Genomic DNA, 105,046 nt, shown 5'->3' on the forward strand with positions numbered 1-105,046 from the left:
TCGTATGGAGATTTGTTTTTTGAAGACAGTGCTGAACACACAAAAGTTTACTTATTTTTTGCAGACAAATGCTGCTCATCACTCATGCTGTGGGTTGGCCTTCGATATACTGATTGCAACGCTAACCCTAATGCCTGCAATGTCTGGCTCTTTCAATCCTCTTTCCCCGGTGTAGGGCAGCCTACCGGGCTCAGCCTGGTTAACATACCTTTTCCTTATGACTTCTCTTTCTCTTTCTTGGCTGAAAGACCAAGGTTCATCCCACGCATATCAATGTGTTATTTGTGCATATTTATTCTGGATAAGTCTTAAATACATGTAGCATGGATGCAAACCAGCCTTCTTTGTGGATATGCACTGTGCTGCCATCAGCTAACTTGTATAGTCCATGTCCGTTACAACGGATCGGCATACAACATGCTTTCGGATATAACAGACTATTATTCTCACTTAGTTTGGTCTGCCTATATTATCAATGCAGCCAATTCTGCTTTTAACGGTAGCCAGCTATAAGAGACTACCAGTTACAACAGACAAATCCTTGGGCAAATTTTGTCTACACTGTATAAATGTAACATACTTCCCTGCAATAATGTGTGCGTGTGGCCAAGTGCTGCGTGCACCTATTTCTGGCCGCTTGTGGAATTTGATGAAATGCGCATTTTCTCCAGGAAGAAATACATTAGCGGCAAGCTTCCCGCAACGGTGTGCTGCTGCAACACCCTGCTAGCAGAGAGTTTTCATGTCAACCACACAAGTTGACTAACGCTGCCCACTGTTGTCAGCTCATGGCCGAGGGTGCTGCTAGGCCGAACCAGGTTCGAACCAGAGCCGTAGCATACGGCACTTGAAAAACAATTGCCGAGAATCACAAAGTGTGCCGTTTTGAGAACACTTTACTTTTCATTGCATTAATTTCCCCCAAAATAAGATGTGCTTCTATATGTGGCCTTCACATTGCAAGGCGCGTGACGTGCTCGACCGTCTCGCATGGAGTGCAGCGGCGGCCAGACGCGGGCTCCAAGGTGAGTTTGTCTGGTACCGCAGCTCATGTTTATGCTACAGATTTGACAGTGGTCATTGCTTGTCGCGAAAGATGAAATTAAGACTTTGGCTTAACTACTGGCCACTGTTTTGTGTGATGAACAGACTGCAGCCAATGCTAGTGTTATCGGCGATGCGCTCGGGCTGGCTTTCCGCCGTTGTGCTGGCCGTTAATCTGCCGCTGTGTGGGTTCATATATGTTCTAGTACAAGGAAAAATGCCATTTGTCTGCAACTGGGATCCGGAAAACAGCGGACTGGAAGATGCCGTTCCGCGTCTTTGTACGATTACCGGGTACACTTGTTAATGTATAGCTATTTATATTTATTTCAATGTTTTTATTGTTGCGATCGCTTATGGGTAAGACAGAGTTGTGTGTGAAGTTTCACCATTTCACAACATTCCGTGACCCTCAGTTTGGATAGAACGGACCTTTTTCCTACGGATTGTCACGATCCGTTGTAACAAGCATTGGCTGTAGTATGATCCACGTGTGTACATGCCCCACATGTCCACTACAATACTGCGTTCAATTGGCTGATCGTCATACTTTGGCAACAAACCAAACTAAGCAGACCCTGTTGGATTCAGAAGTGGCTTTCAGCTTGCAGGATATCCGAGTACATTTCTACTCCACTGTAACCTTACGAGCATGAATGAAACTTGTTCAATGCAGACCCACAAATCGCACAGCGATGAGTCGTGTGCACTGCTGCCAAGATTGTCTTTTTGTTAAGACTACCGAATGCGAATGTGGCATCCAGCGATTTTGTTAAATCAGAGTTGTAATGTAAAGATAAATCCAAGTGGGGGTTGAGGTTGGATTTGTCAAGGACAACCATAAAATGCAATTTAGCAAAACCGTCTGACATACAAGAATACAAAACCAGTGGCACAGAGATCTTCACTTTGGCATCTCGTGCCCTCAGCAACTTCGTGAAAAGACAGAGCGTCATTCATACTTTCTTGCAGAACGCTTCGCCAGACTGGGAGGCCTTTTGCTTTCTTGAAGCAGCAAGGCAATCCGCTTTTGCCGAAAACAAATGGTCGTTGTTTGCACAAGCCCTACATACTTTCAGCGACATGCACCTTGTTAATTTTGCCTTTGTGGCATGTACTGCCCTTCAGATTCAATGTCTAGTTTGATAGGGTCTGCCAAATGCCATATTTACTCGAAAGTAATGCGATTGCAATTGGAACGTGAGGGTAGACTTTCTAGTCGAGCAAAATAAAATAGTTAATTGAGTATGTAACGTGAGATGAACGGAAAGAGAAATGGTACCTGCATTCAAGGAATCACAATTCGGAACCAAGTTCTCTTCCTATCATCGTCTGAGGATGAGGCAGAGTTTTCCTTGGGCAGTATTCTCGGAATCGCTTTCGGAGACATACTAGTTTCGTTTTCACGAACCTTCGTGGAACTCTGCACCGAATGCGTCCCCAATAAGTGTTTCTGGCACAATAAGTGTTTTTGGCACACAGTGCCAAAAGCGCTGTCGGCCACAAATTTTGAGGGGTTCGATGCTAGGACGAGCCGAGCCTCATGAAAGCGAAACTATCTTAGAGTGGAGGCCCCAGAATCTAGTCATCTCAATTGCCGTCGAGCTCATTTGAAAATGAGCATTTATTAACCCTTTCAGGGTCGACTTTTATCGCCATATGCAACCGCCCAGGGTCGTTTTTTTTTTTACTGCAGATTCCAATTCTTCGTAGGGACCTATTTCGAAAAGAATTTACCGTAATTTTTCTAGGGTAACCGTAAATTGAGAAAAGAATATTTTGCGTTGGTCAGGGTGTCTACCAAGCTGACATTTCCAAATGCCCAGAGTTTTCCAAGTTTTCCCTGGCTGCCTTTGCAATATTCCCTGAGTGACAGAACTTTGTTTATGTCAAGACAGGCTCCCTACATCACGTCGCCCAATGGTATCACTCTCTAGTAAGCATCTTAAGAAATAAAAGAAAACAACTTAATTCAGTTTGAATAGTAAGGGGTAGTGTTTACATTATTCAAAAAGAAAACAGAAGGGAGGGGGTTAGTAAAATGCACAGCGAATAAAATATCTTTGAAAGAAATAGTAAAACCCATTGCAAATCGAGTCAAACATTCTCAAATACAAAAAAGAAAGATGCATACAGAATATTTTCGAATATGAGCTATTTCTATCAAGTGATAGCAAGCTAATTGGTATGAGGCGCGAACTTTAATCACAAGTGATAGCAAGCTAATTGGTATGAGGCGCGAACTTTAATCACAAGTGAGATTCTCTCCTAACAGCTGGTAAGTCAACCTCAACTGTGCTGACACACTCTCAGCCTGTGCACAACGCCTCAGTGTTGCGTTTCACTGTTTTAAAGAGTTCTTTTGCTTGGATGAGGGACACCTGCATCTCGGCGTCAGCCAACACTTTGCTTTTAGAGTGCAAGCTCCTTCAAAAAAGCCGCGGCATGCTTCCTTTCCCGATTTCTCAATGCGTAGGTCCTTTGTTTTCTTGTTCTCCTTTGTCTGCGCATTTGCCACATGGACTATTTGAAGCATCCTTTTTTGAGAGTTGTACAGTTTTTCGGATTCCCGAGGGGCCACAAGAACGTTTGAAAAAATGAATGCATGTCTTTTACAGCCCTTAAGGGCTCAAATCGCCACAGGCACGTCTGAAAAAGCACGGGCCAGTACACTTATTAGGCATAATGTTGCTTGTACTGTGACAGGAGATGGCGGGTGCATGCGTGTATGGCTGCGGAGATGGCTGCGGTGGTGGGGCTACGGCTGCCAGTGGATCTGCGTGCGAATGTGCCGATTCGAGGCGGCGAGGTTATCAAAGCGACGGCGATGGTGGTTTTGATGAATGCCGTTTTGGACCTGCGGTCACGGTAAAAAGTCCGGAAAATCAGACGGCGAAGGGTTCTTGTGTCCGAAATTTCACACGTTCTTATACATTGACCCTATGGGGTACGTAGTTGTGCTGCGAAGCCATCCGAATTATCTGGCGCCCGGAAAGTCGCTCGTTGACTGTGCTCTGGCAACTCCTCCAGCCAATGACGCGGCGTCAAAGACCAATCGTTACGATTTCTCTCTGGTGCTAGAGCCAGCATTACCACGACTTTCGTTCCCTTTCAATAAAATTACAGTTAATTTTCCCTGATAGAAGCACAACTTCCCCGAGTTATCCCCGAGTTTTTCCAGACTACTCAATATCCCCGAGAATTCCAGGTTTTCCCAGTTGGTAGACACCCTGGCGTTGATATATATGTACTGTTTATTCATAAGTAACAACAATTACAAACGAATAAACTTATAAGAATTAAAACTTTGATGCATTGTTATACACATAAGGCTTAGAAAATGCACACACGAGAATATTTTGCAAGTCTCAAATGTTCCTGCTCTTACACTAACATTTACGTCCATAGCATAATCGAACTGTGTAGGTGGGCGCACTCAAGAAAATTGTATGGTTGTGTGCCCGTCAAAAAAGCAAAACAGGTGGCAAACTTCCGCTAATCTTCATCTTATCGCCAACCAGAGGCAATTAGTTTTCACGAGTGTCGAAAAAAAAGAAAAGAAAAGGAAACGCATGCGCGGCAGCATCCTTCCTATGCACACCTCTGTGAGCACTAAACGAGCGAGAAACAGGCAGTCGCCCTTTGAGCGATTAGTAATGAAATAGCCATCAATTTTGTGAGCACAAGAAGCCGAAACCACCCGCAAAACAAAACACAAACTGCCGGGCGCGCGCCAATGCACGAGCGGTAGTATATAGACACGCCGGAGCAAACTGGCTCTAAAACAAACCATGCAACGAAAACCAAGAGAGGGAGGCGCAAGAAAGAAATTCTCTGTATTCCCACATAGTGGCAGCACATGCCAGAAAAGAAAAAGTTAGGAAATGGGGGCACGTGATAAATGTACAGACGGTGCTGTAAATATACGGCATTGACCATTTTGGGCTTGTTCGTGGCGTCGTATATTTACGTCATTGACCCTGAAAGGGTTAAAAGACCACACAACCATATCACTCGAGGCAGTACCAGGCCACTACAAGGTCCACAGAGTCCTTCTGACTGGCCCCGCATTCAAAGGGACACAAAGGCAAATACCAAGTCGACGTGGACTGTTTAAATACCATTCCAGAAACCTCACCACGCTTGTTTCGTATAAAGAAAAGAGTTTGCGAGAAAACTGTATCTGAAGGGTCCGAATACCTTTATCGCAATTCAAATTTTCTGCTACCTAACCAGGGAGTGATGGAATTGCACACGCTATCACTGCCCTTTGCTGCCATTGGTGAGTGAAACGACACCCGACAGAACGTGGTACGGCTTTTTGCACAAAATGCCATGAACAAACTGAGCCCAGACAGAATGGTGGGTTCGCTGCCGCAGCTGCTTTTGGTCAGGTGCTGTAGACCGTTTGGGCATCCTGTGACATCACATGGAAGTGGAATTCTCTGGTACTTGCAGTTTGTGAGAGTTTCGCGAGCCAGCAAAACCAGCACTGCACTATGCGATAACGAAACTACTGTAACGCGAAAGGGCGGGCAGCGCGAAGTCAAGTGAGACCGAACCCTTCCAACTGCCTGCGTTATCGTCAAGGGTAATGCCAATGAGTTCTTTTTTCTGAAAATAAAATAGAACTGGACAACTAGTATTTTCTTTCAACTTATAATACAGTACAATGATGTTTTTATAACGAGTGGTTGAGCACTAGTGACAGAATTTAAATGAGGAGTGCCTTCGTCATTGGGCAAGTACTGTATTTGAATGTGCCGGGGAAATCTCTAAGTTTGTCCTACATTCACCTCAATTTCTCGATTACTAAGGCTCTGTTTGTGATAATATTGACGCCTTAGAGATTCTTGAGCACTAACCTATCACTTCAGCTTGACTTACTGTATGCCTTTAGTGTCCCTTAAGAGAGGGCCTCCCAATGGCCCTGCCGTCTGCGAATCATTCAACTCGTTGACGTCGAGCCGTGGCGGAGTTTCCCAGCTCCTCGGTCATTAAAATCGCTTGCCTCTAGAAGCAGGCGTCATACCAAATGCACTGTGTCATCATAACGTCACAAATGAATGGAGCTGAACCGTGGAAGGTCGCAGGGTACTGCAGAGCCGTAACCATAACACCAGTCACAAGCACAATTAAAATGGCGTTGATTCGAGCAAAAAACAAGTTCTCACTTTGGTTGACTTGTCAATAAATTGGATTGAGATCTAAAGGTACAGGTTGACAACATCAAGCCAAACACCACAGCATTTTGAATATTTCTTTTTAAATGTTGAATTTTGCAGTCATTCGAATGTAATGCAACGGTTCAGTTCAAGCAGCGAAAATAATGAAAAAGCTCACGTTACACTCGAATAAATATGGCAGTGCCGTTTCGTCCCCACTAAATAATTCCGACAGCACGAGAAGTGATAGCGGCCCTGTTAAGCGTTGGAAAAATCGAATGTGGTGATAAATAGGATTTCAATACACGCATAGTATAGCTTAGTTTGCAACGGATTCTCAAGGGGATGTTATGACTGTTCAATATAGACAATAATTCATTATATCCGGGTTTGGTATGTCCAGCATCAGCTGTATCTAGGTTGTATAATGTAGCTAGTTTAGTGGCACTACCTATGGATGGATGTGTAAACATGTTGACAGCTAAAAGGACTTGCAACAGCTACGAATATAATATTTACATGGCTATATAGATTGATCCCAGCAAGGCAATGCCAAAGAACCTTCTTTGAGAGTGCTTGTGAATTGTGGTAGGTCCCACGTCAATGCACTGATGCGAAACCGCTCGATATTGATTTTTCACTTTTGACATCACCGCAACCCTACAGAATGAGGAAAGAGTAGTCGTGACGTATGGCCGCTGACAACCGGTGGGCTTTGATCCATCATATTTGAGCAAATGACCAAGTAAAATTTTTTATGCAACAAGGTGACTTCGCCCGCTCTTCAGCAGCTACAGATATACTGTATTCAGCCAATCTACCTGTGGGCACATTATTTTTTTAGCGTTTTTGGAATCTATTTATAGTGGTGCGGATTGCGTCCGCTATAGACAGACGCGCGCAGAGAGAAGAGAACGAACTTTGAGAGCAACCGGCGAGCAGCCGAGCGGCGGTGAAACTGAGCCTTTATTGTACGTGCCTTCCACGCCGAGGAGGTCGGCGCCGCGAACATAAACATCCGCTCGTTGTGCAGACGCTCACGGCGGTGGCGGAATCGGATCCACTACACTATTTAATTAATCTTTTTTCTTTATCATCGGATTGGATGCTACTGCTCTGCCATCATGACTGGCATAAGCTAGTCACTGCAGCGTACGACGAGAAAAGGTGAATGAGAGAGAGAAAAAAAAGAACAAAAAAAAAAATAGAACAATACAAACACGTGCCCTGGACTGCTTTCCTGGGCCACTGGAAGTGACTCCTAATACAAAGACCCAGAATCCACAGAACTTGCAGTGTGCCCCTTTCAGATTTCCAAGCCCTTTATAAGCTGCTTTCAAGAACTCCAGTATCGTGTCACCAACCAGCACAAAGTTCAGCTTTAGCTGCATATATTAATGACTAGTCCGTCCGAAAGTATGACAGTCCCAGAAGTGCACGTTTTCCCCCCCAAAATTTTTCTCATTTCACACCTAGTCCACACCTTGTACGACATCAAGCCTTTCCTTTTGGCAGCCAGTCTAAAGACGGCAGCAACATGCGACACCCCTAGGCATATGTATACAATGATTGTTAACTCGCAGCAGCTTGGCATGTGCAGGAGTTTGGGAAGACAAGGCACTTTGTGACACCTGCACTCACTTTCTATACAAAGTCAAAGCCTGAGCAAGTTGGTTATTCAGAGCCGGCCATGAACGGCACACGAAAAAACAATGTGACAGAAAGGCCGTGCCCAGAGCGCTGTGCTTGTCTTTCATGTAGTGCATTTGACTGGTTCTTACAGAGCTCGGTATTATTGAGATCTCTCAAGATAGGAGCCACAGAAAGTCTGTCCAGGCCAAACGTTCAGCTGTTCCCAGAGCAATCAGAAGAGGAGCTAAGTGGTTGGAATTCTGTCGAATTCTGGTTGCAATCCCAGCTTGAAGGTGAGAATGCATCTAACTGTTTTGAACCAGAGTGTGGCACAATGGATGAACCACACAAATGTGTTTTGAGTGCTCAATTTCGATCAGCCGAATGTAAATCTCATCACCGGAATGCTCAGGGCGGTCAAAACTGATAAGTCGAATGCACCATTTGACTTAACCGACCTTAGTCAATAACTTCGTATCCATTTGCGTTACAAGCACAAATGGAAGTTGTTCTTCACACATCTGTGCATTGTGTTCTTCAGCGTCAATCACTTCTGCTGCCGTCAAACCAAAGCTAAGCAGTCTCAGCGCAATGCCAACTACACCAAAGAAGCAGTCTCCAAAAACCTCACTAGCGTCAAAGCTTCTTGGCGGCTGACATCTCTGCTGTGTCCGGTGATGCTGGTGTACCAAGAAGTGCTGTGCTGGCTGCAATGATGACACCATCCTCTGCAGATGCCACCGGGTCACCAGAGTTCGATGGCGGGATTGACTGTTGTTGTTTGGTGTTGGCCATGCCACTGGGGTCGGCCCAAGGTTGCCGCTCGGCTGAGCCGAAGATGGCAAACACAACACCACCAGCAAAGCTTACGGCGGCTGCAAGGTAGAAGATGTGCGTCCACTGCGTCACCTTATCGCCTTTCTGAAAAAAAAAATGAAAAGAAATAAATGCCATGTTAGATTTACTGCTCATTACAATAAAATATTGTTATTGCAAACCACATCATATTGAGTTTTTCAGGTCAACAAACATGAAATGTTGCCAGCTGAAAGACACACTGAATACTTCAGTACGATTTTAATACAGTTAAACCTCAATACAGTCAAACGTGATTAATAAACATCCGATTAATGTGTAATTGTGGTTTAAACGTAGTCACAAAGATTCCCCCAACCAGCCCCCATTGGGGCTGGGTGGGGGAACTTGCTCGCAGTCTTACTGAGTTCAAAGACGTCGCAGCAAGGCCACCACGGCAGCAAGTGAAGATCGCCGATTTTTTGCTGCCTACCCACAAATAAAGCCTGTCTGAGTGTGTGTGGTTGAGAGCATCGTGACGTCGTTCCTTTCAGGCGGTTAAGTAGTTTCTAAACTGGCATTGGCAGTTCATAAATTGCTTAGTGTGTACCTAATGTCATTCCTGGCCAACTACGTATTAGCAAGGTTTGACTGTATAATGAACTTAAATATAACAAAGTATTGAAGTTTTCATAACCTCTTGTCCATAGAACATTATGTATTTAGAACCTCAATATAACAAAACGTGTTTATATGTCATTTCAATACAATGAAATTTCACTGCCACCGCAAAGGAATGCCGAGACAATAAATGGAAACTTCTGCACCTGCAAATGGTCAAATGATTGAATTACAAGCGGCTGCTTGCAAAATTCACCTCTCAAATCGTGCACCGCGCAACAAGAGCAACCGCTGAAGTGAAGCCGCATCATGTTCCGTATTAAGTCCAAGTGCGATAAGATCCTATTGTGCCCCGTGCACCATGTGCTTTAGGTGCGAGTAAAGTGCATGAGGGTGAGGCAAGAAAGATGGTGGCTTCACGAATGATGCCTTCCCGCACAAGCAAAGGGAAAGAAAGGGAGGGGAGTGAGCTCACGGTGACGCGATCAAGCGCACACGAGGGTGCGGAGCGGGGGGTGGAGTGAGGGGCAAGTTGGCACGTGTTTTGCTGTGGCCGTGCATGGCTGAGTGCATACGCAGCTGTGCACCCTGCTTTAAAGGTTATCTGCCGCATGCGAAAAGAGTGAGCATGACAAGATGGCATGGCACCATGTAAGCCGTCATTCTGCGTGTTTAGTATTGGAGCTTGAGTAATCTGGAGTTTCGGTGACTCATTGGAGTGAGAGGCAGATGAAGTATTCGCTCCTTGCTGCCGGCGCTTTTCCTGATGGCGTCATCCCAGTACAGGCAACGCTATCAGCCGTGGCGGCGGATTGCACGCAAAAGCGTGGCTGGCTTCGCTTAATTTGCACCTTCGATGTGGAGATATGGGGAACCAGCGCTGGCCAGGAGGCGCGACGGGAGCTTCAGTGTGCAACTCAAATATGCTGACACCGTCCGGTAGGGAGGCCCTGAAGATTGCAAGGCACATTTAACAAGAACGTTTGCTTAGGCTGGTGTGCCCAGCCAAGTTCTGTCCATGGCCGTATCAGTTGTGAGAAGCGCATGCGCTGCTACGTTCTAGCACGTCGATGCCCAGACAGGTCAGAAGCTGGACGCATATGCTTCAAAATGAGCGGTGGATTTGCTGATGCAAAATCGCAGCATGTGCTACTGTAAAATGTGTCCAGCGCTAGCTAGGCTGTGTGTTACAGCACTGTTGTTGGCACGCAAAGTTTCAGCGCCGGTTGCCCATAGTCGACGTACGTGGAATCAAACTGTATCATTCATTGCCAACTCCCAAATTTATCAAGACGAATTGTTTTCTCATTGAAATTTGCTTTTTTCGATTGCCAGATAATTCGTAAAATTTTGCGGCCCCTTTTCGTGTAAGAAAAATCGATCAGTGACTGTACTTATTTGCATAAAAGGTCACGATTTCTATACAACGAAATTTTGATATAACAAAGCAAATTGCCGATTTTACCGACTTCGTTATATAGAGGTTTAACTGTACTAAGGTAAGCTATATTATACTACCATAACACCATTTTACATTAATTCAATACTAGAAATTTCAAAACACCAAATATTTTGAAACAATGAAATGATATGTTACCCCTCCTGTGCATTAGCTGGTCATCAATACAATAAATCTGCAACCAAAAACACTGGCTATCTCCCCAACTTGTGACGCTGAAATATATGATGCATGCCACACTACAGTACTATCACAACTATTCGAGTGGAACACCAGTAGTTAGGCATCCCCCGATTTCGTGACATCCCAGGTTTTACGACCAATTATTGCAGTCCTGGCCAACTCCCCATAGAGAAAATGCATTAAAAATTTCAGTTATATGACTTGAAATCACGGACCTCAGTCTCATATGACTACCTGCACGTAACTGCGAACCCAACGGTGGATGCATGAAAAGTGCTGTGGGGGAGTGTTCCCTTTTGCCTGTGCAAAGCTCCAACTCATTTCTGGGCTCCCTCCTAGCCTCCTTTTCCATTCCCTTGCATTTGCTGCCCTCTCATCGGTTCGCTTCCCATCCCCATTTTCATGTCCCTCTACTGTCGCTTGTCTTCATCCCTTCAATGTCATCTCATTGTGCTTTCTCTCTCTCAACGTTTTTTGTGTTAACCGCCGGCTCATGTTCCTACACATATTGTTTCCGAGATAGTTTTGCTTTCGCATGACTTGGCATCGGATGCGTTCACGTATATGACCAACAATGTTTCTGGCGCTGTGTAAACCTTGTGAAAGTGAACGAGAAGAAGGGAAACTGAGGGGCCAGATTTTTATCAGTCGTATCATAACATGCCAACAAACAATGACACCAAGGACAGCATAGAGAAAATTATGAGCAGTTCTTAATTGAATTGAATGAAAAATAAATGGAAATGAAAGTGCAAGGAAAAATCAACTGGCCGCAAGTAGCATATGAACCCCTGTCTCTACATTAAGTGTGCAATGCTCTTACCAACTGAGTGTTAGCCAGCGCTGCAGTTGTTTTTTCATCCATTTTCATTTCCATTTATTTATTATTAATTTAATTAAGAAGTGCAGATAATTTCCCTTATGCTGTCGTTGGTGTCATTGTTTGTTTGTATGTTATGATGTATCTAAAAGTGATCACTTAGGAACACCGCTTAGTGCATATGGAAAGCGTCAAAGCATGTGCGAAGGTCGAACTGATTAGCCTCCAGAAGGCACGTAGGTTGCATCGGATATATGTGCTCACGCACGTAGTTTGCCGCTTTCTGTCTACATGCGAGCATATAAAGCTTCTCATGCGTCTGTCGTTGGTTCCGCACGGGTCGTCGTACAGCAGGCATTGCTTTATGTAAAAACTGTTGGCTGCCACTTTGGATGAGGACGGCTCCACAGATGCTGCCATGCCTGTGCCTACATGTTCGTGGATGTGCTATGTAGCATCGACAACGTTCGGAGGTTTGTCTCTGCAGGCGACGGTGTAAGTTACCTAGGCACACACATTTCTGCATTCGAAAGAAAGCACTTGTTGCGGGGATTCTTGCCCACTGACAGATCTTAAAAAAAATGTGTAGATGAGAGAAAAAAAAAAAGAAGCAAGGTTTTTAGCATGCTGGCGAGTGATGCTGCTCACACTACATGTTGTGCTAAATCCCTAAAAACGAAAAAAAGGGTGGTCAGCAACTAGACTGCAATATTAGTTTCACATTTACTTTTCTAGCGATTCTGGCTTCCGAGTCCTGCAGAGCATTAACATATAGTTTAAATTGAAGCTCTACGCAACTCTGCCGTGCAATGCCATGTATTATAGCCATAAGTTTTGTTGGTCGGATTATACAATGCCTGGATTATAAGACATTCTTGTGCAGTCTCAAGAAAGTCGTATAATTGGAGTTCCACTGTATCACCAAAAAAAGTGCTATGGCTGCTCAATTCCATCATTACAGTAGCCATCAGGTCTATTTAGGAAATTGAAAATCTCTATGCAACGAAGTTTTCAATCTAACAAATTTTTTCAGCAGCAAGCATCACTTTGATCAAGTGAGACTTGACTGCGCATACTTTTATTCAAGGGTATCAATATGCTGCTATGCTTGACCTGGGAGTGTCTGCCAAGTGTGCTACAACCAACTTACAAGACAGCACTGCTATACATTTTTTCCAATGAGCAACGCATGGTTTAAGCGAGCAATGGACTTACTGCAGAGGATGACAGCAGCCCAGCAACCAAAGGAGCCAGCACTCCTGTGGTTTGTCCAAATGTTGTAATCATCCCATTAAGGGTAGCTGCATGAAAAAAAAGAGTTGGAGACGTTGAGAGTGACAGAGCACTGAAATCATGAGATGATCGGATCTCGAAAAAATGAAAACCACAGCAGCTACATTACGGAAAAAAATCAATTCGCCATATTTTGCTAAGTTCTACATATCTTTTGAAGGTATTGTATTCAAGTAAATACTTTAAAACCAGGATAATAAATTCTCTTAATACTGACTTAAGCGCAAAGTAAAAAAAGTACTTTGGGTTGCTCAAACGAACAGGGAATACCAAATTGGTTCCATCCCGACAGCTGTACATACTCAAATTTTTAAAGGCTTGGGGTAAATTTGCTGAAACACCATGTATGCACCATGCAAGATTCTCTAGTAAATAAATGCAATGTACCACACTTACACGAGTAATTTGGACACTTTTTCTTCCTTATTTTGGGGCTTCAAAAAGAGGGTGAGCAAATTACACAAAAATTGTGCAAGCACGTCCTAAATAGCATATAGCACTAAGGTCACGGTGTGCAAATTATTGCGTTTACTTGTTTCTAACCAAAATGTCTACCGATTTCAACCGAAAAATAGGCTGACCAAAAGTGGCAGTGAGTGACAATAAGCACAAGTATACCATGCTTAGTCAGAGTTGCTTCTGAAGGAATACAACTCTGAGAAGTCATTGTTTCCCTCCTCCATGCACGCATAGCCTGCTGCGTCAGGTGGGCTGGAATGGGAGCAAGCGTGATCGCCCTAGTTGCATTCGCCACCACTTTGCTGGCTCAAACAGTGCTACTGGATGGGAACAGGATGTGTCAGCACCTACAGCTGAAGCCGTTTCTTACACCAAGCCGAAGCCGTGCTTTTCGAAGCATGTGGTGGGCAACATCGCATGTCTTCTTATCCAGCAGCCATTGCACCAGCAAGAATACGACACGATACACTGATTGCTACAGTGCGTGTGATTTGTGGTGCTTCTGATTTGTCTACACAGCAAAGTGCTGCGCCCTCCTCCAATGTGGAAAATAGTGCTAACTAAAAAAAGAAAAAGCGCGTGCAGCTTGTTTTTTGTGTATGACTTTGCTTCGACTTTGCCGCGACCCTTCACCGCTCCATGCCTTTACATGTCACAGCTGTGGCGCTAGAGTGGTGGTAGTGTGTGACGTCGCGGCCGTGCCAATCTCCCCAAGCCTGCCCTACGCGCGCGCTGACGAGCTGCTGTGGCGAGAAAGAGGGAGGGCAAAATATGCGAGTAAAAGTTATTTTTCAAAAGCTAAGGAGATAATTTGCGGGTGCGCAAATTACGTGAGTAAATAAGGTAGTTAAACATAATGAGTGTGGCCACATACCAGAGTACATTGGAGCCAAGTCAACCACTGCAGCCGCATTGCCGGCCGTGAAGGCACCCAGTGTGACCTTGCCGATGATCAGCAGGAACAGCACGAGCCATCGGTTCGCTCCGGCCATGGTCAGACACAGAAGGCACAGCGCGGGGCCAAAGTTGGCTGCAGGAGAGCATTTCACACACGGCACGTGTCAAATCTCCACACAACAATGTGTGCCGATAACTCTGGTGTACGTTTTCGATTACGGGAGTCAATGCACAAGTTTTCCTTGCCATCTGTGCTCATGCGAGGGTATGTAAGTACCGTGTAACCTCTCTAATATGTTTCTCACAGGACTGCGTGAAAAAGAAAAAAGACGTATCTCCCAGGTAATGTCTTACACAAAGATGCTGTTAAAATTAATGTGAACATGCTGCTAAATGTCGAAAACAAAAGACACCATGCACGACCTGGCCTGTGAAATAGTTTACAGTCGGGAACTGATAATTCAGACGTGGTGCAGACTGCCCAAAAGGTACAATAAACGGGAGCCTGAGGACAAGGGCGGGCTTGTTGGTGCATCTCGATTGAAGGTGGTTGCGTGCTGGGAAACACGAGGACACTTGTGCGTCCGATGTGCCTTCTTTCGCCCTCGTGTTTCCCTGCTTGCTAATTTAGTTAGTAAGCGAATGTTTAAAAGTTTATATGGCTGATAAAACTACTAATCTTACTTTTCATATAGCTGTCTACAAATCTGCTATCGCAATTGATGCTTTGCCTATTGGGCAAAACTGCAATTTTCTTTATTATCACAACTTTAGTGCATTGGGAGTAAATCTGTTTTTTCAAATAAGAGAAAGTTATATTTCTGTATGAAAGAATGAGCTGTGTGGTAGTGTACTTCCTTTTGCAGGTCACGGCAAACAGGTGCGCGTTACAACCGAAGGCATTTTTTTTTTCTTCTCTTTTTTGGTCACAGAAAACGGGTGCATGTTACAATCCAGGGCGCGTTAGAATCGAGTAAATACGGTATTTGAAAGAAACAAATGTTCAATTTTGAATATGAATTAATTCTTAAATCAAATGCAAATCAAACTCGCATGACAAACAGCAAATGTAGCCAATGTAGCCTTGACAACATGTGACTTTGCTTGGCTTGGCTTGTCCTGCGGTGTGGAGATGGTCAGCGACTACTGGATCGATTAGGCTTTGTTAGTTTCAGCTTTGAAGGGGCTCTGGCGACAACCATGCTAGCGACATTTCAAAACCGAAACACAGTAGTACTGATATTTCTGCTAGACTCTGTGGCCAAATAGCATGCAGTCATGAAAGCATAGTCTGAATATCGAAGAGCCCTATAAGGTGTCAAAAATTTCTGAAATGTCTGCTAAGATTTGTGCATAAAAAGTGTGCGCTGGTAGTATAGTCATAATAGTGCAGCTGAAGGATGTCTAGCGTCGTTGACATTTCTATTTTAGATTTTTTTTTGTCATACTGTTAAACCAAATATGACGAAGTTGGTAAAATCGACAATTTGCTTTATTTCAAAATTTCGTTATGTTAGGAAAAAAGGTGGTAGAGAAATTTCATTATGTTGAAATTACGCAGAAACACACTTCGTTATATTGAGGTTCTGAATACATGGTGTTTTATGGACAATAAGTTATAAAAAGTTACAGTTAATTACATTGAACATTTCTTTATATTGAAGTTCGTTATATTGATGTATAACGGCAGAGGACGAACTCGACATTGTTCTTTTAATTATATGCCAAAGTCACGCCTTTCTGGGAATGTTGTGGGAGCGCCCATGAATCAATGGGGATTCTAATCCATCAGTGCCTATGAGCCCTTAGCTGGAACCACGCCTATGCGATGTTATGACTGAGAAAACGTACAAACGAGGAATGTATCAGCATTGTTCTACTTATATACGTGCACGAATTTTGGCGTCTTTTTTAACACGAGCATTTCTCCACTTCACCCCAATCAGAATATGGCTGGAATTGAACCCGCAACCTCGTACTCGGCAGTGGTACACCGTAGCCTAGTTTTGAAACATGTATAGCGGTGAAGCATGTCCACTGTGCAGCGTGGCGTACCAAGAGCGGAAAGAGGGCACTGTGTAATGCAGCAAAGCTGACTGTAGGTAATAACTTAGGTAGACAGGTGCACAATGCGCAGTATTTCCAATAGGAACCAAGCTAGGTGAAGGGTAGCCATGGGCCAGACATAGGAATTGGAAGATGCCAATACTACTACGATTAAATAGATATGTAGTTGGTTTCAATAGCTAATTAAGCTCCTGCTAAGTGAATGACAACTTTGGTACCTGAGCAAGATCAAGAGCAGCTACACTCATGGATAACTTTCTGTGACAATGAAGGGAAAGCTATGGAAGCAAAGCGTGCGCAATTAAGAGGGCTCTTGAAAAAAAAGCACTACATTCTTATCCGCATTAGCCTAGGCTCAGGAAAAGAAAATGTGAGCATCTTATTACAACAGCAAAGTAAGACAAAATACATTACTGAGTGATAACTTCAACTTATTTTTCCATGGTTCTCTCTCTCATTTGGGCCCATGTGAAACCGCGACACATACAAGCTGCAGCGATTCTGTATCTCTTCCAAGGGATCAAAGAGTGCTGTCAAATGCTGCCGGAATACTTAGGGCAGCAACAAATCCGCAGAAGCTCCATGTCCTGGTAGCTTTGCCTTCACTGCCTCTAAACAGGGGTTCCCAAACTTGGTTCTGTGAAACCCAGTAGTTCCACAAACAGCCTCTTAGGGTGCTGCAAGAAGTTGGAATGAATTCAACTTTGTCTTATTTTTTCCCATTTACATCCACAATTTTTTCATCTAGAAAAACGAATTTGCATTGCATTTTGGATTTGATGAAGCCATCCCATCACCACATTTGTAGCCTGTCAGCAGAAAGAGACCAATGCGGCAGCGGCGCGCAAGATTAATCATTGTGCGACTTGCGGGCCCCATGGTGGCCACCCTGAGCATCCTTTAATTTGTGCTTGTGAGAGCATTTTGTAAGACGTGAGCAGGAATCAACTCATAAGAGAAGGGAATAGGCTTGGGCGTGTTGGTAATTCATCGTTATACAGTCGAGTCCACTTTTAACGGCCCCACTTAAGACGAACGCTCGCTTATCACGAACAAGTCCGGCGTGACCGTCAAAATATACGTTTAGGCTATGGCGCTCGGTCTCAGCTACAACGAATGCCCGCGAGCCTAGCCGATCGGCTACAGCGAACGCCTTGGTGTCGCGGACCACTTTCCACGTGGCGAGATCCGCCGACCCTGTGCTAAGCACGCTCCGAGAATTGGCTTTCCCGTGGCGTCTCGCCGGAGGCACGGAGAAGCGGCGATGCGGCGAGGGGATCGCCGCGATAACGAGGGAGAGAGAAAAAAAAAATGACGGCCCAGCACGCATCAGCAACGTGAACACACAAGTCGAAAGTGCCAGCTCATTCGCCACGGGACCCTACTCACCATCGTCGACGTCAGGGCAGCGGCGAAGTTTTCCACCAATTGACAACGTAGCACGTGATCACGTGCTTTCGTACCCCCTCTTCTCCCTTCTCTTCCCCCCCCCCCCCCCCCCCCACTTAACGCCGCGCCTCACACCTCACACGACTGCGAGACTGTCTTTTTCTTACTTGTGGTTGTGCTAGCGTTGTCGGCGTTGTTTCCTACTGGTGTGCTCCCGTGCCTATCCGAGATGGCAGATTCGCCGGCGTCTACTTCGACAGTGAAGCGAAAAGCTTTGGACTTGGCCACGAAACTGTTGATCTTGAACAACCTTTCCCAAGGCTCGAAAAACCACGAACTGGTGAAAAAGTATGGTTTGTCGAAATCGACAATATCCACGATACTAAAAGAGAAGGACAAAATCTACAAGAGTGCCGCCACGGACTCTGCGACGAGGAAGCGCCTACGGAAAGCCACATATGCAGACGTTGAAGACGCGCTTCTAAAGTGGTTCCTTGATACTCGAGCACGCAATGTTCCCATCAGCGGGCCGCTGATGTTGTCCAAAGCAAAGGACTTAGCGTTCCTCCTGGACTTCCCAGATTTTTCTCCTGGCAATGGCTGGCTCCATCGCTTCAAGCTCCGCCATGGAATTATTTTCAAGACCATCAACGGCGAATCGGCATCGGTAAGCGACAAAGACATCAACACGTGGATGTCTAAAAACTTGGCCCATGTATCAAGTTATGCTGAAAGGGATGTGTATAACGCCGATGAAACGGCGCTATTCTATGAAATGCTGCCTGGCAAAACGCACGCTATGAAGGGTGACAAATGTGCTGGCGGCAAGCACAGCAAAGTTTGCATAACTGTGCTTTTGTGCACCAACATGGATGGAAGCGATCGATGCTTGCCATTTGTCATCGGTAAATCAAAGAGGCCACGTTGCTTCCGCACATATGTACCAGTGCATTACAGGCATAACTCGAAGTCGTGGATGACACGCGAGTTGTTCGCGGAATGGCTTATTGACTTTGACAGCAGCATGGCGAAGAAAGGGCGCAAAGTTCTTCTGATTCTCAACAACTGTACCGCCCACAATGTCCAAGCTGTCTTAACGGCAGGTGAGTTGCTTTTTCTGCCGCTAAATGTAACTTCAAAAGCGCAACCGCTGGACATGGGTGTAATACGGTCGTTTAAAGCGGCCTACAGGCGCCGTGTTGTGCAGCGGATGCTGACTGCAGTTGATCGCCCCGCTGCCAATGTGCCTCTGCAGGTCTCGCTGTACTCGGCGATAGAAATGATCAAAGCGGCGTGGATGGAAGTGACACCCGAATGCATCCGGAATTGTTTTCACAAGGCCAGCTTCGCTGACGCACCTGAAGCAGGCATTGAAGACACTGAACAAAGCCAGCCTGACGACGACTTGTGGCGACGCGTTGTTGACGCTAACCTGGCCGGCTGCGATCTTGATTGGCAAGATTTTGTTGATGTGGACGACGCTGCTGAAGTTGCGGAGTCGTTTTGCGACGAGACCACTGTCCGGGAAGTGTGGGCATCAAGCGACGCCGAAGCATCGGACGATGACAACGATCCGTCAGAGCCAGCACCTGTAAGCGCGACCACAGCAGTGAGCCATATTGAGGCACTTAGAAATCTTGTGTATTTTAAGGCCTTGGGTGACGAACACATCGCAGCTTTGAACAAGCTTGAAACCGCCGTCATTGGGTGTGCTCTGACGAGGCAGACAACGATCACCGATTTTTTTTCTCAATAAATTTTTGTTTTGATTGATGTCAATTTTTGTGTGTGGCCCAAATACCACGAACTTCTGTATAGAACGAACAAAATTCCGCGTGACGCTCGGGTTCGTTATAAGCGGGCTCAACTGTATAGAATTCACAGCACAGTAAGAACAAAGGACAGGTTGAGATAGGACAAGCGCTGACTTTCAACTAAGGCTTTATTGCAGAGCCTGAGCACATATTGCTTGCTGAGCATACCGTAAAATTCCGAGCAAGCGCCCCTACTCATGCCTCCACTTTAGAGTGATTCACTCGAAAGTGAATCTGTTCACCCATTCATGCATTTTCACCAGACCACTTGGCTACAGTGTTTCTTTGGCATTTTTTAACGAAATTGCATTTAAATTACATAACATGACAGAATTTAGTGAGAAAGAAAGTTATTGTTTGGCCACACTTCTGCTGAGGTGACAGTTCACCATGGCCAGGTATCCGTATAGCCATAGCCTTCGTCAGCCGCCGTTTTGGTCAAACGTGCAGTGTCACACGCGAATTAAGCTCGAGACACAAGGTGTGATTTTTCGTGTGAGCCCTCATATGATGCGTCTGAGTCCGACTTGACGCATACAACGATTTGGGACACAGCGTGCAAATGAGCAAGCGGCGCATAGCTGCACCCAGAACCAGCGCCACTGCATGAACGCTTGGAATGACTTTGCAAAAAAAAAATTTTTTAAATGAAAATGAACGTGTTTGCACAGCTCTCTCGTAAACAAGATGCCAACATAAAGACGACTATGCGAGCAGTGTAGGTGTGTTTCCGCAAAACCACGTCCGCAGTGTTGGCTTCGATGACGGCCGCCGATGACTATGAGCCAGCAGGCCTAGCTCGCTGGGCCATTGAATCGGGAGACCGGTGGTACTTGGGACACAACCGCATGCAGCTCGTAATGAGGCGCCTATGTTTGTGGCACAACGTGTACACAATTACGTTGCACTTAAATTGCAATACATTTGATTTTACCGACGCTGACAGAAGCTAACGTGCAAGCCAGGCGCACTTGGGATTGCTGGGAGATGGTGTAGGCCTAGCTTACTGGCTGCCAGATTCGGGGCCGACAGCCCTTGAATTTAGGTCTGCAATTGACTAAAGGCCCCTCCGCAAAATTTCTTGGATTATATTTCACCATAGGGGGAGGGGGGGGAGGGCCCTTGCTCGGAATGCTACGGTATATTCCTTGCCACATTTTTCATACCCTTAAGAGGCCCCTCACCATGCCACATAGCAAATTTTGGTTATACATTGGAAGTTGTAACGTGCTCTCTTAGGAGTGTTCTACCGCAACAGTTTTCAAATTGGTTCATTAACAGAAGAGACATTATTATTTGAAGTGGCGCAAACCCATGATTTCAGGAGGCAAGCGTCACCACCAACATAGACAGTCTTTCCACTTGCTTCGTCTAGCCTCCACAAGCGAAGTTTCTTCCCTGTGTTCTCCCATACTGGAGCCAGAGGGCCGCAACAAATACGTCACAGGTCCCGCCATCTTTCTTTTAAAGCAAAGCTTTAATTCCTTGCCTCATCCTTCAACTTTCCCATTACTGCTGCTGTTTCGCACACCACGTCGAGGGGTAGTTCAGAGCGTGTGCGTACATGACAGGAGCGAGTCAGAAAGGAAAGGCCATGCGAGAAACTCGTCTGGAACCCACGGCGCCGAATGTGCACACTGCCTTCTGGAACTCCCTAGGCATCGCCACATTAGCCTCTTGACAGGTGTAATTATCGGTGACCCCTCCTCAAAAGCATTGCAGAAACTGCAGTGCTTCCCTCTTAACCAACATGTGAGTCCAGAGGGGAGGTAGACAGAACTGTAGAGAGGAGGGAGGAGAAGAGGCAGTTCCCATACAAGGAGGGGGGGAGGTGACGTGAGAAGGCAAAGAAACCATACTACTATACGACAGCGGTTACGGGAAAACTGGATAAACTGAAGTTCAAGGTATGGTACAATACGTTTCTGCTATTTCTGAAAAATAAACACCACGCAAATATGTCAAGCAGACAAATTATGCGGGGCGTGCAAAAGCATAGCCTCATTAATTGAAGTGCACCACAGGGTCCAGGCGACACTACGGAAGTGGTTGACCGTCAAATCAACACTTCTGTGCCTGCTGCAGTAGCTTTGCGGCTATGGCATTGCTAGAGGTCACAGATTTGATCCCAAACGCGGCAGATGCATTTCGATGGGGGCGAAATGGAAAACGCACATGCACTTAAATTTTGGGACACGTTAAAGAGCATCACGGCGTCAAAATTAATCCGGCATCTGCCACTATGGCATGCCTCATAATCCGATTGTGGTTTTGGCACGTACGCCCCCATAATCCAATTCAAGTTTACTACTTCTGCCGTGATGCGATGTGCCATGTGAGGCAATGACAATGCTCAACCTTCTCAGAGGTGATGAAATATGGCGCACAACAACGCCTCAAGCAAACACCTCTCCCTGTGTGTTCTGTGAACTATGCAGACAAACAGCAGAGGTAGCGTTTAACATCAACTCACCACTCTCGCGTTAGACTAAACAAAGAAGAAATTAAGCTTTCACCGTCAACATCACCACTAATTATCATCAATCAAAGCAACCAGTACAGAAAGCTTCGCTTCACTTACATCGACTCCCACAGTGCATGGGATCTGCATAATTTTTTCTCCTTCACTCGCGTGTTTTTGCCGAGTGGCACACTTCCGGTGACGGCGTCACATGCGAGCAGTTGCGCTTGTCTCATTTCACGTAGTGGACAATCTTGTGCACTCTGCAAGAGAACACTTGATCAGTGCCACAATCACGAGCAATGAGGCAGGTGTGAGAGAATGAAGAAGAACGATCGCAGCGCTAGAACACAGTAGAAAATGAGATAGTTTCATTCTCTGCACGCACGATGGCATGGCATGGGCTCTTAAAGAAAGAAAGTCGAAGGCCATCGTTCATCAAGAGTGATGGCCTTCGACGTTAAAGATAACATGCCGAACCGCAAATAGCGGAGGTCACACGCAGATGCTGTAGTGGTGGTACTTTGGTTAGGTGGACCCAGAGGGGAATGATTGAGGCTCTGCTTCATTCGGAGGAACTTAATTGAGTTTTGCGGTTTCACATGCCAAAACCATGATATAATTATGAGGCAAGCTGCGGTGGGTGACTTCAGATTAATTCTGACCACCAGAGGATCTTTAATGTGCCTATAATGCATGGGACATGGGTGTTTTTGCAATTTGCGCCCATCGAAATGCGGCCACGGTGGCTGACATTTGATCCCATGGCTGCTAAGCCACCTTGGCGGGTCCATCATTCAGAGGAGCTGAGGGCCTCATTCCCTCTGCTTGCAAATGTCTTGCTTCAGCTGACACCACGCTGTGCTTGAAAGCACCATAAGGCACCTTAAAGGGCCCCTCACCAGGTCTGGCCATTTCGAGCTGATAAGCGCAGTGCACATAATGGGCGCTAACGATCGTGTCTGTTAAGTATTACATTTCTATGCAACGCGGAAAGAGCCTAAATTTCATATCCAACACCGTTCACCTTTCTCCTCATGGGCGCTGCGCTCCCAGCCAGAGAGTTGATGTCAATCGCACAAGTGCACCTGTGTACATGGCAGCGCCGTGATGATGCACATGGTGACACATCATTTTGAGAACTGTTCAAGGCAACATCTGTTATTTGTGCAACCTGTTGTTTCAATAGAGGAATTAATGTTTAGAGAAATAATAAAACATACAAACAGAATGTCTGTGTGTTCATGTTTTACTTTGTACTATAGCTAGATAGATGTACTTCCGTTCCCTCTGATGTTACCATCATTTTCTACCGTGCTCCAGCACTGCGATCATGCTGTTTCATCCTTTCACACCTGCCTCGCTGCTCATGATTGTGGCACTCAGTGTGTTCAAGCAGAGCGTGCAAAACCATCCAATGCGTGAAGCGAGACCAACGTAAGAGCTTGCGTGCGATACCGTCACCGCATGTGTGCCACTCAGCAAAAAACACGCGGGAGAGAGAGAGAAAAAAAAAGAAGGCGGGGCCCGTGACGTACTCGTCCCACGATCCTCCAGCTCCTATACAGGAGAATGCAGGGAAGGAAATTTGCTTGCAGAGGCTAGATGGGGCAAGTGGAGAGAGTGTCTACATTGGCGGTGACACTCGCCTTCTGAAATCGTGGGTTTTGCTGCACTTGAAATATCACTATCTCTGTTATTAATGAACTAATTTGAAAAATTGTTCCCTTAGAACCCTTCTAAAAGGGCACATAACAACTTTCATTGCATAACCAAATTTTGCTATGCAGCATGGTGAGGGGCCCTTTAAAGCTACGAAAAATGTGGAAAGGAATCCCATTGGCTGCATGTGCCCGTAATCTTATGTTTTCCAATTACGTGCAGGGCCACGGGCAGTGGACAGAGTCGATTTGCAACGGCGTCATCTCTTTGCTGTTGTGCCACATGTTTCAGCACAACATTTTACCTGTGCTCTCACAACATGTGGCCCAGCAAACAACGACTGTTTGATCCCAGAGGTGGCTATGTTGCTAGCAGACGCGCCAGGAACCAAAAGACTGCGTGATGCACACTTAGACTATCTGTAGCAAGTATGTGACGCCCCCTCAGGCATAATCTTGGTTCGCCTGCCAAGCTCGGTGGCCTGCTAAAGCTCGGCAGGCAACATTGGTCACCGCACCACAATAAACACCGACGAGCGCGGCTGCTCGCCGGTCAGTCATCGTTCAGCACCACCACGCTGCGGAGCGTCCGTCTATCGGAGGGTGCCAGAAGCCCTCCCTTGTTCACGACCCGGGGTGGATCGTGACACTGGCGACGAGGACGGGATCCTCGTGACACTCGCGATGGATCCTCGCGGCGTGGCTGGCTTGAGAAGGTCGTGCAGGAGGCTGAACACGCGGGTCCCGCAGCTGGCCAAGAAAATGTCCCGCTGTTTGGCTTCGGGTGTGTCGTTTGCCCGGAAGAACACGTGGACTTGCTCCTCGTAAATTTGCCAGGCGGACCCATCTCCCTCGAACGCCTCGAGCCTCCGTACAGCGGCATGGCGACAGCAACGAGGGGCGGTGTTTCGCCGCTTGCGGCGGCGTGGGACGCACCGTAGGTACTCGTCGCCATCCTCGCCGCCAACTTCTTCGCTAGTGTCACGAGGATCCCATCCTCATTGCCAGCGTCACGAGGATCCCATCCTCGTCGCCAGTGTCACGAGGATCCCATCCTCGTCGCCAGTGTCACGATCTACCCCGGGTCGTGAACAAGGGAGGGCTTCTGGCGCCCTCCGATAGACGGACGCTCCGCAGCGTGGTGGTGCTGAACGATGACTGACCGGCGAGCAGCCGTGCTCGTCGGTGTTTATTGTGGCGCAGTGACCAATGTTGCCTGCCGAGCTTTAGCAGGCCACCGAGCTTGGCGGGCAAACCAAGATTATGCCCGAGGGGGCATAATCTATCTACACTATCTGCTGCAAAGACACAACGGTCCGTCCAGATAACTCACCAGTGAGCTGAAATGCTTTCCGGACAAGTGTAGTCTGGAGGCCGCAACGAAGCAGACAGTCTGCGATCACGCCGGAGCCCAGCATTGACACGATGGTGAAGGCAAACACGAGTGCGCTGAAGTTGGCATTCTGGGCAAAACAACGAACATAGAAATGTGAAACCAGTCAATGACACAGGTGCAGGAAGAACCCAAATAAAGCTAACAAACAATGACACCAAGGTAAGCATAGGGGAAAGCAAGTGCGTTCATTAAATAGAAAGGTAGAAGGTTGCTGGTTCGACTACCGCCGGCAGCAAGTTATATTTTCTTTCACTATCATTTCCCTTTTACTTATTACTACGGACATGGAAATATCTAATATCACTCAATTAATAGTAAGAGTTGGACTAATTTTATTTGTAAACTGAATATTTACTATTCGATATATTTGGTGTAGAGACTGACGCAGTGCCACATGTCACGTGCACCGCGAAGCACGTCGTGCTCGATGCCGCCCAAGCGAGCGGTTCACTTTATTTTCGTTGCAAAGGACTGTCGAGTGCAAATGGCAAAGTTCATGTGATGTGAACTTGCCATGGCCCTGCAGATTTTAGAATCTCTGACGGTTGGAAAATCACGCCAAATCTGACAATGAAACGGTGCGGACGGCACCTGCTCTGTGCGCTGGTTACTAAAGTCACATGATGCACGGTCCTTTCGCCTGTCGCGCAGATTGGCCTTACGATAACCCACCTGCTGTCAAGTTGGGATAGCCTTTCTGCGTTTTGGAGATAAACAGAAAAGCAAACTATCAATTGCTGATCCGACATTATTATGTATGTGCACACAATTGTTTCTACGCTGTATGCCCCACTGCTGCTCTCTGCTGTAATGGGAGTCGGAACTCCGTCAAGTGGATTGCCGCTTTAATTCCCCCTCCCTCCATCATCATTTCTTGTATTGATGAGAAATAAGCATTATTATTATTATCTATGCAATAAACAAAAGACTGCCGCAAGACATAGGCCCACTATTAAGGTGAGAACCTCATTGGTATTCAGTACAACAGAACGTCCATAATTCATTAGCTTCAGAGGAAACAAAGCACTTGATTTTACTCAGCAGAAATTCTATTGATAAAAAAATATTTTCCAGACCTTCATGTACTAGAACTAAGCTGTAATCAATGCTGGCATGCTAATCTGGTGTTCCCTTAATAGGAGTAGACCGTACAGTACGTCACGATTTCCATGCACTTATGTTACTGATAGCCTACTAAATTTTTGTTAAGCAATGCTATCAGACTTCCTAGTATGTGCAGCAACGTATTTTCTTGCCCAAAATTTGTAACCATTAAATACGGTGAAAATTTTCCAATATTCGGTATTCGATTAGAAATTTACTATTTGGTATTCACACACCCCTGATTACTACTATTTAGATGTTTGCCTCAATAGTTCATCTCCCTTATGATCTTCCTCATTTAATTTGGTTATCACAAACAATAAATCGAGACCCTCAGTTCCTCCGTTTCTACTTCCTCATGTGCAGGATCAAGTCGCATCATGGACAAATTAAAGTGAAATTGGAACGCATTAAGTAGTACTATTAAAGGGATCCTGAAACGATTTCGACAGTTCTGTAGAAATGTACCTAGTCGTTGGGGTAAATCCTTCCAATCAAAGTGTGTAACTTATTATAAGGTTTCAAAAATGTGCATCGCTACCTAGCAAAGTTCCCCAATTTTTCAGCCGCCTCGTTGCCTGTTATGCAGCAGGCACCTGTAACGTCAATCAGGCGGGCTATCCAATTAGCTGACCGAGTTGCGTCATTTGGAAGACTTGAAATGTGCCACTTCATTCAGCTAATTTTGAATAGCATATGTATGCACAGCAATTTGTGTACTTCAGGAAACACTCCATTCTTCGGCCCGCGGAAACTTCTTCTCAGACTGTTGCATACTTACAGAGCTTCCTTTTGCTTCCTCCAACCACGAATGCTTCGCTCGTTCACACCGAACTGCCCCCCTGCAGCACGACTGCCGATGGTTTCGGCAGCTACAATCACTTTTATTTTAAAAGTACAGTACCTGAACATTGCTTTTGTGGCCCTGACATTTGCAAAGCATAACCATCACGAAGTCAGTGTTAGACTCACTTCGTCATGTGTTGCGGTTACAACAGCGATTGATGATGGAGTAAGAAGCTGATGCAGATAGCGTCAAGCAATACCGAAACTGGAACTGCGTACTTGGGCAGAAAACTGTTGGGATCCACATATAGCACAGATCAGAATTTTCACAAGGTAAAATTTGGAAAAAAACCTCAGACTATAGCGGGTTTTTAAGGTAGCCCATTTCACCACATTCCCAGGTTAGCAGCAGCGCTTTCTTTTTATGCTGACGGCTACAAGGATTGACTGACTAATTGATTCTAGGGTGTTACGTGCCAAAACCACGATTTGATTCTGAGGTACGCTGTAGTGGGGGACTCCAGATTAATTTTGACCACCTGGGGATCTCTAACATGCCGCCAGTGCACGGGACACAGACGTTCTTGCATTTCTCCTCCATCGAAATGCGGCGGTTACGACTGGGATTCGGTCCCGCGACCTCATGCTTGGCAGCGCAACACGACAGCCACTAAGCCACCACGGTGGGTAACGGCTACAAGGAAGACTTGTAAGTGTAATATAGAGACAATCGTAAACGTATTTACTAGATAGTTTCATGTTATCAGGCAATTATCAAACCAACATACTAATGGAAACAGCTACAGCAATGTGGCAAATGCCCGCGGTGGCATCTGCAGGTTCTCGCTTCACGTAGCATTAAAACCACACACAGTTCACGTTTGTGTTTAGGAAAGAGACGTGGGAACACACTCGGTTCAAATAAACCAGAAGTAGATAACACTTGCGTCACCGCTTGAAGGACATGAGATACAGCGATGGCAGCACGGTGAAAAGTTAAAGGGGAATGCCGCAGCTTGAGGGGAGGGTAATGTTCAACCGCTCGTACCTGTGCTATTATAGCGCTGACATAAAATTTTTGTGATAACATATTCCTTGAGAGATACCACCTGTGTCTAGGCATACGACAAAACCTGCTTTGGGGATCTTTGAACTTCAGACTGGGATTTCATACACCTACGTATCTGTTGGCCAAAGATGGCGCAGTCCCCAAAACTAAGCATGCTAGCTGAAATCAGGCTGATATCACATAAAGTCAATGAAATTGCATTCTAGAATGTTGCTGTTTAACAGAATCTGTTATATTGTTGAACATTGATATGACAAATTTCAATATAGTGAAATTCTCTATATAATGAAGTATATAACTACTTATCTAAGAACACACGTATTTTGAACCTCAATATAATGAAGTGTTCATATGCGATTTCAATGTAATAAAATTTTACTGCCGCCGCAAAGCAATCCTGAGGTAATAAATGGAAACTTCCACAAACGCAGATGGTCAAATACAGTCTACGGTTGTTATGATGAACCCATGTACGACAGCCTTTCAGATATAACAGACCATATTTCAGCCTCAGTTTCTTCTACCTAGTTTATTAATGCAACGAAGTTCACTTTTAACGGACCGTGCTACAACAAACTACTGGCTACGGCGGCCGAAATTAGCAGAAATTTCTTTTCAAAATTGGGCGTATACAACATACTTCTGCCGCGCCGACACGGGCTGACAACTGACTTGGGAGGGTCAGCCGACTATCGCGGCTCAATATCGTGTGCATGAGGATGGAAGGTGGGGCAGAAACGCGCCGCCTTCTCTTGCGCGCTAGGCACAGGAAAGGGGGAGGCGAGAGATGGGGGGTTTTACTCCAATGGCTGCTGTTCATGGCGAGGTCGCCCTATCTTGAAAGCGATCTGTGACGTGAACATAGTATGCGCCCGTGCGGACCTCATCTTCAAAGCGATCTGCGATGTGGACACAGTGCACCCGGTGCCGGTAGCTTTGTATGCATCGTGCTTTCAACGTTTAGTTCACATTGAAGCAAGAGAGAGTACAAAGGTCAATTCACTTGCTACTGCTACCATGCTTATCTTGCTTAATTTGCTATCACAATGGATGCTTTGCCTTTCGGGAAAAACTGCGACTTTTTTGTTTTTTATGTTAGACATTCGTCCCTCACTCTGCAATAAAGTTGATAAGCACTGTCTTCCCATGCCAGCAAGAAGAAAGAGGGGGGGAGGGGAGTTAGGGCCTGTTAGCGTGTCTCATTTTCTAGTGCTGCCATGGCAATGTGTGGCTGTCAGCGTGTCTGAGTGCATACACAGCCTGCGCACCAAGTTTTGAGGTAATCTGCCATGTGTGCAAAGCGTGGGCATGCCAAGATGACGGTGCATCATGTGCACCGTCCTTCTGTGCCTTTAGTACTGGAGGTTGCGTAATCTCTAGTTTCAGAGACGCATTCAAGCGAGAGGCAGAACAAGTATTCATTGCTCGCTGCTGGCACTTCTCACGATGGTGTTGTCCCCCTGCAGGAGACCCTATAAGCTGTGGGGGCAGAGTAATTGTGAAATATGCGGCTGGATTAGCTTCGCTGATGTGAAGATATCATTGGATTGGCATGAAGCTGTATCTTTCGTCACCAACTCAAATTCAGCAAACTGACTCTTTTTTCTCATTCAAATGCGTATTTTTGGATTGCTCGGTAATTCGGAAAATTCGCAGCCCCCTTCCACGTAAGAAAAATCTGTTGGTGACTGTACTTATTTGCAGAAAAGTTCAAATTTCAATGTAAATGTCGACATAATGCCAATTTTACCGACTTCGTTATGTCGAGGTTTAACTTTATTGTTATTTATGCTTGACTTGGTAGCCATATTAGCACAGGGTCATTCAGTCGCAGTCCAACCTATCGCACGACATGCTGTAAGATGTCTGAAATTTCGGTCATCCTGATAGATTAACCTCCGCATTCAGAAATGCAACTTAACTAGAAGCTCATGCTCGACTTGATATAAATGACGCCTGGTGCAAACGCGCCGAAGACGCTCATTGCGTTGACAACAGGCATCGTTTAAATGAAGTGAAGCATGGCTTCAAATTAAGATGCATTTCTGAATACGGGGGTTAGACTATGTATAGGACTAGTTATGGTGCCAAAGGGCTGCCGGAATAATCAAGCATGTCTGAATTATCAGTGTCCGAATAATCCATCGTTGACTGTATTTGTATGATCCACACTTTCTTTTTTTCTGAACCTTGGCAGGGTGCGGCTCGTACATAAGTTCAGGCCGTTAAACCTGGAGATGACACCATGAATAATATACAGAATAATACAAGCACACCGATTGAATTCTGCTTCATCCTTTGTTTGTCCATCCTGCTCCCTATGTTTCTCCCGTCCTCACCGAAGCCTACTACATCAGTGGCACACTCTAAAAGATGGTTGTCCTTGGTGCTGTCCATGCTATTAGATAATGTAGTAACTTTAGAGCTACTAGAGAAGGCATCAACTGATACAAAATGTCATGCTGTCAAAATTCAATCTTTTGTGAAAAAAAAAACTTTCTGAAAGTATTTCGCCCCTAAAGTGTAGGGTGCAGGTCTGGCGTGAGTAAGTATGACATTTGTCACTCTGTCACTAGATAAAATGCAGGAAAAAGTAACAGGATATATTTTTCAAAAAGATTCTTTTCGACCTGGGACATAAACATCAGTAGGCGTTAAGCTGGCCAACTGAAAATGCTGCCAAACTGGCTTGACTGCTCTCTACTAAAATTCTTATTGTTTTTCTATAAGAGTGTGAGTCCAAGAACTTCACTATCTTCAAAATTCCGTGTACATATAACCATGACAGTGACACAAAACACAAGGTGTCCTGCCGGTCAATAACTATGTTCATCTATCCGTGTCTTCTATGGCTAACTTTTCAAATATATTCACATGGATGTATGCCTTCTGCTTGAACAGGTGTATATCTGAACTCAAGCACAGGTATTACCCAGCCAAGACTGAACTGCGAGTGGTACAGCACAATGAGCCATTTAAAGAAGTGAAAATACTGCATAACTAGGTGAATGAAAAAATGCTATGACATTTTCTGCTTCGCTGCGACTTGCTGTCTTGTCAATTTAAATTGACGGAGAATACAAAAACAAGATTGACAAGTGCTCCATTGGGTAGTGACTCTCTATTCACTTAATAATTACCAAGATTGTGTGTTTTAAAGAGTTATAACTTCTTCTTGGTACTATCGTGTTTTACAATGATCTCTGTGTTGTTTTATTTTTATTAGTGTCATATCCTGTTCATTATAGTTCTCAAGTTTGTAACCTCTTGCTGTGTTTTAGACTTCACTGACTTTTACAGTGAGGATGTACCCCTGACATTTCTTGAATCTGGAACCTTCAGTTGCATTCACATTCCTGTAATGTCTCTGTTGTATGCTCAGGAGGACAACAAGCTTATCAAACTTGAACTTCAATAAGTTGCAATTTTCACTGTTCCACCCATTTTGACTTGGGCAAGCCCAGACCTGACGCAGGGACATCCCGAGGACGCCTTCGACATACGCTGGCAGCTTCGTGAACAGTAGCATGGAGACCCACAGGTTGGAAAACCGGGCTGCCACCAGGGCCCACACAGGTGCAGACGTGAACACAGCTCGCCATGGCAGTGGCCGCTTCTGCAGCAAAAAAGTATGCATACATGACATCTGCTGTCCGATGAAGACCAGGCTGTTTCAGACACAGTGAAATCTTCTAGTGCATAGGCTGCTGCTAGAAAGTTGAAAATTCAAAGTGGTTTCTATTTTTCCTGCGAGATGGAGTGGAAAAGACTACAGACTAGAAGCCTTGGACATGCAGCTCTAATATGCTTAAGCCTAATCTCGGCTGAGGATAAAGACGCACTGGTGATGAAGCAGTAACACAATGCAGCAGACTCCTGTTATCTCAACCCTGGTTAACTGAATTTTTTTGGTTGAATTGATACCAACCATAGGTCCTGGCCAATCCATGCATTTCTTTTGGCCTAAACCTTCGTTACCTTGATCCTAAAATTAGCCTTTGCCAGTTAATTTGAACTTGACCAGTCAGCACGCACACACCTGACCCCTATCGTGACCCCAAGAGCGAACCCTGTAGTGGCAGCATCTGTCTCATTGGAGCTTAGGCAACAGAAAATGCAGTGCACACACAAAAAAAAATATCCCGTCGAAAGCACCTATTTTCAGTCTGCCCTCGGAACATCTGCAAGCAATAACCGTAACTCACAATGTCAGATTACGCTATTTACCGAATTCTAATGTGCATTTTTATATTTCTTCTTGTTCTTTTTTCAATTAAATCGGGCCAAAAATTGCCTGCAAACAAAAGCAAATCCAGCTTTGCTGCATTCATATGCCTTACCGAACACTGGTGTATTGCAGAGAAGCTCACTTTAGAAAAATGGCCGCCACTGAGCAACACATATTGCACTCTTGCCGAGTTTTCTTGCTCAAAAATCAGGCATGCGCTAGATTTCCACTTTGTGTAGGAGCTTTATTGTAATTTATAACACAGTTTTCTACTTTAAACACAGAGAAAGACAGTGCGGGTTTGATTCAGGGGCGCAATGGCATCGGGAAAATATTGCCAAATGAATCAGAGGTGTGTTTGGGCACTTTTTCTGCATGTTTAATTCGATCTGCTGGATAATTTGATGACATTTGTCAGTCACATTAGGGTTGAGTTAACCTAAGTCGAACGTACAGTCACACAATACTGCACTCAATACACCAACCAGAAAAATACCATCCATTTAACTCTTAAAGCTGTGACACATGAAAGATCAAAAATTGCTGAACAAACAGTAACATAACAGTGATACAATACTACAAGCAATAACTCACTCAAACAAAGCAGTAATTAAAAAAAATGGCAGGTGCATCGATCCTTAGATGATTGGCAGTGTTAATGCAATTAGCAATCTTTCTTATGATGTGTGTAATAGGCGATGCCATGTTTAATATGTTATGATGATTATTATGATGATTATTGTATGCCCATGCAATCCATGAATCACAAAACCTAATGGGCACATCGGCAAGCACACGAAGGGGCATGCTCACTGCCAATCACAATGCTGAATGATACTATTACACAGTATACTTTGTAATCACTGCACCCCAGTTGAAACTCTGTAGTAATCTCTACTATCTAGGGGTGAGCAAATGTCAAATTTTTAAATGCATAAGCATCTCTATGCCAACCCAGTGAGGAAACTGGTCCATCCATTTGCCATGTAAGATGATCGCTTTCAAGATAGGGCCTGCAGCAGCAAGCACATTCGCTTTCGTCCTGCCCCTCGCTTCAGCGCAAACTAAACTGTGAGAACACAGAGCACATGAAGCTGTCAGCACTCGGCGCACTAGGTCCACATTGCAGATCACTTTCAAGGTAGGGCCCCCACGTCTTACTTCAACGCAAAACTAAGCAGCGAGAATATAGGCCTGCGTGGCTGTGCCATACGCAGTCACTGCTAAAGCACAGTTGATGACGGCTGATCGTGGTTCAACGTGGACGGATAAGGTGCTAAAGAGCAATAACTGCATATAATGATTGCTGCCGTCTGCAGCAGTTTGTGTTGCCACAGCGCTCTTGTTTATATTGGTTGGATCAAGTTCCATAACATTAGCAATGACACTGGGCTGTGTGGAGATGAGCAAGTGGCACAATGCTTATACATACGCAAGTCCCATAGGAGTTTCTAGGTGAATTTTCAATTTCAAAGCGAATTCAAATAAAGAAAATCAAGTGTAAATTGAATATTTGTCAAATATTTTTTCGAATGCAAGTACTACTGGTTTTGCAAAAAATTCAATTTTTTTCACCAACCAGCGGTAAGAAAAAAAAAAGAAAGCAAGTATGTTGCACAGAAAAATTATGCTTTGTGGTGAACAAAATTCTTGCGTGCCACACTTCTGCTTGGCAGTAACATCACTGTAGTTATTTAATGTTGTTATGAAGGAAGGATAGCTCTTTGACATCTATAGGAGCAGTGAAAGCCGCCTGCATGTCGTAATTCTTTCAGATGCTGAAAAGAGCTGCTCACTAGACACAACTAATGCCTGGTATCGGCAGATATCCCTATGCAAGCCGAGCCAACAGTGGGCACCATGCTTCCATTACCACTCGCATGGATCTTCTTTCTTTTTTGCTCAAAATTTCATGGTGCACATACCATCCTCAACATGTGCTTATGGCAGTGAAAATCACTGCTACAAGTATGAAAAACTTGCTGCTGGTTGATGAGCTTAAAAAAGACATTCCACAGTGCCGACTTGGAAGAAACCTTTCAAAAGCTTTCGTTGTTGAAGACATATCTGGGTTCCTTTGTGTTGAATTTTTCCTTTCTTCTTTTAAAGTCAGGTTTGCCATGGAAGCATCCTGGAGGTACTCAACAACTTCAGAACAAGGTTCTAAAACACTGCCAAGCTTGCGACTTGGCCAATGTAGTTTGGAAACGGTGTTTTTATACGCTTAGTCAGATTAGTAGCAGACGCAGAGGTTTCCACCTGGCGGCTGGTGCTGCACAGATGCATGAAGAGGCAGCACAGTGTGGGTGCTTGAACTGATAGTGTCACATGGGTAGCCATAAGCACAAGCAAGGGCATCGTGACAGTGCCCATTCTTACCTTCGATATTGTTACGCGTGTAAAACTATTTACAATATCTATTTACAAAGAAAGAATGTTCGCAGAGACTAAAGAGAGCCCAGCCAGGCTGTGTCAACTTCTCGTCATCTTCAGGACTGTCGTCATTCTCTTCCTTGCCTCATCGTAACCATTTGCTTCTCTGCACAACAAATATGCCTCACAGCAATAGTCTGTATGCTTCGCCGCATAACAAGGCTGTACTGCAGCGAAGCAGACTTTAAAAAAAAACGGCAACAGGAATTTTTAGGGATCCGAATATTTCGAATAATAAATGTGTCTTCCGAATTGAATGAAATGCTAGCCAATTTGAATCAAATATTCGAAGTTGCAAAGATTTGCACAGCTGCCACTATCCCTAGTGTCCAGGTTCCAGCTCCGTTACAATGTCTATTCATCAAGTGCACGTGCTCGACGTGGAGGTGCTATCGTGGGTGGGGTGCTATTACCTCAAACTATTTAAGGCTACGTACATTTTGTGTCGCCTTGACACACTCAATCTGAGGGATTGGCTAACAATGGGCCCGTGCCAATATCATATACACAGTGCCAAAATTGCTTGTTTGAAGCTATATGAAGTGGCTATACGAATGAAGCTATATGAAGTGGCACATACCCAATGAACCAAGTTGTCCAGGCCAGACATGAGCCAGACAAGCTGCTCATTCAGGCACATACTCAGTGGGACATGTCTCCTCAGCAAGACACATGTCTGCTTGGCAAATCAGCACATACCTAGTGGCCCCAGCTAGTACAGTGAAATCTCAATATAACGAACTTCAGGAGACCGTGACGAATTGTTCCATTATTCTGAATGTTCGTTATAATAAAAGCCATAAAATGAACCATTCCGCCCATCAAACCATCAGTTGCTTCAGTTGTCACAGTATCGGTCGTCCACGAAAACATCAGTGTTGACTCTAGGCCCAAGCTGCTGCTATTTTACATAGATTCCGCCGTCATGAACTGCCGATGCAGCATTAGCAAAAGTAGCGCACACAAAATAAACGCCGCCACTACCTACAAAACCACCGACAAGGAATAAGCTATATGTCACTTCCAAAGCGCAATGTTCTTTTTTTTTCACATCCCTTGACGCAGACACCATAACTGTCTTGCTCGAGGTGGACATCTGAAGTACAGTTAAACCTCAATATAAAGAAGTAGGTAAAATAAGTAACTTGCTTTGTTATATAGAAATTTTGTCATATTGAAATTAGACTGTCCATGCAAATAAGTGGTCGCCAATAGACTTTTCTTACATGGAAGAGGCCAGAGAACTTTCCGAATTATCAAGCACTCAACAAAAGCAAACTTGAATGAAAAAAGAAAGATTAATTTTATAGAGTTTGAGAGTCGGCAAAGAAGATATGGTTCCGTGACTTGTCAATGATAGCTTCACATTGGAGGCTTGAATTAAGTGAAGCCGGCCATGCTTTCACGTCCACTCTGCCCCCGTGGCTGATAGTGTCTCCAGCAGTGGGACGACGCAATCATAAAAAGTACCAGCAGCAGGGAGCGAATGTTTCGTTTGCCTCCTGCTTTAACGAGCCTTCGAAACTCGAGATTACGCAACCTCCAGTAGTAAACTTGCAGGAAGAGAGCCCACATAACATCATGCCATCTTTGTATGCCGAATCTTTGCACGTACAGAACATTACCTCTAAAACATAGTGTGTAGGTTGCGTATGCGTTCAATTCGTGCTGACAGCGATGCACAGCCATAGCCAAGCTAGAAAAGAAGACGTGCGCATTATTGCGAGTTTGCTCACCTCTCCCTCTTTCCTGTTACTCGTGTGGGAAGATGGCACCTATCAAGCCACCATCCTTCTCTGCCTACCCTCACACGCTTTCCCTTTGTCATGATGCACACAGAGTGGACATATATGTTTATGTGCATCGTGGGCGGTGAAATGAACAAGCAGACAACGGCGATGACGTGCGAAAACGAGTGACTACGGTGCATCGATGACATGTGCACGTGCCCAGTGGAGAGAAGGAAAAGAAGCAGGTGGAAGGGCGCGTGAGAGAGTTTGGAGGGAGACGGTGAGCGTGGTAGACGTGGCAGGACTGAGAAGACGGTGAGTAGTGGCCTGCTGAGTTCCTGGTCAAAGGTTGTTGTAGGCTCCTACCTAGTCACACGCGCATCACCAAGCTCTTTCCCGCAGCCTGCGGTTGGTGAACGTCACAAGCGCATCAAATCTGGGCAAACCTAGCATCTCTAGACAGCTTTAGTTTAGCGTATGCAACTATAGTGTACGTTATACGCTATAGTATAGCGTACGCTAAACAGTGCACATTTTTTACAGTTTTAGTTGGCCTGCGAGATCTTCAGATCTCAGAGGTCACATGCCGTCATTGCGGCTATCTCCTGACTGTAGCGATAGGTGGCGCTGACATCTCGAACGCTTTAAAGCCCCTCAATTTTTCAAAAGTAGCGCCATTCTTAGATCTTTCCGCCACCCCGCTCACCCTGGCGCGTCCTCCTCCATGCCTCCTGTCGCCCCAGCCTCCTCCGCTCCCCCATTGGCCAATCTGTGTCACGTAGAAGCAGGCGCCGCGCTTTTGTATATCTTACCTTTCCAGCGCGGAGCAGGCGCCGCGCTTTTGTATATTTTTTTCTTTCCAGTGCGCGCCGACCTCCATTGTTGGGCCTGCGCGACGAAAGTACGGCAGGCGGACTGACGGAGTGCGTTAGCGTAATAGAATGTGTAGGGCCGAGAACTTAATTGCGATGCCATGCTGCTGCGCCTTCGGTTGCCGCAACAGACACAGCGAGGGCAAAAAGCTTTTTGCTTTGCCGTCCGGCGGGCGCAACGCAAGAAGTGTGGATTCGCAGGATCGGGCGAGCTGACTTCGAGGAAGTGGCAAAGAACGCACGGCTTAGTGAAGTAAGGGCCACGGCTACTCACAACCTCTTATTTCGAGGCTGTAGTTCACGCCTTCCGCTTCGAAAAAGTGTATGTTCATGCTCTGCGTGTTTTTAGCGCGTTGTGTGACTTTTTTTCTCGAATGTGCTCTCTTTGTTTCATGTAGTTTCGTCTTGCGGTGAAAATGCACGCATCTGCAGCTGGCCTGTGACGTAAAAGCGACTTTATTCAGGGTGTGTTTTGAGCTCCAGCAGAAGTTAGCACGTTCTCGACGCTTTTGCGAGGCTCAATATGACTTACGATGCAGTCTTTTAGCTTCGCATCTACGCTCGCATGTATTGATTTGGTTTGTGGTGATTAACGTTTTTAACGTTCCGAAGCGACTAAAGCTAGGATGCAGGTCGTAGTGGATGGCTCTGGATAACTTTATCTAGCTCGCCTGGGGATGTTTAACGTGCACTTTGATCGTAGAGTCGTACGTGGGCCGGTAAATTCCTCGTTGGCGTTTCATAATACTCGCGCAGGCGCGCTAGCGCTGCTTTAGAAGTTGGCGCCTTGGCACAATTGTATTTCTTCAATAAATTTTATTTACTAGTTGTAACACCTTGTCATTATTTCGTATTATTGACGGCGCCTCCAGGCCACCAAAGTGGCAACGGGAACACGAAAGCTAGAACCAGGGCTGGATGGGGCTCGCCGAAGCCTGTGCATGCCAAGGGGGTATAAGATCGCGGACAGCCAATTTTGTATGCGAACACTCCCTGCGACGCCTGCATTGTTGTAATGTCACGTGCTCTTCAGAGGCCTGCGTTAGCCATTACATGTGCCCTCCTGGAGCAGTACTTGTAAAAAAAAAAAACAATATATCGTCGCAATTACCAAAGCACCCCGCAATGAAAAAAACTGCCCTGTTGCCAGGCATTGCTGACCGCACACAGCCATTCCTGTTGTGTGCGGTCAGCAATCTCTCAAGCGCCGGCGGAACAAAAGTATCCTGCAGGTACATAAATGAACCTACGAAACCACGTACACATACTTTCACGCTCTCAACACCTGAAACTTTAGTAATTACGCGGGTGTTCGAGTACACCGCGTGCTTGCGTCGTGTTTCAGCAACACGAACTCTCAACGTCGCGCGCTTTACGCCTTAAATACGCCTTGAATACGCCCTTTTCTCTATTTCTTCCGAAATTCCCACATGAAGTTCTAAAGGCCAGTTACCGACTGACAAAGAAAGATCTCGATTGAAAAAACTGCTCCGCAGGGCTCGAACGAACTTTTCTGCGGATTTCCTCCCGTAGCATGTCAGCCGTCGTCTGCTACGGCAGGCCCACCACCGGCGGCGCCACCGTCGAGGCCGCGCCTAGCGGAGGAGGAGGGAAGTGAATGGCACTACTTTGGGAGATTGAGGGGCTTTAGAACGCTTCTGTTGTTAGGCTTTGACTCGTTTGAAACGAGAAGCTATCTCGAAAACACCACAAGGTTATTCATAATACTCTGTCGTCGAAGCGGCCTGAGACTAAGCGAAAGCCATTGACACAGTCATTTGCTACGAACTAAGTGCATTTTACAAAAGCAATGCCAAATTCAATTCGAAGCGGGCAGCCAAGACCGCTGCCATGTTTCACGCAAACTCCACAAACCACGCAAGGACGCTAATGCTAAATCTGAGAAATAGCATGCGTACGCTATACGCTATGTGCCGTTTAGCGTTATGTACATGCGCAGTGATGACCCGCTATTTTATAGCGTGTGCAATGGTATAGCGCACGCTAAACTAAAGCTGTCTTCTGTCACCATGCCCAAGCTATGGCTAGCGAACGCCAAAAGGGTGTCCAGCCATTGCCTCCTCCACATGCAAGCCCTTCGCGCTACGGTGCCGTCGACTGCCACTGCTTCATCAGGTCTGCACCAGCGCCGAACCTAACTGCCAGCATCTTTGCAAGTCCCATAATGTGCCTACAATTCTGCACCATGACTCGGTGACATTTTTTCATTACCCGTTATAGTGATTTTTGAACCTTGCTGTTAAAGCCTAGTTTGTTTTTTAAACCTTACATCAGCTGTCCTGTAAATATAACTTTTGCGTTTGTTGTGCATCTGTACAAACAGCCTCATCATTAATACTCAAGTGCTTTGTTTTATAAAAGTTGCAGTTTCGCCTGAAAGGCGAAGCATCGATTGCAATAGCAAATTAGTGGACAGCTATACAAAATAAGGATAGTAGTTTTATCAGCCACATATACTTGTAAACATAGGCATGCTAACTGAATTAACAAGCATGGTGTCATGCAAGCACCAACAAACATGGACACATCTAACTCGATGACTGCAGAAACTCGCTGTCGGGACACTGGGCTGACCAAGTGCAGCAGCACCAACGAACAAATCAACCTTCATACTGTTTTTACCGTGAACGCGAACTAAGCTGTGAAAACACCATGAACGGCGGACTCTGTCCTCATCGCAGATGGCTTTCAAGACACAGCCGCCCGGGCCGCCTGGAATAGAATGTGCCACTCCTCCCTACCTTCGGAGCCATACGCGCGACGGAAGACTGCATGCTTTCTCCCCGGTTTTCTCCACTGCGTGCGTGAGATCGCCCTGCTTTGCATGGAACCTCACAGCGACGGCAGAAATGCGGTTGGAGTGTCCATATAACTGCTATCCCAATATATGTAACCTAAACATGAATCACTTCGCCACTTCGCTTCGTGACACCCATGCACCCAAGGCATGCAGTGTGCAGGGTGCAAAAGGATCTTATCGCACTTCGACTTGATATGGAACATGACACTGCCCTGCTTCAGTGGTGGTGCGCAATTTGAGAGGTGCATTCACAAGCAGCCGCCTGTTTTGAAACATTTAGCCATCTGCGTCCGCAGAAATTTCCATTTATAGTAAACCTCTGTTATAACGTAATGAACAGGACGGCGAAAAAATTTGATGCAAGTGGCAATACGATAAAAGCAACCATTCCATAAAAGCTAAAAAGAAAGTAGAGGTAAAATATCACAACTTACGAAAGTCTAATATGGGAGCCACATGACACATTTTCAATTGCGATCACGTCAGACATGGACCTAATTTCTTGGTAGCAATTGGCCCTTTTGCCCAACCAGAGAAAGAGAGCCAATGGGGTCTAGGTTCAGGTAACTCTGGGCACGCCAGGCATGCGGAATATTATTTGTGTGTTCTGTTGTGCACTACTTCCACAACACTGTTGCCACCACGGCCGCGACACTGCCGCCACGCATTGCCGATAGCGCACGGGCGTAGCATGCGAGGAAAAGGGTACATGGAAAAGGGTAAATGGAGAGGATCGTTAAAAAAAAATAAAATTAGGAGGTTTTACGTGCCAAAACCACTTTCTGATTATGAGGCACGCCGTAGTGGAGGGCTCCAGAAATTTCGACCACCTGGGGTTCTTTAACGTGCACCTAAATCTACGTACACAGGTGTTTTCGCATTTTGCCCCCATCGAAATGCGGCCGCCGTGGCCGGGATTTGATCCCGCAACCTCGTGCTCAGCAGCCTAACACCATAGCCACTGAGCAACCACGGCGGGTAGAGGATCGTTGGCTCGCTCGGTGCGAACAAGCCCGCCGAATAAAACTAAAGGCAGTGACGCTCTTTCATCTTGCTGCCCGAGCCAGCAAACGAGGGCAGGTGAGGAGGTCTAGGGCTTATCCGCATTTTCCTGTTGGTGGAGCAGGGTCACATGGTTGTACTCATGCAGTTTCTGTGGAAGCAAGCGCACGGGTGTCCGCGCACTGCTGGCTGCGCCTTTTGTTTTCTAGGTTATTTTTGTCTGGACTTGCTCTGGGGCCATGACAGTTGTCCTTGAACGCGGGGCTGAACACCACAATCGTGGTGATTGTGGCTCTGGTGGTTGGGATGATCAGTGTGCTGTACAGAGTGGTCGCCACAATCAAAAAGCACGAACTGAGAGGGCAAGCGGTGAGGAAAGGCAAGTGCGGCAAGAAGGAGAGGCCGTGAGCGCCACCGTGAGCAATGTTACTAGACTAGATCCAGTTTCCAAACTCCTGTGACTGCGTGGACCCACCACCGATCCTCGCATCTCGTGGCGCTGCTGTCACACTTTGCTCAGTCAGCACAGCGCACACAAGGCAGCAAAGCACTGTCCACGGCTGTTCACATGTTTTGGCTGTTTGTATACATGCGTGTTTTTCTGCAGTCTCGGTACTTTTTGTGACACTCTGGTGCGTTTTCAATGCAGTGTGCACTTTTGATGAGCTTACGGCCCGTATCACCCAATTTTATTTGGTGATGTGAGTGCATATTTATGCTCAGTTCCTGCAGCGAGAACCTGCCTTGAATGTGCAAGTCTGCTCGCACACGAGCACAGCTCACATAGGTTTTAACATTGCACTTGCGAATGTGGAGCTCTGGTGAAAGAAACAGTGCTAGCTTCATTTTTTTTTCATTCCGAAATGGAAGTGCTGAGAGTGTGTATATACAGGGTGTCTCAGCTAACTTTAGCGAGAGTTTATAAATATGCAAATGCCACGTAGCTGGGCAGAACCAAGGTAATATTGTTCGCCGTCGCTTGGAGATAGTCAAATTATTTTTTTTAAAATTCAGCCTAGTTAGATCATTAGTCTTAATTAATTAATCAACTTGTCAAACATTATAGTTAGATGAAAAGTGTCAATGACAAAATTGTAGAGCGAGATGAAAAACTCCCGATACAGCTTTCTGTTTCTCAATATGTGCTACATAAAAGTATTTTTCCGATTGTGGAAAAAGCCCGCAAATGCATGTAAAATTGCCATGCGACTGGCCGCTTGAGGCACTTTGCGAACCACGTGTTGAGGCCGCGAGCTGTGTCCACATGTTGAGGCCGTGTGTTGAGGCCACTCCCACTGAAGGTCATGGGTTCGAGTGCCTTAACTATATTTTAGAAAATTGGTCTTAATTAACTGCACCCTAATTAACACCAATGGTGGTGGGTTTGACTTCCACCAATCGTCATGGGTTCTAGTGCCGTAACCTTATTTTAATTAACTGTGCTTTAATTAACTTTGCCTAATTCACTCTGCCTTAACTGACGTCGTCAACTGGCTCGATTGGCTCACTTGGGCTCTCTTAACTTTTTGCACCATCGCATGGTCGCACTAGCACTGCCTCATGAGCCATACAATGCGTTCGCATTAATAATTAATTAGTACAAATCAGCAACAGCCGACTACAGCTACTAATATGCTGCTTACAGCTACTCATCAGCAACAGCTAATCAGTAGAGCACAGTGGACAGCCAGGGCTGCTGTGGCGCACTCCAGGGGAGTGCAGCAGCATTTTCACAGCTATGTAAAGTTTTTTAATCAATCTGCTAAATGTGAGACTATAAAAACATAATAAAAATGCATCGGTGCAAACGCTGCATTCATAAGTTGCAACGTCGGAGGTCCCGAGCACCTTCGCCAACGCAAAGCTGCACCCGCATAGAGCTACCTGCGGTGTTCCTGCCCTCAGGCGGCAAACCAAGGCACGGGGGCGCCCGCGATATACAGCGTCTACAGAGAATTAAACAACCGAACCTAGCCTAGTAACGTTGGCCGTGAGTGTGCTGCTGCTCGTCGCTGATAACACGTGGGCATAGCATGGAGGAAAAAGGCGCATAGGCGGCACAATGGCATAAGTAGTGACAAAGAAGGTTGCTCGCTCGTCCGGCGTGGAATGCTTTGCTTGGTGCAAAAGGTGCTGAGAACTGCCGTCAATGTGCCCACACTGCTTGACAGTTGACTAAGTGGGGCAGCTTCTTGGTATGCTTCGAGCAATCCAGTTTAAAATGCGCGAGTTTTTGTTGGGACTGAAAGAAATATTGAACAAAGCAATAATTCGACTGGAGCAACTTTGTTATAACGAGGGTTTACTGTATTGTAAGGGCATTCCTCTGTGGTGGCAGTGAAATTTAATTATACTGAAATCACGTATAAATACACTTATCTATGTTCAGGTTTTGAACACATAGTGTTCTATGGACAAGAAGTTCTGAAAAGTTAAGTACCTAGTTATGTCGAGAATTTCGCTATACTGAAGTTCGTTGTATTGAGGTTTATCTGCATTTGAAAACACAAGCCCATGTAAACGACGCTGTCCGGAAATGGCAAGCCATGAGGCATCCCCGTGAGCATGGAGGTTACATTTCTCTGTGTATGCAAAGGCCATGGAAAGAACTGCAATAGAAAAAAGAGGCAGACGCCAAAAGAGGGATGAAATAAGGAAGAGAGGTGCCTCTGTTGCCAGGCAACACTTGTTTTGGCAGAGTATGAGCTAGGAAACCTGATGTGTCGTCGCCCCCTCCTGCGTTTTTCTCCTTCTGTGCCATCTCAGGTTTTTCGATGCCAGCACCACAGCATGTGCATTTTACACCATGTCATCTTCTAGCCCACGGCTCCGGAAATATGAATTCGTATTACCGAGGTGTTGATAATATGATGCGAAAATTGAATAACGATCATTACGTTGAAAAGTTCGGCATTCTGAAGTTCATAGTACTGAAATACATTTACATTGAAGCTATAAGAAGTCAGCAGGGGATTTCTGAATGTTGATTAATCTGAAAAGTTTGTTAAAGGGCCCCTGAAACGGTTCGGACAAATTTTGTAGACGCGTAGGGTACAGCTTAAGTAGAACATTTGCACCACAATTTAAGTGAAGCGTTACGTATTAATGGAGCTACAAGCAATTACAAGTTACCCTCCTCCCTAGCCATGCTTTTCCTCCTCAACTCGTTCGCCGAGCCACGGGGCTAAGCTCCGCCTTCATTGCTTATGCGTCATCACACGACGTCACATCGTCCACTTCCAGTTGTTTTGGAGCCCGCCCCCGCCCGCGCGAAACCTCTCTGCTAGCTGCTTGGCCGTTGACCGCAAGTGAGAGCTATCGAAGCAGCATGCATTGCGAACATTCTGTCGCAGCGCCGAACGTGAATGGTATTCCGTTAACCACACACTAGCGGAATGTTTCGACGGAACGGTGGAGGCATAAACTCAAGCTGATGAAGGAAATTTAGTGTAGACGTACATGAGCTGCCTGATCAGTCTCCACGGTCCAGCCGTTGATGCAGAGGTTAACCAGCCAAAGAAAGAGCTAATATTGCTCTAACCAAGTGTAAAACATTTTAAACATTTACAAAAACAACGTGTTAACGATTACACTCCTGCGAAAAATTTACACAGCAGCAAAGAAGAATACATTTTGTTACTGCTACTGTGTCTGGTTGAGCTCTATGCCACCAGGTGGCTGCACCGTGCAGACCATTCACATTCGCGCTTCTGTTCATCCCATGAAACGACACGCAAGGGGACACGGCCAGCCCCTGTCCCCTTTGCACTTGCGTTTACCCTAATACCGGACTCTCGAAATGCTATTATTGCGTTAGTAATCTTCCGGTGTAAAGCGATGGCCGTAAACGGACAAATTCTGGCGCCAATCGGATAGCAGCAGTCCGATGCGCTGCAGCCAGTCCGCTCATCTGCTGCCTTGCAGAGGGACACGAAGTCGCAGCTTGGCATATTACCAGTCACTACGTTTGCAGTAAACAACGCAACAAAGTCGAATCATAGCGCTCGCGAAAAGACAGACTGACACTGACGGTGGAGCTCTCATGAAAGACGGAGCACGTTGTAAGACAAGCAGACGACACTTGCTGTGCACCGGAAGTGCTTAAGTGTACTGAAAAATTGTTCTTGTGCATTCTCTTGATGTTACTTTCTTTTTATAAAAACAAATTAACATTCCAACTATTACGAACATCATTTGTTTACCATAGAGCTGGAAAAATTATCGATCACACGTCCTGGTCAGCAAATCGGACAGCTCGCCCTACTGACGTCATATGGGTGATTTGCGTCATATGGGTAGGGGTGGCTTAAAATTCTGCCGCGCAGTGTGCCACGATCGGCTACGATGTGCATTTTTAAAACCTTATAATAAATTACATGCTTTACGCGAAGCACTTAGGTGCATCAATTAATGATCAGAAGGACCTACTCTAACGACAGTACGTTCATAGAAAATCGTCAAAATTGTTTCAGGGCCCTCAAACACTTTTCCAGCCACTGTTTTTTGGTTTCTGATTGCTTAGGTTGACAGTTGGAGAAGTAAACGCAACACAAATGGAAGCGACACGAGTAAGCAGTCCAAAGTTATCTAGCCGAGAAATTTCAAAATACAAAAGAGAAGGAAATGCATGTCCTCAACTTAAACTTCACGCGGTATTCTTTCCTCATTTTCTCACCTGTTGACCTAACACCTCGCTGCCAATGGTAAGAGCCCAAAGCACCTACGCAGCAAAAGTTCGCACTCTATGGTTACCTACATGTTTTATGTTCGCAAGTTCCGCTTACTTCGGTGTGCTGATGAGGCTGGTTGAGCAACCTGGGACTGCGCAAAGTCTCTTTTCTTCAATTCAGTTTTAGTTCAAAGCAGCACAGCAAGGCCACATCCCGGAGCAGTGTAAGAGGTCCAAGGCTATCCTCATACGCAAGCCCGGAAAGCCGTTGAGTTTGGAGAACCGACGCCCAATCTCTCTCACGTCGTGCGTGGGTAAGGTCTTGGAGCACGCCTTCCTGAACCGTATCAACAGCCATCTAGAAGAGACGAAAGCCTACCCCCACACCATGATAGGCTTCCGATTCCGCCTGTCAATGCAGGATGTCATGTTGCAACTGAAGAACCAGACCCTTGACGACAAAACAAGAAACACCAGAGCCATCCTAGGACTAGACCTGGAGAAAGCATTCGACAACGTCGCTCACGAGTCGATCCTGAAACAAGTGTCTAATCTGAACCTGGGGGAAAGGGCCTACAACTACGTGAGGGACTTTCTGAACGATCGCAAAGCCACCCTGACGGTCGGAGACTTCGAGTCCGAAGAACGAACCCAAAGAAGTGCAGGTACTCCCCCAGGGCTCAGTTACCGTATTTACTCGCATAATGATCGCACTCGCGTAATGATCGCACCCCTGAATTTTGTCGTCGAAATTCGATTTTTTTTATTTCCTGTGTAATGATCGCACCCCGAACTTGCCGCAGCGATATGTTGTGTGCCAAGTCTAGCTAATAATTATTGCGCTTACCATCTGTCGAATGCTACACGAACGACTCGTCTGCACGCACCAAACATTCTTAAGTAGATGGCTCATTTCATTACTTTCATCACTTTCCGCACTTCCATGACAAAAAGAGGTACAACCAAACTTTCCTTTATTATGGATAGGCTTTATAATGGTTGTGGTCAACAAAAACAAAAAAGGCGCCTTTCGATTCTTTTCACCTGCACTCATGAGCACGCAACAAATCGCGCGCGGCAACGATAGTAGCCACGTTTACACTGATACGTTAAAACTGTACCCTATTCATACGTCGACACTTATAACACAGCTAAGATATTCACCCACCCTTAGCGGAAACGTGCCGTGTTAGGATAGTAATGAAGACAGATGTCGCAGTTTCCGCAGCACGCTGGCCATGCGTTTCTGTCACTGGCAGCTAAGCGCGCTCATCTGTTTCTGTCCCCTCAAAGTGGACATGGCTACGTTATTGCCGCAAACTTGTCGATATTAACAATATTATTCATCACTGATACGGAAGAAACTGTTTCAATGCACGTAATGTACTCACGAGAAGAAAAAAAAAATCGCATTCGGCGCGTTCGGCTTGCTCCGCTGGCCGCCATTGTTGTTTTGGTGTCCCGCACCCGCATCCCGCAGCAAACGCGGGACGAAAAAAAAATTTGTTTTTTTTTTCGTGGGAAATTTAACCCGCGTAATGATCGCACCCCTGAATTTGCATCAATTTTTCTGACAAAAAGGTGCGATCATTATGCGAGTAAATACGGTATATCTCCGCTCTTTTTCAACTTAGTCATACTGGGTCTCCCCAGCAAACTACGGGAAATCGAAGGAATCCACCACACTATATACGCAGACGATATAACGATTTGGGCGGACCGCGGCAGTGACGGCCAAATTGAAGACGCGCTACAAAAGGCCATTCACAAAGTCGAAGAGTACCTCCAAGGAACGGGCCTCAAATGCTCCCCGAGCAAGTCCGAACTACTCCTTTTCCGGCCCACGCGCAGAGGCATGCCACCAAAGAGCTACACAGGTCCCCAGGAGTATGAGGAAATCGGCCTGTACACCCAAGATGGAAACGCAATCCCCAAAGTAAACAAGATCAAAATCCTCGGAATGATCATTGTGGCCAACGAAGCTAACGGCGAAACCGTGAGGAAGATCGAAGGCAAAGTCACCAGTGCCATGAGACTCATAAAGAGAATAACCAATAGACACGCGGGCATGAAGGAAGAAAACGTCATTCGACTGATCCACTCATTCGTTGTCAGCCACATCGCCTACGTAGCCGCCTACCACAACTGGTACGTTGCGGAAAAGAACAAGATCAACACGCTCATAAGGAAAACGTACAAGATAGCCCTGGGCCTCCCGGTATCGATGAGCACCGAGCTACTGGCTCAGCTGGGCATATACAACACCCTGGAAGAAATAGCTGAAGCACAACGCATCTCGCAGCTCGAACGCCTGTCGAGCACCATGATGGGAAGGTACATTATGAACATGCTCGGCATAACGTACCACAACCAGCACGGCCAGAAAATGCAAATCCCCAACAAAATCAGAGACACCATGAAGGTGGCAAACATCCCAAGAAACGTACACCCCGATTACAACCAAGGTAGAAGAAAGGCAAGAGCCGAGGCTCTCCTCCGTTCATTCGGCAGGGAGAGAAACACGTGCTTTGTTGACGCAGCCGAATATCCAAACGGCCAAAAATACACCGCCATAGTCATAGACGCAGAGTCAAAAATCAGAACCACATGCAGTGTATACATCAAAAACTGGGAAATAGCGGAGGAAGTAGCGATCGCACTGGCCCTCACAGAACAGGAATGCAAAGTCGTACCAAGCGACTCGCAAACCGCAGTAAATTACGCCAAAGGTAGAATTTCCAAGGAAGCCCTGTCCATTCTGGGCAAAGCGGGCAGATCCAAAACCGCGAGCTCGAGGATCATATGGTTCCCCGCACACGTCACCACGGAAGGCGACGCACTCCCGAACCTAAACGAGATGGCGCACCGGACGGCGCGAGACATGACCCGCCGCGCTGAACAGGGCAACGCCTCTCACACGACAGCGAACGCTTCTCGAGCAGAACGGGACAGGCTCACCAGATACAACAACATAACCAGTACATATTTGAACGCCAGAAGGATATACCCACCACCGAGTCCCAAGTTGAACAGGAGGCAGGCCATCGCCTGGAGACAACTCCGGACGAACACCTTCCCTAATCAATTCCATCTGAAACGTATCTTCCCAGATAAGCATCAGAACGACACGTGCAAATTGTGCCAGGAAGGACCAGCAACACTCAAACACATGCTGTGGGAGTGCAATGTAGTTACAGGAAGGATGGCAGTTCTTCCAGAGACCTTGTCGTCGAGGTGGGCCGCCGCTCTGCCCAGCTCAGACCTCGGAATTCAAACGTGGACAGTCCAGCAAGCCCGTGAGGCGGCGTTGAGGCAGGGCCCTGACGTTCTCCCGTGGAAGACCTGAGCCCGGATCGCGTTGAACCTTGCCGGACGTACAATAAAGTTGTATCCATCCACCATCCATGTCATACCGCTGCTTTCACCTACGTTAGAAAGATTCGCAACTGACAATCTACTCAACCTGCAGCAGAAAAATGGTGGCTTGAGAAGTGTTCGAAGGCCCCTTTAATATGATGTTCATATTAACAAGGTTTCATTGTAGACAACCTGGGTCACTAGGTTTGTGAAAGAGCTTGGACACATACTACAAATTGGGTGAAGTTACTATAGAATCATAATTGCATTAATAATATTCATTAACAGGGTTTTAAATGTTGCAACACATGAAAGAAACCACGTACACAACCCAAAAAGCTTATGCTGACTGGATTTTTTCTCTGGGTATCGCAGATCCTATAACTTATGGTAATGTCCAGTAAGTAAGGCGCTGATCCCCATCAGGGTCATCTGATCCGATGACTGCAGACCTCGCTGTGAACATTGCCGCTACTACTTTCTATCACAGCCGCAAGTACATCCAATAAACACTTTTAATGTCTGAAGTTCATTGGCACTTTCCTGCCTGCTTGTACTCGTCACTTTTACATGACTGTGTCCAATCGTACACCCATTTAGCTGCAAATGCGTCTTGCTGAAATGAGACGAGGAGGTGAAAGAAACTAACACATTGTTCCTCACCGCTGTGCTGGCCCTGAGTGGTCCACCTCCATTCCCTCCCTGTATATTGTGAAGCTCTGCAGCAGACACCTTTGGGTCACGAGCAGGATCGTCAAAGGCCAGGAAGTACCACAGGGCTAGCCACAGGAAACCCAGTAGCCCTGCAATGAAATTAGTATGCCATCCAGAATGAATTATAGGAGAACATTTTAATACACCACATTTACTTGTGTAAGACCCAGACTTCTTTTTTCCAGGAAATTTGGCAAGGTGTGACCCTTACATGAGTGAAGAACATGACTGAGGAACCGCGAATGACACGACAAATGATATGCAGAACAATGCTAACAGCTGTTGCACACTAAACATGCATTTATTCAATATTCAGCACTGCTGATCAAGTTCTGCTTCATTCTTAAGCCCTCACACTCAAAATCACTCAAGGCAAAACAAGGCACCAGCCATCTCAGCCCGCCCTTTGCATTCTTTGAATCCACCTAAGATTACCTCCAAAATACGGCGCGTGGCCCCCCTTATGTGCTCAGTCATGGCCAAGGAGAAGGAGATGCATGCACTAGGTGGAGAGGGCAGGTGAGCAGACACCACCTGTCGCTTGTCTCCCTAGCGTACACTTGATAACGTTACCATGCTCTTCCCCTTCTTGCACTGATGAAATCGTTGCCGAGGTGAAATATGGCTGACATTAAATGTTTCCAGCTCTAAAGATTGCATCCGGCACCTTATATGTGCATTACAAAATAAGGACCCTAGTTGTGGCAAACTTATATAGAGGATAAAGATAGGTTGTGTGAATTTTATTACATTAGCAAAAGAAACTATTTATGCCAGTTATCCGTCTACTGAACAACAGTATGATACACAATGCATAATACAGCACACACATAAAAAATGTTTGTCGCTTTACACCACCTAAAAAGTTATTTACTTGTTTTTCTTGACACAAGCCCTTCTGAAGAACTTCAATATGCAAGAAATTATAACCCTCAAAGGGTTAAAATGAGAGAGAGCTGTTGTGAAATGCCTGGTATACCGTATTAATCAGTGCTATTACAAACGGGTCTGACCGTATCTGTAAACCTGCAGGCCAATGTTCTTACGACGATATAGTCTTTGAGTGAACATGGCTCACCAGACATGTAGAAGGCAAAGGGCCACCCTCCAGCCACTGACATGGAGGAGAGGTGACCGAAGAGCAGGGTGGCCACCACGATGCCCATGTACCGGCCACAGAACACCACTGCTACAAAGGTTGACCGCTCCCGTCGGGGCGCCCACCGGGCCACCAGGGCAACCGATGAGGGCATACTCAGACCCTGAATAAAGGTGCAGCAGTGAAAGCAAGTAAAGACCAAGGCATTTTTGTCACACCAGGGGACATCGGGAGAGAAAGTGGGCATTAAGGCCAACTGGAAGGATGGGGCCTGGCTGCATTGGAGAGGAAGGCGCATTTTACCCGATCAGCATCCTCCTAACGACCTTTCAAAAGAGCCAACTACCCTGCCTCTGAGAGGCATACATTGCTTTGAGGTAGCCCAAATTCAAACGCTGAGAAGCAGCTTTGCAACAAGACCAAGATGATGACGATCAGTTCTTGTCGCGCGGAGATAATGCGGCTCGAAGTTGGGTCAAACTTCCGAGTTTCAGCGTGGAGTAGGGTCAGTCAACGCTTACAAAGTATTGTTTCTTACGCCCTTGTTGATGGAATTGAGCCATAATATTCTGCCAGAGCATACTTTGCAATATAATGACTTTAAAATCATGACTTCCAAAAGAATGAGTTTTTTTTTTCTTCAATGTTTCATTTTTTAAGTACCGCATAACTCCTTCATAAACCATACATCATTTCTATCATACCTACTTCAGACTACATACCAGCATGATAAAAAATGACCGCCTAGCTGGGAAACGCTTCTTCCTTCTGATGCATGCGCAAAAGTGATCTCCACTATTACAAATACATTTTCTGCCAACAGAACTATTTAATGGTCACCAATTCCAAAATGCTCACTAGTGTATTACTAACATGACTACCTCTCAAAGTGCAATGTTGAAAACTGCAATAAAGGTGCTGCCACTTATAAAATCATCACACAATCTTGCACATATACAAATGAGATAGCATGGTAGAGCCACACGTGCAGAGGCCCCTATACTTCTCTTCACGACTTTAGAGCATGCTAACACAAACGGGAGTAGTGGCTTGTTTGCCCTTGTTTCAAACATCGAGCACATGTGATGCCTGAAAAATTGGACACAAATCTAAACTTCGAATGTTATTGTTTCCTGAAAGTTCACACATCAGGGTTCACACATTGGCTGTCAAATACTGCGATGTGCTACTCGAAGAAGATGTCGACCCTTGGATTTATTGGGACGTATGCATAGGCGACTTATGGCTGATCTGAAAAGGACGACGTAACTTGCTTGATGTTGGCTGGTTTCCATGTTGGCCAGTGACACATTATGTAAATAGTTCCGCTACTGTGCTTCCACGTAACATTTATTTGGTGGAGGTGCAGAGTACTACTCCTGACGACGGAGCTTTGCAACAGATGTCATCTCAAATCTACCGCCATGCCACCAGGTGATGACACGTCAGCCAGACCTGCGACCGCTACCAAGTTTATCGCCCTCTCACAGCACTGCAATCCTGGGATCTTTTCCGGGGCAAACAGCAATGATGTGGATGAGTGGCTAAGCATGTATGAGCATGCCGGGAAACATGGCTGAAATTGAACTATAATGCTGGTCAACGTCATATTTTACCTTGGCAAACCCCTTGCGTCTGGTTTCGGACCCACGAGGACGACCTCACCAGCTGGGACACATTCAAGCACCAGCTCCGCGACCTTTTCGGCAACCTGTTTGGTCAACAGCTAGCTGCCAAGAATCAACTCGCAGTACGTGCTTAGACGTCAAGTGAGCCTTACTTGTACACATAGGTCATGCTGGTCTTGTGTCTACAAGCTGACCAGAACATTTCCAAGGCTGACAAGATCGCCCACATTTTGAAAGGTGTCACATACGAAGCATTCAATCTGCTCGTCTTCATCAATGTGACCACCGTTGATAGGGTGATCAAAGAGTGCTGTCGTCTAGGGCAAGCAAAATGCAGGTCCATCTCGCCTCGGTTCGAGTGTCTACCGAGCGGCTGCAACGTCATCCTGCGAGGCAACTCCTTGTCAACCAAGCACATCAGACGACGTGACGGGCACTGTGCGCCGAGAACTTGATGCCGCATATCCAGCTTTTTATGAACCCATGGTATCCGAGACATTGACACCGGCTATTTCATTGATCCAGGCCACTGTTTGGCAGGAATTTGTGAACTTATGCCTCTTTTCTCCTGCGTGCGCCAGGAACACTACGCTGCCCTAGTCTCCACGGACAGGCATCGTCGCAGACCATATGCCCTTCATCGTTCCAGAAACCCATTAAAATGGAGAATGGCCAATGATAAGCCTATCTGTTTCCGCTGCAGCCGAGCTGGACACATTGCTTGCTACCGTAAACTCTCAGTTGTATGAATGTCAGTTTTACGAATATTTCAGAATAACGAACTTTTAGAATATCCCCAGCGGTTTTCCTATGCATTCCATGCAAAAATCTTTCAGTTAAAAAATTTCTGAATAGCGAACATTTCAGTTGAATGAACCTGAGGCTCCTGGTGAATAGTAACACCGGCTACAATTACAAACTGCTGGCATCAGTCAGGCATTTCCCCCCTGTGCAGTGAAAGCGAGCAGGAGGAACAGCACGACAAGGGGATCGACCCTGCGGTGTGGACAGAGGTCTGTCACCAGCTGGATATTGACAGCAGCACTTCGTTTGAAGACTATGTGCAGGGACAGTGAGCTCATTACCTGTGCTGAAGTAATAGATCTGGAAATTTTTTCCAATGTTCATCTTGAAGAAGAGTGCAACGAGGAAGATGCAATGGCAGAAGCAGATTCACATACTGTAATTCTAGCCGAGGATGTAGGATGCCTTGGAAAGTTGCGGGACTTCGTGTCTCAGCAACAATGTGCCCCAGAGGGAGGGCACAAAAACAGACTCTCTGAACAGCTGTGTTACTTCTTTTACTTGAAGAGCACGAGTGAAAATGAAAGTTGCGGATTGTTTTTTCCAAATGAAATAGGCAGCAATGTAACTGTTATGCATTTCGTATATGGTGATGTACATAACTCCATAAATTGCGTTTCGCACGTTTGACTCTTCTACTGTGCCCTATGCTGTTCCATATTCTAGTGAATATTCAGTTTAGTGAACTTTCAGTTAAGTGAACTATTTCCTTGGGTCCCTTGAAGTTCACTGTATTGCCGAAGCCAGCAGCCCTCTCAGTCCCATAGCCCATTTCCCACTTGCTCTGGTCCATTCCGTACTGCAAGCCACTCTCTGTCATACACCGAATTCTCTGTACCTAATGTTCCCTGGAGGAAGGCACCCGCTACGCCCAATCGCCTCTGCCACATTGCCATCCATCTCATTCACCGACTCGCCGACGCTCTCCTTTGCCACCCTTTGGTCGTCACCTTTCCCCAGAAATCTAGACTGTGTAGCTTCTGGACGTGAAGCTGCACTGTCAACGCTGACCCAAAATTCTCTGTTGCCCTTACGTGCCCACTGGAAGATTCTTGAAGTCCACATCAGCAGGGCCCCTGTCAGAGCTTTGATTGATACTGGGGTGCACGTCTCCGTCATGAGTGCTAGCCTTCGTCATTGCATGAAGATCCATGCACCTCCCACAACCCAAGTCGTACGTGTCGCTGGCGGTGTGACGGCCACTGCCGTTAGGATGAGCACAGCTGGATGTGCGCTGCTGGTCACCAGGTGGTTACTCTTATGGTCCTTGTGCAGTGCCCTCATGACCTCATACTTGCACTTGATTTCCTTTCTGCCGATTCCACTCTGATCAATTGTTCTGCCGGTGTCCTCTGCCTTGAACTGCCTAACTTCTGCGAACCCACTGACCAACCTCCTTCGTCTCGCCGACACTGCAGCGACTTTGTTCGCCTACCATCTAAAGCCATGACCTATGTCAAAGCGTCATGTTCGCCAAGTGTTCCAGATGGCAACTACTATGTGACGCCTCTTACTGATGTCCTGCTTACTCACGGTATCACTGCACCCCACACAGTCCCGAGAATTAGGGCTAACAGAATCTGCCTTCTACTTGCGAATTTTAGCTTCATCAAACAATGCTTCTATAGGTGCTTTCCGTAGCCCACCTTTGCCGCCTGCAAGACTTTCAGCTGGAAGCTCTTGCACTGGATGCTACACGTCTTCAGAAGGGCACTCTGACTCCAACAACTTGTGGCAGCCATGAAATTCACAGCCTGATTGCCAGTGACCTTCTGCCTAAGCACACTGAAGCCCTTGAACGTATTCCCTAGTTGTATGCAGAATCGACCTTTGGGTCAGACGTCCATTGTCGTGCATCGCATACACAAAGGTGATACCAGCCCTGCTCACCGACGCTCCTATTGAGTGTCTGCGTCTAAATGAAGTGCCATCCAGCAGGAAGTCAACAAGGTGCTTGCAAAGAACATTATGGAGCCGTCTTCCAGTTCCAGCACTTCCCCTGCTGTTTTAGTTAAAAGAAAGGATGGATCGTAGCACTTTTGTGTGGACTATTGCCATCTCAACAACATTACGAAGAAAGATGCTTACTCATTACCGCAAATTGACAATGCCCTCGATAGTCTGTATGGTGCCGTCTACTTCTCCTCTATCGACCTTCGATCTGGATGTTAGCAGATAGCTATGGCCCCAATGGACCGAAACAAAATGTCTTATGTAACTCCTGATGAACTTCACCTGTACAAGGTCATTATTTTCGTTTTGTGTAATGCCCCAGCTACATTTGAGCTAATTATGCACTCTCTGCTTCATGGGTTCAAGTGACATACATGCTTGTGTTACTTAAACGACGTACATAATTGTGTTTTTGCCTACGTTTGATACACACCGCAAATGCCTCTCAGTGACTCTTAACATGTTCCGCTGTGCTGGACTTCCTGAATTCATCAAAGCGGCCGATGCTCCATTACGATCCTTGGCCATGTTATGGATGCTGGCTGCTGGTGTACAACCTGACCCGGAGAAAATGCGAGCTGTGAAAGACTTCCCTGTGCCCAAGTCTGCCAAAGTTGTTCGCAGCTTTGTGGGGCTCTGCTTCTTTTTTCGCCAGTTTGTGAAGAATTTTGCAGGGATTGCAAAACTAGTCACAGATCTTAAACAAGACACCCCTTTTACCTGGGGTCCTGCAGAAGCCGTGGCTTCCTCTGAGGTAGCCATACTCCTCACAATGCCTCGTATTTTGGTACATTTCGACCTATCAGCCCAAACCGAAGTCCACACTGACAAAAGTGGGTATGGAATGAGCGCTGTCTTGGCCCAACGTCAACATGGAGTGAACTGCATAATTGCTTATGCCAGGAGGATGCTGTTCGTATCTGAGCAAAATTACTCAATTACAGAACGAGAGTGCCTCGCTTATGTTTGGGTAGCTGCAAAATTTCACCCTTATCTATTCGGCCAACCGTTCACATTAGTTTCTGACCACCATGCCCTCTGTTAGGCTCACCTTTTTGAAAGATTGTACAGGCAGACTCACTCGCACGATGGGCACTGCGCCTGCAAGAGCACACCTAGACGGTCAAATCCACACAAAGATGCGGATTGTCCATCCCGTTACCCTGTGGCCGACTGAGACTCCTTGTGCAGGGAATCCCTCTACTGAGTCTTTTCCGTGAGTCAGCTGCATAACAGTGCCAATGAACAGTGCCAGGAAGCCTACTAAAGAAAAATAATTGAGGGCCTGATATCCTCTCATCTGCTTTGTCAACGCTGAAACGGCCTGCGTTTCCTGCTGGGTACTTTCAGCCCACCGACATCCCACCTCAGCTCTTCTTCCATGTCTGTTTGGACCTTCTTGGACCTTTTCCTACATCTGCTTCAAGAAAGAAATGGGTTGCCGTGACTACCGATTACGCGACAGGCTAAGCATTGACACAAGCTACCTTGACACAAGACCAGATGTGTTACAGACGTGGCACTTCCTCCTGCGTGACGTAGTTTTAGTACACGGTGCCCCATGTCAACTGCCGACTGACCGAGGCCGTACCTTTCTGTCTAAAATCATCGACGATATACTGCGCTGCTGCTCCATGCAACACAAGATCTCCACGTCGTACCATCCTCAGACGAATGGGCTCACTGAGCACTTCAAGCAAACCCTGGCAGACATGCGTTCAAAGTATTTGTCGGCTGACCACCACTATTGAGAACTTGCACTTCCATACGTGATGTTCACATAAAATTCCTCCCACCACGACACTGCTGGATACTCTCCCTTTTACCTTTTGTTTGGACGTGAACAAACTTTAGCAATCAACACATTTCTTCTTTCCCCTGCAACTTCCACTAGTGAATATGCATGCGACGCCATTGATCGGGCTGATTACATGCGGCAGGTAGCCCGTGGTAGTCTCGCTGCTTTCCAAGACAATCGGAAGCAGCTTTATGACTAGCGACACCGCGACAAACGTTTCGCACCGGTTGCCCTCGTGCTACTTTGCAACCACTCCCGATGTGTTGGCCTTTCTGAAAAGCTCCATCCTCGCTGCAAGGGCTCATACCACGTCCTTCGACAAGTGACTGATGTCACGTATGAGATTATGTCCGCTAGTCCCACTTCATCTTCTGTTTCACTGCCCAGCGATTTCAAGACTCAAGCACTACCATCCTTTGTCTGCTGTGGATCCTTAGCGGCACTGGACCGCCGCTTCTGTTGCTGGGTGTCATGCTATGTGCTGCTTGAAGAAGAAAATGTTGACCCTTAGAGTCAGTGGAACGTACCCATGAGCGACTACTGGCTGATCTGAGGACGACATGTGCCTTGCTTGATGTTGGTTGGCTTCCATGTTGGCCCGTGCTTGCTGCCCCTTGTAAATAGTTCCATCTACTGTGCTTCCACGGAACAATATCCTAGAAAACTCTGTAAAAACTGGTGCAGAACTGTGGTGTAAAACTGTGTAAAAACTGGTCTAAAATATATTTGAAGATATTGTTGCAATACAAGAGACACTCAAGAGACATGGCGCAAACAAAGACAAGCATCCAGGCTTGGCACGAGCTGGTTTCCATCTTGGTCTCTGGTTGTGCTGCTCTTGTAAATACAGTGTAAATAGACGTATTTTGTCGGTCTTTCCACATGTAACAATATATTTTAATCATCAAGAAGAATTAAGATGTCATTTTCAAACAAGAATCGAATAACAGCTGTGACCACACTTGTTGTAGTGCAAAGTGTTCTTAGCATTTTCAAAGATATTTAAAACCCACTAACACATACATATGAACTTCCAGAAAACAATAACATTTGGATTTTCAGGCATTATGTGTGCTGGATGTCTAAACCAAGAGTGAACAAACCGCATCTCCCATTTGAGTCAGCACACTCTAAACATGTAAAGCGAAGAATAGGGGCCTGTTCTTTCCCCAGTGCCTTGATAAGATCCCGTTCACATCTGATGGAAGAAAGTTTTCACATGCAGGGCTGTCGCCTTAGATGGTTATGCCTTAGGTTTGCGGGTTGGTCTGGCACAGATTGAAGGAAAATGTTATTCTCGAAAGCATGAGCAGGGGACAGAAGAAGGAAAATAGATAACGTGAAAAAGAAAAGAAGGCTGTTACAGTCAAAGCCGGCTATATCGAACTCGCAAAAAAACGCCTATCAGTTCGATATAGAGCATAATTCGATATAAGCCTGCTAAATAATTGGATGTCATAAAAGCACATACCATTTATAAAATCACTTTATTGAAGAAACCAGCGTAGTTTCGCATAAATTAGTTCTGCATTTTCTTCTGCTTGGGCAATTTCGCTGCCTGCGACGCACGCACTTCCCCACGTTGCCTAAGGAGTCGGAGCAGCTGAGGCCGCAACCTTCCGCATTCGCGCAGAAGCACCGGACTAATGCGAGTGCACCAATCACTTCGGAGGATGTAGGCAAAGGACCGTAATTGCTTTCCTCAATGTGCCTACTTTCATTTGTGCTCGGTACGATGTCGGCGATGTAGTCTTCGTTTCCGGGCTCTCCCGTGGTCGCGACACCATCATCTGCCCTCACAAACTTGTCCACCGTTGATTCGAATGTCCCGGAAATTTTGACAGCTCGCTCCAAACTTAGGCAACACCGGCAACGGGTTGCGAGTCTGGCCACTTTAGCCCTAATCGTGCCGAGAGTGCTCCTCGGAATCTTGCACGCTGCGGGAACATTCAACTTCTCATCGCGTTCGACGCAATTTATGATTTCGAGCTGCACGACAAAAGGCGAATTCTGCTGCTTCATCACGGCAACACTCCGGGAGACGGCCCACAAAGCGCAAACACGATAAACCAGAAAAGCAGCCAGACAACTCGCACTTTCGCCGTCTTGCACGAAGACAGCACAAGAGCCTCTGATTGGCTGTCTGAGCAAGCGCTGAGGCGCGCCAGGATCATTTTTTGCTGGGGAGTGTCGATAGATAGTGATCTAAAGAAAGGAAGGACGCTTGATTCTGCAACCCGTGATGGAGCACGGCGAAGCGTCGTCAGGGGAGAGGGAATGGGAAGTGAAAGATGATAAAGAGGGAGGATGTGGCCTAATAGACTCCACTATGCGCGACAGGAGGAGTGTCGACGGCTCGCCCGAACAGCCTGAGGCAGCGCGGTCACGGTAGGGAGAGCGGTTGGGTGGAGCCGTGCCGCCGGGTTTCCCCGGTACCGCGTGGGAAAGCCAACTTCTGGGGGCACTTTACCGCCGCTTGACGTTCGATATATCGGGAGTCACTGCAATATTTGTTCGATGTAAGCGTAACTTTTGCCATATATACTCATTGTAACTATACCGTGACCAGAAATTGTTCGATATATAGAATAATTCGATGTAAACGGGTTCGATATAGTCGGGTTCGACTGTATTCTCTATTCTCACGAAACCTTGTACAACCATTGAGACAGTAGGTCAGGGTGCACAACCGCACACTGTATTTTTTTCTGCACCTACGAAAGTTGTATCCTTGTGCAGATAAACTTGTGCAGGCTTCCACAAGAGGGCTGAATGCAAAACTAAGCACCGGCAGTGCTTACAAGGGAAATTATCGAGGCTGCCGAAATAGCTTGTGTGGAAGAAATGGTATAAGTTGTGCTTCTGTAACCTCGTCCGAAAAAGAGCTCATGTTTTTAGCAACCATCACCAATGCGAGATCGTGATACGACAGGCAGTGTCAGTGCAGCATTTTCTTGCTTTGTTACGGTGTTCAGTACACAATCTGTCTGCCAGCAAAATAAATGTTTTGTTGAAGGTACAGTGCCATGTGTGTCTTCCTTGTGCCTCTCTTACACAAAGCTGCACCTTTTACATTAATTTCTGCATAAACACAGTTAGGACCATAGACCACCTGCATTTAAACATGTAAAAAAGACATCACTTCAAGAGTATGCACCGAACATGTGCAATGGTGCAGCGAAAATACTCACGTGCACAAATCCCAGGAGTATCCGATGTGCAACCAGAGGTGCGACACCTAACGTGGCTATCCATGGTGTTGCCGATGTCAGTGCCGAGGAAGCAAGCAGCCCTGCCAGCAGGGTCCACTTGGCACTGAAGCGCTCTGCCAGACGACCACCCAGAACCTAATAGCCAACAAGCAACATCACATGCACAGATTACAGACCATAAACGCTAACCCTTATCGCATCACAAATGAGTCTTTGTGACAAAAATTATTTGCGCTGCTGGTGCAAAGGTGTTAAACATATGTCAAAATATTTAATCTGCCTTAAAAAAAAAAAAAAGGTTTCGCAGATTAATGGTGATCAAAGAAACAGTTGCCTATCAAACGGAGCAACAGAAGGATGCAAGAAAGAAGTCATACAAGAACATTGTCCGGGCGCACTACGCTGCTACACATTTTGACACAACAAGTAGCTTGAGTGCCGGCGAGAAGGACAAAGCCCAAAGAAGCAACTTGAACGGCAAATCCCCAGCAAGAGTTCTCATACGACAGTACAACCAAGAAGATCGGCAATTCGAGTGGCTGTGTATCTTAGACCAGAAATAAACCCAGTTATCAATTCAGACAAGTCTCCTACAGTTCATTCAGTATGTCTCAGCGACTAATACCAAATAAAAAAAATTCAGAGGTTTTACGTGCTGAAACTAAGATCCGCTTATGAGGAATGCCATAGTGGGAGACTCCAAACTAATTTTGACCTGTGGTTCTTGCAAGTCTCCCTAGATCCAAGTACTGAAGTGCTCTTACATTTCGCACCCATCAAATGCAGCCACTATACAGATGGGATTTAACCTAGGACCTTGAGCTCGGCAATGCAATTCCATAGGTAGTTGCGCAAGGTGCAACCACCACGAGAAGTACAACTTGCACGTCAAAGACAGTGAAGCTGTACTTCTCATACTTTTGGGAAATCCTGTGTAGATGTCCGTTTCGCCACTGTCAAAATTTATACAAGACTTAATAAGTAGTTTGCTATATATGTTGCAATGCCTTCATTATATACACGCCTTTTCAAGTGCTTCACTACATCCAAGCTTACTACTTGATACTGTCTGTTATATTGAACGCGTGTTCCTGTATACTGTGCCAGTTTTGATGACGCCGGCGTTGAGCTGTGCATTCTCACTGACGCCCTGGTAGTATGGTTGCCTTGGGACCATAGCACAGGCTGTATTGCTGGCTGTTCTTTGACTGACATTTGATATTAACCCCGCTGCTGCAGTTGCCGGCCTTTGACACTGCCGCATGAGAACCGTTGCTGAACTCTCCTTAACAGCATCGCTGTAAAAACTTCAATTTCTAAGTGTAGAAATCTCACCAATATCAAAGAAACCTTGCCAAATGAATCTCACTTAAATGTAATCTAGCTCTGTAGGGCTGTGCTGCAAAGAACTATCAAAGGTTGCTCTCCAATGTCGCGTGAACTCGAGATGTAGCGGGGGCATCTTGTGAATGACAGCAGCATTTTTTCTACTCACAGTCGAACCTCGTTACGGTGAAATTGCACCCGACATCAAATTCTTTTATTATATCTTATACTCGTTATAAGCCTATATTTGTTACATGCAGATATTGACGAGAAACATTTTTTTGTTATATCCATGCTCATTATACAGTAAACTTATGTTAATTTGACTCTGATTAATTTAATCCCGGTCGAAGGTCCTGGCAGGCACCCATGCATTTCTATAGGCCCAAACTTATTATTGCATTCATAAAATCGGCCTTTACCAGATAAGTTGAACTAGACTAGTGCGCATCCATGTGTCCAACTTTTGTAGTGACCCCAGTAGCGACCCCTTTAGTGGCAGAGTCTGTCTCGGTGGAGCTTAGGGGACAGTGAACGTGCTGAACACATGCCATCTTCGGTTGAAAAGGCCCATTTATGGCTTGGAAAGATTTTCAAGCAATAACCGTAGCTCACAATGTTTAATTACAGTATCTTCCCAGTTCGAACAAGGGTCTTCTTTCCTTTGAGAAAATTGGGCCTAAAATTGCCTGCAAGGTGCAATCGTCAACACCAAAACTGGCTTCGCAGAATTCGTAGCAGCGAGTGTCATGCATTCTTGTGCATCTTCGCTGTGTCCGTGTCAGTGCGCTGCTTTACCAGCAAAGTATGATGAGGAATTTGTATGCTTTACTGCAAAGTAAAAATGTATTGCAGCGAAGCATAGTTTAGAAAACCAGCCACCATATACCATATTTACTCGCATAATGATCACACTTCTTTGTCAGAAAAATTGACGCAATATCAGGGGTGCGATCATTACGCAGGTTAAATTTCCCGCGAAAAGAAAAAAAAAATTTTCGGCCCGCGTTTGCTGCGGGACACCAAAACAAAAATGGCGGCCGGCGGTGCAAGCCGAACGTGCCGAACGCGATTTTTTTTTCTCCTCGTGAGTACATTATGTGCATTGAAACAGCTTCTTCCGTAACAGTAATGAATAATATCGTTAATATTGGCAAGTTTGCAGCAATAACGTAGCCATGTTCACTTTGAGGGCACAGAAACAGATGGGCGCGCTTAGCTGCTAGTGACATAGAAACACATGGCTGGCATGCTGCGGAAACTGCAGCATCTGTCTTCACTACTATCCTAATACGGAACGTTCCCGCTAAGGGTGGGTGAATATCTTATACCCCTGACACACGGGCACTCTGAAGTCCTTTAGGTAAGGGGACATCTACTGGAAAGGCGTTCAAGTGCAGTGACACACGACAAAGGAATATCTCCTTTACGGCAAAGTTCCTTTTCAGGAAAGGAGATCGCGCAACTACTTTTCGAGCGGAAAAGGAGTTACTCTCGCACACAGCGTGCGCAACTCGTCAATAGAAGGAAACCTGCCACACAACTACGGTGCCCATAGGTATTTTTTTTACCTTGCGAAAATGTTTCAATTGTTAGCGGTAATACAATTTGTCGAATAGTGAAGATTTCCTCTAGCTATACTCTCAAACGCTCGCATAACGTCGCTAGTGCCACCATGTTGAATTCCGGCAGTGTCGTCGTCGTTTGCTGCGCGCATGTGGTGTGTTCACGTCGCGAGATGGAGACTGCACAATCAGCGCCCGCAGGAAATACCCAGAAGAAACTACAGTTGTTGGAATAATATATTGAATAAAACGTGCTACGCCTGCGCGCACAAAGGAAGGGATGACTAAGACGTGAAAAAGGACGACAGAAATGTGGGCGTCACCAGAATAAACAGCACGCACAGCAAAACACCGGCTACACATAGTTGCTGGACAAAGTTAAATGGCTGCTAACAACGCAAAAACGCGAATAAAATAAACGACTATAAGCATTGTTAGCCATCAACAATGAAAAAAATATATTTTTAGGTTCTACAGTAGCTAAGTGTAATTAAATACGCAGCTTTTTAAGAATGTTTTCTCTCTTGTGGCTTTAACAGCCAGCGCTATTTTTCTTGCGGCGTTCATCTGAGGAACTACCTAAAGAAGTTCAGTGCGGTGCTGTGTGTCATCGGCGCAACTCCTTTCTGCAAAGGGTCCTTCAGAGTAGCAAAAGAGGTTTACTGGAAAGGACTTTAGTTTTGCCCGTGTGTCAGGGGTATTAGCTGTGTTACAAGCGTCGGCATATGAATAGGGTATACCTTTAACGTATCCGTGTAAGCGTGGCTACTATCAATGCCGCTCTCGATTCGTTGCGTGCCCACGAGTGCAGATGAGAAGAATCGAAAGGCGCCTTTTTTGTTGTTGTTGACCACAACCATTAAAAAGCCTACACATAATAAAGGCAAGTTTGGTTGCAGCTTTTTTAGTCATGGAAGTGCAGAAAGTGATGAAAGTAATGAAATAAGGCATCTACTTAAGAATGTTTGGTGCGTGCAGATCGCTTGGTTTGTCTTGAGTCGTTCGCGTAGCTTTCAACAGATGGTAAGCGCGATCAATATTAGCTAGACTTGGCGCACGACATATCGCTGCGGCAAATTCGGGGTGCGATCATTACATGGGAAATAAACAAAAATCGAATTTTAAGGACAAAATTCAGGGGTGTGATCGTTACGTGAGTGCGATCATTATGCGAGTAAATACGGTAGAGGCAATTTTTTTTGCTAAAAAATTGGGCACATGTTAGATTTCTACTTTGTTTGGGAGCTTTAATTTCTCTGCAAGTTTTCTACTTTGTACATTTAGAAAGTGGGTGCGCGGTTGATTCGGGGGCATATTAAAATAGGGAAAGATACTGCCAAATGAATCAGCGGCGTGTGTGTTTCGGTGGTATTTTCTGCTTCTTGTTTGATTCGACACGCTGGTTAATCCATTCCGATTTGGTTGGTCCTGTCAAGGTCAAATTAATGGGCTTCGACTGTACCGAGGTTTCACGGTAGACACCTTCTTCAGTGAGCCTTGGCTAGTAGTAACTACGGAACACACTGCACGCAGCGAATAATCACTACAATGCAATCCTTGCATAATTGCACACCGGTGAGTAAAGCACCGCTGCTGCAAATAGAGCTGGCGGAGGGTGCACCGTGGGCTGGACTCAATATAACCTCTTCCAACCAAAGGATGGACGCCAGCAGCAAACAAATATTCCGTTCGTATATACCAATGTTCAAGTAACCGTAGAATAGTTGCCTGGGCTGCATGTTACGCATGTGTACAGTGCATGCTTCAAGACTAACTTTGTTACGGTGAAGTACACAGTACTGCTTGCTTCATTCACAGCTTACACCGTATCCCAAAGGGGCTTTCAGAGAACGAAATGGAAATGAAACTAAACAAAATGAAATTAGCATGACACTTTTCGAAAAATGTTACGGGCATGCTCCAACTGTATTAAAGCACTGTACTTGGAGCACTCGGAGCCAAGAGAGCTATTTTGCCATAGCATCTGCTGAAAGTGTGAAAGTTGCACTATACGGAATCCTATACATAACTATGTGGTGAGAAAATAAATGAAAATATGTATGACAATTATGAGCAACATTGCAGTTTCACATGCGATACGATAGTGCAAGACCTGCAGTTAGTCTGATAACGTTAGTGGGTTGCACTCACGCTTCAAGGAGCGCTTTAAGAAAAAAAACATTACGGAGGCAGTTAGCTGTCACAGAGTCAATACGCTTTGTCCAAGAAAGATAATTAATGCACAACCTGAGATATTTAGAGTTGGTAACTTCCAATAAACAAATACATGTATTGCAAACACTATAGATGTACAAGAGGGGCTATTTTTAAAGGTTATTCTCATGTACACAGTTTTATAATAATTTTTCATCTGCCAATCCTCACACCAATTAGTCACTTTAGCAAAATCATTATTGAACTTAATTTGATCCTCTATACAAGTTATTTTTTCACACATTACATAGCTGTCAGTATAAAGCCTAATATTAACAGAAACATTGTTACGTGTGGAAAAACACAGATGAAAGAGGCTATATACAGGGTATTTACACTGGAGCCAGACCACCAGGCCGATACTCGCCCGCGCCAAGGGCACAGACCCACTTCGTCGTCGTTCTCGCGGCAGCTCGTCCCTTGAGCATCGCTCGATGATATCGTAATAATATCATTAATAATATGGTTAATAGATACCAAGAACAAAAGCAGACCAAGCACAGATCCTTGGGCCATGCCAGAGCCAACACAGCCTTTGTTCTCCTTTGATCTCTTTCATGGTATTTTAAGTTTTGCTGGACATAGCATCAGGCGTCATGCCTCACTGGAGCAACAGGAGTTCCACCAGTTGGCTTAAGGCTGTTCCACATGCAGCGACACGAGTGGGGGAAAACAAAAAACAAGAAGATGCTGCTGTGCGTGTCAAAATGCAATTTTCGTTGACAACTTTCACATATGTTGGTGATGGTGCCATTTCTGCCGGAACAGAGACCGAGGCCCTGCTCACAAAGTATATTCACACTTGTATTGTTACAGTAAAAGCAACAGGGAAATAAGTTGTGTCTCCATCTTCTTATATTATCGAAAAAGAAAGAAGAATAAGTGCGATGCTCTACAGTATTTAAAATTGTTCAACATTAGCAACTCTTTAGTCTGCAGCTGAGGTGCAAAAGAATGCCAGTCTGACAAGACAAAACAAGGTAAAATTTATGTCAACAAGAGAGCCTCTATTTCGACATCACTTGCTGACAACTGCGCTGACTGCTGTGACTCTACGACAGTGCTAACAACTTGGCAGAACCGAGACGTGGGGAGCACATGACGGTTTCAGAGCAATGCAAGTCACTCTGTTGCAAAGTGAACATTGTGCCATGCGAACAGGCATCCATCAGCATTCAAGGAAACTTATATCTCCAAATGTGACTGACTGAGAATATGGCCTCTCAAATAGTGACTAGCAACTCTGGCTTACCTAAGTCCGTTGGATTTCTTACTCGGCGTCTTCTTTTTTTTATGCGACTGCGTACACTCACGTGTAATTCACTGGCCCTGAGAGTGCCCAAATACCCGTAAATGAGCTGCGTAATCTTACCTGCGGCATAATTACTCCGTAGAAGTATGCACCCAGGATGACACCTTGCACTGAAGGTGACCACGAGAATGTAGGTGCTCCTGTGCTTTTCTCCTCCAGTGAAACTGCAGGTGTGGTGGTGAAGAGGGCATTGTCCTGAGCACAACATTTGAACGGTTAATGCTGTGGGCAATAAACTAATTGAGCTTTCAGTACCTACACATTTATCAAGCTTTCTTTTTTTTCCACTCACTGAAATAGAGCAATATTAAGGAAGATATGATCACTAAATGCAACTTAGTTAAACAACTGCACCCAACCTAATCGTACTGGAAACACAGCACTGTGTCGCAATCTCTCCTTCCTAATTGACTAGACACTTGCTACAAGGACATCCCTGCTGTTACGACCTGGCAGTCTTTGTCTATTCATACAGCACAAGAACTTGTACAGCAGAATGCTCATATGCAGCACACATATCACACAACAATGGAACAGGCACAACAAACGCAAAACGATCAAAAGTGGGTAGATTACAACAGTTGGCTCTTACTGACAGCTTTACAGTTGCCAGCACAGATTGATCACTGAAATGAGACAAGGATAGCGCACATGACATGATACAACGCACTGACTTACAAAACCCTTTGCATGCTCTCCATTATGGTGTCACTGTCAAAATGTCCCGTTACATTATGTCATAACAAAAAGTACAGCAACAACATTTAGAAAACTGCCACGTTAATAAGGACGCTAGCAACTGGAAAGCTGCATGCTGATCTAATCTGTTCATCACTAGTTGTGTTGTTGAAGCTACAAATCACGTTCCAGTACAGTATCTGCAATGCCACATGCAAGTCATCTACTGACGACATGTTCACAGGATATGCATGGAGGAAAGTGTACCAAAGAGTTGTGAACACACTGGTTGTGAGGTCTCACCGGGGGCTTAAATTCCACAACTTTTCCACTAAGCACACAACCAATGCACATACAGATGGCAAAGTTGAATGTTGTGCAAGATGATGCCGATTTATCACTAAAAATCAACACTGCAGACATTGCAGATAGAGAAGAAAAAGAAGACGTGGTCACGGGATAGGAGACAAGAATGAAGTAATTTGAAAAGTGGACTTCACATTCCTTTTTTATTCTGCATTTTCTTTGCCTACAGCACTGCACATATATGACACATAACAGAGGCACAGAAAGCGTGGCAGCAACAATTAGGCAGCTGTCATTGCAAATAGTAACTAAACAAGAAACATTTAAATTGAGTATGTTAAAACAACATTCTTCAATATACAGAGGTTCTGCCTCGAGCTGAAATCAGCATGGCATTACGTGGCATGAGGGCATCTCATGTTACTTTATTATTTTCGCTTGAGCACTAATGCGCTTTCCCAAAACTCAGTACATTCGCCTATGAGTTTTCTCACTCATATCCATTCCAAAAACATAAGCACGATGGTGAAAATCATGATATCTTTAATCGTTCCCATTTTTCGAGAAATCGCATTAATGCTGGGAACAGAGATAAAAAAAAGCTATTCATATGCCAGCTTGTTGGGATCCCTGCTCCGTTTGCAGGAATTCCTGACTGGTACAGCAGATTAAAATCAAAGCAGGTGAAACAAAGAAATAAAAACTGCATAAAATATTAAAATCAAAGCGAACCAAATAAAAGAAAGAAGAGTGAGGCTTACATACCATTGCTTTGAATGTAATATTCAAGACAACGCAGAAGTAACACTTACCCAGCATGTATAGTAATACAAAAGGAATACATAGCATGCGAGAGTCCTAGGGAGCATGAGCAGACACCCAAGTATGAGTGCCTGTCTGACAATATTGAATGACAACATTGAAGAGATATGCACTCTCAATATATGGAGAAATATATTAGCACCACTCAAGCCAAATACACAACTGAGGCATTATCAAAAGTATATCAAGTGAGCTCAGTTACATGCTGTAAAATGTGCCAGCCAGAAGTGGCAACACCATATTTCGGTTTTTGGAATTAGAATGTTTCAAGGACAAAGCTTTCTCTAGTTCTGCATTCAGCAATAACTGTCATAACTGAGCATTAGAACTAAGGCTCAAGAGAAAGGTTTAACCTGGATCCAACTCCAACTACTTCACCCTAATGCTTGAGGAACACAGACGTGCACTACTGCTGTGTCATATTCACAGACTTGCACCATGGCCATAAATTTTTTCATAAAGGGAATTACAGTTAAACAGTTGAGAACCCCAGTTAACTCAAGGAAATCTTGAAATTATGCACTGGAAAGCCAAAACGAATACTGCACTTCATGTTATTACAGTGTGTTCCTTTAAAGGTGAAAATGCAGGGACCTTGAAAGTCAATAGCATTAACGTGATCAGAAGTTTGTCTAAACTAATGTTCAATGAATCAGCATGAACTACACATTGTCCCCGAATTGTTCGACTTATGAGATAATTCATCCTAACAGAACTGGAAGAATGAGAGAACTTGAGTCTATATTGATGTAGCAGATGAAGCTGTTTATTCCAAGAGGCAATATCATCACGAAAGCATCTACTTCTTACAAATATGCTGCAATAAACTTTTTAATGTGTATATGGTGTCAGCTAAATGTGGCAAACTTGCCCGCCTTTATATTAAATAAAGACACACAAACTATTCACTTACTTCAGTTTCCACACTGCTGTTGACTGTTGCTGTTGCAGTGCCAGAAGCATTGAACTGTCTTGTGTCATTGTCATGCTGGAGCCAGGAATCACCGGGTACCAGACTGGCCGCTTTGTCTGTGGCGGGAACCTGGTTAGTCATGGCCAAAATCGCAATGCCGAGGTCAAACTTGTGTGTTGAGAGAATTGTGTTGCCAACGAACAGCAGGGCTAGGAGCAAGTAACGCCCTGGCACACGACCTGTTGATGATAAAGGCAAGTGCAGATGCATTACATGCTGAACTTTCAACGTAACAAGCAGCTTCTAGAACAGTTCTAGAGAAAAACAGAGCAGCATTGATCATGTAGTACAATGCAATGGCCATTATGAAGGCACTGTAGAGTAGTGCAAGCAAGATATGGGTACAACAGAGGATACAAGGCAACAGTTCTAGCACATGGATGCAAATAAGAATGTACTGTTAACACAGGGATACAAGGACAGACACACAGAGGCAGCACAAGGATACGACTGATCAATACTGGGCAAACAAGGGAAGCATCAGCTCGGAGCCGATGTTTTGACAAGGCAAGATGTTGTTACTTGGGGGCTTAACAGTCTAAATGAACAACAAAACAAATAAAGGTATTGTAACTATACCACCTGGGCACCTAGAGCAGATCAAAATGACATATCAGACATTTGTGTTGAAAATAGAGCTATACTGTGTACAGACTGACCACGGGCAAACAAGAACCCTTAACAAGAAAAAGCCTGAGCCTAGTTCCAACGTTTCAACAGAGACAACTGTATCCATCAGGGCCATAGTGAAGATATCCTTTTTTGGAACAGCTGCAGACCACTGAGAGTTTGCTTGTTCAGCCACGGTTGCTCAATGCAAGTCCATCTTCCTGTGACCTCTTTGTCTTGTAAGGATTGAAAGGCACACACAGTGCTACAGGATGCTATATGAAAAAACACAAATCGCCACATGTGTTTCACCATGCTTTATGTTTCCGTGCCTAGTTTGCACGATACTAGGATGCTATTAAGATGATGTACAGAGATGCCCACTCTGAAACCCCATTCTGCAACGGTGTTTTGACCAGCAGGTCGACAGGGCATTCCACAAACATGAAGCTTGGCTTTTGTCAGGGCTGAGCATCAATGCAACTCTGGCTGTGTCAGTGTTCTTGAATAGGCATTGAATTTTATTCAACATGTTGCACAAGAGTGTGAATGTCACTGAAACACTTCATATAATTTTCGCAATTTAAATTTGAATTCCTAGAAGCCCTGAACCTTTTGTCGTTACACATGCTCTGCATGAGAAGCCAACAAACGATATGATTAATAAAAATCAGGCCCCTTGGTTAACTTCCTTTCTTCACATGTTCTGCATGTTGTTTTAGCTACAATTTTTTTTCAGTCAGCTTAACTGCTTTATCAGGGTGTGGTAACATGCAATTTACACATTTGTTGTGCCTGTGAAATCATTGAAAGAAAGCAGTTTATTTATTAACTCCTGCCTCCTAATTAGTGAAATCTTACCATCTGATAGTGAGCAGACTCAGCCAACCTAACGTATATTCAATTAACTTTTGTACTTGTGACCTGTACTGACCCAGCAACAATTTTTCTGTGTTGCCCATAATAGAGTAAAATGACTATCTTTTCTGAAAAAACTAGCATACTTTTTTCTAATGCAAGCTACACTATAAAAGAAAAGCATATTGCCATCTTAATTGCATACATATTTGAGCTCGCTTGCAGCAACCATTATTAAATCGAGTCTACATATGTGTGCATTTCAGAAATTCCTAAAGATGTATTTACTTCACTGTGACTGCGTTAAAATTCTCCCGCTCTATTATTGGTGGTTGAGACGTTACGATACATTTTTTGGCATTTGGCAACCCCACTGTGAATTTGTTTCTGCAAAAAAAAATCTGCATTTTCTTTAGCATTCTCTCAGCCCGTTTCCTTACAGGTCTGGCAGGCAGGGTATTTTAGGACATCGTTACTAATGTTTTCCACGAAATATTGTAACAAAAGTATCATAAGAACTTTGAAACTTGAAGCAAAAATTATGAATTAAGAGGCATCATTATTGAAGCAGCCAACACTCACAGATTCTGCAAGCAACAATGACGTATGAAGATGCACGCACAATAAACAAAGGCTGTCACTAAAGCCACAATTTCCATCGCGTGCTTGAAAAGAAAAATAGTTATTTTAGCCACAGTTAAGACCCGAGTAAATAATTTGTGGTCTCAAAATGGCAAGAAAAAGAATACCGCATGTTTTCGACCAACACTCCAGGAACAACGACAAAAACGTCTTTCTTCACTGTCATTTGCTAACAGCTGTAACGTATAATAGAACTGCACGTCTTCAGACTAAGTCAAGCATTAAACAGGCATTCTTATATTTCACAGCCATACTCTACAGGAAGACACCACTTCTAGAATTGCCTTCACTGAACGAACATGCAATTTGATACTGTTCTGTACAGAAGCTTGAATCCTTTGAGCAGTGCTGAATAATTGCTAGCCAAATATGCTTTATTACAAGAACATGTCCCACTACTTGTGTCAATTACAGGCAGCAAGGACATATAATGAGACATAACTTTTCTCAGGAATATTTCATGGAAATGGCTCAGACAAGACATAAAAAGCAGACACACGCAGAGGTCTGGCAGTTACTCCTATATAAAAAGTTCTTCTTCCTCACTGTATTTTACGTCCACAGCAAAACAAGGGATTTTCGAAGTGACCTCAAATTACTCCTGTTTTGCAAGAGTCAACTGCACTCTATGCCTGAAAATATTGTACTCTCATCACACCCCTAAAGGCCAACTTCAACAAAATCTTACTTTAGTTAAATTGGTTACAAATGTGTAGCATATACTACTGAAGCAATCTTGGGAAAGCTGTGGGGCTGGTAGTTGGTATAACTTTCTTATCAGAGGCCTTTAAATAACACCTAAGCAGACGACGAATGCACCGGGTGGTTAGCAGATATGACACAAATCCCAGTGCATCACCTCCGAGATATTTAGCCCGTCGCAGGTGCTGCCTACTCTCGGAGGTCACACCAAGAAGCTGTGCTGGTGCTCAACATTCTGCGTGATGCATCAATTCTGGCAAGTAACAACAGCGGAATGGTTTTTTTTTTCAGTTTCAGTATCAAAAACGTCTATTCTGGCTAGCTTTTCATACTGCATCCATTCGTATTAAAGGTGAAAAATTTCGCATTGAGGCTGCTCTATACCTCCACTTGCTGAAACTAGACTTTCTATGTAGCCAAAATTTTGTTGTAATTAGCCTTCAATCCTGTGCCGTCATTAAAGGGTCCCGAAACGGTCTGACAAAATTTGTAGATGCGTAGGGTACAGCTACAGTAAAGCTTTTGCACCACAATTCAAGTGAAACATATCATATTAAGAGAGCTACAGACGATTACAACTTATCCTCCTCCCTAGCTTTTTTTCAACTCATTCACCGAGCGACCTGGGCTAAGCTCCTCCTTTACTAGCTCTGTGCCCCATGATGTGACATCATGTTTCTACTTCGAGTGCCTTGGAGCCAGCGTGTGAAGCCACTTCAACCTCTCCATTAGCCGCCTGGCTGTTGATCACCAGCGAGAGCTATCTAAGGAGACTTCACTGCGAGCATTCTGTCGCAGCGCCGAGCGTGTCCGGTATTCCGGTAAATGCAGGCAAGCTGGGAGTTCTGATGGATGGGCGGAGGCATAAACTAAAACCTCTCTGTACTACTACCGCTGTGATGAAGGGGCTTTAGAACAAGCATGAGTCGCCTTAGCGGACTGCACAGTACAGCCACCTGGTGGTGCAGAGCTTAACCAGCCAAACACAGGGCTAATGTTGCCGTAACAAAGTGTAAAATATTTAAAACATTGAAAAAGACAATGTGACCTTGATTGCACTGTCATCAAAAGTTTACACCAGCAGCAATGTAGAATACACCTGGTTACTGCCATATTAGCCGTGTTTGTCTGGTGATTCTCTGTGCCATCAGTTGACTGCATCCTGCAGGCCGCTCACGTTTGCGCCACCGACCATCTGGCAAGACACCCTGTTTGCCTGCGTTTAACGGAATAGTGGACACGCTAAAGCTTTCTATTGTTGTAGTAATCCTCCAGCATGAGGTGATAGCTCCAAATGCGTAGATCCTGGCGCCAAGCGGGTACCGACAGCCTGATGCGCTGCAGCCAATCTGCTCACCTGTTGCTTTGCAGAGGGACACAATGTCGCAGATTGGCATGCCACCAATCACTACGTTTGCAGCCCACAACGCAAAAGGGCGATACGTGGTCTTTCCAAAGAGAAACCTCGAGACTAACACTGAGTCAACAAGGAGCACATCGTAACACAAGCAGACAGTTGCTGTGTGCCAGAAGTACTTGAGTGTAGTGATAAATTGTCGTTGTGCATTCTCTGCCTGTTATTTTTTTACAGAAACAAGTTGACCAACATTCCAACTATTAAGAACTCTTGTGCTCCATAAAGTTTGAAAAATTACCTATGATGCTACCTGAGTAGTGAATCGGATAGCTTGCCAAACTGACGTCACATGCACAAACTACATAGATTGTAACGGCGTAGCTGAAAATTCGGGGGAGCAGCACTGCTGCGATCGGTAGCGATGCACATATTTAAAACCTTATAATAAATTACACGCTTTCTGTGGAGCACATAAATGTGTCACTTAATGATCAGAAGGACCTAGGCTAGGGACTCAGTACACTTGTACAAAATCGTCAAAATCATTTCAGGGTCCCTTTACCCAAGTTTTCCTGAAGAGTTCTGCCCAAGGAATGAAAGAGTTACCAGCACCATATCGTTTATAAAATGTGTATATTCCTCTTGGAATCTATGTCGAAATTCTACTAATTAAAGTAACAGCTCAGTATTGCGAGCACTAGTGGGAGTAATGAATTCATATTCATACTTTCAATTGCTCAAAGCTTTTACATATAAAAGGGGCAAGGACCGATTCATTTATTAGTGGCTATCTTGAAGCTTTTGGCATTACAAATGGCAAGTGATGGAGGAGGGAAGGCAGTTGTAATGCTTCAAGATTCTTGGTAGAAATGAACTGTGGGTAAATATTGGTGTGAAATTAGGGTACATCAACTTTTCAGGAATGGTTAACACAAAGTGATATAGCACAGAAATCCTAAGGTGCAATTAGCATTGTCAAGAATATAATTTATGTGCATGCATAATGACTTTCAACATGTGCTGCACACTTTGCAATGTCAAACTTCCCATAACATCTATGCTGAAAAATTTGGCAGTATCAGTGTTTTTGTGTTCAACACTCTTCGGCACTGGAGGCTGTAAAAAAAATGTGTGCGCAAGTCTGTGTGTGCGCGCAGTGGGGGACCATCTCCAGCGGAAAGCCCCTGCACTGGCGAAGAAAATGTTCGAGAAGACTGCGGCTGCGAGGGATACCACGTGACTGCACGAGAGCAGTCTCAAGAAACACAGAAAACAAAACTCGGCATTGGCGAAGAAGCCATGGGTAGTCTAGGACAGCATTGCCCAAATTCCCCTAAAGCTGGTCTTTAATGGCTAACAGTGACGCCCAGGGCAGAGTCCACCAGTGCACCATCTGCAAGGCCCTCTATTTTTTTGGCAACCAGTGGGACATTAAGCTGCAAGCGAACGGAAACTTCCTCTCCGAAGAGGGGAGTGCAGAGTGGGGCCATAAGGTGCAGACGGAACTTGGACTGGGAAGTGACAAGATGTTTCTGAACCTGCATGTTTAGCTGCTTATGGGCGCCAATTCATGTGAATAAATGAAAAAAGTTTTATTCCGTTCTATAACCCTGACCAGACCGCAATGTTTTATAATGCTTGCCTTGGAGAACTAGAAAACGAGGACCACCACTCGATGTCACAAACGTGACTCCTGCTCCACTGAATCCTCAGCGCAGCGTTACTTGAAGCCATTGTTTGGCCTTGGTACATCATATCTTCCCGACAAGATTAGTAGACTTCACCTGTTTCATATAAACTGCAATTTAATATCAATGACTTATATAGAAAATCCTCATTCTGTCTACCCACACGTCGCACCAAACTTTCACCACACGAAGTGCACACTGTTTGCATGGTTTTACCAATAGCTTCAACTAATCTCTTCTATCGACAGTGACTGAAGAATCAGATAAGCTACCAGAACCAATTGTTAATGGTCATGACTCTCAAGTTGAAAGAAATTAGTGACAGTTCATCGCAGAAACTGATGAGTATACTCAGTTTCCTGCCATCCTTTTTGTTTCACTTTCCCATGTTTTATGAAATATCTAGTTGCTTTATATGTTCACGCAGCCATATCTTATATGCATTTTTGTTCTTTTGTACTCTCCTCCTGCTATATTAGGTTTACCTAATGGTGCCCATCATCTGGCAGGTTGCTCTCTTTCTGTTTCTGACACTGAGGATCTATAGCAGGCTAAGCTCAGATATATCTGGGTGATTTCCAAGAACAGTGACTCTCAGAAGACATTCCTTCCACAAGTAAAATAATTTTTTTTTTTTTTTCAGATTTTAGACATGGACAGTCCACACATTTAGATGCTGATAGAAGTCGCAGAAAAATTCCCCATTTTCAAAGTGCTCTTATGCTGCCTAGATTTATCGGTGCTGAGGATGCCAACAAATGTGTTAAGCAAAATTTTTAATGAACACAATTAACCACCGCCTCAAGGGGAGATACATCTTGCTTATGCTGCCAAGCATGTGGATCAATTTTATTATATTTTTTAAGCCAGCTGCTCGAGCACTTTTGTTTATTTTACCTGTGAACAAGGCTCCCGTGTGGGAGCCGAAACGTCTTCTTTTCTTTTAAGTCTTTATTTGGTCGGCGAAGTGCCCCGGGTTTTTGTTTACCTTTTAACCAATTTTATTATACGTCATCCGAACTACAAAATACCTTTGAAAATAAAGAAAAAGGAATTTAGAAAGAAAAAAAAAACTGAGAAGAAGCTATGGAACACACGATCAATCACACAATGAATCAGTTTATTTTTGTCTATTGCAATAAAGACACAGAAACGACAGATAAAAGCTGGCATTCGGCAGTTTGACGAGACTGCAGCCTTTATTACGAGGGTTCACAGCTGCTCAGACATGTATACAGACTACATAAACATAAATGTAACAAGATAACAAATATAATAAAAACAAGCCATGACAACAGATAGCTTACTGCCTCTCGTTTCATTGCAATGTGAGTTCATGGATCTGCCCCAAAACTTGGACGTGCCTGCATGGTCTTCGTGAAACACATGCATTACATTCTTGAACTTAAATGCATGGTCGATATTTTACGTTTTGCCTCTTGATATCGTAAGCCCGCTTTTTTTTTTTCTAAACAAAAAATCGTATAGATACTTACTTTAAATGAGCAAAGGAACAAAATAGGTGTCACGTGAAGGGATAAGGAGACAGCAGTGTGAGCTAGAGAGCAAATGCAAGTAAGTGATATCCTAGATGAGAATGAAATTAAGAAGTGTAGGCAGGTCATCTGATGTGCAAAGCAGATGACTTGTCTGTTAGCCCTGTAAAGCACAACATACTGTATAGGGTGTATGCATGAATGGCAACGACTGGGCAGTGCGCGATATTGGTGCACTCTGTAACGAGAAGAAAGTACGGGCTATCGCGTGCGTGCCAAATAAATGGTATAATATGCTGTTGTGTGTTGCAGAAACTGTCCCAAAGTAAAAGAAAATTAGCTAAAGATGATGTAGCAGAAATTTCAGCTTTCTTTAGCATCTTCCAAGGCGTGCACGCACGTGAGCAATAAAACTAGGGAGCTTTTTTAACAGCGACGACGTGATGGATTTCCCATATGAACTTGCCATGAATCCTTACAAATCCAAGGGTCATTCTCGGCACATTTTAGCAGGTACGTGAACCACTGGTAACATGACTATGCTTATTTTTCCCATGGAAGCATGCTGGATCACTTTCGTGCACATTTCTCACTGCGCCTTTCCAAGTGGGGTCGTATATGCAGATGTAGCACATTGTTTACATAAAATCGATGCTGGTATCACTTCTAGATTCTGTGTGTCGCTGCATAGTCATTAATGTGGAAATGCAACCGTAAACAAGGCTCAACTTTGCTATGCTATCGACCGTCAGAACTGTTCGATGGCTGTAACCCTGATTGGGCCCCATCGCAATATATGGGGTACGTACTGAAAGCACCCACCATGGAGCACTCAACAAACGTTTAGGAGTGGTTAACGTAAACTAAAAAAATTTTGCATAGTCCAGAGGATCCGTAGAATCAAAAATTCAAGTACATCAGCGCTGGTAACACATGTGATGAAGCCCAGTTGTGGTCGTGATTAAACATGCGCCATGCAACACCCGTATTAGTCATCGGCCTCATGCAGATAGCACAGCAGTTATTGTAAGGGCAGCTGTAGCCTTTATGCAATCCACTGGATGGGACAAACATATTTGGAGATACCGCAACATGGTGTATTTGCATAAATGCACTTCCTTCTTCGCCATAAATCCTTTTCTTCTCTGTACCCTTTTCCCAGTGTGAAGTAGTAGGCCAGAGAAGCCTATAGCTCAGACCGACTTCCTCAGCCTTTGCATAAATAAATTCACCCACTCTCCCATTTAATAGTGTGCATTAGAAGTAGTGCGAGTAATACTGCACTGATAGTAATGAGTTCTTCCACTATGTATGCACAGCACTGTACATATTTGCCATCATGGCACATCTCTGCCGATAGTTTAATGCTATGCACGGTGCACCCACAGGCAAAAGGAGGAAGTGCTGCGCCGTCGTTCTCTTTAGAAAAATGAATGGCTATCATAACGGCAGTGAGCGTGTGTTCATCCACAGTTACGCACGCAACCAAGCACAGACGAATATGCAAAAAAGAAAGAAAGAAAGATCATAAAAGATTGCAGCAGGAAGAACGGAGGCACGCCAGTTGATTGCCTAAACTTACATTTCGCCATGACTCGCCGCTTTCACATCAGGGCCGCGCAAACCGAAGTACACCCGTGCAGTTGGCAGGTATACGAATGCGGCGAGACAGCACTGTAAAAAGAAACCCCTGTCTGTATGTGCATGCGCTGGGGGTTGAGCGCACCCGCCGCACGCCGATGCAGGGGAAAGAGCAAAGAAGGAAACTCCTATTGCACACGACGACCGCGGCAACTGCCACACAGGCACGACAACTTCTCTCTCCTCTGCCTCCCCACTTCTCTCTCTAACTTGTTTTTCTTTTTCCCGCGCGTATGCCAGCTGAGCTGATGCGCTCGGTTTATCTCGAGCGGTGCACAGAGATAATAAAATTGCGCCCTCAAAAGCCAGCAAGTGCACAGGGTCACAGAGCTACTTAAACTGTATACTAAGAACGGCCCAGCAGCCCGGGTTGTTGCTGAAGTCGAGGTCGCACGACATTGGCACGCGGGCGTCAGTGCCCACACTCCTGTGATGCCGGCGCTGCCTGGTCACATAAATCGGCCTTAGCGCGCATCGGCAACTGGAAGCAACAGAAAAAACTATAAAGCCGAACGCGTACATAACCACAACGACCATTTATTCTTTCTCTGCTTGGAGGGAGCAATCGCCAAGTAGCGGCACAAGACGGGAAGCGTGTGGTGCGACATGATCGACGAAACAAGATGACAACACTATCAAGGCAGCAAACGCAGGGCCGAGGCTTTATTGAATTACGGCTGGGAATCGCGTACCCGCCCGGCCTAAGGCGCTGAGCAGTCGGCCAGCTGGCGAGATGAAAGACCAATACGGGCAACAACAAGGAGGGCTCAGGTACTACACGTCAGTCTTGGGCAGCTGCAGCAGCGCAGGTGTGCGAAGACGGCAACAGCGCGAATTTTCGCACGAAACGGCTGCTATCAGCAGGCCACTACAGCTCTTTTACAGCATCAAGCCAAATTACCGCGACAACGCTATCATCTCACTGTGCAAGCTGGCACCCGTCTGGGCAGAGCAACTGTTGCGTAAGGATGCTTGCTCACGTGTGATTTGTTGTCGTACTCCGGCAGTCTCACGTGCACGGACTGTTGCTGACGGTGGGCGCCCTAAATGGGCACTCGGTTTTCGTCCGCGCATCACACGACTGGCTCAAAGGACTACGCGGGACGCCGAGCCTACGACCACGGCGAGTATTCGGAAACGCGACACGCAACACCGCCGCCGTGTCTAAATATGCAGCGCTACCGAACGCTGAAATCGGAATTTGGCCCCGCCGCGCACTCCACGACTTTTCCGACTTGAAGAAATGAACAACAAAAGGAAATAGCGACAACCGGATGTCGCAGTACGTAGCGTTTGGCGCTAGGGCTGTTGGTAGACGAAAATGAAACCGAAACGACTTCCATTTCTGCTGCCCAGCAGCAATGGAAGTCCTTGCTTGTTCAGTTAATGTACAGCATATAATGCACACTGAAACTGCAGAACCTATCAAAGAGCATTTTGTAGCGATGCTAAAAATATTTATTAACTGTTTAAGTGCTACTACGAAGAAAATGAAACCGTTATAAAGGAAACAGAAAAAAAAAGATCCATTCTTTTCTGCGTGAGCCAATAACGGAACGCTAGAGCTTTTTTCCCTCCGAAATAATACCGGAATTAAAAAAAATTGAATTAGTGTTTTCAGCACAGGCCGAATACATTCTCCGGAGTTTTCCATCCATGCATTGCATGTTTTTGTCTCGACTGTGCTGATTACTTACGTAAGTGCACAAAGACCAGCTGTCACTTCAGCTGTAGCCCGCTGTTGCTGCTTAGACGTGACTCATCAGCCGACAGGTGTGTTAGTAATATGCTCGCAAGCTTCTAAAATTGGTCATAACCCAGGAAGCACAAGTTGGCTACTAGCTAGCTTTACACAACTTGACCAGGCTAAAAGTAGCTAGCGCTAAGTCAAGCTATAGTTTAGACATCTTCAAGATGGCTAGCACTTGATGTCTCGAAGCCATACACTTCTAGTAATCGTGGAGACATTTCCTCAGAAAAAAGGTGTATAAAAATTGACTCGCCATCCCGGCCCTGTGAAGCTCGATGTCCAGCGAAGCTGTTACAAAACAACTGCACCTGCGGACGGCTGTATGAAATAATGAAATGCTTCGGTTATTATATTTGCTATGGAGTTGACTTAAGAGGAAGCTTTAGCTCGTGTGCTCCTATCTAAATACATGTAAAAATGAGAATTCGTTTTTCTCGTCAACCACTGCACCAAATTTGACGAGGTTAGTTTCATTTAAAAGAAATGCTTAAAATCTAGTGACCTTGTTTTGAATTTTTCATTTAGGTTGTCAGTTTCTTATTAAAAATTGGCAGAAATGACAAACCTTCGGAAAACTAGACTATCAAGTTTACAACTCTCTAACTCAGCGATGAAAGATTATATCACAATTATGTGAATTGCATCTAATAGTACATCTAAAGCGGACAAAATTGATATGTCACACATGAATCTCAAATAATTTAGTATTATGGAAATAGGGCGTTTTGCAGAACCCTTGTACCCAACGTAACCAATTCTCGTCAGAAACACACTGACATACCAAATTTGTCCGCTTTGACTGTTATAATAGATGCCGTTTACAGAATCGCGATATCTGTTGTTGATGCAGAGTTATTAATTTGTAAACATCGAACTTCTACCTTTTTTCAAACTTTCGTATTTCTGAAAATCATTTTAACAAAATTCAGGCTCCAAAACGAAATTTCGCTTCCGACAGTCACTAGAACTGAACTTTATCTCTCAAATGCAACACATATTATTAAAATCGGTCCAGGCGTTATCTCAGAAAAACGTCTTTGCGTTTTATATGTATTTGAATAGGCCGCGTGGGAGCTTGGCCCGAGCGAAAGCTTCCTCTTAAGAATTAAAATTTGCACACATCTGTCGTAGTTTAATTACTGCGCATTGATGGAAAGGTAGACTATAGATAGCAGCCAGCTATCCCAATACAAAGTTGGGAAATACTCACACCCATGTCACAAACATCATAATTCTACAAAAAAAATGTTTCAGGGGGTCATGGCTGAAAGCCACGACAAGTGTCTCAGAGGTCAAGCCATCCACCCGATTCAGTAAGAACAGCAGCAGGTTTCATCATAATGCGCTATAAACGAGATGTACTATACAATACGGAAGGAGTATTTTCCCGGTTGACATAGGATATGATAACATAACACACCATAATCAACTGTCGCATATATAATTCATATGCGCAAGAAAAAGCTTTAAAAAGTCGCAGTTTCACCCGAAAGGTCAAGCATCGCTCGCGATAGCAAATTAATGGACAGTTATGCGAAGTAAGGATAGTAGTTTTATCGGCCGTATAAACTTATAAACATCGGCACACTTACTAAATTAACAAGCATAATATCACGCACGCACAAGCAAACATGAACTCAACCGACTCGATGACCGCGAAAACTCGTGGTCAAAACGCTGACATGAGGAAACGCGGCAGCTGCGGCGAGCGAAGTGACATTCGTGCTGTTCATTGCTTCAACGCAAAGTGAACGCCGACAACACACAGGACGTAAGTACAAAGCTACGAGCCGCCGAGGCACCTAGACTCTGCCCCCAACGCAGATCGCTCTCAAGATACAGCCGCGCGGCTGCACGCAGCCACCACATGCGCAGTTGCAGCGGGAGTAGAACACCGCCCCAACCCTTCTCCCCTCCCCAGGCGCCTCGCAACGTTGAGTGCCTCGCGCACTAGGAAGACGGCGCTCTTCCACTCCGCTTTCGTCTCTTTCGCACGGGCGAGATTGAGCCGCGATCGTCGGCTCTCCTCTCACGCCTCTACTCGCACATACAGCGTAGGGCGCGCGGCGACGTTATCGTCCTGGGACTCAATGCGGACCCTCACGGCGACGCCGACGAATGTAGAGGCGCTTGGAGTGTCCATACAGTTCCTATCGCAATAAAAGTTCAAAGAGAGAACCGCATACAATGCAGAAACAAAAATTACCAGACGTCAGCGAGAAAAAATAATCTCTTCCACAACCTAATTTAACAAGTGACATTCTTTCATTTAAAACGTCTAAGATGCAAGGTTGATGCCTGGAATAAAGTTTATTTTCAAGCTCCATAGTTAGTGATTGAACCATATTTATCGGTTGTTTCGTTACACGGGTGTACGCGCCTTCCGAGAGAAGCTATTTATTACTTGTTATATGCTCACGGAATGTGTCTGGCGTTAACTTATATTTATAGAGTTGCTTTAGTTGCGGCACATATTTATATTTGTAAAATTGTGTAGCTACAACGCACACGTTAGAATCTATAAACGGGGTGATCATTTTTAAGAGGCGGACATCGCTTGCTCGAGAAATCGAAAATCATAATAAATTAATTCACGCAAATGAACAAATTAACTTCTTAATAAATTATTTTACTGCACATATCTCAATCTACGAATTGTAGCCGGCCTGGTTTGTAAGGCATATCCGCATACAACGAATTTTGAGGATGGCATTGCTCATCATCATCATAAGCCTAGTTACGCCCACTGCAGGGCAAAGGCCTCTCCCATACTTCTCTAACTACCCCGGTCATGTACTAATTGTGGCCATGTTGTCCCTGCAAACGTCTTAATGTCATCCGCCCACCTAACTTTCTGCCGCCCCCTGCTACGCTTCCCTTCCCTTGGAATCCAGTCCGTAACTCTTAATGACCATCGGTTATCTTCCCTCCTCATTACATGTCCGGCCCATGCCCATTTCTTTTTCTTGATTTCAACTAAGATGTCGTTTACCCGCGTTTGTTGCCTCACCCAATCTGCTCTTTTCTTATCCCTTAACGTTACACCCATCATTCTTCTTTCCATAGCTCGTTGCGTCGTCCTCAATTTCAGCAGAACCCTTTTCGTAAGCCTCCAGGTTTCTGCCCCATATGTGAGTACTGGTAACACACAGCTGTTGTACACTTTCCTTTTGAAGGATAGTGGCAACCTGCTGTTCATGATTTGAGAATGCCTGCCAAACGCACCCCAACCCATTCTTATTCTTCTGGCTATTTCAGTCTCATGATCCGGATCCGTGGTCACTACCTGCCCTAAGTAGATGTATTTCCTTACCACTTCCAGTGCTTCGCTACCTATCGTAAACTGCTGTTCTCTTCCGAGACTGTTAAACAATACTTTAGTTTTCTGCAGATTAATTTTCAGACCCACCCTTCTGCTTTGCCTCTCCAGGTCAGTGAGCATGCATTGCAATTGGTCTCCTGAGTTACTAAGCAAGGCAATATCATCAGCGAATCGCAAGTTGCTAAGGTATTCTCCATCAACTTTTATCCCCAATTCTTCCCACTCCAGGCCTCTGAATACCTCCTGTAAACATGCTGTGAATAGTATTGGAGATATCGTATCTCCCTGTCTGACGCCTTTCTTTATAGGGATTTTGTTGCTTTCTTTGTGGAGGACTACGGTGGCTGTGGAGCCGCTATAGATATCTTCCAGTATTTTTACATATGGCTCATCTACACCCTGATTCTGTAATGCCTCCATGACTGCTGAGGTTTCGACTGAATCAAACGCTTTCTCGTAATCAATGAAAGCTATATATAAGGGTTGGTTATATTCTGCACATTTCTCTATCACTTGATTGATAGTGTGAATATGGTCTATTGTTGAGTAGCCTTTACGGAATCCAGCCTGGTCCTTTGGTTGACAGAAGTCTAAGGTGTTCCTGATTCTACTTGCGATTACCTTAGTAAATACTTTGTAGGCAACGGACAGTAAGCTGATCGGTCTTTAATTTTTCAAGTCTTTGGCGTCCTCTTTCTTATGGATTAGGATTATGTTAGCGTTCTTCCAAGATTCCGGTACGCTCGAGGTTATGAGGCATTGCGTATACAGGGTGGCCAGTTTCTCTAGAACAATCTGACCACCATCCTTCAACAAATCTGCTATTACCTGATCCTCCCCAGCTGCCTTCCCCCTTTGCATAGCTCCTAAGGCTTTCTTTACTTCTTCTGGCGTTACCTGTGGGATTTCGAATTCCTCTAGGCTATTCTCTCTTCCACTATCGTCGTGGGTGCCACTGGTACTGTATAAATCTCTATAGAACTCCTCAGCCACTTGAACTATCTCATCCATAATAGTAACGATATTGCCGGCTTTGTCTCTTAACGCACACATCTGATTCTTGCCTATTCCTAGTTTCTTCTTCACTGTTTTTAGGCTTCCTCCGTTCCTGAGAGCCTGTTCAATTCTATCCATATTATAGTTCCTGATGTCCGCTGTCTTACGCTTGTTGATTAACTTAGAAAGTTCTGCCAGTTCTCTTCTAGCTGTAGGATTAGAGGCTTTCATACATTGGCGTTTCTTGATCAGATCTTTCGTCTCCTGCGATAGCTTACTTGTTTCCTGTCTAACGGCGTTACCACCGACTTCTATTGCGCACTCCTTAATGATGCCCATGAGATTGTCGTTCATTGCTTCAACACTAAGGTCCTCTTCCTGAGTTAAAGCCGAATACCTGTTCTGTAGTTTGATCCGGAATTCCTCTAGTTTCCCTCTTACCGCTAACTCATTGATTGGCTTCTTGTGTACCAGTTTCTTTCGTTCCCTCCTCAAGTCTAGGCTAATTCGAGTTCTTACCATCCTGTGGTCACTGCAGCGTACCTTGCCGAGCACGTCTACATCTTGAATGATGCCAGGGTTCGCGCAGAGTATGAAGTCGATTTCATTTCTAGTCTCACCATTCGGGCTCCTCCACGTCCACTTTCGACTAACCCGCTTGCGGAAAAAGGTATTCATTATCCGCATATTATTCTGTTCTGCAAACTCTACTAATAATTCTCCTCTGCTATTCCTAGAGCCTATGCCATATTCCCCCACTGACTTGTCTCCAGCCTGCTTCTTGCCTACCCTGGCATTGAAGTCGCCCATCAGTATAGTGTATTTTGTTTTGACTTTACCTATCGCCGATTCTACGTCTTCATAAAAGCTTTCGACTTCCTGGTCATCATGACTAGATGTAGGAGCGTAGACCTGTACAACCTTCATTTTGTACCTCTTATTAAGTTTCACAACAAGACATGCCACCCTCTCGGTAATGCTATAGAATTCCTGTATGTTACCAGCTATTTCCTTATTAATCAGGAATCCGACTCCTAGTTCTCGTCTCTCCGCTAAGCCCCGGTAACACAGTACATGCCCGCTTTTTAGCACTGTATATGCTTCTTTTGTTCTCCTAACCTCACTGAGCCCTATTATATCCCATTTACTACCCTCTAATTCCTCCAATAACACTGCTAGACTCGCCTCACTAGATAGCGTTCTAACGTTAAACGTTGCCAGGTTCAGATTCCAATGGCGGCCTGTCCGGAGCCAGGTATTCTTAGCACCCTCTGCAGCGTCACAGATCTGACCGCCGCAGTGGTCAGTTGCTTCGCGGCTGCTGGGGACTGAGGGCCGGGGTTCGATTGTTGTATTCATATAGGAGGTTGTGGCCAAGTACTGCACCAGGGTGGCCAATCCTGCTCTGGTGAGATTGCTATCCGCCATTGCTATCCGCCATTAAAAAAGCGGCGTCAAAAAAGCGGCAAAGCTGCACTGTTCCACTTATTTTTTAAAGAATACGCTGTTTTATGCATTGAAGCACAAAAGTATCTGGAACGCCCATGTATTTCATCGCACGTTTTGGTAATGGATGTCTCGCAAACTGGTGTTATCCTAAATATTCATTCTGAATGGACACGCCTTGCAATTTCACCGGCTATAATTCGTAAATTGCGATATGTTCCGTAACGTAATTAAAGGGACTTGTAATCAATTTTCATGGTACCTATTTCTTTGCTTAGTGGAATGGAAGGCTTAGCGTTCAGAATCTCTAATTATAAAGTGTTAACGCGGAAAATGGCGCGGAACGTTTTTTTTTTATATATTTTTTCTATCTGCAGTGAGGATGTAGTCGTTCACTGGAAGCACGCTGGAAATAGTGATAGGCGAGTGCGATAGCATTATGCTCCGGCATTGATGGGAAACAGACGACAAGCGCAGCCGTAGCTGTGAGAAAGTATTTTCTTTATCAAGCCGATGTCCCAGCGATTCATTTTTGGAGAAGTGTTAAATTTTAACAGCAGAGCTGTTTTAAGCTTCAGCTCTGGTCGGGCCGAACGTTAAGAGAAATCTTTCCCTCCTTGCCATGTACGATGCTCACGGATTGAAAGGCGACACTGCGAATGCGTGGCCGGTGGTACATGCAGTTTGAGCGTAGGCTTACTGCTTCCTGTAGCCGTGAGCGCGACTGTGGTTCCCCGCAGCGCCAACGGGGCTGGCACCCCATTATATATATATATATATATATATATAAACGAGAAGAAAGGGGGTTAACCGAGGGGCCCGATTTTTATTAGTCATATAATAAGAAGCCAACAAACACGGACACCATGGACAACATAGGGGAAATTACTTGTGCTTAATAAATGAAATAAAGAAACGATAAATTGACGGAAATTAAAGTGGATGAAAAAACAACTTGCAGCAGGTGGGAACCGAACCCACAACCTTTGCATTTCGCGTGCGATGCTCTACCAATTGAAGGTTGCGAACGTTGTTGGTTCGGTTCCCACCTGCGGCAAGTTGTTTTTTCATCCACTTTATTTCTTGCCTCCAACGCCAACTCCTCCCTCTCCTTCCTATCCGCCCTGGCGAAGGCATTGAGGAACTGCCTACGAAATTCTTCCCATGACGTCAGTGTCGCCTCGTGGTTCTCAAACCATGTTTTCGCGGACTCCTCAAGAGCGAAGTACACGTAACGTAGCTTACGCTCGTGGTTCCAGTCGTTGAGGTTGGCAACCCGGTCAAAATGGTCAAGCCAGTCATCGGCGTCCTCTGAAGCATTTCCGTGGAACAGATTCGGCGTCCGGATGTGATTGACGACAACGTGCGATGCTGCAGGAGTGGCAGGTGGTGGTTGGGTCGTCATTCTAGTTCGCTCGGGTTGCAGACCGTGCTGTGGCTGGAGTCCCTGGAGGCGTCGGCTGGCACGTACGTGCACAGGGGTAAGCTCGGTTGAACTACTCGCCGGGCTGAGGTCTGGGGTATGCTCCGGAGATCTTAACATCGACCGTACCCCGCACCTCCACCAGAAATGTCACCCAGCTATGGCAACTAAAACAGTTTACCACCGACAGATTGGGAAAAAACGTCTGCCTTTAGCGATGGCTGGTCCTCGGAGAGCCCGCGCGCAAACACGAACTCAATCGTTCTCGCCTTAAGGGTCCCGTGTCAACACGTGCAAACTTATTTTGCGTCAATATCACAGTGAGAAGTGCCTCTTGTGGTCCTGAAGATTCATCAGCCACACAACCGCTCCGGTGTCGACCATCAACTGTAGAGTCACGTTGTTCACCGCTACGAGAACGCGCATAAGCGATAGGGCACCGACAGAGTCTTCAATGAGTAGAATGGTCGCTGTCCTTATAGCAGTATTATCTTGCATTTCCAGCTCGTTGACTGGTCCGTTTGTAATTTTCGATGAACGGCACAGTTAGAAGAAATGTCCCTTCATGGCCACAAGTCTGGCAGAATTTATGGCGGGCAGGACAACTCGAAAAATTTGCCCAATGATGCGCCAAGCCGCAGCGGAAGCAGCCGCCGGGTCCAGCCGACGGCGCAGAGGCAGAGGAGGAGCCCGATTGCCTTCTTCCCCAATGGGGAGCCTCAGCTCATCGCTCTCGGCGTCCGCCATCTTGACCCGGTTGGTGGGGAACGCCGGTCCGTTGGCCGCCATCTTGAAGCGAGGCCGGGCGGGGAGGGTAACCGCCATCTTGACCTGGAACAGGACGGGGAAGACCGCCATCGTGAAATGAAGCAGGGCGGGGAAGGAGACCGCCATTTTCAAGGTCTTGCCGAGGATGAGGCTGGTTGCGTCCGCGATCTTGTGGTTGCCGACGCTGTGAAACGGCGTCTACTTGTAGAACGCCGAGCTGCTGCATTATTTTATCGGTGCGTTCCTCTTCCTGAGCAATTTCCATAGCTTTCTTGACGGTAAATCTCTCGGCGTGTTGGATGAACCGGCGGCGAAGTTGATGCGACTGTAAGCCGCAACGGATTTGGTCTTGAACCATGAGGTTGGTAGCAGTGCCAAACTTGTACGATTTGGCGAGCTATTGCACATCCTGAATGAATTCGGCAGTCGGCTCCGCAGGAGTCTGTACTCCGTGATTGAAATGCACGCGACTGGCGAAATTCGTCCTCTTCTTCACGAAAGTGTTTGTGTAAAACTTGAAGCGCCGCTTCGTATACGTCAATTGCCTCGGAATCCCCTGTCCCTTCGTCGGTTCCGGCCTGCGCGTCTCTCCCTCGATGAGTGAATAATAAATACTGCCGCCTTCCACACCCATCGCGTTGAAAAGAAGCGCTTCTTTTGGTACGATGTAGCGGTATTTGCGGCGGCGTCGACGTATGCCTGCAAAACACGTCGTCATTTGGGCCAAGGAATAGTCGGTACGCCGGGACATGACAAGAAGAGGGGGGGCTGAATTGCCGCGTTCATGTTGAAGAAGTAAGTAGCAGGCAGGAACCAGGGGTTCGGACAGCCGTGAAGAAGGCGCCGCAGTAACGTCGAAGGGTCAGACAGATGGCGTCGCAGTCACGCCAAAAAGCAGAAAGCTGCAGAAATGCTGCTTCAAAGGAAGACAGCAGAAGTAGAAGACATGGTGGAGAAGCAAGCTGGGCGTTCAAACTCACATGTAGGCGCGATGCATGTGGATTAGCCTCGTCGCCAATGTGATGTCACGAATGGTGAAGGAACGCGTTACGCAGGGGCAACGCTAGCAGCATCGGATCCGGTCCCTGCGGCAGCAGAATGGCAGAATCGGCAATTATTGTGGGCATTATGGCAGCAGTTGACGATGTGCAGCCTGCACAGAAAGTTAATCCTCGTCGGCAATGTGATGTCGGCGTGGCCGCCATGATCACCACGCCGGGACGGCGGCCTGAAGAAAGAGGTGGGTGCAGACGGGGACCGAGGCTGAGAGAGTTTATTGAGAGCGCGGCGCCTTAAATAAAAAGGGGGGGGGGGGGAGAGCTCAGCGTCGCTGTAACTGCGCCCCTGTGGGCGAATAAGTTTCGATGTCGAAACCGAAACCCCGATGTAACAGAAGGCACTGTTCTCAACCAACACGAATTCACCCAAGCCAACGGCTGGCTTACTTGTCACAAGACCAAGCGCAGCCGCCACATGCCGACTGAGCAGCTTGTATACGTACGAAGAACTAGAGCTTTCTTCACACCCCTCTACTCAATGTCGATCTCCACGTCCGCGCACGATACGACAGCCTCGCCTCCCTGAAGCTCACATCAAGAAGTTGTCCTTCCTCGCAACGGCCTGGCGGTTATCCGAGTCGGGGAAGCCCTACGCGATGCTATACTACATTCTGTCTCGCTTACGACTCATAAGGCCAGCGACAATATATATATATCGTATTAACGTGGATAGTAACATAATTATTACCAGCACACTTTCCTTGGACAACACCGAGAAGTGCTGCCAGCTACGCTCCCTGCTCATCGGCACATTCAGATCCGAGACAGTCGTATATGCAACGCCCCCAAAATATACAGTCAAGGGAGTGATTCACAACATTCCAGCTTATGACAGCGTCAAGACATTTCACGCAGATTGATGAACAGCCGCAACCCCACTATGCTTCATGTACGACGCATGGGTAGCAAAAACTCTGCTCTCATCATCTTTGATGGCCAGACAGTCCTCTTTTACGTACGTATACTACCGAGAGGCCGAATGCAAATGCTACAGCCACAAACGTGGAATGGAAGTACGTAACACATACGAAGCAGTAGGCCATAGCACAGACGTGTGTCTGACCCCTACCAAACTCATCTGCCCTAGCTGCCCCATGGCCTCTCCACCTAAGGGCCACTCCTGCACCTCTAAACGTGCCCTGTGCGGTCAAGACCATGTCAATGGGAACAAGACATGTCGTCGCCGTTACCAAACACCACGCATACTGCTTCAACGTCGCCAAGACCAACAACGTTGTACGCCCGCGTTACCTTCAAACCGATCACCGGTGAAAGACAATCACATAGAGGAGCACCCTGCCAAGCCACCACCTACCTTGCCATCATCCGGAAACCACCCTTGCCACGACTACTCCAGGAGCCGCAGTCACACGAGGTACCGCAGCTGATCGAGAGGCCACAGCAGGTCCCAGGAGAAAGACCAGCACCGCTTCAACACACCCTCGACATCTAAGGGGCCATCACGCACCCGGACTTGCCAGGTAAGCTGCGCTAGCATAGCCTCTCCGGCCAGAACCACACCACCCACTAAAAATACAAGTGACACTTCACATATCAAAAAGGAATTCCATGCTCTCAAGGCTGAAATACGTAAAAATCGATTACCTAGATCACTACTACGGAGAGTACTGGGGCCTTTAACCTCCCCCCCCCCCCCCCAGGAAACACGCGCACGACACAAGTACCACAGCCCCATGCCGCTAACGAAGAGCCACAGACTCATCCGCAGAGCTACCCCCTTCAACGCTCGTCACTCCCGAGACATTCCAGCAACTGCAGCATATAGAACAAAATATTCGCACGCATATTGACGGCATGCTTACCACCATTATCCTCGTTACCCTCGCAGTTTCCACCCGAGCAACTGCTTGAGAATACCCTCACGACCAAGCTCGAGGCCCTTCTTCCGACCAGACTGGCACAAGTGCACTAGCGCCACCACAAACGCCAGTCGAAGCACTCACGCAGTCGCGGCGCTGGCGAAAACTTTTCTGAACCTTCAACCTAGTCTTCCCAAGAAACCATACCCGCGACTCACCACCCACCATCCCCATGGCAAAGAGACGTAGCAATAAATCCCGTACGTATATGGTCTGGCAGGGGAACTGCAGAGGCTAGCGCAAAAAGGGGGGCTCCTGCAGGAATACCTGGATACACTTACACCACAGCCAGCACCCGATGTTATTGCCCTCCAAGGAATGGGATGGACCGCTAAATTGACGGTTTTCACCGCCTACCATAATCCGACTTACAACTCTGTCACTGTTCTGGGGAGACGCAACGTCGGGGTCATTGTGTATGACCTCGATATAACATTTGCCCGCACATCATCATCGATCTCACCTCCCACCAAGCGCTCTGCATCTTCGGCCTGTTTGTTTATACTTTATGTCTACAGCAGTCCAAAACTACAACACCCATTTCATCAACTCTTCGCCAAGACCTTACTTTGCACCGGTGGACACCCCCTAGTCGTCGTGGGAGACTTCAATGCCCCAGCCACGGTATGGGGATATCCCATTGACCGCCCCTCGGGCCGGCAGCTCTGGATGGATGCACAAACTCTCGGGCTATCCCTGCTTTCCGATCCATCAGTGCCCGCCAGACTGGGCTATAGCGTTACTCGTGATACAACCACCGATCTTACTTTCACCTATAAGAGTCATTCTGCTGAATGACTTAACACAAGAGAAAGCCTAAATAGACATCACTGCATTCACATCCCAGTGGAGGCCGGTCCAAGTAAGCCCCCGTCAGGGACACCTAAAACCGTCACGGACTGGGACCACTTCCGGGATGCGCGCTCTGGCCACTGCGACATCGAACCACTCACTTCCCTATCTACCTGGGCAGCTAACCTCCTTGATGACCAATCCTAATGCACGAAGACCAGCCTATATATAGACGCCTGCATTGGGTGCCAACTCCATGCTACTTCACTTATTGGAAGCCTTGCAGAAGCTTGCGGAAACGGACCGCGCCATGACGCAGCACCATCGATGATCATGCGACCTACCTCACACAGCAAAACTGGCATGCAGTCTGCAACCGCATGGAACGCCAACCCCACATTCCAAGAACCTGAAATATACTACGCAGGCTGCTAAGCCCGCAAACTAGCAAGACAGCCCAACGACAGGACCTGGCACGGCTCCTGCAAACATACACATTCACTGATCAGGAACTACTAGATGACCGCCAAACACGCTACCTCGGCCCACAAAAGCAGAGCCAGCGCCCTCCCTACCACGGTAGGCCAGACGAAACCTTAGAAGCCCCCATCCAACACAATGAGGTCAAAACGGCCTCGTCTTTCTTCGAGCGGACAACCAACCCAACCATCGCCCTCGGAGGCCGGGGCATACCCCAAGGGTCAGTTCTCTCCCCCTTTTTATTCAACGTGGCCATGATTGGCCTACGCTCCCTTCACGACAGCATACCTTTCTTACATCACAACGTCTACGCGGAGAACATTACCCGACGGGTAACAAGAGGCCGCGACGGCCACATTTAAGACACGTTGCAGCAAGCCATGAATACAGTAATGACCTACGTCGAGGCCTGAGGACTCGCCTGCACCCCTATTAAATTGGGAATTCCTCCTCTACTGGGGCACAGGCAGGGGCACACGCGCGCCATCTGACCCTCCTGAAGTATATCCGAAGAACCTCCTGTATACCCGAAGTATACAGGATCCGTATCCTCGGCTTGCGCCTGCAAAAGAACGGTCGTAGCACCGAAGCGCTGCAACAACTCATGCCCAACAAACAGCCTGTCTGATTGCAGGCATCGCCAAATGCCAGTACGGAATGAAGGAACGCAACATGGTCAGGCTAGTGCAGGTCTTCTCCATCAGCCGCATTGCCTACATTGCCGCCTATCTCCACCTAAATGTAACAGACAAGCGCAACTTGAACACAATAATGAAGAGAGCGTACAAGATGGCTCTTGACCTACCTGTTTCCGCGTCCAATGCCTGCCTCGCAGCGCTAGGCCTACATAACTCCGTCAACGAAATCATAGAAGCTCAACCCATATCACAATACAAACATATTGCTCAGTTGCCTTCGGATCACTTTGTGCTTGGTAACCTCGGGATCCCATACGTTACCCCCTTCGAAACCAGATTCGCCCCCCCCCCCCCGATTATAGATCCATTGCAAGTGCTGCCCTGATACCTCGAAACATGCATATTCAGTACAACATAGGAAGGCGACAGGCCCACGCTCGGCAACTACTGCAGACGTATTCTTCCCTTCCGCAAGTAGCCTATGTACACGCAGCTGAGTACCCTCGACAGGCAGCTATGGTCATTACAGTCCTCACCCGGTCTTCGCACGATGACATGACCGTCGCTTCGGGCAGCACCACATACCTGAGAAGAACGGAGAGGCCGCCATAGCGTTCGCGTACGTCTTCACGAAAGCCAGAGTAATAATCAGTGATTAGAAGACAGCATTGTGCAATTTTCTCGAAGATATAATTTCTCATCCTGCACTTCGCATCCTTAAACACAACCCTCCGGAGCGACGCCGCACAGTGCAGTTGATCTGGGCCCCGGGCCACTCCGGTCTCGCTGGCAACGAAGCCGCTCACAGCGCCGCCCGAGAATTCATCCATTGGGCTCGCACGCCATTTTTTGCTGAGAGGGGCAATCAGACCTCGAGTCAGGTCCTCGCGGCCGCATCAAACAACTTGCACGAGTAGCAGTCGAGGGACCGCATGATCACTTACGGCGAGAGCCTCCAATACTATCGCAAGGGGCAGTTGAAATACCCACCCCCTCACCGCTCACTCAACAAAGAACAGTCTACCACATGGCGCTTACTTCAAACCAAAACCTTCCCTAACCCTAAGCTGTCCCATTGCATCTACTCTGAAATTTACTCCCCGCTCTGCACGCTCTGTAACCCTCCTGCCGACCTACATCACATTATCTGGCCTGCCCACCGGTCACGTGCACTCACAAACATGCCACCCACTCATATTTAAAACAGCGCCAAAAAAACACGGACAAGGGAGGACACAGGACGAGCGCTCGTCCTGTGTCCTATCTTGTCCGTGTTTTTTTGGCGCTGTTTTAAATATGAATGATCCGTACTCCGTGCGGTATATCCGAGCTCAGATTGGTACACCTTGACTGATCAAATAGGGCACCACTGTATATTAAATGAGGCGTACAACTCCTGCGGGACCCGCCGTGGTTACTCAGTGGCTATGGTGTTTGACTGCTGAGCACGAGGTCGCGGGATCGGATCCAGGCCACGGCGGCCGCATTTCGATGGGGGTGAAATGCGAAAACACCCGTGTACTTAGATTTAGGTGCACGTTAAAGAACCCCAGGTGGACGAAATTTCCGGAGTCCTCCACTACGGCGTGCCTCATAATCAGAAAGTGGTTTTGTCACGTAAAAGCCCACAATTTCTTTTAAATTTAACTCCTGCGCGGACGGTACAGTATCCGCCTCCCGTGCAAGAGGACCGTGATTCAAATCCCGGACCGCAGAATTCTCCACCGGAAAATACCAGAAAAAAAAAAACCGTGTGTTGATAAAATTGCACAAACAGGCCTGGAGTGCGGCCTGATCCCGGGGACCAGAACCGGTAACGCACTCTCTCACCAGAGCAGGATTGGCCACCCTGGTGCAGTACTTGGCCACAACCTCCTATATGAACACAACAATCTAACCCCGGCCCTCAGTCCCCAGCAGCTGCGAAGCAACTGACCACTGCGGTGGTCAGACCTGCGACGCTGCAGAGGGTGCTAAGAATGCCTGGCTCCGGACAGGCCGCCATTGGAATATGAACCTGGCAACGTTTAACGCTAGAACGTTATCTAGTGAGGCGAGTCTAGGAGTGCTATTGGAGGAATTAGAGGGCAGTAAATGGGATATAATAGGGCTCAGTGAAGTTAGGAGGCCAAAAGAAGCATATACAGTACTAAAAAGCGGGCACGTCTTGTGCTACCGGGGCTTAGCAGAGAGACGAGAACTAGGAGTCGGATTCCTGATTAATAAGAATATAGCTGGTAACATACAGGAATTCTATAGCATTAACGAGAGGGTGGCATGTCTTGTTGTGAAACTTAATAAGAGGTACAAAATGAAGGTTATACAGGTCTACGCCCCTACATCTAGTCATGATCACCAGGAAGTCGAAAGCTTCTATGAAGACGTGGAATCGGCGATGGGTAAAGTCAAAACAAAATACAGTATACTGATGGGCGATTTCAATGCCAGGGTAGGCAAGAAGCAGGCCGGAGACAAGTCAGTAGGGGAATATGGCATAGGCTCTAGGAATAGCAGAGGAGAGTTATTAGTAGAGTTTGCAGAACAGAATAATATGCGGATAATGAATACCTTTTTCCGCAAGCGGGTTAGCCGAAAGTGGACATGGAGGAGCCCGAATGGTGAGACTAGAAATGAAATCGACTTTATACTCTGCGCGAACCCTGGCATCATACAAGATGTAGACGTGCTCGGCAAGGTGCGCTGCAGTGACCATAGGATGGTAAGAACTCGAATTAGCCTTGACTTGAGGAGGGAACGGAAGAAACTGGTACATAAGAAACCAATCAATGAGTTAGCGGTAAGAGGGAAACTAGAGGAATTCCGGATCAAGCTACAGAACAGGTATTCGGCTTTAACCCAGGAAGAGGACCATAGTGTTGAAGCAATGAACGACAATCTTATGGGCATCATTAAGGAGTGCGCAATAGAAGTCGGTGGTAACGCCGTTAAACAGGAAACCAGTAAGCTATCGCAGGAGACGAAAGATCTGATCAAGAAACGCCAATGTATGAAAGCCTCTAACCCTACAGCTAGAATAGAACTGGCAGAACTTTCTAAGTTAATCAACAAGCGTAAGACAGCGGACATAAGGAACTATAATATGGATAGAATTGAACAGGCTCTCAGGAACGGAGGAAGCCTAAAAGCAGTACAGAAGAAACTAGGAATAGGCAAGAATCAGATGTGTGCGTTAAGAGACAAAGCCGGCAATATCGTTACTAATATGGATGAGATAGTTCAAGTGGCTGAAGAGTTTTATAGAGATTTATACAGTACCAGTAACACCCACGACGATAAGGTGAGAGAGAATAGTCTAGAGGAACTTGAAATCCCCCAAGTAACACCGGAAGAGGTAAAGAACGCCTTGGGAGCTATGCAAAGGGGGAAGGCAGCTGGGAAGGATCAGGTAACAGCAGATTTGTTGAAGGATGGTGGGAACACTGTCCTAGAAAGGTTGGCCGCCCTATATACACAATGCCTCATGACCTCGAACGTACCGGAATCTTGGAAGAACGCTAACATAATCCTAATCCATAAGAAAGGGGACGCCAAAGACTTGAAAAATTATAGACCGATCAGCTTACTGTCCGTTGCCTACAAAGTATTTACTAAGGTAATCGCAAATAGAATCAGGAATACCTTAGACTTCTGTCAACCAAAGGACCAGGCAGGATTCCGTAAAGGATACTAAACAATAGACCATATTCACACTATCAATCAGGTGATAGAGAAATGTGCGGAATATAACCAACCCTTATATATAGCCTTCATTGATTACGAAAAAGCATTTGATTCAGTCGAAACCTCAGCAGTCATGGAGGCACTACGGAATCAGGGTGTAGATGAGCCATATGTAAAGATACTGGAAGCTATTTATAGCGGTTCCACAGCCACCGTAATCCTCCACAAAGAAAGCAACAAAATCCCAATAAAGAAAGGCGTCACACAGGGAGATACGATATCTCCAATGCTATTCACAGCGTGTTTACAGGAGGTATTCAGAGACCTGGAGTGGGAAGAATTGGGGATAAAAGTTGATGGAGAATACCTTAGCAACTTGCGATTCGCTGATGATATTGCCTTGCTTAGTAACTCAGGAGACCAATTGCAATGCATGCTCACTGACCTGGAGAGGCAAAGCAGAAGGGTGGGTCTGAAAATTAATCTACAGAAAACTAAAGTAATGTTTAACAGTCTCGGAAGAGAACAGCAGTTTACGATAGGTAGCGAGGCACTGGAAGTGGTAAGGGAATACATCTACTTAGGGCAGGTAGTGACCACGGATCCGGATCATGAGACTGAAATAACCAGAAGAATAAGAATGGGCTGGGGGACGTTTGGCAGGCATTCTCAAGTCATGAACAGCAGGTTGCCACTATCCCTCAAGAGGAAAGTGTATAACAGCTGTGTCTTACCAGTACTCACCTACGGGGCAGAAACCTGCAGGCTTACGAAAAGGGTTCTGCTGAAATTGAGGACGACGCAACGAGCCATGGAAAGAAGAATGATAGGTGTAACGTTAAGGGATAAGAAAAGAGCAGATTGGGTGAGGGAACAAACGCGGGTAAATGACATCTTAGTTGAAATCAAGAAAAAGAAATGGGCATGGGCCGGACATGTAATGAGGAGGGAAGATAACCGATGGTCATAAAGGGTTACGGACTGGATTCCAAGGGAAGGAAAGCGTAGTAGGGGGCGGCAGAAAGTTAGGTGGGCGGATGACATTAAGACGTTTGCAGGGACAACATGGCCACAATTAGTACATGACCGGGGTAGTTGGAGAAGTATGGGAGAGGCCTTTGCCCTGCAGTGGGCGTAACTAGGCTGATGTAGATGATGATGATCCGTACCAACTAGCACACACCCAAACCCTTCTATGCCACCCACCCTGCACTCACCATTACCGCTGCTGACCAGTGGGAGGCTATGCTGCTTAGCAGAGATCCGGAGGATCAGCTCTGGGTCGTCCGGATGGCCGTGGTCGGCGCTCTTCAAGGACAGGCCGCCGTCTAAGGCAGCGGGGAGAGAGGGGCTGTCTCCCGCTCCTTTGGCCGTCTTTGACCCCATCAAGGACTCAATAAATGTTGTTTCTCTCTCGTTCGGTAGACATAGAAACGCTCACGCATTTAATAAACTAAAAAAAATATTGCGGATGTATCTGTTCGTCAGCTCTTTCTTATGGAATAATGCCTTCCTAAGTAGACCACAGTTATGCAATGTCTCTTCAATTGTTTGCCACACGAGTCGTGGATTTCCCGCAATGCCTGGAAATTTAATCATATATGTTATTTTGCTATCTTTATGTATCGCTGTTAAGTGTGTTTGGTACTATTAGAAAGTGCACAGATCCATTTGAACATGCGTGTGTAAATAATATAACCGAAGGGATTTTTGACGGTGTTTTGTTGTCTGAAAAAAAACTTACGTGGAAGGAAGTTTACGCGACTTAATTTTTTAAAGGGGAAGTCTTCCTACAGGTTAGGGGGTCGCTTTTCATTATACTGGCGTGCATGGCATGCAGACACAGAATAGTAAACTCTAGGTCAGGTAAACCGAGTACGAAAGAGCACGCTGATTTCTTTTTCCTTATGCGCACGAGCTGTTTTGAGCGTTCTGATTTTTATTGACCGAAGGGGGGAGGGAGAAGGAGAGCGGATTTTGCAGCGACGTTGTGCGAAGAGCATTGCAAGGCATACCACGCTTGAAATACAGTGACCTGTGTTTTTATGACTGTAGACGAAATTTAGCGCTCGCCGCTACCTTTTTGAAGGGGATTATGTAAAAAAATAGGCGGATCCCACGTAGTGTGGGAAACGATGTAAGCGAAAATTTCTCTGCTGTTTGCTTTGGCTAAAGCTAATTGTTGGTGATATTTAAAGCGAAAGTAACTTATTCAGCGTTTAGTCCAATACGAGAGTGGTGAGTAAACACTACCTTGCGTGCACCACTGCTGTTTGTTTGCATTGGCATTGTTGTGCGCCATTGTTCATAATCTCTGACAGGGTTGAGCATTATCGTTGCCTCACATGGCACATCGCATCGTGGTAAAAGTGTTAAACTTTAATTGAATGTTGGGGCTGTGCGTGCTGTAAGCACGATCGGATTATTAGGCACGCCATAGCGGAAGACCATGGAGTAATTTTGACGCCCTGGTGCTCTTTAACGAGTACCTAAGTCTAAGTACACTAGCATTTTTGTATTTCGCTCCCATGAAAGTGCGGCTACCACCGTCAGGATTAAACCTGCGACCTCAAGCAGTGCGTGTCTGTCAAGCTACCGCGGCGGACACGCAAGTGTTGATTTGAAGTGCGACTACTTCTGTAGTGTCGCCTAGACCTTACGCTGTTTTAATGCCGCTTTGCGTCTGCACGCCCTGCATGAATTGTCTGCTTGACAAATTTGCATGGTGTTTATTTTTCAGAAATAGCAGAAGTGTTCCGTACCGTACTTTCTGTTTGCTCGCAACAGCTGTTTCCTTGCTTTCTCACGTCATCTTTTCCCTATCCCACCCTCTCCCCCTGTATGGGAACTGCGAGAGTGGCAAGGCTGTTATTCACTCGTTTCGCATCTGCGTAGGTTCTACCCATTCTCTGCCATAAAATGAAACTTATGCTAGCCAGCCTGAAAAAAACGCCAGAACAAGAGACAGCTGGCGACGTCGCCTCGAGCATCCTGCACCAGCTCACCGCTCAGAGATTTTGACGGTGTTTACTCAAACCTAGTGAATATTTCATCGGCAGAGATGGACTACGTTGTACTCTGAAGAAGCCAAAGACAGTACTTGGAAAATCTCGACCACTTTTACTGAGCGATAACGGCCAACATACAAGAAAATACTTAAAAATTGGTGACGTCACTCTGACGCACCGGCGCTTGGGTTTAGGCGCGAAAATCACGAAGTAGAACATTGACCTACATTTTTGTTCTGATGATCGACGTATTGCCCCACAACTACCAAATATAAAGTTCTGACGCTTCGTCGGTCTTAACTGATTTGGTGATTGTCGTCAGTGTCCCTTTAAACCTCAATTTCGCAGAAATATGTTATTTTCAATTAATGAATGAACGAATAAATAAATAAATAAATAAATAAATAAGTTTGTGTTGATAAATCACGAGAAATAAATACAAACCTATCTGAAGCGGTAGGATATACATCGCATAGTGACCTCTCTAGTGAAGAATACGTCAAGCAGCTGTGAATAATAATAATAATAATAATAATAATAATAATAATAATAATAATAATAATAATAATAATAATAATAATATTAATAATAATAATAATAATAATAATCAATGAATCACCCATGTATATTGAACGTGCCCAGGATCAACCCTAAGGTCTGAGTACTGGCGCACGCATACAATAAAATAAAGAAATAACAAATACTGCAGGGGAATATAATAATAAAAAACTACGAATAAAAAGAACAACTGTGAAAAGAAGAGAGTAGATACAACAAAGCGCAATATAAATGCAAAAGGAAAAGGAGGAGAAAGGCAGTTTAAAAACTATGACACAATGACGCAAAGCTCAGAAAGCAACGATGACAGCGAGTTATGAAAAATATAAAGATCATGAAAATAAGCGTTATAAGTACACTATATTCTGTGGCTGGTCGCGTGCTGTTGATGAAATGCAGGGACATGGAAAGGTCTACGTTCACTGGTGACCTTGCGTGTAATACGAAGCATGATACAACTGAGGAGTTCTGGACTGGTGAAGATACCGTGAAGGAGTTTGAAGAGAAATAGACGGTCAGCGCGATTACGTCGGGAGTGAAGTAAAAGCAGTGGCAATAATCCAGCAGTGTTATGATAATAATAATAATAATAATAATAATAATAATAATAATAATAATAATAATAATAATAATAATAATAATAATAATAATAATAATAATAATAATAATATACCAAGGCCATATACATAGTCATTTCACTATGATAGATAACATAACTAAGGTGCACAGAGGGCTAAAAGCGAAATTAACTCTTCACCAATGCTTATAACTATGCAAACTGAATATTGTGGAACCTATAGTTTCTTGCTACACTTATTTAAGGCGATGAGCCCATTGACAAATTTTCATTTCATGGAATTCAATAGGTCGCTCTCGATATACACTCGAGCATGTAGACAAATTGCCGTTTCTGAGCACATTTCGCCAGAAGTAATTCGCAGCAAAAACGAGGAGCCTCCATGCAAAATTTGACTTTTGAAAGGCGAGCGGACGCGTCACGAAAAGGTCTCAAAAATAGCCGTTTATGATACCGAAACTAGAAAGAAAGGTATGTGGAGATTTATCGGTAAATGTGAGAGAAATGCATTAATATTTTGAGGTCCGGGATCCATGAATTAAACTGCGTTCGCCCCTTTACTAAGTGTTGTTCAGGAGCTCAATCGACGCACGTCGTGCCTCTTCGAGGTGCGAAGTGCAAGTGGAGGGTCGGGAGCAGAGCAAAGCACAGTACATTACACGGACGTATCGGCTGAAAGACCAGCCTTTGTCGAAGAGCATATATATATATATATATTTATATATATATATACGTACTCTCTTCTAAGCTCTCCTGTCACCTCTTTACCTCTACTCTACAACATGACCGGCTTCCCATACTTTACACACCTACACTTTTGTTCCACTTGGACCCACCTAATGCTAACGCATAAACAAATGCTGGGTCTTCCGTAATCGAGAGTAGATGTAAGCTTGAAATGGCAGCCGGCAACGCAGATTGGTTGGAGATGATACTAGCTGCAATCTTAAAATGGGTGTAGTGCATGTTCGGAACGGTACATCCCAACACGCCACACCGCACCACTCTGCATCAGGCCATACTATGCCCTGGTCCGTATAGACGCTGCTCAGCTGGAAGAAGAAAACCGGCTGAAGGTGCCAGCACAGGCAGCGAAAGGCGCCAGAGAGACAGAGCGCACTGCCGAACTAGAAGAAAATCGCCCGAAAGAGGTGCCACTCTCGAGGCGACGCGAAACCCGAGCCGCGGAACTCACGGACCACTGGCGTTCAACAGACCACAGGCAATCTCAACAATCTCTGTCTCAGCAACAAAAGATGACAATGAAGTGTATGGTGCCCTGTATCTGTCTTTTGAACGTAACTACTGGAAACAACAAATAAAACTTCGGCGTTCTAGAAGTTAAGCTTGATTGATATTCTGAACAAGCGTTAGGTAGAGCTCGGAAGCAATATTTTTTGTAACTTGTTTGGGCAGTAACTAGCGCGCGTTATGAGGTCCTGTACAAAGGGTTGGAGGCCAGAGACCGCATTTTCTTCAGTTCTGACTGGTTGCCCAGTTCATCTCGTTTTGTTCTCGCAATTTATGTTCTTGTTTGAGTGCCCGGATAACCGCCCTGGATTTTGGCTCAAGGTCACTTGAAGGTCGCCGACAACGGGAGCTAGAAGCTTTTCATGCCTAAAACAGTGCCACTACACCTGGCGGGAAGTGACAGCTGACATTGGACGCACGGCTACTCAGCATAACATCCGAGATAATCCGGCTCCCGCGCGGCGGCCCACGCTTAGTGAGCTGGAAAATCTCGTAGGGGAAGCCGGTGAAGTGCTGGGACTCCCGTTGTAGCGAGAACCTCGAGGTGCATGCATCGTCTGCTTAGGTGCTGATGAAAGGCTGCCAACAGAAAACTATGCAACTACCAGTCCTGTGGATTGGCCAAGAGTGCTTCCGTGCTATATAATACACACTTATAACAATTTAAGCCAAAAGGAAATATCGTCGAAGTTGAGCATTTAACTTCTTAGTGAACGTTACTGATCATACCCCGAATGACTTTCTAAAACGTTACACTGAATGGAGCTCGAAGTTGCGCTGGCCGGCGTAGCAGGGTAAGAGCTGACCGAGCCAGCCGGAGCGAGTGACAAAAAAGTCGCGACGTTCTGCTGCCCCGTGATCACATTCTGCCTCATGACGTCATGATACATACACGTTCCGAGAACGAATCTGAAACAGCATCGTAAAAGAGCTATTTTCTTTGGTGCGTTCGGTCGGCACTGAGGCTTGCCAGCATTTCTTCTGTGGGGCTTCGAGGTCCGAGAATCTTATTTATTACCCAATAAAGAAAAGGATCAAATGCCGGAAATGTCACGCGAGTGAGCAGAAGCCTGGATATCAAGTGAGCGGTGACTGGAGTCGAGAGAACGTACACACGTGTTTTACTGTATGAGTCATTTAGCATGCCTCTACACTCACTTTCACCCGACGCGCACGTTATCGACCAACGTTCCGCGAGGCGCCGCGGAGGTCATTACAGCACGAACGGGTATGCCAAGCAGGCCGCCCTGACTCGGCGCTCGACAAAACACAACTCGTTTCGTTCTTTTGTTTTGCCTATCTGTTTCTGCTGAGTACGGGCTTGGAACGCGCAACATGTGATGAGAGAGAGAGAGACAGAGACTGAGTCAATGGTGCCGTGTAAAAGAAGGAGGAAAGGTACAGGCGTGACAAACTCCGACTACCTCGATGGGACAGACGTGTTAGTTGTCTCGCTCTTGACTCCAGGCGTTGCGCGCTCCGACACGCAATTAGCATATAGGCAACTGCTCGGCTGGTATGGATAATGGCACCTACAGCAGTTAGCTACTATAGCTGTGACCATCATCACAATTACAAAGTGGTGCTAACCACAAACGAAACGAATGTGCGAAATTTAACTGGGCAGACAAACAAGGGGTGATGTGAACTGTGTTGCGTAAAAACGAGTTGTCTCGTACTTGTACCACAGGCTATTTTATGCTAGCCTGCGGATGCAACGAATTTAGCAACCATTGCTGCACAGATGATTTTCCCCAATGCTTAATTTTTCTCTTTAATTCAGGGGTAACCTGTCGCACAAATCATCCTTTGAGTAAGTAGTCACGCACAACCATTCCCCAAGACACAAATTTGCGAATTTATTAACATCTACGTAAGCATACCTCCGAGAAGAAAGAAAGTGAGAAAAAGCTTTATTTTGTAACCTGGCGCATGCTTTCTTCGCCCCGAAATGGCTGCCTCCTTATTCCAGCTAGCCATGGCCTGTAGCCGACGCTCGGCCCCTGCCCATGAGCCGGAGCTGGTCCTCAAGATTCCGTGACGTCAGCAGTTCCTCCCACTGCTTTTCTGGATCTTGTCTTCCTTGACATCTTCCTCATTGGCTGGAATGCTTGAGTTGTTTCGGCACCCCCATGCAATGTTAAACAGGGTGTTCACTGTCTCCGGGCAGCATTTTCAGTTCCTGCAGTAGATACCTGGATATATGGCGTGGAATAGTGTACTGTGTGGATAGGTTCCTACCTGGAGTCTTCACGATACAGTCATCACACCATCTTCGTGATACAGTCGATAAGCACTTGTACCGTGTCTACCACCCTCGTTAGTGTCGTGTCTGTGTTTGCTTTTCGCTTTTAATTCATGTCATATGCGCATCAACTAGGCCCTCTGAACGTCCTTTTAGCTAATCGTTACGCCATCTTTGTCATACACTCGTTGTCATCCCATTGTCTTCATACCTTTCTCATGCCATCGTTGTCATACGGTCATCGTGATGCCGTCGTGGTCCTTTCGTCGTCACCATTCTATAACTTCATCATCCGTCTATTCTCATGCCGCCGTCGTCATACAATTGTCACACAGTCGTCGTCATAAAATTGTAGTCACGCCATTGGCGTCACGCTCTTCTACCATCCTCACTACGCGAAACGCCATCCCATAGTCGTCTTACAGCCTTCGTCGTTCCGTCAACGTGATTCCTTCTCCGTCATTCCATCGTAACCATGCTGTCATTATTCAATATTGATTATCCTGCCGTTGGCAGGCCGTCTTCTTCATTATCTCGTAATTGGGCAGC

At 45.8% G+C, this 105,046-nt stretch overlaps 1 protein-coding gene across 1 annotated transcript; it reads right to left on the reverse strand.

Moving 5' to 3' along the window:
* Positions 1 to 7,259: 7,259 nt before the first annotated feature.
* On the reverse strand, positions 7,260 to 79,851 carry LOC126538274 (sodium-dependent phosphate transport protein 3-like). Its single transcript, XM_055074639.2, has 12 exons — positions 79,605 to 79,851; positions 78,566 to 78,657; positions 69,572 to 69,810; positions 66,913 to 67,047; positions 60,415 to 60,570; positions 51,020 to 51,203; positions 49,891 to 50,030; positions 31,582 to 31,731; positions 25,094 to 25,223; positions 14,346 to 14,501; positions 12,935 to 13,020; positions 7,260 to 8,762 (listed from the first exon to the last, which is right to left on the reverse strand). Exons 2-12 carry the CDS (start codon positions 78,573 to 78,575, stop codon positions 8,478 to 8,480), a joined length of 1,671 nt encoding a protein of 556 aa, XP_054930614.2. The 5' UTR covers positions 78,576 to 78,657; positions 79,605 to 79,851; the 3' UTR covers positions 7,260 to 8,477.
* Between the last annotated feature and the right edge of the window lie 25,195 nt (positions 79,852 to 105,046).

This window comes from Dermacentor andersoni, chromosome 4 (genome assembly GCF_023375885.2).
Source record: "Dermacentor andersoni chromosome 4, qqDerAnde1_hic_scaffold, whole genome shotgun sequence".
NCBI lineage: Eukaryota > Metazoa > Arthropoda > Arachnida > Ixodida > Ixodidae > Dermacentor > Dermacentor andersoni.

Excerpts from the sequence above, each read along its gene's own strand:
- LOC126538274 (XM_055074639.2), bottom strand. Across the intron at positions 50,031-51,019 it reads CTTTGCCTTCTACATGTCTG|GGCTACTGGGTTTCCTGTGG; the intron begins GTGAGCCATGTT and ends ATTTCATTGCAG. Across the intron at positions 25,224-31,581 it reads TCGGGATGTCCCTGCGTCAG|AATGCCAACTTCAGCGCACT; the intron begins GTCTGGGCTTGC and ends TGTTTTGCCCAG.